Genomic DNA, 144179 nt, shown 5'->3' with positions numbered 1-144179 from the left:
TTTCCATGATGATGGTGCTTTTAATCTGTGTTGTTTGTCTTTGTATAATCTGCAGATGCAGATAAAGTAGCTCACCATGACAAAGCTGCCCTTGCTTTTATCTCGTTGCAAATCAAAGAAGGGAGACATGTTGGGAACAAGCCCCCCAAAACCCGGCCATAAACTGGCCCCAAAACTGGCCATAAACAAAATATCTGCAGCACTATGACATGTCCATAATGGCTCTAACGCCCAAGCTGGAAGGTTGTGTGTTTACAGGAATGAGGGCAAGGAACACCTGGCACGCCCAGGGTGGAAAACTGCTTAAAGGCATTCTTTTTTTTTTTTTGAGATGGAGTCTCGCTCTGTCACCCAGGCTGGAGTGCAGCGGCCGGATCTCAGCTCAGTGCAAGCTCCGCCTCCCGGGTCTACGCCATTCTCCGGCCTCAGCCTCCCGAGTAGCTGGGACTACAGGCGCCCGCCACCTTGCCCGGCTAGTTTTTTGTATTTCTTAATAGAGACGGGGTTTCACCGTGTTAGCCAGGATGGTCTCGATCTCCTGACCTTGTGATCTGCCCGTCTCGGCCTCCCAAAGTGCTGGGATTACAGGCTTGAGCCAAAGCCACAAACAATAGCATGAGCAATGTGTGTCTTAAGGGCATGTTCCTGCTGCAGTTAAGTAGCCCAACCTATTTATTTAATTCGGCCCATCCCTTTGTTTCCCATAAGGGATACTTTTAGTTAATTTAATATCTATAGAAACAATGCTAATGACTGGTTTGCTGTTAATAAATATGTGGGTAAATCTGTGTTCAGGGCTCTCAGCTCTGAAGGCTGTGAGACCCCTGATTTTCCACTTCACACCTCTATATTTCTGTGTGTGTGTCTTTAATTCCTCTAGCGCCGCTGGGGCGAGCTCAGCATTCCACCATTATGACTTGTTCCTGCCCTGCTCCAACTGATCAATCGACCTTGTGACATTCTTCTTCTGGACAATGAATCTTATGATCTCCCCACCATGCACCTTGTGACCCCCTCCTCTGCTAACAATAGATAACCACCTCTAACTGTAACATTCCACTGCCTACCTCAGTCCTATAAAGCTGCCCCTCTCCTATCTCCCTTCGCTGACTCTCTTTTCGAACTCAGCCCACTTGTACCCGAGTGAATAAACAGCCTTGTTGCTCACACAAAGCCTGTTTAGGTGGTCTTCTATATGGACACACATGACAGATAGCCAATGGGTAAAACAACCAAGAAGTCTGCTTTTGTCACTTATGATTAGCTCTTACAGTTTCCCAGTTAGATGGGAGAGATTATAATCTAGTGAGGATACATCCTGGGAGATGAGGATGACCCTATGTACATCTTCCAGTCCAATTATAAGGCATGTATGGCCAGCCATGTGACCCACATGCCCATAACCAACCCCAAGGAGAAATATAAGCACCTAGCCATAAAGACTCATCTTGCCATCCCATCCACATTTGGCTAGTTACAAGAAGTGTGCAATTATAGTGTTGGGGTAGTAACCATTCCATATTACAGGTTTCAGTGTGGTGATCACTACTATTGTCTTTCAAAGCATAGGGGCACTCTGCCTAATACCTGAACTTATACAGCTGTCATTCATTCATCATGTACAGTATAACCTAAAGTCAGAGTGGAGTTTAATTTTCTGATCAAACTAAAAAGAGGCTTCTTTGTTTCACGGTGGGAAGGGAAAGGGCTGGGCCCTGTTTTTCAGTAGAAGGGAAAAAGGGTTGTCCATTTACCCCAATCATAATAATTTCCCCATATGCTCATAGTGGCTGGCAGGATGTGCCAGGGCAGCCTGAGGTGGAGGAGGCATTAATTCTGTGCATACCCAGCAATCAGTTTTGTTGTGTAGGGAGGCTAAAGTTTGTGCCCATTTGGCAAAGAGATTGCTTCTTAGCTGGTTCCAATACGTGTGCAGAATTAAGATGTTAATCCACATCTTTAAGTTACTCATCCTTCTTGTTTCTCCTGAGCAGGCACCAGAGATCAGTGGTTGGTACACAGGAATAAGTGAGATCAGTCTCTTATGTTCCGGCAGCCTGTGGGACTTCATAAGAAATGGGTTTAATTCAAGATAAATGAACCCAGCTGCTTATTCCTTGAAGTTTAATTGCAGTTGGGGTACTTTGTACAAGTACTTTGGGGAAAGTTGATCTAATGGAGACCCTTCCTTCCAAGTTTTTAATAGAACCCAGTTTCCTGGCTGAATTATAACATGATCTTCTTTCTTAGTTGGGGGAGGAAGTCTCTGATTTCCATATTCAAGAGCTTTTTGCAACTGACCTAAGTTAATAACATAGTTCTGTAATTTGAAAGTATCTATATCGACTGGGTGCAGTGGCTCATGCCTGTAATCCCAGCACTTTGGGAGGCCGAAGGGGGCAGATCATGAGGTCAGCAGTTCAAGACCAGCGTGGCCAACATGGTGAAACCCCATCTCTACTAAAAATACAAAAATTAGCCAGTCATGGTGGTGGACCCCTGTAATCCCAGCTATTCCAGAGGTGAGGCAGGAGAATCGCTTGAACCCGGGAGGCAGAGGTTGCAGTGAGCCGAGACCGCGCCATTGCACTCCAGCCTGGGCGACAGAGTAAGACTCCATCTCAAAAAAAAAAAAAAAGTATCTATATCTACTAGGAAATCTGCAGTTAAGAAAGGACTTCCATACATTTTTTCGAAAGAGCTGAGCTACAAGTTTCCCTTAGGGGCAGCCAAAACTAGCAACAAGGCCACGGGCAATAGAGACAAATAGGTTTCTGATGTTTCCTGGCATAACTTGGCAAGAGTTCTCTTTGAAGTTTGATTGGCCCTTTCTACTTTTCCTGCAAACTGTGGCTTCCATGCTGAATAAAGGTGATACTGAATTCCTAGAGCCAATGATATATTTTGGGTTCTTGTTGCTGTGAAAAATGGGCCATTGTCACTCTATAAGCTTTTAGGCAGCCCAAACCTAGGGATTATTTCCTTTAATAAAAATTTAGAAATGTCAGTTGCCTTTTCAGACCAAGTAGGAAAACCTTCAATCCAACAAGTAAAGGTATCAATGAATACTAATAAATATTTGAATCCTTCCCATGGGGGTATTTGAGTGTAGTCTATTTGCCAGTCTTCACCTTGGTGTGTTCCCCTGTGCTGAACAGGTTTTGCTAAAGGAGGAGGTAAAGGTTGATTATTTGGGTTATTTTGGACGCATAGTTCATAGGCCCAAGTCCCTTGTTTTACTGTTTTAAGAAGGTCTTTTCCTATAAAAAGACAAGACATCAATTGAAATAGGGAATCTCTTCCCAAATGAGTAGAGTCATGCACATGTTTAACCACTTTGCATTGATCAGCCTTTGTACATACAGCATGTCATTTTCATTAATTAGCCATCTGGAAGGGTTTCAAGTTAATCCATGGGTTTTAGCTCATTCCTGTTCTCCTTTAGTATACTCTGGCTTTATCATCACCAGGGCAGGGGGTACCGACATGCCCACAAAGTTGATTGGCTCCCTTAATGCAGCTGCCTTGGGTATAGCACCTGCAAAAGAATTTCCTTTTATTATAGTGGAGTCTCCTTTCTGATGCTCCCTGCAGTGACTCACAGCAACTTCCTTTGACAGCAGGACAGCATCTAGTAGATTTAAAATTTCCAAGTGGTATTTTTATATGGGAACCCTTAGCAGCAGTTAGGAATCTCCGTTCCTTCCAAATGATAACATGAGCGTGAAGACCAGAAAGGCATACTTGCAGTCAGTGTAAATGTTCATTCTTAAATCATTTCCCAATTGAAGGGCTATGGTAGGAGCCACTAACTGCTTCTTTTTTTTTTTTTTAGAGATGGGGTCTCACTCTGTCACCCAGGCTGGAGTATAATGGTGCAATCTTGGCTCACTGCAACCTCCGTCTCCTGGGTTCAAATGATTCTCCTCCTCAACCTCCCGAGTAGCTGGGATTACAGGTGCCCACCACCATGCCAAGCTAATTTTTGTATCTTTAGTAGAGACTGGGTTTCATTATGTTGGCCAGGCTGGTTTCAAACTCCTGACCTCAGGTGATTCACTGACCTCGGCCTCCCAAAGTGCTAGGATTACAGGTGTGAGCCACCGCACCCAGCCAATTAACTCCTTTTTGAGCTGAGCTGGAAGCTGTTAGAGCCTGGGCTTTGTTTACCTCATGCTGACTGGCAACAACCTACCTGGCTCTTCAGTTTCCCTGATACATAAAACTGCTCCCATTTGTAAACCATTCTATTTCAGGATTACCTAGTGGCTCATCTTTTAAGTCTGCCCAGCTGGAATAAATTTGCTCCATAACTTGCATGCAAGAATGATCTAGAGGGTCCATAGCCTCAGGCAGATAAGTAGCCAGGTTTAAGGTTTGGCATCCTTTAAGAGTAATAACAGGAGTGTCTAAACAATAAAGCCTGATACTTTAATAAGCATATCTTGGTTATCTATAGGTATCCTTTGGCTTCTAGAACCTCTTATACTTGGTGTGGTGTCAAAACTTCCAGATCTTGCCATAAAGTTAGCTTCATCTACCAGAAAAGCAGTTGCTGTAACTGCTCTGAGACATCTGGGCCATCCTGAAGCCACATGGTATAATTGCTTAGAAAAGTATGCCACCATTTAAGGGATATCTCCTAGTTTCTGGACAAGAATGCATAGGGTTGTTGATTGTTTTTCAGCCACTTAAAGGAAGACTGGTTTGTCAAGACTGGGGATTCCTAAGGCTGGATATGTACTCTTAGAGAGTATTAAAAGCATGTTTATAATTGTTACCCCATTCAGAAGGATCTGAGTCTGCTCCTCATAGAGCCTCATCTAAAGGCTTGGCCATATGCCCAAATCCGGGTACCCGTAAATGGCAGAATCCTGCCATCCCTAGGAAAGCCCATAATTGTTTTCTAGTTTGGTGTTCTGGAACACCCAAAATAGCTTCTTTTTGTACCAGGGCTATTGCCCTGGTGCCAGGAGTTAAGACGTATCCCTAATACTTAACTTTTTGAGTTGAAATCTGGGCCTTGGCTGGGTATAATAGCTCACACCTGTAATCTCAACATTCTGGGAGGCTGAGGTGGGAGGATCACTTGATTGAGCTCAGGAGTTCAAGACCAGCTTGGGCAACATGGCAAAAGTGTCTCTAAAAAAATTAAAAAAAAAAAATTATCTGGGTGTAGTGTGTGCACCTGTGGTCCCAGCTACTCGGGAGGCTGAGGTGGGAGGACTGCTTGACCCCAGGAGATGGAGGTTGCAGTGAGCTGAGGTCACACCACTGCACTCCAGCCTGGGTGACAGAGCCAAACCCTGTCTCAAAAAAAATAAAAAGAAAAGAAATCTGGGCCTTGTACAGCAAGAGTCTATATACCCATTAGTTCTCAGAAAATTTAACAATGTAATGGTGTTATTGTCTGAGTCCCTTTTGGTTGGGCTAGCAATAAGCAGATCATTAAGTACTGAATAATGGTGCCCTTATCCAATCACAACATTTTAAATTCTTTTAGCCAGCACATTTCCAAATAAATGAGAGGTATCTCCAAACCCCTAGGGAAGAACTGTCCAAGTTAATTGAGAAACTAAATGACTATGTGGGTCAGTCCATTCAAAAGCAAAGATGAATTGCAAGTCAGGGTGCACCAAAATACAGAAAAAGGCTTCCTTAAGATCTAAGATTGTAAACCAATTAGCATCCCCAGGGACCTGGGCTAACAGCCTATAAAGATTGCATACTATAGGATGTATGAGAACAACAACCTCATTGACAACAAGGAGGTCTTGAACAAATCTATAGTCTCCACTTGTCTTTTTAACTGACAAGATTGGATTATTACAGGGAGACTCAGAGTCTCAGCAAACCAAATTGCAGAAACATATTTATTAGTGGCTGGATTACTCTTTATGCCTCTGTTCGCAGAGGGTATTGTCTTTTCCAGGGAATATGAGACACCAGGTTTAAGTTAAATACAAACTGGAGGGGTATTTAATGCCCTCCCCAGAAGTTAAATGTCCCAAACCATAGGATCTATTTGGGAGGTTACTACAACATGCAAGCTAGCTGAATCTCTATTAATTTTTCTCCATTGTTGTGGAGAGAAGTAAAAGCAATTCCTCATCCACCTTGTAATTTCTGAAAGAGACTACAGTTTGAAGCTGAGTTAATAAATTTCTTCCCAACAGAGAGGCAGGGCATTCAGGCATTAAAAGAAAAGCATATGAAGTTGTGAGCTGAGATTGTGCCACTGCACTTCAGCCTGGTGACAGAGTGAGACTCCATCTCAAAAAAAAAAAAAAAAAAGACAAGAAACGCATATGAAAAAACAGTCCCTGAAGAGCAGCTTAGAGGATGCTAAAACAGCACCTATGAGCTTGTCCATTTATCCCTGTGACCATATAGTCTCGGGATGATAAAACCTCTTCATACTGCATCAAAACAGAGCAAGCAGCCCCTGTATAGAGAAGGAAATTAATATTGTTACCTGCCACTTCAAGGGTTACCCCAGGATCCTCCAGATATATGGTTTTGTTGCCCAATGAGAGCTGTAGTGGAGGGTCTTGAGCCCCGTCACTCTTGGTCTTCAGCACCTAAACCAAGGATGTCTGAGCAAACCCAAGAGTGAGTGGTGCGCATTCGCTCTTCCCAATGGCCAGTTTTCTTACAGCAAGCACATTAATTTATATTCAAGTTGTGGTGATCTGGAAGCCCAGATTGGGGCTTTCTGCCTTCTAGCTTCCCTTGCCAAGGCTGAGAAGTGTAAGGGCAACCCCCATGTGGGTGGCAAACTGAAGGCCACAGCTAAGAGCTGTCCCTTTCGAGAAAATGTCTTAAGTTTTCCTCCTTTCTCTGTGTTGTCCTTGTTATTAAAAACCATAAATGCCATGTCCCAAAACTGGTTCATAGTAGTCTGGGTACGCAAGGTTGCTTTTTGCAGTTTCCAGTGGATATCAAGAGCAGACTGAATTATAAAATGTACCCCCAATCAGGTTTGCCCTTTTGAAGTGGGATGAGTATATTTCCTAATTACCTCAATTGTCCCTGAAACAAAGCCAGATTCTCATCTTTACCTTGGGTAACTTCCTTCACGTTATCATAATTAACAGGTATTTTTCATACATGTGTTTATCCCTTCTAATAAACAAGTGATCATGTGATCTCTCCTCTCTGTCTTCACTATTCCTTTGATCATTCCATCCTGGATTTTGATCAGAAACTGCAATACCCCAGGCCCTGTAGATAGTACGATTAGAATTGTGGGATAGCATTTCATTTGTGTGTGTCCTAGCTATTCCCAAAATCCATTGCTTTTCTTCCACTGTACAGCAGGTGAATTACAAAATATGCAAATCCTGCCAGGCTAAATTATGTCAGAGTTAGTTTCTCAAATTCATCTATAAATTTTCCTGGGTCTTCAGAGAAACAACCAAATTTTTCTTTGCATAATGCCAAATCAGACATAGAAAAAGGGACCCATACCCTTATAGTGCCCTATTCCCATTTGCCACTTTTCTAAGCAAAGATTTTCCTTTGAAAGTTGCTAAGAGGCTCCACTATGGGTAGTACTGGTGGGGCTGGGTTCCTCAGGGAGTAACGGGTACAGAATAGGACTGAGCCTCTCAGAAGGAGGTAGATGTAAAATAGGGCTAGAGGGTAAGGAGGAGGAGATGAAGAGGTCTCAATAGAACTACTAGAAGGGCTAGAAGGGACAGGGGCAGATACACCTGAAGCATTGGAACTGACCGAGGCTTGCATTGAAAGATCATCTAGAATATCTAATTATTTTTCCTCTTTTGTTTTCATTAAACATGCACATGCTTGTTGTAAAGTTTTAGCCTAAGCAACAAAAATGTTTGAACGTATGGTATTTCACCCCATTTTCCCCCCTGCTTGCAAAACAAATCAAGTTGAAGTATACTATTAAAGGCTGTAGTTCCATTAGGTGGCCATTTTTCTTGACTTTCCAAATAACATTATTATTATTTGGAATAATAACATTATTATTTGGCCCTATTAGGGCCAAACAATATTACATAAAAATAAAAATTTCTTTTTCTTAAGCCCACCTAATTTAAAATGGTCCCAGTGCTCTAATATGTTACCCTAGTGGCGAACTTTTTAGGATTCAGGCTGTGTTACCCACGAGGGGAGCAGGTAAAGGCGAAAGTAGAGATCATCATGAATGAGATTGTACTGCCACTGGCCGAGCTCCGCTAAAAAGGATGAAAGAGCTTTCAGAGCCAAATGAGCAAGGGAAAATGATCCTGTGGTCACTTTTTTTTTTTTTTTTTAAATGAAAATAGAGACAAGGTCTTGCTGTGTAGCCCAGGCTGCTCTTGAACTCCTGAGCTCAAATGATCCTCCTGCTTTGGCCTCCTAAAGTGCTAGGATTACAGGTGTGAGTCACTACACCCAGCCCCTGTGGTCACTTTAATTCAGCTATTCATATTACCCAAATAATGAGTTGAGCCATTTGCACTAGAGAGACCACAATAGGGGACTTGACAAAAGAAATGTCTCACTAAGCAAGGGAAATGACACAGACCCAGAAAGGAATGTCCAGGCTCAGGACAGTGATGGCAAACAGGAGGAGACTTACATGGTCTTGCTGTCTGTAACCAAGAAGTAAAAGTCATTTGATTAATGAGCAGATGAAGAGGAACTGCTAAAACCGAATCTCCAATTCCCTATCCTAGAGCTGTTTGTCTACAGGGGACTGGCATAACTGCTGCCTGGCTCAATCATATTACCCTGGAATTTTTCATTTAAAATGTGTAAGTACTGGCTGGGTGCGGTGGCTCACGCCTGTAATCCCAGCACTTGAGGAGGCTGAGGTGGGTGGATCACTTGAGGTCAGGAGTTCAAGACCAGCCTGACCAACATGCCAAAACCCTGTCTCTACTAAAAATAAAAAAATTAACCAGGCATGGTGGCACACACCTGTAGTCTCAGCTACTCGGGAGGCTGAGGCATGAGAATCGCTTGAACCTGGGGGACGGAGGTTGCAGTAAGCTGAGATCACACCACTGCACTCTAGTCTGGGCGACAGAGCAAGACTTTGTCTCAAAAAAAAAAAAAAAAAATTGGAAGTACCAAGTTTCAATTAATCTTTCGAAATAAGGGGAGGCGATAAATAATCCATGTAAATGGGCTACATATAGGGAAAGTAAATCTTGCAGAACCGTTCATCCCCAACGTATCTTAACAGTATGCGGGAGCAGACAGGCGAAGAGCCGATAATCCGAAGGCAAATGAGGAAAGTGAAAGTAAAAAAAAAATCACGACTGGTCAAGTGAGGCCTCTGAAAAGCAGCAGTAAAACACAGCAGTAAAGCATAGACAGCAAGCAGGAAACTGGCAGGTAGCAGCCTTTAATGAGCAGCCACGTGTTTGCAAGGAGGGCTAATCTAAAGGGAGTAATGGTTAATATCCCGTCACGCTGAATCCATATCCAGCTATGAGGATGTGGAGGGCCTCCAACCCTTCCTAGTTGGACCTCTAACTCAGTTTTAGACAGGTGCCCCTGTCCTTTACCAGTATAAAAACATATTCCGGCCGGGCGCGGTGGCTCACACCTGTAATCCCAGCACTTTGGGAGGCCGAGACGGGCGGATCACGAGGTCAGGAGATCGAGACCATCTTGGATAACACAGTGAAACCCCGTCTCTGATTGTCATTTTCTACTTGAACCGAGACATATTTTTCCAAAGCACTTGGAATCAGTCACCGGCAAGAAAAATGGAAAGTATTCTTTTTCAAAATATTTTATTTTATTTTAAGTTCCGGGATACATGTGCAGAATGTTCAGGTTTGTTACATAGGTAAACGTGTGCCATGGTGGTTTGCTGCATCAACCCATCACCTAGGTATTAAGCCCCGCATGCATTAGCTATTTATCCTGATGCTCTCCCTCGCAAAATAGAAACTATTCTGAACAGAACAGAATGGCTGAATACAGGGAGCCAGTTACACAGGTGATGAAAGAAGTTAAGACAATAACCCTGAGGCAACCCAGAGAGTATCAACAGCAGTAGTCACCATTCCAGCCAATGGAAGGGTAACAGTGGCGTTTATTTATTTTTATTTATCTTTCTTGAGATGGAGTTTTACTCTTATTGCCCAGGCTGGAGTGCAGTGGCACGATCTCGGCTCACTGCAACCTCCACCTCCCGGGTTCAAATGATTCTCCTGCCTCAGCCTCCCAAGTAGCTGGGATTACAGGCATGCGCCACCACGCCCAGCTAATCTTTGCATTTTTAGTAGAGACAGGGTTTCTCCATGTTGGTCAGGCTGGCTTCAAACTCCCGACCTCAGGTGATCCGCCCACCTCAGCCTCCCAAAGTGCTGGGATTACAGGCATGAGCTACCACGCTGGGCAACAGTGGTGTTTATTAGAGTCTACGGGCCTGGGTTAACCTGGCTGAAGCTAGGACCACAAAAAGCCTTTGTATCAGAGGCTGGAGCCATGGAAGGGAAACTGCAAGAGGCAGAGAACAGGGAAAGAAAAGCCCCAGCTTCTCCCTTGCCCTGACTCCTGAAAGTGCCTCCTGCTAAGGTATAGATGTAAATGATTGCCAGCCATTATTCTAGAGGTCACAAGACATTGCAACTTCCCCAATTACTCCTGCAGATAACATCACTATTGTAGAACCTCAGTTTGGCTTTTTGAAATGTCTTTTCAGGGGCCGGGCGCGGTGGCTCAAGCCTGTAATCCCAGCACTTTGGGAGGCCGAGATGGGCGGATCACGAGGTCAGGAGATCGAGACCATCCTGGCTAACACGGTGAAACCCCGTCTCTACTAAAAAAATACAAAAAACTAGCCGGGCGAGGTGGCGAGCGCCTGTAGTCCCAGCTACTCGGGAGGCTGAGGCAGGAGAATGGCGTGAACCTGGGAGGCGGAGCTTGCAGTGAGCTGAGATCCGGCCACTGCACTCCAGCCTGGGCAATAGAGCGAGACTCCGTCTCAAAAAAAAAAAAAAAAAAAGAAATGTCTTTTCAGGTTTTTTGCATGTCTGACACTGATGGCTCTACCTGGACCCACCAGTCACTCCTGTGGCCCCACCCAGCAGTGAGTAAGCTCACTGGAAGACCATTTCCCACACCCCTATGATTGCAACCCCAGCCAATCAGTAGCAAGCACCCATGGCCTAGCCACCCGTACCCCATCCCACAAACTACCTTTGAAAACCCCTGGCCCCCAAATGCTCGAGGAGATTGATTTGTGTAATAACTCTGTCTCCCTCTGGCCTCAGTCAAACTCTTTCTTTACTGCAATGCCATGGTCTCAGTGAATTGATATTGTCTATACAGCAGGCAGGAAGAACCCATCAGGTGGTTACACTACATGACCCCAGTTGTCCTCTCCACTGACACTGCCTTCTGCTTGTGCTTCAGCCTAGAGCCTGTGTGTCGTACCTGTGCCTTCTGCCTGTACCCACACAGACTATCATGTGCTGGTCCCTTCTTGTCATTCAGGTCTCAACTCAAAAGTAACTGCCATCAGGAGGCCTCTCTTGACATCCCCCAGATATATTAGCATCCTACCACCCTGGCCCATGCCTTCTATCTTTTTATAAGGACGAGTCATATTGGATTGAGAGATCACCTTACTCCAATATGACCTCCTCCTAATTACATCTGCAATGACCCTATTTCCATCTAAGGTCACATTCTGAGATACTGAGGTCTAGGTCTTCAACATGTTTTGGGGGGACACAAGTCAATTATAACAGGAATCTTTAGGGTATAGATGATAATTCAAGCCATGAGGCTAGAGGTGACCACTTCACTAGCCCCTACGGAGTTCACAGAAAGGAGATGGAAAACTAGTTTTGGGGCTGGGCATGGTGGCTCTCGCCTATAACTCCCCCAGCACTTTGGGAGGCTGAGGCAGACAGATCACTTGAAGTCAGGAGTCCGAGACCAGCCTGGCCAACATGATGAAACCCTGTCTGTACTAAAAATACAAAAATTAGCCAGGTGTGGTGGCAGGTACCTGTAATCCCAGCTATTTGGAAGGCTGAGGCAGGAGAATCACTTGAGCCCAGGAGGCAGAGGTTGCAGTGAGCCAAGATCGCTGCACTGCACTCCACCCTGGGTGATAGAGCGAGACTCCATCTAAAAAAAATCAAAACAACAACAATAACAAACTTAGCTTTGGGAAAGGCCACCCTATAGAGTTGAGGTGAGGAGAAGCCAGCAGAGAGGCTGAGAAGGAGCAGTAACTGTAACTGTAATAGGCCTGTTGCCTGATGTGTGCAGCAAGTCAATATGCCAAAACAGGGGGTTGCAGTAGAAAAAGAGGCTTACTAATAGGGCCTCCAATCAAGGAGATGGAGGGAAACCTCAAATCCTCTCTCAAGGAGTTTGGGGCTTTTCTAAGGGTTTTTAAGGAGTAGGCTGAAGTATGGAGACTGCTGATTGGTCAAAGAGAGCAGGACGAAATCATGGGACAGAGAAAGAAGCAGCTGTATTCTCATGCTGATTCCATTCCTCTGTTGGTGTCTTCAAACTGGTTGGTGTCAGCTGTTTCACTGGAATTTGTGATCTGAAAAACATCTTAAGCAATTTTTTTTTTTTTTTGAGACAGAATTTTGCTCTCATCACCCAGGCTGGAGTGCAATGGCATGATCTTGGCTCACTGCAACCTCCGCCTCCCAGGTTCAAGCGATTCTCCTGCCTCAGCCTCCTGAGTAGGGAGGCTAGGGAGGCTGGGATTATAGGTGCCCGCCACCATGCCTGGCTAATTTTTGTATTTTTCGTAGAGATGAAGTTTCACCATGTTGGCCAGGTTGGTCTTGAACTCCTGACCTCAGGCAATCTGCTCGCCTCGGCCTCCCAAAGTGTTGGGATTACAGGCATAAGCCACTGCGTCCAGCCTTAAACAATTCTTAAACAAAAGCCTTATGATTCTAATGTCAGAAATCCTACCTATAGGAGCAGTGGAGATGCAAATAAATGGTCAGTATCTAGTGCCACATGACTTTTGGTTACAAGGAAGTGGGTCAAAATACAGCCTGATTAATGCTTAATTATAACTCTATTTCTCTGCAGAATTCATGTTAACCCTGTGAGGAGGGCTTTAAAGTGAGGTAGGAGCAGGCTGGGAGTGTGTGGTGTCCTGGAAGCCAGGGAGGAACATGTATCAAGGAGGAGGGAGGATTAACCAAGTCCACTGTGGCTGATAAATCAAGAAAGAGGAGAATGGGAAAATGGCCATCTGATGTGACAACACTGAGGTCACTTGTGACCTTGACAAGCACTGTTCCAGTAGAGTGGAGGGGAGTAAAGCCTGACTGGTGTGTGCTCATGAAGGAATGGGAGAGAGGACCTGGGGGAAGCAATGACAGAACACTATTTATATTTTTATGGTCTGTCTCTTCACACTTGCGTGAAAGAGCCACAAAAGCTAGGACCCAAGGGTATCTTATCCATTTCTGTATCCCAGTGCCCAGCACATTGTATTTGTTAAGCCATATTTTATAGTTTATTAACCAGTATCTCCTTCAAATGTGGGAGCCCATAATCTTCCAGTTTGGTCACACCAACAAAGACTAGAGAGGAATGATAGGGTTGGAATAGAATTCTCTGGTTCCTTCCAGCTCTAATATTCTATGATTGTGTGAACTTGTTCTATCAAGTACCATTGTAATTAATAGAGTAAGGAATTTAATTAGTGGTCTGCTGTTGTTAATTTGTTTGGTAAGCAACTGTTAAATGAAATGACTGGAATCAGTGTTCCATTCATAAATTCAACAAACATTTGTCGAGTGCCTACAATGTGTTAGGCACTATATATATTGTCCCATATAACAGATGTAAGAGCAGAAGGCCTGGGATGGGGTGAGTGGTCAGGAGAGGTGATGAGGACCTCCCACTGCTAATTCTGCAGGAGGTCCAGGGTTCTTTGATGTGGCTGGTGCTAGTCTGCTTATCACTGAGGAGAGAAGAGGCTCCCAGTGGCCTGAGTGGAGGGGTTACCAAGCTGCAGCTGCAAGGGACACAGAGCAGCATTCACCAAGGCACAACAAGCAGCCTCTATCTGCTTCACGACTGAGGAGCTGAGGGCCCCCACACAACAGCTGTTTCAGGCAGTGGGAGGAGAGGAAGATGTGGTCTTCAGGTCCACCCTGCCACAGGACCAACACCAGATTTTACGCCACATCTAGGGCTTGAGGCTTCTTCTGTGGCTGAACAGCGTGTTTGGGCTTTCTCTGCACGATCCTTTCTTTCTGCTTTCATAGGCCTTGTCAGGCAGGGCAGGGTTTAGCAGTTGCATTCTAAGGCGAGGAGAGGAGCATTGCATGACCTAAGAGGGTCAGAGCCAGGACAAGAACCTAGGGGTACTCCTGGCCCTGGAATAACGGAGAGAACATGGGCTCCGCAGTCTACCCCTGGATGAAATACTCTTCATTTGATTACCGCTCCACCAGCATCCTTTCTGAAACAAAGTACCTCAGTTTCCTCATTTGTAAAATAGGGAGAAAAATGTCCTCCTTACAGGGTTCCTTGCAGAATCAAGGGCATAATGTGAGTTAGAGCGCTTTGTAACTAACATACAAAGTGCTCTCCAGACATTTGTTACGGTTTTAAACCGCCAGGCAAAGCTTCCTCTTGCAGTTACAGATTAGGGGCTCCTACTCATCTGACTTTGTTCCACTTTCCACTCCTCTTCTCCGTCCCTCCCCTTCCAACAAAGAGAGGAAGTGAGAGACGCAGAGGCACGCGTCTAAGGACCAGTTTAGCTGGCCCAGGGTCACATGCAAGATTTGCCGCCCCACGGGGTGAGAGCCGGTGTGAGGGGCGCCCCCGTCCAGAACTACATTACCCATCAACCCTTTCGCGGCTCCCGGGCGGCAGCGACCAGGCGCATGCGCCGAGTACCGCCACGCCTGGTCTCCGGGACACCCCTCCGGACCGGATTCGCCTAGCTGTGCCGGTAGGTCCAGGTGCAGCGGCCGCAGTGCTGCCTCCCGGCGCCGCGGGCTGTGGCGGTCTCAGGTGTGCCGAAGCTCTGGTCTGTGCCATGATCCGGCAGGAACGCTCCACATCCTACCAGGAGGTACGAGGTTGTGAGAGACGGAAGGGAAGTTTGAGGCGGAGGAGCAGGGTCCCGGGGGTCTGGGCGGATGCGGGCCGGGGTTGTCGGGGCTGCGCGGCAGAGGGCTCTTCCGAGGGACGGGCGGGTGCGTCGAGGGAGGGCTCCGGGGGTGCAGAGGAGCGGCCCAGGGGCAGGAAGGAAGCGGGGCGGCGGAGCGGGCGCCCAGCCTCCTCCATATGCTGCGGGTCTCATGGCCGAAGTCTAGAGTAGGGTCCCCGGCGCCGCGACCCGTAACCAGCAGGTGAATGATTGAAGCTACCTGAGGCCCAGCCTTCCGCGCTCCGGGGCGGAGCGGCAGCCCGGTGGCCCCGAGAAACCTGGCGTTCTTTGCAACAAGTGGAGCGCCCGCGCCCTCCTCCCAGCGAGAGCTGATGCGCGGTCGGCATCGTCGGCATCCTCCCCCTCCAAACCTAAGGCCTCGCGGTCCTCGCGGCTGGTGACAGGATTGATTACCTGTTTTTTGGTGACCGCCTAACTTTGAAAAAGTGCCTTCATGGACTTTGCTGGTTCTCGCTCTTCTTCGTCTCTCCCTCCAGCCTCACCTCCTCCCACGACTTTATCACTTTCCAGTTCTTTGTCTCTACCCTGTCCTGCGCTGCAGGCTGTGCGTCCAGCGCTTCCTCCAGGCAAGCCCTGCCTCCTGACTTCTCCAGCTATGTTAGCGAAACTGCCCTCCTCCTCCTCCTCCTCCACTTCTCGGGCCCCAAACCTTGGTCATCTTTGGGACCCATCGTCTTCTGTGCCCCTCCACCGTGCCCCCTCAGTGGCCAAGGTCAGGCAGTTCCAGATCGGTCCTCCTCCAGTTTGTGTCCTTGTGTTTGCTGTAACCTCTGAGTGTGATACTGTGTTACCATCGCTCCCTTCAGTCTCTTATACTCTCCAGATTTACCTTGAGGCCCTGCCTTGACCTCGGAGCGTTCCTTTTTTCTCAGACCTGACGCTGCCCTTCGTCTGCCCAGAAGAGTCCAGACTTCTCAGCCTCAGCAAGCTCCCAAAGCTCTGTACAGCACAGCAGCCATGTCTACCATTACCTTTGCCACCTCCTTACCCACCTAGGGTCTGGCCACAGTGGAAACTCAGTTTTAAAATGTGCTTCTGCCTCTGTGCATGCACTCACTCCATTTCTTCGTCAACCCTTCGCCAAGCTCCATTCGGTAAAATGCCCCCAGAAGTCAAGGGCTACCGCAAGTTCCATGTGCTTCATAGGGGTCCACTTTCCAGACCCGTCTGGCATTTCTGTCTGTCCTTCTCATACGAACCTGCTGCCTTCAGTCTTAGTCAATAGTTACTGCTGTACATATCTCCCTTTGTAAAAGACTGTGATTCACAGAAGGGCTGTGTGGACTATATAAAGCAGGTGACTTAGCCCTACAGTGGAGGGAGAAGCCAAATTGAAGGTAGATAAAATCTACCTAAGGCTTGCCATTTTTTAGTGTAGGATCTCGGCTGGAACCTGGCCTTGGACAAATTTCTATATTTCTCCTCCCATCCCCTTTATTCCATCTGTTTTCTTTGTCTGAAAGGAGTCTGAGGGATTTTAACCAGTGCTGTGGATTCCATGGCCCCTAGATTCTGTACCCTGAACAGCGGGGGAATCCTGGGGAAAGAGATGTGTCTGAAAGTTTTTAGGTTTAGAGGGTGTGGAGCACAGTGGATAAATTAGGGATTTCAAGTCAGAAAGCCCATGTTCGTGTCCTGGCTGTGCCTCTTGCCATTTGTGTGACTTTTATTGAGTCACATAATTTTCTGAGCCTCAGTTTCTTTGTCTGAAAGATGAAGATAATAAAAGTCCCTACCTCTCAGGGTTGTTTGGGGATTAGGTAAGTTGGTGTGGAAAATGCTTGGCTCAGTGTCTGGCAGATAGTGACCCCACAGTGAATGATAGCTCTTTTTAACAGGGTGTGGGCAGCTCCCGCGTCTAGGGTGCTTTGGGGGTCCTGGCTTAGCAGGAACATGTGCCTCACTATCCACACATAGCCGGCCTAGCAGGGCTGATAAAATGTTTATTAAAATATAGTCACTTATCCCGCTTGCAGGGCCAAGGCCCAGGGTAGACACAGTTTCTCTTTGGAGGCATTTTCAAGGTGGAAGGCACTGGAAGGGTGCCATCCCCTTGCCTTCTTCAGAGGCCTGTTCTGTGGTGCCTGTCTCTCCCTTCTTCAGAGAAAGGGGCCACCCAGAGAATGGCCGGCATCTTTCTTGCCTGAACCGTTCTGTGAGTGTACCTAGCTCTGAGTAGGTTTATTTGCTGAGAGGGGATTTTTCCCTGGGGAGGGTGGGATATACTGAGAATTTGGCCAGGGGCAGACAAGGATGCAGGCTCATTATGGCTGCGGGTAGTCAAGAAGGGAACTCAGTGGGAGTGTGTTAGCACCTGGGTCAGGGTCGACCTGGGTGAGGCTTGGATCAGGAAACTTTGAGACTTCCCAGGACTAACATCCTCCTCTCCCTTTGGCCAGTGAGACCTCTGGGACCCCTTTATCTGTGCTCCCACTGGTGGCTTATATCTCTTGGTGCCTTCACCAGCTTCCCTGCCCTTTCCCACTGGTTGCTTTTCTTTTCTTTCTTTTTTTTGAGATGGGGTTTCACTCTTGTCACCCAGGCTGGAGTGCAATGGCGTAATCTTGGCTTGCTGCAACCTCCGCCTCCTGGGTTCAAGAGATTCTCCTGCTTCAGCCTCCCAAGTAGCTGGGACCACAGGTGTGTGCTATCATGCCCAGCTAATTTATATATTTTTAGTAGAGATGGGGTTTCACCATGTTGACCAGGCTGGTCTCGAACTCCTGACCTAGGCGATCCACCCACTTCGGCCTCCCAAAGTGCTGGAATTACAGGAATGAGCCACCATGTCAGGCCCTGCACCTGGCCTTTTCTTTTGTGCTTGGAGTGCTTTAAATTGGAGATTTTGCCTGATTCTAAGGGGCAGGAATGGAGTCGTGGAGAGGGAGATAGAAGAATAGATGCATAAGAGCTGTTTTTCACTTGTCTCTTGGAGGTGAGTTTTTAATGAAAATGTCTTGAAACCTTAAACACTAATGCTGTGAACCTGAGAAAATGCTTGGGAAAACTGTCCCCTCTTCCTCCCAATTCAGGGATGGCTTCTCTTCTAAGCTCTGGTCTTGACCTCTCTTGCCCTCCCTCCTTAATCCTACAGAGACTTGTTGATTATCATGGTATCCTTTCCGTCCTTCTACCCTTCTCAGTGGCATAATTGTCCCCATTTGACAGGTGAGACCATTGATGAAGTGAGGTTGAGATTGCTGGCTACCAGGCTGCTGATTGTAATTAGCACCTGTCCCTGTGATGGATTGCCTGCCTGTCCTTCCTGCTGTGTGTTGCCATTTGCAGCCCAAGTCAGTGGACTTCAGCCAGAGTGCCACAGAGAGCTCTGACACCACCTTCACTGTTCCCTCTTTTCTCTCAGCAGACTCTAAGCCGCATTTCCTCTTCCTTTGGGAAGTGGTTAAGACCGTGGGCTTTGGAACTAGACCAACTTGGATTTGACTCCTGGCTATATCTTTCCCTTTATGGCCATGAGAAATATTGTGAGTTGAATTGTGCTTCCTTAAAAAAGATATGTTGAAGTCCTGACCCCAGGTACCTCAGATTGTGACCTTGTTTGGAAATGAGGTCATTGCAGGTGTAATTAGTGAAGATGAGGTCATACAGGAGTAGGGTGGGCCCCTAATCCAACATGACTGGTGTCCTTAAAGATGATGACCATGTGAAGACACAGAGAGAGCACACCTTGTAAAGATGGCAACGGAGAGTGGAGATTGGATGCCTCTACATGCCAACAAACTCCAAGGATTGCTGGTTGTCACCAGAAGCCAGGAGAGAGGCATGGAACAGATTCCCTCACCACTCGCAGAAGGAGCCAACCCTGCCAACACCTTGATTTCAGACTTCTAGCCTCCAGAACTGTGAGAGAAGACATTTCGGCTGTTTTCAGCTGTTTGGTTTGTGGTACTTGGCTACGGTAGTCCTAGGAACATAGAGGGCAGACAGTTTCTTGAGCTTTCTGAGCTTCAGTGTCCTCATCTGTAAAATTGCTGTAGCGCATTCTACATCATGTGGTTTTTGGTGACGATAAGTGAGAAGCAACTTCTGCTTTCTTATTCTAGTCTAGAAAAGCAAGGCTGACATAGCTGACCCGTCTTTGCTCTCTTTGCTTCTCCCTTTAGCTGAGTGAGGAGTTGGACCAAGTGGTTGAGAACTCAGAGCTGGCAGACGAGCGGGACAAGGAGACGGTCAAAGTCCAAGGTCCGGGTGTCTTACCAGGTGAGTGGGTTTGGTGCTTTGCTGTGCTGTTGCTGCAGCCGGATGCCCCAGTCCAGGCACCTTGCCAACTGTGGGAGAGGAGGACCCCCCTTCCCTGCACCCTGGTGTCAGGTCTCAAGTATTGCCCTAGTTTTAAAGCCATACATATTTAACCAGCCTTGGAACAGAGGATATGTCTAGGCTGGTATCCGCTCTTAACTCCAGTTTGAGCCACTTCCTGAGGCCAGGTCATTGCATACAATGGCAAATGCTTTGGATCGCTGCTCTTCTGTTCCTCTTTCCCTGGAAGCTGCTAGCAGGTGAGCCTCTAATATCCAGGTCAAAGAAGATCTAATAGGCACCCCCTTTCAAATACAAGGCCTATCCAGTAATGCTGCTCAGTTGGGTAAGCAGGGTCCCATCAGTCAGTTGGCATCTTATGGAGCCCTATGGCAATGTTTGACACTGCTGACTACTTCTTCCTCCCGGATACACGCGACTGCCTTAGCTTCTGTGATGCAACACTTCTCAGGCCACTCCTTCCAGGCTCCACTGCGGTCACTCTCCAGCTCTTGGACATGGAATGTTGGTTGCAGGCCCCTTTCTCTCAGTCTCATAGGCAGTTCCACCCAGGCCTGCTCCCCTGCTTCAGCTACTGCTTGCTCACACATGACTCCCATATTTACATCTCCAGCCCAGAGATTACCTACAAACTCCAAATTTATATATCTTGTATTTCCAACTGCCCATGTGATAGTTCTGCTTGGATCTCTCAAAGCTTCCCTCAACTCCACATGTCCAAAATTGACTTCATGATCTTCTCAGTCCCAGCTTGGTCCTCTTCCAGTATTTCCTGTTTGCAGGAATGGTACTACCACTTACGCAGCTGAACTTCAGAGCAGCTCTCCATTCCTTCCTTCCCCTTATCCCCTTTTTCTCTGGCCCTCAGTCATGCTGATCTTTTTTTATTTTAGGCCTCATTCCCTCTCACCATAGGGCCTTTTTGTTGTTTTATTTCTCTGCCTGGAATTCACTTTCCTTCATCACGTAGTTAATGCCTAATCATTCTTCAGCTTTCAGCTTACTCATTTTTCTCTACAGAGCCTTCTCTAACCTTCTGGCCAGATTACCTCCCACCCTCCAGCACTGTCTCATAGTCCACACGCCTCTCCTTTCCAGCTATTGCTGTTGGAATGGTGTGTTTGTTTGTCTGACTAATGTCTGTCTGTTCTACTACAGCAGTCCCCGACTGTTTGGCACCAGGGACCGGTCTGGGGAAGACAGTTTTTCCACAGATGGAAGTTGGGGGATGGTTTCAGGATGAAACTGTTCCTCAGATCATCAGCCATAGTTAGATTTTCATAAGGAGGGTACAACCTAGATCCCTTGTATGTGCAGTTCACAATAGGGTTTGCACTCCTATGAGAATCTAATGCTGCAGCTGATCTGACAGGAGGTGGAGCTCAGGCGGTAATCCTCACTCACTGCTCACCTCCTACGGTATTGGCCCAGTTCCTAACAGGCCATAGACCCATATTGGTCTGTGGCCTGGGATTTCACTAGAATGAAACTCCCTGAGGGCAGAGACCAGTCTGTTTTGCTCACCACCCTAGCCTTGACCACACCATAAAGATTTGTTGAGTGAATGAATGAAGCCCCAGCCTGACTTCAGCTTCTTGGGTGGATCCCATCTGTTTGTGGGAGAGGGGAACAAGACAGGAACTAATGTGATTCTGCCTGCTCCTTAGAGAAGACTGCATGGAAGGGACTGGGCATGGTGGCTCATGCCTGTAATCCTAGCACTTTGGGAGGCTGAGGCAGGTGGATCACCTGAGGTCAGGAGTTCGAGACCAGCTTGGCCAACATGGTGAAACCCTGTCTCTACTAAAAAATACAAAAATTAGCCAGGTGTGGTGGCACGTGTCTGTAATCTCAGCTACTCGGGAGGCTGAGGCAGGAGAATCGCTTGAACCCAGGAGGCAGAGGTTGCAGTGAGACGAGATCATGCCACTGCACTCTAGCCTGGGTGACAAGAGTGAGACTCTGCCCCCAAAAAAAAAACAACAACAAAAAACTGCCTGGAAGGAAGGAAGCTGGAAGGGCAGCTAACACTTCCTGACTGCTTCCCCTGTGCCAGGATCTGTCCTACCCCATTGCCCCATTTAATTCTCACATCAACCCTGTGAGGTGGTTATCCTCCTTTTACAGATGAGGCCCCCAACCTTAGGGAGGTTGAGTAAAGCATGGGGAGGTCATATAGCTGGTAAACACAGACTGAATCAAACTCTGCCCGACCCAGTGGTGTTTTCTTTTTTTTTGAAACGGAGTCTCACTCTGTCACCTAGGCTGGAGTGCAGTGGCACAATCTCGGCTCACTGCGACCTCTGCTTCCCAGGTTCAAGTGATTCTCCTGCCTCAGCCTCCCGAGTAGCTGGGACTGCAGGCGCGTGCCATCACACCCGGCTACTCTTTTATTTTTAGTAGAGATGGGGTTTCACCATGTTGGCCAGGCTGGTCTCGAACTCCTTATCTCAGGTGATCTGCCCATCTCGGCCTCCCAAAGTGCTGGGATTACAGGTGTGAGCCACTGCACCTAGCCTACATCAGTCAGTGGCTTATAAAAACTATTTTAAGTGGTGGTAATCCCAAAACTTTGGAAGACCAAGATGGGAGGATCTCTTGAGGCCAGGAGTTTGAGACCAACCTTAGCAACAAAATGAGATCCTGCCTCCACCAAACAGACAAAAACCAAAAGCACTGAAACAAAACAATATTTTAAGCATTCTTTTATTAAAGCCCAATATGTAAAAGATAGTGGCGTGGCTAACCCTGCCTCTGACATGAGGCATTTCCTCTAAAGCCCTAAGGCTCCCGGGAGAACAACTTGAAAGACCTGTATATTAGTTTTCCATTGTTTCTATAACAAATTACCACAAACTTAGTGACTTAAAGAAGCACAAATTTATTATCTTACAGTTCTGGAGGTCAGGAGTCCAAAATAGATCTCACTGGGCTAAAATTAAGCTGTCTTGGCAGGCCTGAATTCCATTCCAGGGGCTTGAGGAGAGAACCTGGTCTTTGCCTTTTCTAGCTTCTGGAGGCCTCCTGCATTCCTTGGCTTGTGGCCCCTTCCTACAGCTTCAAAACCAGCAGTGGCTGGTGGAATCTTTCTCACATCACTTCACTTTGACGCTGACTTTCCTGCCTCCTTTTCCCATGTTTAAAGGGCCTTTGTGAACACATCGGACCCACCCAGGTAACCCAGGATAATCTCCCTGCTTTAAAGTCAGCTGATTAACAACCTTAGTCCCATTTGCTGCCTTAATTCCCCTTTTCCATGCAACTTGACATATTTACAGGTTCTAAGGATTAACACTTGGACATCTTTGGGAGCCTATATTCTGCCTACCACACCATGCACTACCCTGTTGCCCCCAACCAGAAGTGCATAGATGGAGGTAGGAGGAAGAAGAGGAGGGGGGCCAGACTTGGAAAGATGAGGCTCGCCTTTGTGTTTCCTTTCATAGAGAAGTACCCAGGTAAATCAGGAGGTGGCCCTAATGACCTTGGATCTTAGCAGCCTCTCTTTTGCCTCAGATTCCTGAGGCTGCAAAGCCGGGGGTCAATCAGAATAGGAAGCCAGGCCTCAGGCAGAGCAAATTTTGGGAATCATTTTCATGATTATTAAGTAAGTCTGTTATGTTGACCTGTGACTAGCGATCTTGGATATTACAACTGTAAATGTTTGGGAAGTTCAACTGGCAAGAGCATTCCCACTTGCTTTGGGGGAACCAGATGGGCTAGGCTCATTCCTTTCTAAATCACGGAAGATCCAGATCTCAGGAGTCTATTTGGCTGGGTCAGTAGTGAGTTGGCTCAAATTTGATGGACTGATACAAAACTCTCAGAGCTCATTTCTTGCCTCTGAGTCTTTTTTTTTTTTTTTTTTTGGAGACAGTCTCGCTGTGTCAACCAGGCTACAATGCAGTGGCATGATCTTGGCTCACTGCACCCACCACCTCCTGAGTTCAAGCATTCCTTATGCCTCAGCGTCTCGAGTAGCTGGATTATAGGCACTTGCAATCATTCCTGGCTAATTTTTGTATTTTTAGTAGAAACGGGGTTTTGCCATGTTGGCCAGGCTGGTCTCAAACTCCTGACCTCAAGTGATCCGCCCTCTTCAGCTTCCCAAAGTGCTGGGATTATAGGCGTGAGCCACCATGCTCAGCCCCTTTGAGTCTTATAATAATAATAATAATAATAATGGTAACGATAGTGGTTGCCATTTTGAGAGTGCTTTCATGTACTAGGCCTGTGTAGGGCTTTTTTTTTTGAGATGGTACCTTGCTTTGTGGGCTGGGCTACCGTGCAGTGGTATGATCATGGCTCATTTCAGCCTCCCAAGTAGTTGGGACTGTAGGTGTGTGCCACCATACCTGGCTAATTTTTAAATTTTTTTTTAGAGACAGGGTCATTCAGTCTTGCCCAGGCTGGTCTCAAACTCCTGGGCTCAAGTGATCCTCCTACCTTGACCTCGCAAAGTGCTGAAATCACAGGTGTGAGCCACCGCTTCGAGCCTGTAGGACTTTTTATATACACTTTATCCTGTAATCTTCACGGCCACTCTGTGAGGTGAATGGTTAGTCCTAGTTTATAGATGAGGAACCCAAGGCACAGACGTTAAGGAACATGCTCAGAGCTCATAAGTGGCAGGGCTCAAATCTGCACTCAGGGCTACCTCCGAAGGTGTCTTGACTCTGGCTCAGTTGTTCCTAGATGAGAGCTTTCCTGCTCCAAATTCTCCCTTCCCTGTAGCAGATCACTTCAGGACTGCTTCACTTGTTATGCCAAGTGCTAACACCACAGAGAGGGTGAGTAAGTTCCTCCAGGAGCTCAGACACATAGAGACAGAAGGCCAGTTACCAAAGAAGAACTTGTCCCTCCTTCTGAGCCTTCCTTGACTTCCCTGATGAGGTCCCTTTCTCCCTGTGATATGCTTTCCTTTGTAACAGTTAACACAGTTGATAGGTCACATTTATTGAGTTTAATTATTCAGTTAATTGTTATCCACCCCTTGGCAGTGCCCCACAAGTTCTGTGAGGCACACAGATTTTGTCTTCTCCTCCTTTACTGTTACTCGAGTGCCTAGTGTGGAGTGTAGTGGTAGTGTGGAAGTATGACTCCGTAGAACTCAGACTTCTATGGAGTATGAGTACTGTAGGTACTCAGTACTTATTTGTCCTATGGGGGAGAGCAGTGGGGATTTAGAGCAGGACAGCATCTCATCTAGGAGCAAGTGAGCCAACTGGAATGAATGAATGAGGGCCAAAGAAATGGTAGAGTCAGATGCTTCAGAATGAATGAAGTGGCCTGACCCTGTGGCTCACACGTGAAGGGGCTCACGCTGTGGCTCATCCTAGCACTTTGGGAGGCCAAAGCGAGCAGAACACCTGAGATCAGGAGTTCGAGACCGGCCTGGCCAATGTGACGAAACTACGTCTCTACTAAAAATACCAAAAAACTAGCCGGGCATGGTGGCGGGTGCCTGTAATCCCAGCTACTCGGGGGGCTGAGGCAGAAGAATTGCTTGAAGCCGGGAAGTCAGAGGTTGCAGTGAGCCGAGATTGTGCCATTGCACTCCAGCCTGGGTGATAGAGCAAGACTCCATCTCAAAAAATAAAAATACAAAAATTAGCCAGGAATGGTGCACGCCTGTAGTCCCAGCTACTTGGGGGGAAAAAAAAAAAAGGAAGGAAGGCTGGCTGGTTTGTGAAGGTGGGATTACTCTGAAGGAAAGGTAACACGTAGGTGAAAAAGAAGAGACTGGCTAGGGAAGGGAGATTACATGAGCAACTGTATAGAGATGGGAATAAAACAGGACATGTTGGAGATCATGAATAACACGGTGTGGTTGGGGCAGAGGGCTGGTGAGCGAAGTAGAGGGAGGTGAGGTAGGAAAGAGACTTGGTCAGATTGTGGAGGGGTCTGAGTGTCAGGGTCTGTACATTATCTAGTAGGGAGCAGGGGGTATTTAAAAGGATTGGAACAGGACAGTAAGAGGAGTAAAGTGGGGATTCAAGAGATGAATGTGGCTGGTTTAAGGCAAAGGGAGACAACCATGCTGCGGCAAAGGCTGATGTGAGAGGCTGCTTTGCTGTAGCGGAGGGGGAGAAGGAAAAATCAAAGAGCATTCTTAATTTTGAAGCCAGGCGGATGGGAGAATGATACTGCATAGAGATGAAGCCTAGAGAGGCAAATGGCTCAGAAAAGAAGATGGCCAGGTGTGGTGGCACGCCTGTAATCCGAGCACTTTGGGAGGCTGAGATGGGTGAATCATTTGAGGCCAGGAATTCAAGACCAGCCTGGGCAATATGGCAAAACCCCGTCTCTACAAAAAACACAAAAATTAGCCAGGCATGATGGCATGCACCTATAATCCCAGCTAATTGGGAGGCTGAGGTGGGAGAATCGCTTGAGCCCAGGAGGCAGAGGTTGCAGTGAGCTGAGATTGCACTGCTGCACATCAGCTTGGGCAACAGAGTGAGATCCTGTCTCAAAAAAAAAAGCCTATCTGTTGTTGGCATACTGTCAGTTGAAGTCGAGATGGCCCAGAGGCAATGACAGATGCAGGATGGACAGGAGAGAAGGGAGGGCTGGAGTTGTGCAACCTGGAGAAATCCCATGGGGGCAGGGTCACAGGAACAGATGGAAAATGAGCAGGGGGGCTATGAAGACTGAGCCTCACAAACATCCCCATTTGGGGGACAAAAGAGGAGCTGGGGCTGGAAAAGGAATTGAATGGAGGGCCTGGAGGTAGGAGCTGCAAGAAAGGAGGACAGTGCAGCAGAGGTTCAAGTTAAGCACCCAAACATGCGGGGTTGTAAATCAGTTTTATTCTCTGGAATACATAATTCCCTACCAAAATGCACTAAAAGCTTTAGTCTATTCATTTCCTGTCTATCAACTGAATCAGAACCAATTAGTATTCTGTTCAAAGGGAGAAATGACATCAGACATGCTAATAGAATAAGCACTTTCTTACATCAGAGATGTAATCAAACTGAGGAAAACCCTCGGTTAATTAGTCATAACAATCAGTTCTCCATGAAAACAACTGTATATAATGGGATAGACAAAAAATTCATACATTGGACCTTATCAAAATGAAAACCTTAGCTGGGCATGGTGGATCACGCCTGTAATTCCAGCACTTTGGGAGGTCGAGGCGGGTGGATCACCAGAGGTCAGGATTTTGAGACCAGCCTGACCAACATAGTGAAACTCTGCCTCTGTTAAAATACAAAGTCAGCCAGGTGTGGTGGCCCATGCCCGTAATTCCAGCTACTCAGAAGGCTGAGGCAGGAGAATTGCTTGAATCTAGGAGGCGGAGGTTCTAGTGAGCTGAGCTTGTGCTGTTGCACTCCAGCCTGGGTGACAGAGTGAGACTCCATTCCCCTCCCCCACAAAAGAAGACCTTTTGTGTATCAAAGGACACTATCAAGAAAGTGAAAAGACAGCCCACATAATGGGAAAAAGTATTTGCAAATCGTATATCTGATAAGGGACTGATATTTAGAATATGTAAAGAACGCCTACAATTCAACAATAGAGACAAATAAAACTCAGTTTAAAAACGGGCAAGGAATCTGAATAGACATTTCTCCGGAGAAGATATACAAATGACTGGGAAGCACATGAAATAATGCCAACATCATTAGTCATCAGGGAAATGCAGCTCTAAATCACGATGAGATACCACTTCACACCCACTAGGATGGTTATAATTTTTAAAAATGGATAATAAGTTTTGGCAAGGATGTAGAGAGATTGGAACCCCCATACGTTGCTGGTGGGAATGTAAAGTGGTGCAGCTGCTGTGGAAAATAGTCTGGCAGTTCCTCAAAAGGTTAACTACAGAGTTACCATATGGGCCAGCAATTCCACTCCTAGGTGTATATTCATGAGAAATGAAAACTTACGTCTACATGAAAACTTAAATCTCCCAAAAACGTGTACCTGAATGTTCATAGAAGCTTTATTTGTAATAGCCAAAAAGTGAAATAAGCCAAATGACTATCAGCTGATGCATGGATAAGTAAAATGGTACATTCACACAATAGAATATTATTTGGCAATAAAAGAATGAGGAACTGGCTGGACGCGGTGGCTCACACCTGTAATCCCAGCACTTTGGGAGGCTGAGGTGGGTGGATCACTTGAGGTCAGGAGTTCAAGACCAGCCTGGCCAACATGGTGAAACCCCGTCTCTACCAAAAATATGAAAAATTAGCCAGATGTGGTGGTGTGTACCTGTAATCCCAGTTACTCAGGAGGCTGAGGCAGGAGAATCACTGGAACCCAGAAGGTAGAGGTTACAGTGAGCCAAGATGGTGCCACTGCACTCCAGTCTGGGTGACAGAGGGAGACTCCGTCTCAAAAAAAAAGAAAAAAAAAAAAAAAAAAGAGAATGAGGAACTGATGCATGCTGTAACTTGGATGAATTTTTTTTTTGAGACAAGATTCTTTGTTGCCCAGGCTGGAGGGCAGTGGTGCCATCTCGGCTCATTGCAACCTCTGCCTCCTGGGTTCAAGTGATTCTCCTGCCTCAGCCTCCCAAGTGGCTGGGATTACAGGCATGTGCCACCATGACCAGCTAATTTTTGTATTTTTAGTAGAGACGGGGTTTTGCCATGTTGGCCAGGCTGGTCTTGAACTCCTGACCTCAGGTGATCCTCCCACCTCAGCTTCTTAAAGTGTTGGGATTACAGGCGTGAGCCACCACGCCTGGCTGTATCTTGAAAACATTATATTAAGTGAGAGAAGTCAGACACAGCCACATATATGATGCCCTTTATGTGAAATGTCCAGAACAGGCAAATCCATAGGGACAGAAATTAAATTAGTGGTTGCCAGAAAAGAGGAAGTAACCACTCTCAGGTATGGAGTTTCTTTTTGGGTAATTAAAATTTTCTGTAATTAGATAGTGGTGGTGGTTATACATCTTGTGAATATACTAAAAAGTGCTGAATATATTTACTTTAAAAGGGTAAATTGTATGGTATGTAAATTATATCTAAAAAAGAAGACACAAAATTGACCACACTAAACAACAGAAAAAAAAGGTAGGCAGAAAATTCAGAATGCCTCTTAGCTCAGTGCTCCCTGCAAGGTGGAGTTTCACAGGATTACAGCAGACAGCCAAGCCCCTTTCCTCTGAATAGAGGTTCCATGATATTTTCAAGAACTGAATTGCCCATCACAGATCCCCTTAGTGGATAAACTTGCATTCTGGGACAAGTTCAGGGTTTTTGAAGGAATTCTGTCATGGGTTTTACAAAGCATATAAACTACCTTTCCCTGGGACATCTTGTGCATTATTTTTGTCTTCCTACTACCCTGAGTTTGCATTCATTTAAAGGATGTGTACTTTTAAAGCACATTCATCCAGTTTGCCACAAAAAGCCAGTGTTCAGTTTTCTCACTACAGAGTGCGTGGGACATTTTATCAAATAACCAGCACCTTTTTTTTTTTTATGATAAAGTATAATGGTGTCTAGTTTTAGAATTGGAGTGTTACTTATAGCAAGTGTGGAGGATAAGTAAATAGTTTTACAGTTTTTATTTAGATCACACTCCTATTTGTGGATCAAGAAGAGCCCTGTAAAGAAGCTAAACTTGGCTTCTGTGAGTAAAACAGAAGAGAAGACTTTTGGTCAGTGTTCCCATGAGAGTAATTTGTTCCAAGTACCTCTACCAGATGAGTTGCAGTGATGGAATTGGCATGTGACCTTTTTGTTTTATTCCTATTTTTAGAATTTTCAAGGACATGTAGGGAGAACTTCATCTCTTTCCCTAGCCAAGGCCATCGTGAAGGCAAAACATTTCAAATCATGTTTATCTGGCTTAATGCAGAGTGGATACACCTGTCCACAAATGCCAGTTATTGTTCCTTTTTATTATATTGTTCAGCCTGGATGTAGTATAGAGTTTGTCTTAGAAGTTTTCTGGGCCAGGCGCTGTGACTCACCCCTGTAATCCCAGCACTTTGGGAGGCTGAGGCAGGCAGATCACCTGAGGTCAGGAGTTCGAGACCAGCCTGGCTAACATGGTAAAACCCTGTTTCTACTAAAAATACAAAAAATTAGTTGGATGTGGTGGTGCATACCTGTAATCCCAGCTACTCGGGAGGCTGAGGCAGGAGAATCGCTGGAACCCAGGAGGCGGCGGTTGCAGTGAGCCGAGATTGCACCATTGCATTCCAGCTTGGGCAACAAGAGTGAAACTCCATCTCAAAAAAAAACAAAAAAACAAAAAAAGCAAAAAAAAAGTTTTCCAGGTCAGGTACAGTGGCTTGTGACTGTAATCCTGGCATTTTAAGAGGCTGAGGTGGGTAAATTGCTTGAGTGCAGGAGTTCTAGACCAGCCTGGGTGACATGATGAAACCCCATCTCTACAATAAATACAAAAATTAGCTGGGTATGGTGGCACGTACCTGTAGTCCCAGCGACTCAGGAGGCTGAGATGGGAGGATTGATTGAGCCTGGGAGGTGGAGGTTGCAGTGAACCAAAATCATGCCATTGTACTCCAGCCTGAGTGACAGAGCCAGACCCCACTTGAGTCCAGGAGTTGAAGGCTGCAGTGAGCTATGATCATACCAGTGCACTCCAGCCTGAGTGACAGAGTGAGACCCTGTCTCTTAAAAAAAAAGAGAAAAAGTATTTCAGACTTCTCTACTTGTTACGAAGTTATATTATTTCAATTACATCTTTTATTATTGATGACTGTAATTTTAAATATTATTGCTCACAGTTGTATAGGGAAAGAGCATTGGGCTAGGAGCCAGGACTCTAAGACTCTCTCATTCTGATTGTGCCAGTTACTGGCTGTGGGATCTGGATTGTTGTACAAAGAGTAGAGTTGGGCCAGATGGCCTTTTAGGTCCCTATCAACTCTTAAAAATTAGATTCAGATGTTATGCAACAAATCAGTCACTTCAGAGTTCCTTCAGTTTTATCTTGTGATCTTTTCAAACCCCATTAGAATGTAGTCGGCTGGTACTCATTGCCACTGCAGTTATGAGCAGCTCATGACAGTGGATGTATTTTCACCCACCAGGTTTTGAAGGATACCCATGGTCCCATTTGGACCGTGGGAGTTGGTTGTACCTTCCAAGCTAAATAGCTATGGGTGGGTTCCTGTGCATAGATCCTGTGGCCCTGCAGCCCAGCTACAGCTGACTGCTCAGGGGTCAGCACCCAACAAAGGGAGGCCATCTATAGGCTGGGCATGAAGGAGGTCAGTGTCTTGTGAGGTATCTGGTGGAACACCCTATACAGGATACTCTCTGGGGGAGAATTTGAATGCAAGACTCATGGAGAAGGACTTAGTAAAGTGGAGCAGGGTCATGAGAGAAACATGTAAAGAAGGCAGAGAGAAAAGGCATGAAGGAGCAGAAACTGACCAGTGTCTATTAGCAATAGGTAGAGGCAAAAGTGAAATCAAACACAAAAGAAGCTGAGATGAGAAAGAATTGCTTTAATTCCTTTTGGACAACTAGAGCTGCTGTGGACCTTGGTGGCTTAGCTCTCAGCTATCCATTGGGTTTCCTGGGCTCTCACTTATCCTTGTACCTGTAGGGTAAACCTCCACTGCCCATAGTAACTTATTCCTTAAAACCTAAAGGGGCCTCACAGACGGTTCTGGAAATTGGCATTCCTGTGTAAAGTAAAAACTTTCTAAAGTATTTTGCCAAAAAACAGCAAGGAACATTCATTGGTTTATAGTTTTACATGCTTAATTGCACTAATATTCTCTGATGGATTGAGTTAGCATGGCAAGACTTAGTTCATCTATTATTTGGGTTATTTATTCATTTGACAAACATGGAAACATTACATGCCTACTATGTGAAAGACACTACATTCTGCCCTGCCTCCGTTTTATTTTCAGCATATATCTTTTCAGATTTATTTTTCAAAAGAGATTATAGTTCTATGATCTTTATTTTTGCTATTTTCATAATTGAGCACTTCATTGTTTGAAGGGTAGAGGGTACATTCTGTTTCTTTGGTACCAATAATTGTTACCATTGAGCAGGCCCTATGTAATGCATTTTGCAACATTCTCTCATTTACTTCTCTCAAAAATCCTGTAAAATGGAAATGATAAAAATGTAAGGCTTTAAGAGCACTGAGTAACTTGTCTAGGATCATGGAGTAGTTAGTAGCAAAGCTGCAGCTGGAGCTCAAAACTCTGACTCTAAAGCTCATGCTCTTAACCACTGCACAGTATATCTGCTCTTTCAGTCAGAAAATAAATGAATAATGGAAACCAAATTATTTCTTCCTTAAAATTCTCCTTGTGGTTTAGGTGCAGAACTAACATGACCCCCTCCACAGAGTCTTTGCTGATAACTGCCCCTCTCCCTGTGCTTCCCATTCTTCCTCCAGTTGAAGGAAACCTAATGTTTTATACCCTTACATCTTTCTGAATTCTGTAGCACTTTGGATCAGAGACCATCAGTCCTTCATTTGGTATCTCCCTGAAGCACCTAGTACAAAATCTTGCATGTAGAGTTGGTGCTTGATCTTGTATAAGTAAAGAATGAATTATTTCCTTGTCTTTAGCAATCCAAGAGGCTTGGATAGTTCTGTGCTGCGCCTGCTTTTGTGCTTTAAATAAAGTAAAATGAAATAGTTATGAGCAGATACTCTTTTGTGTCTTTGTATTTGAAATCTGCTATCAAAGCATATGGTTGGGTTTTGTTGTTAATCCAGACTGACAGTCTCTGCTTTTTAATTGGATGGTTTAGTCCATTTACATTTGATGTAATTATTGATATGGCTGGATTTGACTACCATTTTGCTGTTTTCTATTTGTCTTGCTGGGTTTTTTTGTTTGTTTCTCTGTTTTTTCTTTATTGCAAGTTATAAACCTTACAATATTGTTGAGTAATTTCTGCTGTAGGCAGTCTTAACCTTTTTTAAAGTAGCTTTTTGTTTTACTCACTTATTTAACATTTTCAGTGCTCTTTACATCTGAGAGTTACCATCTAAGTGTCAATTCCTTTTAGCTTTCAGAATTTTTGTTAGCATGCATTGTAGTGCAGGTCTGCTAGTGATGAATTCTTTCAGCCATTGTGTTTCAAAATATCTTTATTTCATCTTCATTTTTGAACTTTTGCTGGTTAGAGAATTATACTGGTAGACGAAAAATATTTTTTGTTTCAGCATTTGAAGATGTTCCGTTGTCTTCTGGCCTCCATTATTTCTGTTCAGAAATTGGTTGTAGTTAGTATCAGTGCACTATATGTAATATATATCTATGTATAGATATATATATATATATATTTTTTCCCTCACTGCCTTCAAGATTTTTCTCTTTTCTTTACATTAGCAGTTTGACTATGATTTGCCTCGCAATTTTTTTTTTTTTTTTTTTTTTTAGTTATCCTGGTTGGCATCTATTGAGCTTCTTGGATCTGTAAGTTGATGTCTTTCTACAGTTTTGGGCCATTGTTTTTTTCAGATTTTTTTTTTTTTTTTTTAGATGGAGTTTTGCTCTTGTTTCCCAGGCTGGAGTGCAATGGCGTGATCTCAACTCACTGCAACCTCTGCCTTCCGAGTTCAAGCGATTCTCCTGCCTCAGCCTCCCAAGTAGCTGGGATTACAGGTGCATGCCACCATGCCCAGCTAATTTTTGTATTTGTAGTAGAGACAGGGTTTCACCACATTGGCCAGGATGATTTCGATCTCTTGATCTTGTGATCCACCTGCCTCAGCCTCCCACAGTGCTGGGATTACAGGTGTGAGCCACGGTGCCTGGCCTCAGATATTTTTTGTGACCTATTTTCTGTCTCCAGTTACATGTCATTACACTGCTAGATACTGTAACAATTATCTGGGCTCCATTTTTTTTTTTTCTTTCAATATTTTCTTCAGATTGGATAGTTTCTGTTGATTTAACTTCAAGTTCACTGACTCTTTTTCTGCCATCTTTTGCTATTAAAATATACAGTGAACTTTTTACTTCATTTATTTCTTGTCAGATCTGGAATTTCCATCTTTTTTTTTAAATTTAATGAAACATTTTTACAGTGGTTAGATACATATAATGTAAAACTCATCGTCTTACCTATTAAAATGTATAGCTCAGTGATACTAAGCACATTCATACTGCTGTGCAACCATCACCACCATCCATCTCCACAAAGCTTTTTCATCCTGCAAAACTGAAATTCTATATATTTGGCTGTTGTTATTAGTTTCTGTTTCTCTATTGATCTTGTCTTTATTCCTTATTCAGATATTTTCCTTTAAGTGCCATAAAGTTACTCTCTGCTAAATTGCATCACTGGGTTATCTTGGTGTTGGTTTCTATAGATTGCTTTTTTCTTGAGTATGGGTCACATTTTCTTGTTTCTTAGCATGACTAGTGATTTTTGATTGAACACTGGACATTATGAATGATGTAGAGATTCTAGATTCTGTTATGATCTTCAGAAGGGTATTTTTTTTCCTTGGCATATAGTTAGTATGGCAAGATTTAAGCTCAGCTCTAAACTCCTATCTCCACTGCATTAGCCGTAGTTGAAATCTCCATGCAGTTCTTTCAATTTCCAGTTGTTACTTTGTGCTGGCCCCCTTGGGTTCTCCAGCCAAGGATCTGAACATATATTTAGTTGCCGATTTGGGAGTTTCACCCCCTATGTGGCTCCCTCCCTTTCAAGGTTTCGTCTGAACTTTCTGGCTGCCCTTCCAGCCCTGAACTTTGTCCCTGTCACTCTGAACCATGCCTTATAGGGATTGGCATGTATTCTTAGGCAAAAAGCTACAGATATATAAATCTCACCAAGTACAGTTCTCTTTCAAGGGTAGCCTCTCTTTCAATTTCTACCTGCTTTTGATCATTCTCTTAGTGCCTTCAAATAATTTAAAATATGTTGTCCAAAGTTTATATTTGTTGTCTGTGGAAGGGTGATGTGACACTGCTACTCTGTCACTGTTGGAAGCCAGATGCCAAGCAGATACCTTTTGGGGCCTATGTTCAGATGCTTCCCTTGTTCTCAGCCTTGTGCAAACCTGGGCTGTGGAGGAAATAGGGCTTCTTCTCAGGGAGTTCCATTTTCAGCTGAGGAGCAGAGAGGGCACAGGGAACCCTGTGGGAGTATCTTAGTCAGCTCGGACTGCTGTAACAAAATGCCACAGATGAGTAGCATAAACAATAGAAATTTATTTCTCACAGTTCTGGAAGCGAGAAGTCCAATATCAAGGTGCCAGCAGGGTTGATTTCTGGTGAGGCCTCTCTCTTTGGCTTGCAGACAGCTGCCTTCTCATTGTGTCCTCACATGAACTTTTTTCCTGTGTGCTTGTGCTCCTAGTGTCTCCTCCTCTTATAAGGATTCTGGTCCTATTGGATCAGGCCTCATCCTTATGGCCACATTTAACCTTAATTATATCCATGAAGGCCCTGTCTCTAAATATAGTCACACTGAGGGTTAGGGCTTCAACCTGAATTTGAGGGTAGGGGATACAGTTTTGCCCATAACAGAGATTAATCTAGCTTCTAGTCTCAGGATTTTGTGAGGGAGGTAGGGGAGACAGAGTTGTGTTGTACCAATGGCATCAGGACGTGTTTAATCAGTCACCATGTAAATGCAGAATGTTCCAGGCATAGCATGAAGGGCTAAGGATTCAGTTATGGATAAGACTGGCCCCCATCCCTGCCCTCATGGAACTCACAGCCTAGGGGGAGAAAAAGATGTATAGACATGACATTGCAGAGTGATAAAGTAGGGGACATTCAGGAAGAGGTGCCCAAATAAAGGTTAGGGGTCAGGAGAGGCTTTTTCAAGAAAATGTCTGTCTTTCTTTCTTTCTTTTTTTTTTTTTTTTTTGAGACAGAGTTTCGCTCTTGTTGCCCAGGCTAGAGTGCAATGGCACGATCTTGGCTCACTGCAACCTCCGCCTCCTGGGTTCAAGCGATTCTACTGCCTCAGCCTCTTGAGTAGCTGGGATTACAGGCATGTGCAACCATGCTCAGCTAATTTTGTATTTTTAGTAGAGATGGGGTTTCACCGTGTTGGTCAGGTTGGTCTCGAACTCCTGACCTCAGGTGATCCGCCCGCCTCGGCCTTCACAGTGTTGGGATTACAGGCGTGAGCCACTGCGCCTGGCCTATAAAATGTCTTTCTAAATTAAAATGCTTCCATGGAAGGATAGCGTGACCAAGCTACTCTGTCACTGTTGGAAGCCAGATGCCAAGCAAAAAGCTTTCGGGGCTTAGGATGAGTGAGGCGTCAGCTGTGAAAGAAAAGAAAATCAAGCAGAGGCAATGGTAAATGTGAGAGGCTCCCGGGTTGAGCAGGGCACGCCAGAAGAACAGAAAGTCGATGAGGAGAGGTAGAGCTGGGAGAATTGGGGAAGTGGAGTGGTGAGGGATAAGGCCAGAGAGGTAGGCTGTTGGATTGTAACTGCCTATCCCTCTAGAGAGTAAACTCCTTTTTTCTGTTCTGTTTTTTGCTTGTTCTTTTAAAATTTTTATTTATTTTTTTATCTTTTATCTTTTTTCTTTTGAGAGTAAACTCCTTAAAGACAATGAATAAGTCTCCTTCAGCTTGGTGTCCTCTGCCTGGCAGAGAAGCTGTGTAGTAAATGTTTACAGGTGCCCTTTGTTAGGATTTATGGGGTGAGGTGGAAAGGTTGGGCGTGCAGGTGATCTCACCTCCTTGGTGAGGTAGGCAAGGGCTTGGAGGTTGCTGACCATCTCTGGCTGTACCTTGTCCCTGTGTCCTGGGTCACGTGGTGTTTTGTTGTTGTCAGGCCTGGACAGCGAGTCTGCCTCCAGCAGCATCCGCTTCAGCAAGGCCTGCCTGAAGAACGTCTTCTCGGTCCTGCTCATCTTCATCTACCTGCTGCTCATGGCTGTGGCCGTCTTCCTGGTCTACCAGACCATCACAGACTTTCGTGAGAAACTCAAGCACCCTGTCATGTCTGTGTCTTACAAGGAAGTGGATCGCTATGATGCCCCAGGTAGAGCCTGCCCCTGGGCCAGGCATCAGGGCCCCAGATCTAGGGTGTCGGCTGGCAGATACTCCCTGAGCTGCCATTGTATTTGTGGCACTATGGGCAGGGCAGAGGAGTCCAACCAAGCATAGTCTAGGTATAGTGTCTACACCCAAAGAGCTGCTATTGGGAGTGTGGTACATGCTGAGGAGAGAAATGAACAGAGCCTAGAGTAGCTATTGCAGGCTACTAGAGGGGTCAGGGAAAGTTTGGCAGAGAGGTAGGATTTGAGCTGGGCCTTGAAAAGCACATAGATGGGAAGAGAGTGTCTTTGGGATGGGGATCAGCAGAGCGAAGGGGTGTCTAGGGAGGCAGAGGGCTTCTCTGGAGAGGATGAGACTAACTTGGCTGGGGCCAGAGGGCAGGGATGAGGAGAAGCAGGAGTCAAGGCTGGACTGTGGGGTGGGGAGGGTGATAGGGGAGGTGAGACCATTCAAGGTAGACAGGAACCCTGCCTGGAGAGGGACTCCCAGGCCACACTGGGTATACCTGTCCCACTGGGGTGTCTGGTCCCTGAGTGGGAGTCCGCTCTGCTACAGAGCAGGCTGTCTGCTCTGGGCTACAGGCTGGCACTGGATGCTCTGGGGGCTGTAGAGTAAATGAGGAGGCATGAGCTGTGTGACTTTGGCCCTGTCTACCCAGTGTGTGCCACCTGCTCTGTCCACAGATGCCCCTGAGTGACCTGCGGGAGGGCCTGCTCACATGGCAGAGTCAGAGTCCAGGTGCCCTCTCTCTGGGGCTTCCTGCCAGCCTCCAGGAGAGTCAGTTGTGCTGGTCATGGCTCCTCTGCCCATCTCTTCCTGTCTTGTGTTTGTCCCTCTTCTCTGTGTGTCTGCTTGAGTCTTCTTTATCTGTAGGTTTTACTTTCTCTGTGTGGTCTCTTAGTCTCTCTGAAGTCTGTCTCTGATACCGTGTGCTGCCGTCTCAGCATTGCTGCCCTTGAGGCTGGACAGCTACTGTCCGTAGAGGTGCCTGGGCTGGGAAGAGGGAGGGACTCTTGGGATGTGACTCGCACACTTGGGGCTCCCAGTCTAAGAGACAAAATGAGTTCTGAGGAATTCCACAGCTTAGAGCCTCCCAGCGATTCTGCAGGTGGGTGTTGGCCCAGAGGGATGGCACAGCGGGGCTGAGTCAAGAGACACTCCCTCGGAGGGTGTGGAACAAGGCTCTGAGGGGGACCGGGTTTTGATGTGGGCATCAGGGTGGCTGGATCCCAGGTTGGCCAGGGGCTTACTGAGGAGGGGCTTGTGCCCTCTGCTAGAGCGGGGCTTTCTGATGCCAGGGGATGTGGCTTCTCACCCTCTGCAACCCTTTTCTTCTCCCTTCCCTGCAGTCATCCAGGAAGTGCAGAACATAGGTTGTTGGTAGATGTGAGATGATTTCAGGGATGTGGTCAGGACTGTGATTTCTGACACTTGCTTTTCCTGTTTGTGCCCCCAGGTATTGCCCTGTATCCCGGTCAGGCCCAGTTGCTCAGCTGTAAGCACCATTATGAGGTCATTCCTCCTCTGACAAGCCCTGGCCAGCCGGGTGACATGAATTGTACCACCCAGAGGATCAACTACACGGACCCCTTCTCCAATCAGACTGTGGTAATTCCTGTCTGCCTGAGCTGGGTCTGGGCAGCTGCTCCGTTAGCCCCACACCCCTTCTTCCACTCACTCAGTGTGGGGCCTCGGTCCCCAAGCAGACATGCGGCTGTGCCACGTGGACACTTGGCTGTGGTTGGCTCGTTTGCATTCAGGGAGGACAGTGAGGCCTCCAGCCTTTGCTGAGTAATGCTCAGGGATTCCTGACAGTGCGGTGAGACCCTGTCCCCGATGGAAGAATGACAGGGCTAAAGGGTGGGGCTGGTGGGATATAGCGAAGTGGGTCCCATACCTGACCGCTTGACAGAATTGCCAGGATACTTTTTGAAAATACAAATTTCCAGGTTCCATGTGAAGCCAACCGAATTATAATTCCTTAGGTGGGGCCTGGGAATCCATAGTTTGAAATAAATATGCCAGCGTAAAGGAGTGCTGGTCTGGGGACAATGACTCCTGGGCCCTGGGCTGGCCGTATTGTCATATACAACAGCACGGCTGGGAAGGATGACTAAGGGATGGGGTTCGGAGTGCCCTGGAGGAGTGGCACTGCACAGGGTTTCAAAGGCAGGGTAGGCGTTTTTGATTTACATCTCATTTCCTTGCTTCAGAAAGGATTGAAAGGGGCTACAATAAAGTTTTCCAGATGAAATTGGGAAGGAAAGGTTTTCTAGGCAGAGGAAATTGCACCATGACCTAAAGGGAAGAGACGACATGTTGTACTTGCGCCTCTGGGCACAACTGCAGTTGGTGGCGAGATGTTTCATAGGGTCAGGAGCGCTGGAAGACTAATGGGTGATGAAGCTGTGGACAGAGTAATGGCCAGATGAGAAAAGAACATGCATCGTGCTGTAGAGCCTCACTTGCTCCCTTGGGTAACAGGGAACTGTTAGTGGGTTTTAAGATGAAAGAATCACACTAATATTTTTTCGTTAGTATGTGTACGCTAGGCCCCCTCCTAAAATTCTGCTGAAATGATTCTGTAAGGAACGAGCTAAAACGGACTAGAACATTAATAATAGCTTTGCACATAAGGAAAGGATATCACCAGTGGACCAGACATTTTGAGGAACTGGTATAAAGTATGAAAAAGAGCTTGGGCCAGATTGGTGGAGCAAAGAAATTAGAGAAAACCCTAACCCAAAAGAGATGCAGGAGAGACCTGCTGGAGAGGTACAAGCTTTCCTGCCAAACCCCCAGCTTGGAATCAGCGCTGTTAGAAAGCAGGGTAGTCATTACTGGACTGCCTGTTGGCTGGGCCAGACACACCCTGTACCCTCCCCAGGTATGCAGAGCCGCTGGGGATGGTTGCTTCTGGGTAAAAGACCCTGGAACCATTCTCTACAGAAGCTAAGGGAAGATTCTTTGCTTAGGCATAGGAAACAGAGCAGACTTCTACAATGGAAAAGGAGAGAGAACTAAAGGAAAGGACTCTTCCCAGAGTAAAACACACTGGAATACTCAGTGTGCTTCCACAGAGCATACTTAGCTTTCCCATGCAAGGGAGAGGCCTATTAGAGAAACAGAAATTTACTACTTTGGAAGAAATCAAAACCCAGACCTATACTAGTCAACCTAATCCTTCATTCATAAATAAGAATGGAGAATTAATGGTCACTAGACATTTGCATGAAACCAATGACAGAAAAAGACCAAGATGGACAAATAGAATGGACTCTAGAATAGGGAAATGGAAGCTAATTAAAACAAAAAGGAAAACAACTTTTAAACAATTCCAATGTGGAGTTATATGTATAATAGAAGCTCTCTGTCTGGATTCCCATCTCCCTTCATCCCTCTGTAAAACACGCTAATGAACACTCGTGGCTGCTTCCGGCCCACCAAGTGCCTGTTCTCTGGATGCCCTCTTCTCCTCCTGCAGTTGAAGGGTACGCTTACAAGGAGTTAGTGAGGGTCAATTCCAAACCCGTGTAGGCCAGTTGCACTTGTTACAATAGTTACATGATTCGACTAAATAGTGTAAAAACCCTTGAAATAGGGGCACAAAGAGAGAGTTGTTTTTATGGAAATGAAGTTGAATGCAGCTACTAGCCCCCGGCTCTGAGTGATGGTTCGTCTCCTCCATCAATTCCTTGAAGTCCACAAGCTATAAACTAACAGAGAAGTTATCTCCTCCCTATCCACCAAGTTTCCTACCCAAACCAGCGTATAGCAGTGGAGGAAGAACACGATGAGAGCAGTAGAGCTCCCGTTTGGAAAAGGACGAAGGGGAAGGGCCCGCAGCTCTGCTCTGCAGCAGTGCTGGAACCCTGCGGGGTGGGACCGGTGAGAACGCCTTCTTGGCGTGAAATAAGCTCCTTGGTTTGAACCTGTTGCTGCCCTCAGAAAGAGACTCCTATGTGCTCTGGCCTTGTCCCTGGAACTTCTGCCTTGGTGGTAATGCTCTGTGGCCATATCTGAAGTGGATATTAGAAAATACGCCCTCCCTGGTGGCTGCACAGCTTGTGCCACTCACTTCCTGATTGTGTGAGCGGCTTTAGGGCTAAACAATCACAAACTGGGAGGGTGGCTTCTTACCCGCCTCCTCCTCCCATTGCCTTTGTTTGCAGTGAGATTTCAGAAACGTGTAGGCTTCTGGCTGTTCGCATCTAATCAAGTCCATGTGAAAGTGACCCTAGTGGAGGGTCTCATCCTGTTATATTTGTAACATCTTTGGAATTTTGTGATTTTCTGGTGCTTTCTTTCATGCTCTCAATTTAATGGTAGTTATTTTTTATCAAATGCTCTGTCTGGCACAATAAGGTTTGCCACCTTTCCAGCCTGCGGGATCCTTATCTATTTCCTTACTGCCCGCCATTTTCCCACCGCCCAAATGTTTGGCTGATGCCTCATTTTTAGATTTTTTTGCAACCATGAAACATTCCAGTGTCAGTTAACAAATTGTGTATTAGTCAGAGTATAAGCTAAGCTACCGAATAAAAACAAAACCTGCAAATACGGTGGCTGAGATGAGGGAGAAGTCTCCTCCTCTCTTTGAGAACAGTCCTGGCATGCAGGCTGTGTGGCATAGTGGCCAGTGCTGCCTCATAGGATGGTCCAGCCATGACTTTTGTCTTGTCACTGTGCTGTCCCCTGGGCATTGTTCTGGTCCATGTGGGCAGTGTGTGTGTGTGTGTGTGTGTGTGTGTGTGCGTGTGCACATGCCCACGCCTGGGAAGGTGAGAAGTGGAGGGCAAGCAGTTCCCTTTTCAGGAAATGGCATGGAGTTGAATGAGTCTCCTTTTCTTCCACACATTAGGAACTTCATCACATGGCTACATTTGAGGGCAGAGATGAGGCTCCAGCAGGGGGAGTGGATTCTGCTGAAACCTGGGTTGGGAAAGCTGTTCTAGTACTAAAGGAAGAAATGGATAATAGAAACCAGGGACAGTGCTCTCTGTTGCATACTTAAAACAAAATGGCACAGAAAGGTTGAAAAATAAGTAAGATGGACAAAGCTGTCTTTGGAAAATGCAACGAAGACCAGAAGTGGCAATATTAATAGTCAGTCTGGAATTCCATATGAGTTGATGTAAAAGACATTTTTTTCTAAAGTTAATCTACAAATTCAGTTTCCATCACAGTTAAAAGTCCCAGTGGATTTTTTTGTGGAACTAAGCAAGCTAGTTTTAAAGCGTACTTAGGGGAACACGTGTTCAAAAATAACCAAGACAAGTTTGGGGATGGGGAAGACTAGTGGGGAGGGCACCGCCCCAGATCTGGGAACAGTGGAAAACCACAGGAATCAAAGCAGCATAGTACTGGACAGAGACAGACAAATGTGTGGGCTCTGCTAGGGCCAGGAGCAGACACAGATGTTGGTTCTATATTGAATTTAGTATAGGATAAAGCAGGGAGGGGAAGAGGCTTTAAAACCTGTCTCTATGCATTGTTTGGGAAGTAGGAGTTAGAGCCCTATTTCACACTATATGCAGAGCTTAAAGCCAGATATATAAAGTATGTAAATGTAAAAAAGGTTAAAAAATGCTATAAAGAAATAGAGGAGAATATTGGCATAATTTTGGCTTTCGTCAGCAAGCAAAACCCAAAGCTATAAAGAAAAGGTTTCTTTATGGTTTATAGGTTTATAAGTTTCCCTATAGTGCCTTCCCTACCAGTCTTCCCCATCCCCAAACTTGTCTTGGTTATTTTTGAACACGTGTTCTTCTAAGTATGCTTTAGAACTAGCTTGCTTAGTTCCACAAAAAAAATTCATTGGGACTTTTAACTGTGATGGAAACTGAATTTATAGATTAACTTTAGAAAAAAAGGTTCATAGGTTTCACTACATTAAATTTAAAGTTTCCATAGGACAAGTGACATTGGAAACAAAGTTGAAAGAAAAATGGCAGACTGGAAGAAAAGATTGGCACACGTAACAGATGAAAGTGAACATCCTTGCTAAATTAAGGGCTTCCATAACTCAAACAACCAATGAGAAAAGTGGACAGAGAATGAGCTGCATTCAGCTCTGGTTGGGCATCGTGTGGGGGAAGCTCCCCAGGAATGAGCATGAGTCCCAGCCCGGGCCTGTTCTCGCCTGAACAGGAGGGTCTGGCTAGTGGTCCCTTTGGAGACCACTGGGCAAGGAGCTATGGGCTTTCCAGTCAGTGCTTCTGCCCTCAGACCCAGAGACCTCTGTGTGCTTTCCCAGGACTGAGACTCTGTCCTTTGTCTCTCTGCAGAAATCTGCCCTGATTGTCCAGGGGCCCCGGGAAGTGAAAAAGCGGGAGCTGGTCTTCCTCCAGTTCCGCCTGAACAACAGTAGTGAGGACTTCAGCGCCATTGATTACCTCCTCTTCTCTTCTTTCCAGGAGTTCCTGCAAAGGTGGCCTTTTAGAGTTCACAGTGGGCTTACTGTCTACTTTTGATCTCATTCCAGCCATGTACATCCCTGGGCTAGAGATGGAGGGCTGAGGGCAGGGAAGGGAAGGGACATTCCCCGATGACTCATTGGCCCAGGAAGGGACCTCATGAGCTCGGCTGGTCCACTCAACGTCTTATCACAAAGTTAAGCGAAGCTGGTGTGGAGGAGCACGCTGGCTGTCCATGCACATAGTGCTGACTGGTTCTGGAGAGATCGTTTGGTCTCGCCATTGCCTGGGGCTGCTGAGGAGTAGGGGAAGTTGCCTTTGATTTGTAAGTCCTCTTGAGGGCAAGTTCTTGTGTGGTTCCTTGGTTCCAGTCCCCACCCCTCCAGTGTGCACAGGACCCACGTCTTGCCCCTAGGGCTCAGTGTGTGTTTGCCTGAAATACAGTTGGCCCTTGAACAACTTGGGGTTTGGGGTGACCAAACTTAACCACTCCTGCCTGTGCAGCCAAAAATTTGTGGATAACTTTTGACTCCCCCAAAACTTAATTACTAACAGCCTACTATTGACAGAAACCTTACCAATAACATAAACCACACATATTTTGTGGTTATATATATCATAGACTATATTCTTATAAAGTAAACTAGAGAAAAGAAAATGTTATTAAGAAAATCATGGCCAGGTGTGGTGGCTCACACCTGTAATCCTAGCACTTTGGGAGGCCGAGGTGGGCGGATCACAGGGTCAGGAGATTGAGACCATCCTGGCTAACATGGTGAAACCCCATCTCTACTAAAAATACAAAAAATTAGCCGGGTGTGGTAGCATGCACCCGTAGTCCCAGCTACTCAGGAGGCTGAGGCAGGAGAATTGATTGAACCCAGGAGGCGGAGGTTGCAGTGAGCCTAGATTGTGCCACTGCACTCCAGCCTGGGCAACAGAGCGAGACTCCGTCTCAAAAAAAAAAAAAAAGGAAGAGAAAATATACTTACTCTTCATTAAGTGGAAGTGATCATTGTAAAGGCCTTAATCCTCGTCGCCTTCATGTTGAGTAGGCTGAGGAGGACGGGGATTGGTCTTGCTGTCTCAGGAGTGGCGGAGGCGGAAGAAAATACGTGTGTGAATGGACCCGCCCAGCTCAAACCTGTGTTGTTTAAGGGTCTACTGCATCTCTAGTATGATGATGGAAGCTCCGCCACCTCTCTTAGTCTTTGATTTACAGGGATGAATGTCCCCTGACCATCAGAAAGTTCCTGTCTGCTCCACACACACTGCGTTGGGGTCACACCGTGGAGCCTAGAGGGCAGGAGAATTTTCTTCATGTGCCTGAGCTGAGAGAGACTCAGTTCCAGGTCCGGCTGACCACAGAGGCTCCATTCAGAGCAAGCGGGGAGGCAGCTACCGGGGCAGCGAGGCTGCTCCCTAGTGGACGTGCAGCGAGCTGCCTCCATTCCACACCACTACTGCTTTGTTCTTCCACCCCAGAGCCTCTGCCTTAGCATTTTTCCCCCTTTCTGCCACCTAGAATTCCTCCCTTCCCTGCTTCAAGCTGGCCATCTTGCCTTCCTCCTGGAAGGCTTCCCCCGGGATCCCCCCCGACTCCACACTCCTTTTGTGAGCTTCCTCAGGACGCTGCTGCAGTTTTTACTTGTTTTTACGTTCGCTTTGATTTTGCTGCATCTGCACTGTCTTGGGGCTGATGCTGTAGGTGTCCCACCTGGCTGAGAGCTCCCCAAGGAACCCTCTTCCCCTCTTTGGGCTTTCCAGAGGGAGCTGACAGGCCAGTGAGGGCTTCCTCAGGCTCTGCTCAAGTCCAGAGTTCTCTGGGGAGCTGCGAGCGCCGTGTTCTGAGGAGCTTCTGCCAACTTCATTGCCGACAGCTTTGGTAGCAGTAGATAGGAATGATGGGAGGAGGGAGGAGGATTTCTCCCACTGGGAGCTTCAGGGATCATGTTCCTGCCTTGAGGCCAGTGACAACTCCCCCTCCATTTGGAAACGAAATGGAGAGAAAACTGGGATGGGCCTTGCTTTTGCTGGTGACTGACAGCCCTGCTGAGGCAACCACAGTTTGGAGAGGAGGCAGGGAGTGGGCAGCATCCTGGTTGTGCCAGCAAGGAAACCAGCTTGCAGTGGGGGCTCCGACTCCTGCTGCCAGACCTGGATTGACGTGCATCTTCCTTCTCCTTCCTTCCTCCAAGCCCAAACAGGGTAGGCTTCATGCAGGCCTGTGAGAGTGCCTATTCCAGCTGGAAGTTCTCTGGGGGCTTCCGCACCTGGGTCAAGATGTCACTGGTGAAGACCAAGGAGGAGGATGGGCGGGAAGCAGTGGAGTTCCGGCAGGAGGTAGGTGGCTCTGGGTTTGCTCGAAACTGCTGGTGACTTTTCCACATTCAAGTCTGAGGTGGAGGGAAGCTTTGCAGAGAAGGGTCCTTTGAGCAGGGCCTTAAGGGTGAGTAGGCCTTGGTCAAGATGAGAAGGGACCCCCATGGAGGGCTTCATACGCTGTGCCAGAGAGTCTGTGTGTGCTTCTGCAGACAGCGCACATACCGGCCAGTCCTCACAGAATGCATGTGTGGGGCAGAGATCACTGCGGCTTGCAGAGAGGTCAGTAACTCGTCCAGTCGTGTCTGATGTCCTGTATCTAGCAGCACTGTGAGGGGCTGGCAGTGGCATAGCAGATTGATTATTTGCAGGGAAGAGAGACTAGACACAGTAGTCCCAAGTGTGCATGTTGATCCTTTTCCTAAGGTCCTCTTCAGCTCTCATGGGTGTCACAGCAAGAGATGCCAGCTGTATCTCCTGGCTGCTAGGCCAGTGGGCTGAAAGCTTTTTGTTCATTTTTGCCATTAGTAAAGACTTTTTGAGCATATACTCCATATACATACAACTTTGCAGGTGATATAACATACTATTATTGTCCTAATGTTATATACATTTTAAACATTCAAAAACAGAAATGTTAAAAGGATGAGATAAAAATAAATACTAAAAAAGCTAGTCTTTTCCTCCTGTATCCCAGTGGCTCATGATGCTCATTTGGAGCAGAAGGACACACTCCAGCCAACTAGGCTGTCACTGGCCAGAAGTCAGGCAGGAGGGGACTGTCTTGGATTAGTGGTAAACAGGGTCCTTTCATGAGCCCTAGCTCCTCAAACTAGTCCAGGCTGGATACTTGGAAGAGGCTCAAAGCCAGTTTTCTTCGAGGAAGCAAGGCTATTTTTCCTGCCTTGGGAAGTGGCAATCCCTCCCGGTGATTGGACCTTACAGTATTCCTGTTTTGTAAGATAACTGTTATCTCCCAGATTTTTACATCCAAATTTGCTCCAAGAAATTCAAGTCCTTTCTTATCTGGCCCCACAACAGCTCTGAGGAAGGAGACTGTGTTCACTTACCTAAGTTCAACCCCACCTACCCTGGCTCTTCTGGTAGCTCCCACTGTGATTTGAAACCAAAGGGTGAAAACCCCAGTGAACCTTTACATTTAAGAAATTTTAGTGTCTTTTATTACTGTCTAAATTGGAAGTCTTTTGTTGGTGTTATGAGCTCCTTTGAACACAACTAACTAATGTGTTTTAAAATCACATTTTAGAGTTTAGAATGCTCTCACATAGGCATGCCCCCGTACTGTAGTGACGTAGGCATTTTGTTCACCTTTGCGGGTGGCAAAGCTGAGGCTCAGCTTCGATGATGGATCCGAGCCTCTGGGTGGAGCTGGTTTCTGCCTTTGCTACCTGTCTGCTCTCCGTTACGCCACACAGCCTCTTTAGTAATTGACTACCAGATCTCACCAAGCACCTCTACTCAGTATTTACAGGGAATGCTCAGCTGTGTGGATCTATGCGGCTGTGCTTTGTCCCTGTAAACTTGAAGGGTTGAAACAAGGGTTGAAAGTTCAAACAAATACTTGGTCTGAAAACCAAGTATTTTGAAATTTGGGATTTTTATTGCTTTTAATTGTGAGTCTTACATGGTAGTTTGAATATGGTTTATTTTTTATTTTTTTTTGGAGACAGAGTCTTGCTCTGTCCCCCAGGCTGGAGTGCAGTGGCCCGATTTTGGCTTACTGCAACCTCTGCCTCCCAGGTTCAAGCGATTCTCTTGTCTCAGTGTCCTGAGTAGCTGGGATTACAGGCGCCCACCAATACGCCCCGCTAATTTTTGTATTTTCAGTAGAGACGGGGCTTAACCATGTTGGCCAGGCTGGTCTCAAACTTCTGACCTCAGGTGATCTGCCTGGCTCAGCCTCCCAAAGTGTTGGGATTACAGACATGAGCCAACATGCCTGGCCTGAATATGGTTTAATTGTGAGTACAGATACCTAGTGACAAATTTCAGTGACAATCCCAAACACCTATTGTACATCACAGATCCCATTTCCCCAGAGAACTGTGGAAACCAAGGTAAAGCCTTGGCTCTGCTACCAGTGTCAGGATCTTGTATATATGAGGTTTTTGCCACTCTGTCTCCAAAAGATAGTGTGAGGAGAACCACAGTCTATGATCCCCTGCCTACTCTCTCTCCTTTCCCTGGACACAGGCGAGGAAAGGGCACACAGAGGTGGTAACACTGCTTTCTCTCCTCCATATCTAGACAAGTGTGGTTAACTACATTGACCAGAGGCCAGCTGCTGAAAAAAGTGCTCAGTTGTTTTTTGTGGTCTTTGAATGGAAAGATCCTTTCATCCAGAAAGTCCAAGATGTGAGTATTATTTAAGATTATGATAGCAAAACTCCTGCCCTGAAGCATTTTGGCTCATTCTTGTAGACTGATAAGTCTACCTACCTGTCCTCATCTTTTTTTCATAGCACAAATGGCTTGTAATTTATATGTATGGCATCAGCGTTACGTATTCTTTGTGTTTGGTCTTCATCACTAGACTTTCTCTGTAAAGGAGGGGGACTTTAATTTTGCTCATCATAGTTTATCTGGGATATAGTGGAGTGCTTAGCGCAGAGTAGCTGCTTAGTAGTAATGTTCATTGAATAAATTGAGTAGAAAGCATTAAGTTGCTACTATACAGGTTACTGCAGTTGCAAGTTATTCTTTTTCTTAATGGTTCTCTGTAGGATAAATACTACTTGTAGTAAGAACAAAATGGTACAAATAATTAACAAAGCATTAATTAATGCCATATTTTTAAAAAATTGATAAATGTACATATTTATGTGGTACATGTAATATTTTGATAGATGCATACAAAGTCTAATGATCAAAAATCAGGGTAGTTGTGTTACCCATCTTCTCAAACATTTTTAATTTCCTTGCATTGGGAACATTCTTCTAGCTATTTTGAAATATGTAATACATTCTTGTTAACTATAATTGCTCTACTGTACTATCATGTCATCTATCTTACTGTATTTTTGCACCTATTAACCAATTTCTCCTCATCTCTGCTTCCCCCAACCCCTCCCAGCCTCTGGTAACCACCATTTTACTCACTACCTCCATGGGACTCACTTTTTTTTAGCTCCCACATGAGTGAGAACGTGTGATATTTGTTTTTCTGTGCCTGGCTTATTTCACGTAACATAATGTTCTCCAGTTTCGTTCGTGTTGCTGCAAATGACAGGATTTCATTATTTAATGACTGAATAATATTCCATTGTGTATATATACCACATTTTCCTTATCCATTCATCCTAAGTGTTGATGGACACTTGAGTTGATTCCATATCTTGGCTGTTGTGAATAGTGCTACAGTAAACATGGGAGTGTGGACATCTCTTTGATACACTGATTTTCTTTCTTTTTTTTTTTCTTTTCTTTTTTGATTTCCTTTCTTTTGGATATGCACCCAGCAATGAGATTGCTGGATCATATGGTAGTTCTAGTTTTAGCTTTTTGAGGAACCTCCATACTGTTTTTTCATAGTGACTTTAATAATGTAAATTATTACATTAATCATAGTGTAAATTATTACATTAGTCATAATGTAAATTATTACATTCCTACCAACAGTATACAAGCATTCCCCTTTTTCCACATCTTCACCATCATCTGTTACTTACTGTCTTTTTGCTAGTGGTCATTTTAACTGAGGGGAGGTGATATAACCTTATTTTGGATTTGGTTTGCATTTCCCTGATTGATTAGTATTGTTGAGCATATTTTCATATGCCTTTTGGCCATTTGAATGTCATCTTTTGGGATAAATGGCTATTCAGATCTCTTGCCCATTTTAAAATTGGATTATTTGGCTTTTTTTTGCTGTTGAGTTGTTTGAGTTCCTTATATATTCTGGTTACTAATCCCTTGTTGGATGCATAGTTTGCAAATAATTTCTCTCGTTCTGTAGGTTGTCTCTTAACTTTGTTGATTGTTTCCTTTGTTGCACAGAAGCTTCTTAGCTTAATGTAATCCCATTTTTCGGTTTTTGCCGTTGTTGCCTGTGCTTTTGAGGTCTTCCCAAAAACATCTTTCTCCAGACCAATGTCCTAAAGTATCATTCCAGTGTTTTCTTCAAGTTTTATAATTTCAAGTCTTAGATTTGAGTCTTTAATCCATTTTGAGTGGATTTTTTAATATAGTAAGAAATAGGGTCTAGTTTCATTCTTCTGCATATGGATATCCAATTTTCCCAGCACCATTTATTGAAGAGACTGTCCTTTCCCAATTGTATTTTCTTGGTGCCTGTGTCAAAAATGAGTTGGCTGCATATACATGGATTTATTTCTAGATTCTGTGTTCTGTTCCATTGGTCTTATGTGTCTGTTTTTATGCCAATACCATGCTGCCTTGTTTACTATAACTTTGTAGTGTATTTTGAAGTCAGGTAGTGTGATGCCTTCAGCTTTGTTCTTTTTGCCCAGGATTGATTTAGCTATCCGGCATTTTTTGTAGTTCCATACAAAATTTAGGATTTTTTTTCTACTTCTGTAAAGAATGTCATTGGTATTTTATAGGAATTGCATTCAATCTGTGGATTGCTTTGGGTAGTGTGGACATTATACTAGTTCTTCTAATCCATGAACATAGGATATTTTTCCATTTTTTGTGTCCTGTTCAATTTTTTCATCCCTATTTTACAGTTTTCATTATAGAGATTTTTTACTTCTTTGGTTAAATTTATTCCTAGGTATTTTATATTTTTAAAGCTATTGTAAATGGGATTGCTCTATTTTTTATTTTATTCTTGCATTGCTATAAGTTTTTTAGATTGTTTGCTGTTAGCATATAGAAATATTCCTGATTTGGGTGTGTTGATTTTATATCCTGTGACTTTACTGAATTTATCAGTTCTGCCAGTTTTTTGGTGGAGTGTTTAGGTTTTTCAAAGTACAAGATCATGTCATCCACAAACAAAGACAGTTTGACTTCTTTTCAATTCGGATGCCCTTTATTTCTTTCTCTTGTCTAATTGCTCTGGCTAGGACTTCCAGTATTATGTTGAACAAAAATAATGAAAGTAGGCATCCTTGTCTTGTTCCAGATCTTAGAAGAAAGACTTTCAATTTTTCCCCATATGATGTTAGCTTTGGGTTTGTCATGTATGGTCTTTATTGTTTTTAGGTATGTTCCTTCTATACTCGGTTTGTTGAGATTTTTTTTTTTTTGGACACAATTTCATTCTGTCTCCCAGGCTGGAGTGCAGTGGCATGATCTCAGCTCACTACAACCCGTGCCTCCCAGGTTCAAATGATTCTTGTGCTTCAGCCTCCTGAGTAGCTGGGATTACAGGTGCACATCACCATGCCCAGCTAATTTTTGTATTTTTAGTGGAGGTGAGGTTTCGCCATGTCAGCCAGGCTGGTCTCAAACTCCTGACCTCAAGTGATCTGCCTGCCTCGGCCTCCCGAAGTGCTGGGATTACAGGAGTGAGCCACCGTATCCGGCACATTGAGAGTTTTTATCATGACAGTATGTTGAATTTTATTAAATGCTTTTTTACCATCTATTGAAATGATTACATGATTTTTGTTCTTGATTCTGTTAATGTGATGTGTTACATTTATTGATTTGCATATGTGAATCATCCTTGCATCTCTGGGATGAATCCCACTTGATCATAGTGAATGATCTTTTTAATGTATTATTGAATTCGGTTGACTGATTTTGTTGAGGACTTTTGCATCTGTGTTCATCAGAGTATTGGCCTGTGGTTTTCATTTTTTGTTGTGTCTTTGTATCAGGGTAATGCTGGCCTTGCAGAATGAGTTTGGAAATATTCTTCAATTTTTTGGAATAGTTTGAGTAGAATTGCTATTAATTTTTTTTTAGTGTTAGATAGAATTTAGCAATGAAGCCATCAGGTGCTGGGCTTTTCTTTTGTCACTGCCTCTATCTTGTTACTCATATTGGTCTATTCAGGTTTTCTGTTTCTTCATGGTTCAATCTTGGTAGACTCTGTATCCAGGAATTTTTCCACTTCTTTTAGGTTTTCCTTTATTGGCATATAGTTTTTCATTAAGTCTCTAATGATCCTTTGTATTACTGTGGCATCAATTGTAATGTCTTTTATTTTGGTCTGATTTTATTTATTTGGGTCTTCATTCTATTTTTCTTAGTCTAGCTGAAGGTTTATTGATTTTGCTTAACTTTTCAAACAACTAACGTTTCTTTTTTTTTTTCTAAAACGGCGTCTTGTTCTATCACCAGGCTGGAGTGCAGTAGCGCAATCTTGGCTCACTGCAACCTCTGCCTCCTGGGTTTAAACGATTCTCCTGCCTCAGCCTCCCGAGTAGCTGGGATTACAGGCACCCGCCACCATACCCGGCCAATTTTTGTATTTTTAGTAGAGACAGGGTTTCACCATTTTGGCCAGGATGGTCTTGATCTCTTGACCTTGTGATCTGCCCGCCTTGGCCTCCCAACATGTTGGGATTACAGGTGTGAGCCCCTGGCCTGGCGTCAAACAGCTAACTTTTCATTTAAGTTTCAGTTTCATTTATTTCTGCTCTGATCATTATTATTTTGGTAAATTTGGGTTTGGTTTGTTCTTTTCTAGTTCTTTGAAGTGATCATTAGCTTATTTGAAATCTCTACTTTTTTTGATGCAGGCATTTATTATAAACTTCCCTCTTAGTACTGCTTTTGCTGTATCTCATAGGCTTTGGTATATTGTTTCCATTTTCATTTGTTTGATAAATTTTAAAATTTCTTTCTTAATTTCTTCATTGACCTTTGGTCACTATGGAGCATCATGTTTAATTTCCATGTATTTGTACAGTTTCCAAAATTCCTCATTATTGATTTCTGGTTTTATTCCATTGTGGTCAGACAAGATACTTAATATGCTTTTGATTTTTCTGAATTAGTTGAGACTTGTTTTGTGGCCCAACATATGGTCTCCCCTGGAGAATGTTCCATGTGCTGATGAGAAAAATGTGTATGCTGTAGCAGTTGGAGTTTTGAGATGGAATCTTGCTCTGTTGCCCGGGCTGGAGTGCAATGGCGCGAACTCGGCTCACTGGAAGCTCTGCCTCCCGGGTTCACGACATTCTCCTGCTTCAGCCTCCCGAGTAGCTGGGACTACAGGCACCTGCCATCATGCCTGGCTAATTTTTTTGGTATTTTTTAGTAGAGACAGGGTTTCACCGTGTTAACCAGGGTGGTCTCAATCTCCTGACCTCACGATCCGCCTGCCTTAGTCTCCCAAAGTGCTGGGATTACAGGCGTGAGCCACCGCTTCTGGCTGGATGAAATGTTTTGTAAATGTCAGTTAGGTCCATTTGGTCTGGAGTATAGTTTAAATGCAATGTTTGTTGATTTTCTGTCTAGATAATCTGTCCCACTGTTGTGAGTGGGACGTTGATGTCCCCTACTATTATTGCAGTCTGTCTCTCTCTTTAGATCTTTTAATATTTGCTTTATATATTTGCTTTCTCTGATATCGGATGCATACATATTTACAGTTGTTATATCTTCTTGTTGAATTGACTCCCTCATCATTACATAATGATCTTTGTCTCTTTTTCCAGTTTTTGACTTGAAGTCTATTTTATCTGCTATAGGTATAGTTAAACCTGTTTTTTTATTTACATTTGTGTGGGATGTCTCTTTCTATCCCTTCATTTCTTTTTCTTTTTCTGAGATGGAATCTTGCTCTCTCACCGAGGCTGGAGCACAGTGGCATGATCTTGGCTCACTGCAACCTCCACCTCCCAGGTTCAAGTGATTCTGCTGCCTCAGGCTCCCGAGTAGCTGGAATTACAGGCATGCGCCACCACACCTCGCTCATTTTTGTATTTTTAGTAGAGACAGGGTTTCGCCATGTTGACCAGGCTGGTCTCAAACTCCTGCCATCAAACAGTCTGCCCACCTTGGCCTCCCAAAGTGCTGGGATTATAGGCATAAGCCATTGCGCCTGGCCTATCTCTTCACTTTCAGTCTGTGTGTCTTTCTAGGTGAACTATATGCTGTATGGCAGCATACAGTTGAGTCTTGTTTTTTAATAAATTCAGCAATTATGTCTTAAGAATTTGGTCCATTTACATTCAATATTATTACTGATAGAGAAGGACTTACTACGGCTATTTTGTTTTTTGTTTTTTGGTTTTGTAACTTCATTCTTCTCACTGTCTTTGTGGATAAATGATTATCTCTTTAAATTCCTTACTTTTTATTTTTATTATGTCCATTATAGGTTTTGGCTTTATGGTTGCCATAGGGCTTGTAAAAAACATCTTTCAGTTAAAACAAGTTATTTTAAACTGAGGACAATTTAACTTTGATCACAAAGAAACAAAAAACATTTACAACTACACTTCAACTCCATACTTCTCACATTTTGACTTATTATGTCTATTTATATATTATTATATCTATTTATATTTTTGTATTGCCTGTCTCCTTTTTTTTTTGAGATGGAGGCTTACCCTGTTGCCCAAGCTGGAGTGCAGTGGCCCATCTCAGTTCACTGCAAGCTCCGCCTCCAGGGTTCACGCCATTCTCCTGCCTCAGCCTCCCGAGTGGCTGGGACTACAGGTGCCTGCCACCATGCCCAGCTAATTTTTTGTATTTTTAGTAGAGACAGCGTTTCACCGTGTTAGCCAGGATGATCGCGATCTCCTGACCTTGTGATCTGCCCACCTTGGCCTCCCAAAGTGCTGGGATTACAGGCGTGAGCCACTGTGCACGGCCTGTATTGCCTGTCTCTTAACAAATTGTTTTTTTTTTTTTTTTTTTTTTGAGACGGAGTCTTGCTCTGTCGCCCAGGCTGGAGTGCAGTGGCCAGATCTCTGCTCACTGCAAGCTCCGCCTCCCAGGTTCACGCCATTCTCCTGCCTCAGCCTCCTGAGTAGCTGGGACTATAGGCGCCCGCCACCTCGCCCGGCTAGTTTTTTGTATGTTTTAGTAGAGACGGGGTTTCACCGTATTAGCCAGGATGGTCTCGATCTCCTGACCTCGTGATCTGCCCATCTCGGCCTCCCAAAGTGCTGGGATTACAGGCGTGAGCCACCGCGCCCGGCCAAATTGTTGTAGTTCTTATTTTTGATCCATCTTTTAGTCTTCATACTAAAGATATGAATGGTTTACACACCACAGTTACAGTATTACAGGATTCTGAATTTGTCTGTGTACTTATTTTACCAGTGAGTTTTATACCTTCAGATGATTTCTTGTTGCATGTTAGTGTCCTTTTATTTCAGATTAAAGAACTGCCTTTAGATTTTCTCATAAGAGAGTTCTAGTGGTGATGAATTTCCTCAGATTTTGTCTGGGAAAGTATTTCTACTTCATGTTTGAAGGGTTCAGTAGCTTTGCTGGGTACAATATTTTTGGTTGGCAGTTATCTTTCTTCCCCCTTCAGCACTTTGAATATGTCGTCCCACTTCCTCCTGACATGTAAGGTTTCCACAAAGATGTCTGCTGCCAGATATATCAGAGCTCCTTTATCTTGTCTGCTGCTTTTTTCTTACTGCTTTTAGGATCCTCTCTTTGCTTTGACCTTTGAGAGTTTATTATATATTTTAGTGTGGTAGTCTTGCTTGGGTTGAATCTACTTAGTGTTCTTTGACCTTCTTGTACCTGGATATTCATATCTTTCTCTAGGTTTGGAAAGTTCTCTGCTATTATTTCTTTGAATAAACTTTCTACCTCTGTCTTTTTCTCTACCCCCCTTTTAAGGCTATTAATTTTTTTTTTTTTTTTTTTGAGATGGAGTGTTGCTCTGTTGCCCAGGCTGGAGTACGGTGGTGCGATCTCGGCTCACTGCAGGCTCTGCCTCCTGGGTTCATGCCATTCTCCTGCCTCAGCCTCCTGAGTAGCTGGGACTACAGGCGCCTGCCACCACACCCGGCTAATTTTTTGTATTTTTAGTAGAGACGGGGTTTCACTGTGTTAGTCAGGATGGTCTCAATCTCCTGACCTTGTGATCCACCCACCTCGGCCTCCCAAAGTGCTGGGATTACAGGCGTGAGCCACTGCACCCGGCTAAGGCTATTGACTCTTGATTTAGCCCTTTTGAGGATATTTTCTAGACCTTGTGAGTATTTTTCATTTTTTTTTTTTTTTTAATTTGTGTATTTTCAAATAACTTGTCTTTAAGCTAATTCTTCTGCTTGATCAATTCTGTGTTTGAGGCACTCTGATGCATTTTTCAGTTTGTTAACTGTACTTTTCAGCTCTAGGATTTCTATTTGAATTTTTAAAAATGATTTTAATCTCTTGAATTTCTCTGGTGAATTTCTGAATTGAGTCTTTGTGTTTCATTGAAGTTCCTGGAGTTTCCTCAGAACAGCTATTTTGAATTCCCTGAGTGGTCACGCACCTCTGTCTCTCCTGGATTGGTCACTGCCATCGTATTTATTTAGTCTGTTTGATGAGGTTGTATTTCTCTGAATTTTTCTGGTGCTTGTGGATGTCTGTCTATGGGCATTGAAGACTTAGGTGTTTATTTCAGTCTTCACAGTCTGCCCTTGTTTATACCTATCTATCTTCAGGGGATTTTCTACAAATTGAAAGGTGACTGATGATGAGTTCCCTAAGCATGTAGTCACTACAGCTGTTTCAGCACTAGAGGGCAGTCTAAGCCAAGTTACACTGTGACTATTTTGTAGACTTCTACATGTCCAGCCCTCATGTACTTGGGAAGAAGGATCAGAGAGAATGCCCTGGGGGTTCCCAGGCCAAGTCCCTTGCTTACTTTGATCTCTTTCCCTCAAGGGGAAGGAGTCTCTCTCTGCTCTGAGCTGCCTGGAGTTGGGGAGGGTAAGGCAGGTACTTTCATGGCTGTCACAGCTGGCACCACTTTGGGTCCCTCCTAGACCAATGCAATACTGGGATTTGCCTAAGGCCACTTTAGTCAGCCAGTGGTGAAGCTGGCTGGGGTTTGGATCCATCCTGCTAGGGTGGCAGATTGCCTTTTGGCCAGGGTGGGTTTAGAAGTGCCATTTGGGAGCAATGGCCTATAATTAGGGGATTCAGGATTCTTTCTGGTGCTGTGTTTTACTGTGGCAGGACTGGTACTAGATTCCAAGGCAAAGTCCCTCATACTGTTCCCTCTCCTTTGCCCAAGCAGGAGTGTTCCACCATGTTGCACTGCCTGGAGTTGAGGCAGCTGGTGTCATGCTGGATCACACCCCAAACCCACAGACTCCCAGCCCAATGCAGTACCAGGGCTGTGGTTACTACGGCCTGGCTGCCACTGAAATTATTTGGGGCCCAAGGCCACTTTAGTTTATTGTAAAGTGGGCCCAGACTTGGTTTCCTCCCACCGGGGTGGCAGATGCCCCTCTGATCTGGGGTGGGCCTAATACTCTTTTCACAGGCTCTAGCCTGGAATCAGGGCCTCAGAATTCTGCCTGGTGCTGTGTTCCCCTGTGAAGTTCCAATGCAAAGTCTGACTCGCCTCCCTCTCCCAAGCTCACGGATTCTCTCTGCTGCACTGCCTATGGTCGGGGGAGGGGTGGATAGGCAGTGTGAGACCCTCCTTTCTACTCTCTTCAGTGTGTCTTTTCCTGTTATTATACTAAACCAGATACTGGGATATCTCACCTGATTTTTTGGCTCTTGTGTAGATACTTTTTTACATGGATAGCTCAGTTTGGTGTTGCTGCAGAGGACTATTGCTGGAGGGTTCTCTTTAGCCATCTGGCTCCACCTCCTCTAATGTCAAATTCTGACTCATGACCTTGGAAGGGGAGAAATAATTGGACAGCTTTGCTAAAGGAACATTTAAGACACACCGTCCACCAGAGCCAGGCCCAAATCTAGTATTAATTGGCATTCAGGTCATCACAATATGTCCTGATGTGATCGTGGTTTACAGGAAAGTTTCATAGCTGAGACCCAAACGTGTAAGCTTCCAACCCCAGGTGGGGATTCTGTGATATGGATGTGCTTGCTCTGCTATCACCCACTACCACTATTCATTATGGACTGGCAAGGCTTTGTATGAAGAGGGATGTGCAGAGGCTTCTTGCATCAAGACAGGGGAGAAGGGCTTGCAGCTCGTTGGGTAAATGTGTGATAAAACATTTTTTAACCTACTATATTCAGTATGAGGTACCTATTATGGGCCAAGTGGAGCCCAGTACCCAAGGCATGCTGTACTCAGCTTCACAACAGTCTTTATATATAAACAGTGGTGGTATCACCATTTTTACATGTGAACACCTTAGTGCATACTAAAGTCACCCTGCTAAATTGAGCTTGAAAGTATTTTATTTGGGAGGCTGAGGCAGGCAGATCACAAGGTCAAAAGATCGAGACCATCCTAGCCAACATGGTGAAACCCCGTCTCTACTAAAAATACCAAAAATTAGTTGGCCATGGTGGCACGTGCCTGTAGTCCCAGTTACTCGGGAGGCCGAGGCAGGAGAAGTGCTTGAACCTGGGAAGCAGAGCTTGCAGTGAGCCGAGATCGTGCCACTGCACTCCAGCCTGGGCGACAAGAGCGAAACTCCGTCTCAAGAAAAAAAAAAAAAAAGAATCAAGACTGAAGCAAACCAGTAATCCTATGTTTGTTTCTGTTTGCTTCACAGATAATCACTGCCAATCCTTGGAACACAATTGCTCTTCTCTGTGGCGCCTTCTTGGCATTATTTAAAGCAGCAGAGTTTGCCAAACTGAGTATAAAATGGATGATCAAAATTAGAAAGAGATACCTTAAAAGAAGAGGTCAGGCAACGAGCCACATAAGCTGAAGTCGCCTCGCGTTGTTTATAGAACTGTCCACATCAATGGGAGTTGTCATCACTTCCACTTTGTAAACTGAGCTATCAACAATCCTGTACTCACTTGAAGAAATGGGGCCTTGCTGAGAGGAACAGCATGTCAAACTGGAACTTCTAACCTCGCCCCAAAAGAGGCCGCGTAGAGCCTAATAGAAGAGAGCTAATAGATAACCTACACGTTATTTAAATATTTAAATTATTAATAAACTTTCTAAAGAGCTGGCCAATGACTTTTTGAATAGGGTTTGTAGAAGATGCCTTTCTTCCTGTTTGGTTCATTGTATTGTATTAGGTTAAGCTCTACTAGGGTAATGAAGGCTCTACTTTTCACTTGTTAAAAGTAGACAAAAGAGTGTGATTTTCTTTTTCTAAAAATCCTATCAAGACGTGCAAGTCATGCTTCGGAGCCCATGCACTGTACACAGAGGCAAAACCCTATGACTTTGGCGTCATCTGCTGTTGATGTCTAGCTTCTGACATGCTCTTTGATATGGTAAATGTTAAATGAGACTTTAAAGCTACTAGAAACTAGTAATTAAGTTTCTTAATGGGCTGACTAGCCACCTACTTGTCTGGCTAGAATGTTTGTTGATGTATGAGTTTAGATTAACACTCAAAAGCACTAAGGACAGATGTACATACTAGGTGCCTACTCAGTGTATTTTGATGATTTCATTAACAGGTAAATAAAAGGTTAATACAAAAGGAATGAGTGTGACAGTATGCATATCTGCTCAATCATCGGGCACAATTATTTTCATTTGGTGACTTCCAAAGACAAAAAGGTAGTATGAGTCTGGACTCCCAAGATGGATGGATCTGACTCCCAAGGTATGTTCTAACTGCTTCCAGGGAAGGGTTTGTTAGGCATGGTGACTGATGGCAGGTGTCCAGGAAGAGTGACCTGATGCCCCCGAGTAAACTGGGTTAACTCTTTACTGTGTCCACAAAACTACCCATCACCTGAGGAAGGGGCACACGCAGTATGACTCTCAAACAGCTTTTAGCCTAGCCTTTGACAGAGATGAGTATGCATTAAAAAAAAAAAATCTATTTTTCACATTAAGGTTCTAAAAATTGTTTCTGGAGTTTTAAATTATCTCTGTGCCTGTTGCTTCATAGAGGACTTGGTAGCATTTTTAAAATTTTGTAATCTGGCTTCTGATAATCCAAAGGGAATAACTCAAATGTTTGAACAGGCATTTTAAATGGGAAGAAACTGTTTTTTGATTGAATGATTAAAAGTGAACTGTATAAAGAAATATTCCCTGCCACTTTTCTGCTCCACAGAAGCATGAGAATTCAAGTTTTAGCCTAGGTCTCTTTATAAAATCTTATTTTATTGCAGGGCAAATGCAAAGCCAGGCATAAAAGCTTATATTAACAGTACTGATAAAAAGGGAGGATATGTTTTTTTAAAGCATGTCTAACAATCTGTCACTTTTATTTATTTTTTCTTTTTTTTCTTTGGAGACAGAGTCTCACTCTGTTGCCTAGGCTGGAGTGCAGTGGTGCTATCTCAGCTCATTGTAACCTCTGCCTCCCAGGTTCAAGTGATTCTCCTGCCTCAGCCTCTCGAGTAGCTGGGATTACAGGCACGTGCCACCTCGCCTGGCTAATTTTTGTATTTTTAGTAGAGACAGGGTTTCACCATATTGGCCAAGGTGGTCTCAAACTCCTGACCTCAGGTGATCCACCCGCCTCAGCCTGCCAAAGTGCTGTGATTACAGGCGTGAGCCACTGTGCCCGGCCAGTCACTTTAATATTACTTAAATATCTAATAAAATTTGTTTCAATGAACATACTATATTCTCTATATTGTAGAAAGTTGAGGTTGGGCATGGTGGCTCATGCCTGTTATCCCACCACTTTGGGAGGCTGAGGCAGGTGGATCACCTGAGGTCAGGAGTTCGAGATCAGCCTGACTAACATGGTGAAACCCCATCTCTACTAAAAATGCAAAAATTAGCTGGGTGTGGTGGTGCGTGCCTATAATCCTAGCTACTTGGGAGGCTGAGCCAGGAGAATCACTTGAACCAAGGAGACCATGCCACTGCACCCCAGTCTGGGCAACAGAGCAACACTCCATCTCAAAAAAAAAAACCAAAAAACAATAGTCGAGAGACCTATTAAATGTGCTTTCATGTAAGCACATAATTAGGAAGTCAACGATTTTACCTTTTCAGAGAGAAAAACCTTTATTAGCTGTAACCTGTCAAAATCTACTCTGGTTGCTCTTCAGTAAAAGAAATATACCTTCTACAGAATAAGACATTTAGACATAACCTTCACTTTCTGGAAAGGCAGGTGCTTGCCTTTTCCTTCTGTTTTGTGTAGGATCATCACTTTTAACTGTGCTGTCTCCCAGCTGTCAGCAATACTGGCTGACCCTGGGTGAGTGTAGAGAATCTGGAAGGAACACCTTAACCTGATGGCCATGACAAGATGACTCTGCAATACCTACTACTTGAGAAAAATAAAATATGAGCTATTGTTGTAAAAGGAAGAATTCTGGTGTTCTTCCTTTTGGTACAGTGCTTTCATGATGACCTGGGAGTAGTGTACACACCCTGTACTAGAGTTAATATTAAAGCAGAAGTAAACATCAGTAGTGGATAACACTTTATTACAATAATGTCTTATTTCTTTTTTTTATGAGACAGAATCTTGCTCTGTCACTCAGGCTGGAGTGCAGTGGCGCCATCTTGGGTCATTGCAGGCTCAAGCGATTCTCCTGCCTCAGCCTCCCGAGTAGCTGGGATTACAGGCGCCTGCCAGCATGCATGGATAATTTTTATATTTTTAGTAGAGACAGAGTTTCACCATGTTGGCCAGGCTGGTCTTGAACTCCTGACCTCAGGCGCAGGTGATCAGCCCGCCTCGGCCTCCCAAAGTGCTAGGATTACAGGCGCGAGCCACTGCGCCCAGCCAATAATATCTGATTTCTAACTGTGCCACAGGCTCCCTGCTCTTCACTAAAAGTGCTATTTATTATGGATTATGAAAAACTAGCTTCAAAGTAAATTAAACCTATCCTGTTAACATACAAGGACATGAAAGATGATGGAAGGATATCCTAGAACTTAGAATTTTATGCAAATGTTCTGTAAAACATATTTTGGTAAAGGGCTAGAAGACTCAACCTTGGCACACAATCTTCCTATTTTTAAATTAGACTTCATCCCACAATTTGTCTTAAAAGTTTCTATAAATATACGTATGTATGTAAAAAGGGGGGCAGGCTTCTGTATGCCTAAGCTTAGAGCTAAAAGCAGCAAAGATGACATAAGGCAAAATACAAACATAGACTTTATTAAATGCTGCTCAATCCCCCAGTGAAGATCTTTCATTACAAAACAGTTTTCCACACAACTGCAAGTTAAGAGATTGGAATGGTACTCTGATAACAAAAGATGTGAGAAATACTCGACCAAGTAAAAACATACAAGACCTCTATATAGTCAACCTTTTCAGAGCTCTACAGAGGAAGCCTACTGCATTTCCTTTAAATAAAGCCAGGCAGTGACAACTAGTGCTCTGTATCACCACACTGTGGGACTCAAAGCCTCCATCCCTGGGTCAGGAGGGACTAGGTGAAGGGCTGGTCGTGAGGACTGGAAAGGCCCTGCCTTCAGCCTTTGAGAGGAAGAGGAGGAATGAATTGAGAGGCAAGCTGGGTAATTCACCTGAGCTGCCTCTACCCATCTGTTACCACTCTGGGGAATTGCAGAGGAAGGGGGATATTCATGAGGAACAATCTGAAGAATTTTGGTTTACTTTCCCAGCTTTTATTTATATTTTGTGCTTTAAAAAGCCTGGAGATTTAAGGTTTTGCCTAAATTCCAGAGTACAGTAATATATTTATTGAGGGAGGGGTTAGGGCAGGTAACTCCCCCCATCATATTTCTGGGTGAGACAAAGAGAAGGGTAAGGATGATACCTTAGTTTTATTTTAGGAAGTATTCTTTTTCCTAGGATGTAACTAAGGTTTGCAGCAGTGTGAAAAGCACATTATAAAAGGGAAAAATATACAGAGCAGACTACCATATCTATGTGCAACACAATCAAAGAAGAATTCAAGTCATAATTCTTACCACTCCCATAATTATCTCACTCATATCATAGATGAGAAAATTCATTCATTTCTGTGAAACTTCAGAAGTGACACAATAAATCCAATGATTAGACAATGGTTACAATATACTGTGGCCATGATACAGCACAGGGCTACGTTTAGTCCATATATTTTTCCATTTACAGTTGCCAGAAAAAATTGGCCTTTTAATTATATTATACTGATGAGGTTTGTTTTGTAATTTTTACATATTTCAAAAAAGCATACAAAACTGTGCCTATCCGGCAGAGGTGGGAGGCTTTTTTTTATTCGGCACTTGTATTGCTGAGAATACTGTGCATGTTGTAAGCACTATTCTGTTTTTCTAGAGCTTTCTTTAGCTTTAGCTCCTCTAATTTTTTCCATAATTCTTCACGTTCCAATTCCTTCTTTTTCTCTCTGTAGATAAACCAAAAGTTTTGTAATCAGAAATTATTTCAGAACCCAAAGAGAGGTGCTGTTTGACAACTTACTGGAGAACACATTACTCACCCACATTTCACTTAAATCTGTCTGCTAAAGCTTTGGAGTCCACTTACCTGGAGCACCTAATTTCTTCTTGTCACTCTCCTAAATGTACGGAGTCTGCATCTTCTGTACCAGCTAGACATTACTACTTGCTTTCTGTCCCCTACACATTATCACTACAACACTGTACTTTATAGTCAACAAGGTACTTACACGTTAATTTTCTCATGTTAACATCTTGCAGTTGTAGTAGTCCAATCACTATTACAAAGGCTGAAGGGGCTGGCCACTAGGTCAGTAGGAAGCACTTCCTTCACACCAGGCAGAAGCCACATCATTTTTGCCACTAACAGCCACATCTCTAAGCCACTAACCAGTTTGTATCTTACTATGTCCTATCTTTTACATGTCAAATGAAAATTTTAGTTTCAGTAATCTCTCTATAAAACAAAATCAAAGTCAAAATATTTCATACGTCGTTTCAACTACTTAATTTCAGTTCTAAGGAAAACATTTCCGAATAACTTGGACCAGTCTATTCTGAAAGGCTACATGAACATGTAAAACATAGGCTTATAATTCTGCAGTTATGAGTTAAAAGGACAAATCCTTTTAAAGGATTTGCTGATTTATGCAGATAAGAAAAATTGATTATATTCTTAGTTATGTGAAATATGTATTTTTCAAATACAAGTTTCCTATGATCCTAGTCATCTTATTTTTCTTCCCATTGCTTCCTGAGGCTCAAAACATGTACTTAATTTCTATTCCTGCCTGAATGCTGCTATTTAAAGCAAATAATGCATAGAGTTAGTTATTAATGGGCTAGATGGCTTTGAAGAAAGGCTATCCATTTTCTACTTTAAGATAACCATAACTAGGAACTTGTCAAAATAGATGAGCTTTTCTAAACAGAACAGGTAATATGCTTACTAGAAGTAAATGGTAACTATTATCCTCAAATGATGGGTGGGCTCAGGTACACTGGTTACTAACCACTTAAGTTTAAGAAAGCGCTTCTTGAGTTTGAAGTAAACATATGAGAAGAAAGTAATTTTTGAAAGATTATCTTATAGTAATTTATGAAATTCTCAAAAAGAAGTAATCACTAAGCCATGTTCCTAAAGGCTGATATATGCTAACATTTATACTCTAAAATATGTATTATTGCAAGGAACAATATATTAATAGTACCCTAAGCCATATCATTATGTGAATTCCCTCTTCCCAAAGGAGAACTATGCTGACATTAAAATACCACCTTCTGATAATCCATAGCCTAAGAATTACCTACTGCTAACAAAGAACACTTGAAAAGTAAAGCTCACTCTGGAAGCCCACGTGGACAAAAAGGATTTCCGTAAATGCATGGATTAAAAAATCAAATTGTACAAATTGATATTTAAAATTCAGCATAAATTATATTTCATATGCAGATGCTAACAGACTGAGGAAATCTAAGGCTCAGAATGAGATAAACAGGATTTATGATCCACATTAAAATCATAATCTAACCATTAGAGGAAGTAAATTATGTAACTACCCTCAAAAATAGATGTTACTGCTTTTTCTGCTTTAACAAATTTATAAAAATACTGGGGCTAGTTTATCTGGAAATGACTTATGTGTTAAGAGACTTTCACATTGTAATTTTTACTATAAGGTAATTAACTTCTTAAATATCAAAATCTGAACTGAGAGCAGATACCTTCCTGAACTGAATCACATTCAACTAACATAAAATGTAGAGAAATTTTGTAATTCAAAATATCAAATACCTCTGTCTTTCAGCTTTGTATGAGCTAGTAAGGTCATCGAAAAGCTTGCCATTCATTTCCATTAGGGTTTTCAGCACATTGTATACCAGTGCTACAATGGTCCTGAAATGAAAATGAGCCAGTCCTGAGTTATGATACTGCTAACAGAGAGGAAATGTTAACACTATGATCTCTAAAATGGTTTAAAGGTTGGCTGATTCATTTAATCCATTTTAGAGATGATAAAACTGAGGCTCAAGAGGTTTGTAATATGCTCAAGGTCATACAGCAAGTGGTGGTAGAGAGAGTCTAAGAAAAATCTTTTCCACTTTATCATGCTTAAATTGTAGTTAAAAATGTTCACTATAGTTATCTTCATTTCTGCTTTACAGTCTCATGTCTGAAATCCTGAGTAACAACATTAAAAGATGAAAAAGATCCAATTACCAAAACTTATAAGAAAAGTAGAAAGCCAGATAAGGATGTTAAAGAAGTTAGAATATATTACCCTTAGCACTTTGGCTTTCCCCTAGGACAGTGCCACTTATAGAGGTGAGACTATACACTGGGAGCAGACCAACACAACTCTGCATTAACGAAGTAGTTTGTGCATCCTCTGCAAATGTTCAGTTGGTCTCTCCAACAGGGTTTCACCACACTCTGGTGCGGAATGGTATACCCGATAGTCCACCCTCCTGGGAGATTTGCAATTTTAAATTGATATGAAGGCTGGGCACAGTGGTTCATGCCTATAATCTCAGCACTTTGGGAGGCCAAGGTGAGATCATCACTTGAGATCACGAGTTTCAGTCCAGCCTGGGCAATATACTAAGACCTCAAGTGTCCAAAAAAATAAAAATAAAAATTGGCTGGGTATGGTGGTGTACACCTGTGGTCCTAGCTACTCGGGAGGCTGAGGCAGGAGGATTGCGTGAACCCAGGAGTTTGAGGCTATGGTGAGCTATGATCACACCATTGCACTCCGGCCTGGGCAACAGAGCAAGACTGTCTCTAAAAAAAGTTAAAAAATAAATTGACATTAAGACCACATAGTGAAGAACATACACACACATTTATAACTTGATAAAGGTATATGTATATAAAATACAAAACAGAATACAACTGATGTTAACCTTGGAGTAACTTCCAAATCTGTAATAGGTTTCAGGTATGAGTTAGGAAATCAATGACAAAAAGGTTTAAAAAAAAATAAAGAAAGAAAAATAAAAATACGACCTATATAAAAGATACTTACGGATTCCAGTGTTCTTTGGAAATTTTGTACAAACTGGCAAACATAATTGGCAGAATTTTATCAATGTTCTCCTCAATCAAACTAAGAATATATTCATTATTCCAGAAGTACAATGCCCTTTCTGCAACCTAAAAAAAGACATTTAGAGAAATGTCAAAACTAAAATAGGAAAGAAATACTAGTGTAAAGTAAGGGCTTCACTGAAAACATCATACCTGAAAATGAGAACTGGATACACACTTGGATATCTGCTTGAAAAGTGGCTCTTCAATTTTTTTGAACTGTGTTGGTTCAATGACATCTAAGATTTCTTCAATTTCTCCTAAAAACATCACCTAGGTTAAAAAAATTTTATTTTAAGAAACATGATAAATTATGTGAAACTAATATAGAAACCATACAAATGAGAAGGTTAATCTGCAGAGTATACAATGGGCAAAAAAAATGTCTGGGTGGCACAGAGTTTATTATAGCACAAGTCTTCTACCAAGTCTGTGTACATCTCCCGCTCGTTAGCAACAGCAAGACAGCCAGCCCAAAGCAGCATAGCCCTGGGATTGACAAGTTCTAGTAAAATGCACTACGTTTAGTGAACAAAACCCACCTCTTTCTGACTGCAGGTTTTTGGCCAAAATTTCAGCAGTCCTCTGATCACCTGCGAAAAAGAAAAAGTTTAGCGTGAATTTAACAATGAAGCTAGTTAATCCCAGGGTATTTTCCATAGCTATGATTATATCAACACTCATTCTGAAGTAAATCAATATTGCTTAATATATAAGTGTATAAGCAGACTTTCTGCTCAGCTTTAGAATTTTATTAATTCAACAAATATTTACTGAGTGCCTACTATGTACCAGATACTGTTCTAGATGCTAGGGACACACTGATGTATAAGATAGATGAGGTCTCTGGTTTTCATAGAGCTTACATTCTAATGGAGCAAGACCAATGCAAGTGATCAATTAAACACATAAAAATTTAATAGTATGTGCTGCTACTTTTTTTTTTTTTTTTTTTTTTTTGAGACAGAGTCTCGCTCTGTCGCCCAGGCTGGAGTGCAGTGGCCGGATCTCAGCTCACTGCAAGCTCCGCCTCCCGGGTTTATGCTATTCTCCTGCCTCAGCCTCCCGAGTAGCTGGGACTACAGGTGCCCACCACCTCGCCCAGCTAGTTTTTTGGTATTTTTTAGTAGAGACGGGGTTTCACCGTGTTAGCCAGGATGGTCTCGATCTCCTGACCTCGTGATCCGCCCGTCTCGGCCTCCCAAAGTGCTGGGATTACAGGCTTGAGCCACCGCACCCGGCCAGTATGTGCTACTTCTAAGAAAATAAAGGAAAATACAAGTTGGTGGGGTAAGAGAGGGAGGTTATTTTAGGGAGAAACCTTAAGGAACAGATGATTCCTGTTATTTAAACCAGTATGAAGCACAAAAAGAGCCGGACAGCTTCCCAGTCTATTTCATGGCTAGTACAATCTTTATAACCAGAATACAATGAAACAAAAGAGACTATTTTTATTTATTTATTTATTTTGAGACGGAGTCTCACTCTGTCGCCCAGGCTGGAGCGCAGTGGTGTGATCTTGGCTCACTGTAACCTCAGCCTCCTGGGTTCAAGCAATTCTCTGCCTCAGCTTCTCGAGTAGCTGGCATTATAGGCGCCTGCCACCGCACCTGGCTAATTTTTGTATTTTTAGTAAAGACAGGTTTCAACATCTTGGCCAGGCTGGTCTTAAACTCCTGACCTTGTGATCTACCAGCCTCGGCCTCCCAAAGTGGAGACTATTTATTTAAATAAACATAGTTGAAAACATTTGCATTAAACTGAATCACAATAGAAGAATGCTATATGCCTAATTATAACTTATTCCAGAAATGCCAGGATGGTTCGATTCATAGGTTAAAGGGGGAAATAAAAAACAGATCATTTTAAAAGATTTTCAAGTCATTTGACATTTTTAATTAACTATATATTCTGATAAAAAAAATTAGTAAGCTAGAACTAAATGAATTTATCAGAAACCACCAGTAATCATTCTACACAATGATTTATTAGAGACAGGCTGTAAAACCATCTAGTCCTGGTGGTTTTGTGGAAGTAGATCTTTGATAGCTTTTTAGGTTACTTTATAATCTGTCTGGTTCAGTAATGTGGAACACTAATTCAAATTAAAATTGAGAAGAATATTGTTTTGGAGATAATCCAGTAAGATAACAATGTGATGAATAATGTTGGAAAGGAATACCAGAATTACAATTACTTGTGTAAATATATATTTATATATCCCCTAAAACTTAAAAAAAAAAAAAAAACCTGCAAGTTACTAGAGTAGGAAAATTCAGTATGTGGCCACATTAAAAAATATGTATATAAAAATCAATACCTTTATAAAACATCAGTAAAAATCAGATGAATAATAAAAAAGGTACTTTTCATAAGAACTGTAATGTGCATAAAGAATAAATTTGCAAGAAATATTTAAGACATATGGAGAAAAGTATAAAACTTTACTGAAGATCATAGAAGATTACAAATACAGTTATATGTCATTTAATGATGGGGATACGTTCTAAGAAATGTGTCGTTAGGCAATTTCATCATTTAAACATTGTAGTGTGTACTTACACCTAGATGGTATGGCCTACTACACACCTAGACTGTATGGTGTAGCCTTTTGCTCCTAGACTACAAACCTGTACAGGATGTTCTTGTACTGAATACTGTAGGCACTGTAGGCAGTTGTAACAACAGTATTTGTGTATCTAAACACAAAAGGTACAGTAAAAATATAGCATTATAATCTTATGGGATCACCATTTTTCTTTCTCTTTCTTTTGGAATCACCATTTCTCTCTCTCTCTCTCTCAACATTTCTCTCTCTTTTTGATGAGGCCTCACTCTGTTGCCTAGACTGCAGTGCAGTGACATGATCAGAGCTCACTGTAACCTTGAACTCCTAGGCTTAAGTGATCCTCCTGCCTCAGCCTCCCAAGTAGCTGGGACTGCGGGTGTATGCCACTGCACCTGGCTAATTTTAATTTTTTACTTTTTGTAGAGACGAGGTCTTGCTCTGTTGCCCAGGCGGTCTTAAAGTCCTGGCTTCAACCAATCCTCCTACCTTGGCCTCCCGAAGTTCCATTTTTCTTTTTTAAGAGACAGTCCAGTCTTGCACTGTCAGCCAGGCTGGAGTGCACTGGTGTGATCACAGTTCACTGCAACCCCCTAGGCTCAAGAGATCCCCCTACCTCAGCCTCCCAAGTAGCTGGGAATACATTCCTGAGCCACCACGCCTGTCTCGGACTGCCATTTTATATGTAGCCTGTTATTAAACCAAACATCATTATGCAGCACATGACTGTAAATAAGTGAGGTGGTTCAATATTGTGCAGATATTATTTTTCCTGTACTTGATTTATAAGTAAATTTAATATAATTTCAATCAAATGCCAATTGAATTATTTTTTGGAACTAGAAACATTTATTCTAAAATCCATAAATATAAGCAAATGACAACAATTGTTTTTTTGGTGGAGGGAGTTAATAGAACAGAACCTATATTATGGATATCAGCAACTAAAACAAGATGATATTGGCAAATAAATGGAGAGAAAAGATATATATGAGTATCTAGACATACTCATGTATATATGAGTTTTAATATATGACAAAGGTGGCCTTTCAGTTCCATGGGAAACAGTGGTGGTCCTGGGACAGGTAGCTCACTATTTAGAAAGGAAAAATGTAACAGGCTCCTTTGGTTGGCAGCCTTTTATGATGACCTCGAGGATAAGCTTGTTTCCTGTCCTCACACCCTTGTGTAATCCCCTCTCCTTAAGTGTGAGCTGTCTAGTGTGACTTGCTTCTAACCAACAGAATGTCACTTCATGAGTAAGTTACAAAAGATTGTGACTTCTGTCTTACTAGTAGACTCTTGCTGTCTTGGCTTTGATGAAGTAAGGTGCCATGCTGGAGAAACCTAGGTGACAAGGATCTGAGGGCGGGCTCTAGCCAACAGCCAGCCAAGATCTGAGGCTCTCAGTCCAACATAACATGACAAACTGAATTCTGCCAACATACATGTGAACTTAGAAGCAGATCCTTCCCCATCTGACACTTTATATGAGACCCAATTTCTGGCCAACACTCCAACTGAAGCTTTGTAAGAAACCCTGAAGCAGAGAGCCCACCTAAGCCATGACCAGATTCTTGATTCACAGCAACTAAGGCAACAAATGCTTGTTATTTTTCCTCCCAATGGAACTATATTTTCCCAAAATGTTGCAGATCAGTTACAGCAAACAGAACTGTGACCATCACGGAAAACTGTCACTCTCGGCTTCTTTTTGACCACAGCAGCTACATGGAAGCAGCTGCAGCTTTGATAAAGGCCATAAATGCTTGCTATTTTAAGCCAATAAATTTTGTGATCATTTGATATGAGTAATTGAAAATGAATGCAGGCCAGGCATGGTGGTTCAGGCCTGTAATCCCAGCATCGATCCTGAGATCGATACCAGCCTGGACATCATGGTGAAACCCCATCTCATCTCTACCAAAAATACCAAAAAAAAATAGCTGGGCGTGGTAGTGCATGCCTCTAGTCCCAGCTACTTGGGAGGCTAAGGCAGGAGGCTCACCTGAGCCTGGGAGGTCAGGGCTGCTGTGAGCCACAATCATACTACTGCACTCCATCCTGGGTGATGCAGTGAGCTCCTGTCTCAAAAAAAAAAAAACAACCCAAAACACAAACAAAAAACCCAAATGCAGTTCCTTACCCTCATCATACACAAATTTCAATGTCGGATAGTACTGAATAATGAACAGTGGGTTGACTAGTGGCCCCCAAAAAGATGTCAATGTGGGCCAGGTGCAGTGGCTTACAACTATAATCCTAGCACTCTGGAAGGCTGAGGCAGGCAAACTGCCTGATTTCAGGAGTTCGAGACCAGCCTGGGCAACATGACGAAACCCCGTCTCTACTAAAAATACAAAAAAAAAAACAACTAGCCGGGCGTGGTATTGCGCGCCTGTTATCCCAGCTACTCGGGAGGCTGAGGCACGAGACTGCTTGAATCTGGGAGGTGGAGGTTGCAGTGAGCTGAGATCGTGCCACTGACTGCACTCCAGCCTGGGCAACAGAGTGAGTCTGTCTCAGAAAAAAAAAGAAAAGAAAAAGATAAAAAAATTATTTTGGGGCTCAAGTTAGATTTTCTTGGAATAAGAAAGGTGTTTTGTTTTGTTTTGCTTGTTTTATAAAAATGCAGCTTTGCGTGGAAGGAAAGGTTTACACTGCCAAAAAAATGAAAGTTTTGAAAGTCATGCCGACTCTTCATTTTTTTCCTCTTTACATGGAAACTTAGCTGTAATGAATATTTAGTTAATTCTTTCACCCTGTACTTTTTTTTTTTTTTTTGAGATGGAGTCTCACTCTGTTGCCCAGGCTGGAGTGTAGTGCTGTGATCTCCGCTCAGTGCAACCTCCGCCTCCTGGGTTCAAGCCATTCTCCTGCCTCAAGCAATTCTGCCTCAGTCTCCCAAGTAGCTGGGATTACAGGTGCCCACCACCATGCCCGGCTAATTTTTGTATTTTCAGTAGGGATGGAGTTTCATCATGTTGGCCAGGCTGGTCTTGAACTCCTGATCTCAGGTGATCCGCCTGCCTCAGCCTCCCAAAGTGCTGGGATTACAGGCTTGAGTAATAAAAGAACAAAAGCTCTGAGCTAGTTATAACTTGTAGAAAGCTTTGATATGAATGCTTGCTTTCCAGAAAATTAGTATTAAGGCTCAAACCCAAGTAATATGGCACTGGAATGGCCTATGTTAGAAACTGCAAGATCTCTGTATCGAGAGATCTTTATGAGTTGGAAAATATTTTCCTTTCTTAACCCGGGTATTTATCTTCCTCTCTCTCCTCATCCTGCTCCTATTTTCATTAACCCAGCTCAGCCAAGCCAGATAAAAGCTGAGTAACTGGCCATCATCCCTTGCCCTAATCGTCAAGTGCTTTTGTGTTTTTTTTTGGTGCAATCTTGGCTCACTGCAACCTCCGCCTCCAGGGTTCAAGTGATTCCTGTGCCTCAGCCTCCCTAGTAGCTGGGATTACAGGCACACACCACCACGCCCAGCTAATTTTTTTTTTTTTAAGTAGAAATGGGGTTTCACCATGTTGGTCAGGCTGATTTTGAACCCCTGACCTCAGGTGATCCGCCTGCCTCAGCCTCCCAAAGTGCTGGGATTACAGGCATGAACCACTGTGCCCAGCCTCTATCTTCCATTCTTTAAAAATAAATCACCTGTCTTACTTGTCCACCCCAAATTAATTAAAATTTTATTTGTATACTATTTACCAAGCATGAACCATGACTTTTCAATATGTGTTATTATGGGTTTTCTTTTTCTCAATTCTAATGGGAGTTATCATGGATTTGTATTAAGGTTTTACTTTTTTCTTTTTTTTTTTTTTAAACACAGTCTCACTCTGATGCCCAGGCTGGAGCACACTGGTATGAGCTCAGATCACTGCAGCCTACGCCTCCTGGATTCAAGCAATTCTTGTGCCCTCACTATCTGAGTAGCTGGGACTGTAGGCCCGTGCCACCATGCCCAGCTAATTTTTGTATTTTAACTAGAGACAAGGTTTCACCATGTTGGCCAGGCTGGTCTCAAACTCCTGGCCTCAAGTTATCTGCCTGCCTCAGCCTTCCAAAGTGCTGGGATTACAGTTGTGAGCCACTGCACACCCAGCCAAGTTTGAATCAACTTCAGAGGTTTATGTGGTTTCATTTGTAAATATATGGTTTTTAATTCTCCTGAATTGTCTTTAAAAACTGTTTACAGCTAGCTGGGCGTGGTGGCTCATGCCTGTAATCCCAGCACTTTGGGAGGCTGAGGTGGGCGGACCACGAGGTCAGGAGATGGAGACCATCCTGGCTAACACAGTGAAACCCCGTCTCTACTAAAAATACAAAAAATTAGCTGGGTGTGGTGACGGGTGCCTGTAGTCCCAGCTACTTGGGAGGCTGAGGCAGGAGAATGGAGTGAACCCAGGAGGTGGAGCTTGCAGTGAGCCGAGATCACACCACTGCACTCCAGCCTAAGTGACCGAGCGAGACTCCGTCTAAAAAAAAAAAAAAAAACAAAACTGTTTACAGCGGTTTCTAGAAAACACTGTAAATCTAGAAGTAAAAAAAACTAAAAAAATTAAGGAGTAGAAAAATGTCTTTTGTTCCATTACACAAAGTTCAAGTGAAAGGGAGAATACTAAATATATAATTTTTTCAAGCATCCCTAGGGATAGCCTGAGAAGGCTCATATTATAGTAAAAATACATATATATTTTAGTTTTAATCCTTCAAACCCTTTGCTATTTACTAAATATTCATTAGGCTGCTGCTAAAGTGATTGTGGCTTTTGCCATTACTTTTAAATCTTTTAAAAGCACCAACCTAATACTAGGTAAATATTTAGATTTAACATGCCTAGAAAGCACTCTCTCAAAATACTTATACTTCACCAAGGTTAAAAAGTTTTCTATGCTTTTATACTTTTCTGTTTCCCCCTACTTCATCTTTTGTTTTTCTTGAATCCTCAGTAAATTTTCATAACTAATTATGTTTTCACTCCTGAATTTTCATTCTAGAGGCAAATAACAGTAGAATTAAAAGACTAAGTTGCCTTGCTGGTTCATAAACAACTTTTATTCCAAGATTACATCTTAAATCACCAAAAGCAAGGAAATGTTTTCTATCCCTATCAAGTGGTTTATCGTTAATGAGTGGCAAAAATTCTATTATTAAAAACAAAACAAAATTCAAGGGAGTAGTAGTTTTGGGACCCTCGAAGTATGCTTTAATTCCAGAAGGTGAATGAAGATTTAAAAGATTATTGGTGAAGACAGTATGCATATAAAATTTCACTGTGGTTAAGCCGGGCGCGGTGGCTCACGCCTGTAATCCCAGCACTTTGGGAGGCCGAGGCGGGCGGATCACAAGGTCAGGAGATCGAGACCACGGTGAAACCCCGTCTCTACTAAAAATACAAAAAAAAATTAGCCGGGCGCGGTTGTGGGCGCCTGTAGTCCCAGCTACTCGGGAGGCTGAGGCAGGAGAATGGCGTGAACCCGGGAGGTGGAGCTTGCAGTGAGCCGAGATCGCGCCACTGCACTCCAGCCTGGGCGACAGAGCGAGACTCCATCTCAAAAAAAAAAAAAAAAAAAAAAAAATTTCACTGTGGTCATCTGATCCTATCATTGTACATCTTAACTACTACATATTAATAGTAGTCTATATTTTGGTTATTCAAGACATATAACCATGAGAACTCTCCCCTCCTAACCCCTTCTTTGAATGCAGATTAATCTCACATTTCTTCTTCTAAATGATTTTAGCTTAAGGTACATTATTTTACTTAATAACTATAAAGGCTATAAAAAGAAAGCTACAATGAAATGCTATTAATGCAGACCAAAAACATGAAAATACATAGAACACTTACTGGCTCTGTTAGTGTTGTATCTTTCTCCAGGAACTGTACGACACAATATGCTAGCTAAAAGGTAAGGGACAGTTTATAAATATTACTGAGTGAGATAACATTTAATAATGTAGGATTTTTTTATATTTAGCCAATATTTTTTAGACTACCTCATTTTGATAAATTATTTTGATATATAAAAATATACTCACAATTGTGAATGAAATTGTGAAATACCTCAGTCATGAAACTATACTCACAATTGTGTAACTTTTTAGCCTTGAAAGTAACTTCAAGTTTAAAAAAGATTTTTTGCAGTAATTTCTGACTATAAAGTTAACTGAAGTAAGACTAGAGCTAACAATTTAGTTTTTCAGCATGTTTCTACATATACACCTATGCTGATATATTATTCTCTAAATATTAATAGAAGAGACCAAAATCTCTCTAACTAGGTCTAGGTTATTGCAGCTGGAAGAAACATTCTGTAGATATGTGGGATTTATTGGAAGTCACATATTAGGTCAAGGCCTGGACTAAAATATGAGGAAAGTGTGTATCTTACACTTAAAGTGTAAGTGTAGATATAGAAATTAAATAATTGGTCTTAACAACTAAATATTTTAAAATGATAACAAAAATTTGCTTTGGGTAATTTTGTAAGCAAACTGCTTATACTTAAAACTGTCATCTCAGTATTTCTCAATTTCTCTGCCTTTATATTTGCCTTTGAAATAATATTCATTTCATTTGAAATTTTTCTGAAACTTACCTGAGCATGAAACAAAGCTAATCCTTTTGCAGTATGCATAGGAATAAGAACCTTCATTAGAAATTGTTTATGTTCTGCTTTCAGTGGCAATGCAAAGCCATTGATAATACTGGAGGGAAAAAAAGGCAGGGGAAGGGTTAAGTAGTTACTACTTTGTTTCTAACAGCTGTCATATCCATGAGTACATAAGGAACAGTGCTCTGTTTCAATTCTGGTGTTGTATGACCGTTCATCTTCAAACTACTTTAGGAAGACTATTACTATGAAGTCTGTTCCTCTAAGTCATTTGATGATTCCAAAAGAAAAATAGGACTGTCAGTTAATTCCCAAGTAATTTCTATCTTTATTTTCTATCAAACCTGTCACTTTATGCGATGTTGCCTTTATTTTTCCCCCCAAGGCCCCAGGAGAGTCAGTATCATAATATTGTTAGAATGTTCAATATTTTCTGAAGTAAATGGGTAGTTTTTCTTACTTTGTTAGATAATCTGAAATTAAGAAGTAGTTCTCTCCACAATCATTTTCTACTATTAATAAAGGAAACTAAAATCATTCTCTAAATAGTAACAGAAGGGTCTAAAATTCTCTTAATACTAATACGTAGTGAATAAAGAAGGCAAAATGTTATGGCAAAAGGTAATAAGAATTCAGTTGAGGCTGGGCGTGGTGGCTCACGCCTGTAATCCCAGCACTGTGGGAGGCTGAGGTAGGTGGACTGCCTGAGGTCAGGAGTTCAAGACCAGCCTGGCCAACATGGTGAAATTCCATCTCTACTAAAAATAAAAATACAAAAATTAGCTGGGCGTGGTGGCAGGCGCATGTAATCCCGGCTACTCAGGAGGCTGAGGCTGGAGAATTGCTTGAACCCGGGAGGCAGAGGTCGCAGTGAGCCGAGATCGTGCCATTGCACTCCAGCCTGGGCAACAAGAGTGAAACTCCAACTCAAAAAAAAAAAAACAAAAAAAAAAACTTCAGTTGAGAAACTATGGGCTCTACATTTAAACTCTAAAATATGACATAATTTCTTCAACCCCAGCTAAGATTTTAATACATAAAACATTCAAAGTTACTTCTTAGAACAAAAAAACCTGACCTACCTTCCTAATATTTCAAGAAGTTCAGCAACACCATTGAAATGTTCTGTTTCATATATAAACCTGAATTTAAAATAAAGACAGATGTAATCAAAATCAAACTTCAGAAAACTAAGAGAAACAGGCAGGAGGGTGAAGAAATCAATCCAAAGGACAGCTATTAGAAACACACAAGCATGTTTTGGGTCTTATCAGCTCTTTTGCCCCAAACCAATTAATTCATATCAGTCTTACAAAAGAAGATCTGTTTCCTAATGAACTACATATGTCTTTGCCAAAACTTGCCATATGTGAAGATAACAGATTGTCATTTCACCTGGAATATTCAACTTAATTTATAAGAAAGATAAGTTTTCTCAAAGAAATACTTTTTAAAATAAGAAACCTCTAATTATAGGGAAATCCAAGAGAAAAAGGCCCATATGTAATAAAGCCATTTTTAATCAGAATTTCTTTAAACCTGTAACTATATAGGCTGCATAGCTTTCCAAGATTAGGGTTGCCTTTAAAGCAGGGAGACATAAATAGAATAGGGTAGATATTTGAAATGGGCTTAGGAAGTGATGACAGAGAACTGCAGAAGGATACTCACTCTAGAGAAGGCAGGTGTTACTCATCTCTAATTGTTGCAATGTGGGAATAGTAACCAAATTTTGCCAGATCTTCAATTAATTAAAACAAACCAAACCTTAAATGTGGGTGTTGTTATGAAATCTCCTGATCTGAAGCAACTACTTAACAGATTAATATTTATAAAGTACACTTGGCTCTCTGTATCCACAGGTTCCATATCCGTGCATTCAATCAACTACAGATCAAAAATATTTTTTAAAAATAAATACAAATTTAAAATATAGAATAACATATATTTGCATAGCATTCACACTGTATTATTATAAGTAATCGAGAGATAAAGTATACAGGAGGATGTGTGGACGTTATATGCAAATACTATGCCATTTTATATAAGGGACTTTGGATTTTAGTATTAGCAGGGGCCTTGGAATCAGTCCCTCACAGATACTGAGGGATGACTACAAGCAAATGATAGGCCCCACATAAGAGGATTGCTTGAGTTCAGGAGTTCAAGACCAGCCTGGGCAACATAGTATACAGACCTTGTCTCTACTAAAAGTCAAAAAAATTAGCCAGGCGTGGTGGTGCACACCTGTCGTCCCACTACTTGGCAGGCTGAGAGAGGAAGATTGCTTGAGTCTGGGAGATGGGGGCTACAATGAGCTATGTTCTCACCACTGCACTCCAGCCTGGATGACAGAGTAAGACCCTGTCTCAAAAAACAAAGACAACTTGAATACAAGAAGATATGTAGGAGGAAGAAGTGCAATATACAATAAATGATTAATTTACCTGAGGAAAATGTTGTTAATTTGTTTTCTGATGAATGCTCTTAATCCAAGAAATTTCCCATAAATTCGGTGCAGAACAGTCTTCAGGAAGTCACGTTCTCTGGGATCTTCACTATCAAAGAGCTCCAGGAGCTTTAAAAGAAATCTGAGAAATTACTTTTAAAAAATAATTGAGCTAAAGCTTTATTCTAATTTTGATTTGAAAGATTATCCATGACATCTTTCAAAAATTTTTTAGAGTTCTGCCTTACCACACTGACTTTATTCTTGCTAAGTAATGAAGTTGAGGAAAAGCTTAGGGAATATTTCTTCTCACTTATTTCACTTCAAAATATGACATTTACAATAAATATAAATATTTCAAAAAGTGGATTTTTCTTTACCTTCCCACTGATTTTAAAATTCCATCCTACTCTTGAATACTAAACAGGCTCACAATTTTGGAGTGTTAAAATTTGGGATTTTTAATGCTTTTTGAAAGTCAAAACTACATGGAAAATCTTTTAAGTTTTTAGATTGCAAGTCATCAAATAGTTTAAAAAAATCCATGTGTAAATGTATAATTCTAGTTTAATAGAAAGATGTACACATACTAAGACTACTTTTTGTGAATTTACAATAAATTCAAGATAGTTACCATGCCAACAGTTGAAAAATTAACGTTCAGTTATTAGGATAAAATATTGGCAGATACATACTAATAGAATAGAAATCAGATATAAAATAACACTAGAATAAAAGATGAGGCCAATTTTTTTTTTTTAAAGACAGAGTTTTGCTCTGTAGCCCAGACTGGAGGGTAGTGATGCAATCACAACTCACTGCAGCCTCGACCTCCTGGGGTCAAGAGATCCTCCTGCCTCAGTCTCCCAACTAGCTGGGACTACAGACGCATGCCACCACGCCCAGCTAATTTATATATTTTGGTAGAGATGGGGTTTCACCATGTTGCCCAGGCTGGTCTCAAACTCCTAAGTTCAAGCAATCCGCCCTCCTCAGCATCCCAAAGTGCCAGGATTATAGGCGTGAGCCACTATGACCAGTCTATAGCTTTTTCAGCTTAGCAAATAGCTAAAAAATTTTAAACCAGTTCCACAATCAGCACTCTCCTATACCTCAACTGGCCCAATCAGCGCACTCCTATATTCTGCACAACTTTTCAGCAAAACCTGAGAGAAGAGACTTTTGAAAAAGTTAAAGTCAAAATCTCAAATTTCCATTTACAATGGTAAAGAAACTTAATTTCTTCTGTCAAAAAAACCAATATTATATTTTAAACATTGAATTTTCTTAGAAAAATATAAAATACTCTCTTTAGAGTACAAGTATCTGTAAAGCTGTCAAGGAATTTTATGTTCTGAACTTTCGTGTTTATAATTACAATAAAGATAGCAAGCTCTAAACCTCATCAGAAGTTCTTATTCCATTTTGTTTTGAATTATATATAATTGCTAACACATGCATCTGAAACCACAGTGGATGACTTAAGTCATATTTATATCTCCCAAAACAACTGACATACTTATAGTTTCCATTCTTTGTTTGCTAGGCTGTTGAGGCCCTCATGAGACTCCAGCAAAAAATATCTATGGAATATGAGAATTTTTGTTACTATACCTAATAAGTTCAGATCAAATTATTCTAATTAAAAATGGCAGCCAGGCAAAGTGGCTCTCAACTGTAATCCCAGCACTTTGAGAGGCCAAGGCGGGCAGATCACTTGAGGTCAGGTATTTGATACCGGCCTGACCAACATAGTGAAACCCTGTCTCTACTAAAAGTACAAACAAAAATTAGCCAGGCATGTCGGCACACCTGCAGTCCCAGCTACTTGGGAGGCTCAGTCAGGAGAATCGCTTGAACCTGGGAGGCAGAGGTTGCAGTGAGCCAAGATCCAGCCACTGCACTCCAGCCTGGGCAACAAGAGAGAAACAGCCATATAAACTGCTAAAAGCAATTACTGGGCCCTACCTTCTCAGATAATTCAAACATTTAAAGTAGAAGGTAGAAATAGATCCTGCTCCACCAGTTTTATTCTTGCTGCCCTCACACCACAAAATAATACAGCAGCCTAAACACCTCAAGCTCTAGACTAACAAAGCACTAAGGCAACTGTTCCCCTCAACCTGTTATTGTATTAAATACAATTTCATATGGCATTACTAGACCTCCCTACTGTATCCCACACAAGAGCTGCACAAGGAAATAAACAGGCGTTCATTTACAATTACCAAAATAACATAACTCCATTTAATCTAATTTTAGTCATGATTAAAATGTATATGTTACTGTTAATACACACCTAATATTTCTTTATAGTTTATGAATAGCTACTTCAATGGTTCAAGGAAATATTTTAGGCTGACAATGTTCTTCATTTATCAATCTTTCACAGCAACTGCTCAGAATACTTTATATGAGGTCAAGGGTAGTTACGAATGACCAAAAATGAGCTCTAAACATACCAAACTCACATTCGTAGAATCTTTATCATAGGGCACATACAAAGTAGTCTGAAGGATAGGAAAGGTCCTTGCAATGATTTTAATCCTGGCCTCAGCATCAAATTCCTAAAGAGGCCTGCATACTCAGGCCTAGAAAGGCTTAGTCTACTTCACAATTTTCTTTGGGGCCGGCCAATTCTATATAGTTAAAAAGGGGCCTTTAGGCCAGTGCAGTGCCTCACACCTGTAATCCCAGCACTTTAGGAGGCTGAGGCGGGAGGATCCCTTGAGGCCAGGAGTTCAAGACCAGCCTGGCCAACATGGTGAAACCCCATCTCTACTAGAAATAGAAAAAAAAAAAAAATCAGCAGGGCATACCCGTGGTGCGTGCCTGTAGTTCCAGCTACTTGGGAGGCTAAGGCAGGAGAACTGCTTGAACCTGGGAGGTGGAGGATGAAGTGAGCTGAGGTTGCACCACTGCGCTCCAGTCTGGGCAACAGAGCAAGACTCCCTCTCAAAAAAAAAAAAAGAAAAAAAGAAAAAAAAAAAAAAGAGGCCTTTAAATTTTTGAAAAGGTTTTGAAAATAAAAATATATTCTTAGAAATTGTGAATATGTAGGTTCTAAAAATAACAGCTAATAACCAGTTTATATAAAGAAAAAAGGCATCACAATTAACTTTACCTCCTTATATTCTTAATGATTCCATTTTATCTGTGGTTTAGAAATTGGGTGGTGGGATGCTTAGGTGCAAAAAGGAAAGAAAAAGGGAAAGGTAATTGATACTTAATGACAGGAAAGGAGCCTAAAGCCCAAATTCCTCACAATGATTCTATTCCTTTTTTCCCCTGTCATTTCAAAGTCCCAATGCTTAAAATATATGTCAAGTTCAAAGACTTACAAATGTAAAACAAAAGATTTCCCTTGGATTGAATGGTCATACCAAATTTTCTTAGATACTGCAGAAAGGCTTGTTTTTCTGGTATTTATAAAATAACTATGATACTTTAGGATTAAATAGGATAATCTGATTGACTTCATTAGACGCTTACCCTTGATAAAAATACTCATATTCTCAGAGCTACTTCACTTTTATTCTAATTGTTTGGCAGTAATATTAAGTGCTGTCAAATTAAAATAAACCATTAAAGTTTTGAAAGACTACTCTATTTTAATCATAAGTTAATAAATCATTGCTAAGATGAATATAAGAGAATCTAAGACAAAAGAGTTCCTTACCTGTTGTACGAATTTCTGATCAATGTATCGCTTTGCAATGCTAGGCTGGAAATCAGGGCTCTCCAAAAATCTCAAGAAGAATTCATATACCAACTATGAGAGAAAGTCAAATAAAAGCTAAGATGATGGCTATAAAATATTACCCTAAATTATCACTTCATATTAAAAACACACCTGTTCTTACCAACTTAGTAGGGAGATTTCAGATCTCATAATGAGATCTGAAAATGTAATGAGTTGATAAAAAAATTTTTTTTAAAAAATTCATGCCTGTACTCCTAACATACTTTAGGAAGCGGAGGTGGGAGAGTCACTTGAGCCCAGGAGTCTGAGACCACCCTGGACAACATGGTGAGACCTCTGTCTATACAAATAATCAAAAAATTAGCCAGGCATGGTGGCGTGTGTCTATTGTCCCAGCTACTGGGAGGCTGAGGTAGGAAGATCCCTGGAGTCTGGAGGTCAAGGCTGCAGTGAGCCGCGATTGTGCTGTGTCACTGCACTCCAGCCTGGGCAACAAAGTGAGACTCTGTCTCAAAAATAAATAAATAAATAAATAAATAAACCCAGAAACTATATATTCACAATTTGGTTTCCTAACATGATAAACTTTGAGATTTATTTATTGCTTTACATAACTTGATGCAAAACGTTAAATTATAGGAGCTAGAAAAGAAGGACAATGCCTATAAAATTAAATATTTCTTAATGAAATATATTCCTATTTTGTAATCCATACTCACTAGTAACAGGCTCCTTCCCAGTGGACTACTACCTATCTCAATTTAATCACTACAGAGTCTCTTAAATGCAGAGTCAACAACCCCCAGATAAGACAGGCAGTGTAGCCAGGCGCGGTGGCTCACGCCTGTAATCCCAGCACTTTGGGAGGCCGAGGTGGGCAGATCATGAGGTCCGGAGATCGAGACCATCCTGGCTAACACGGTGAAACCCCGTCTCCACTAAAAATACAAAAAATTAGCCAGGCGTGGTGGTGCGCGCCTGTAGTCCCAGCTACTTGGGGGCTGAGGCAGGAGAATGGCGTGAACCCGGGAGGCGGAGCTTGCAGTGAGCCGAGATCGCGCCACTGCACTCCAGCCTGGGCGACAAAGTGAGACTCCGTCTCAAAAAAAAAAAAAAGACAGGCACTGTATTATTAATTTTTAAAAAGAAAGGAAAAGAAAAACTTCTGGTCTTTCTATAAAACCACAGTAGGAAAACTAATTAAATCAAAACCAGCATATCCTATCCACACTTGAGAAATACTGAACCAAATTACATAAGTACAGGGCTAGGGAAGAAATGTCTGTGTACCAACCACAGCAAATAAACTAGAAGTCACAGCAGGCCTTCTATAAAAGTGCTAAGCAACCTACAAGTAATAGGAAATGTGCATTTGCTACCACAAATCAGAATTAAATACTTGGTTGAGCTTGTCACTATCACACCTGCTTTCAAGGAGAAAGGCAAATATGACTAAAGTTTTTTTTAATTGTAACCTAATAGCTATAAAAAGGCAGAAACTTAGACCAAAATGTATCTTATTAGCTATTAAACAATATTATATCAATTTAACACCCTAAAAATTAAAAAGGAGGATTCTATCCCAAAGCAAAAACAGTCATTCAATAAACATTTAGGTAGCCAGTTAGATTAGATGCAGAAGGAAGAAAAGGGAAAAGAAAGATTGCTACGCTAAATTAATAGACGTTATAGCAAACAAAAGCACTACCAGATCTAGGCCTTATCATTCACCAAGTAACAACACATTTTTATTACAGTGAGTTCAGTAACATTCTATGGCTAACAATGGTTTGGGGATCTGAGCAAATACAGTTTTGCCTGATGTATCTCTGCCCAACTGTGGAAAAGGAGTGATGCTTATCTGGTCTAATGTTACCTAATATTTTGTGTTTATTATAAATTAAGGATATAACAAGAAATAAAACTTGATAGCAATTTAAGTTTTTATTCATAGACAATTTTCTAATCAAACAACAATAAAGATAACAGATAATTTTGCTTTGGGGTATACACATGCAAAAAGATACACAAAACTGATCACGGAGTGCTCTGAAAAGTCAGCACAGTCTCATGGACTGCTATGCAGTTTCATTAATGGCACAACTTACTCACTCAATGCCTATTTTCATGTCCAGTACTGGGCTACGTATAGTATGAACAGACATTAGGGATAGTATGGCTTAAAAAGCCCATTCACTACACAATAATTATATTACGTGGCACAGACTATAAGTGCAGGAGCTATTTAGAAAAGGGCTGTATCACTGTGGAAAAGGTAGGAAAAGCTTTAAGGAGGATATGCAACTTGAGCCCTGTATTTGTTTCGATTCTGGATCCTCAGGAAGAGGATGGCTTTTATTTTATAGAAAGGTAGCAGCATGTCTTGATTGAAAAATATATATATTTATTTATTTTTAGAGACAGAGTTTCACCATGTTGCCCAGGCTGGTCTCGAACTCCCGGGCTCAAGCTATCCACCCGCCTCAGCATCCTAACGTGCTGGGAAATCAGGTGTAAGCCACCATGCCTGGCCTTTTTTTTTTTTTTTTTTTTTTTTTTTTGTCTTTTTAAGCAGCATGTCTTGAGATCAAGAGAGTGCAGAGTACAGGTTGATGGTATGGAATTATAGACTCCAAATCTTTATGCAAATCCCTGGAGATTCCATCATAAGGTGGGATCAGGTTAAACATGAGCCAAATGTAGCATGTATTAGCCTATCTACTCTCCCTTCTTAAGATCTTCATCAGAAATATAGGGCCTAAGGCTTAATAGTTTTCAGAGTAATAGCCTGTCCTATGGGAGACTTTTATGACATCAAGCTACAAATCAAACTGAATTCTCTAAACCGTATATATAAATTGAAACCTGTGCCATTCACAAATACCACATATAATTTCTTTCATAGTTTTCATCTACATTATTTACCTGACACAGTGAACATTAGGTGATCAGTCAAAATTAGCAGCAAAATGCTGTTATGCTGCCAACTTAGCACCACTAAAGAGATGATGACAAAAAGTTACTTAAATACATATTGAGGGCCGGGCGCAGTGGCTCACACCTGTAATCCCAGCACTTTGGGAGCCTGAGGCGGGTGGATCACCTGAGGTCAGGAGTCCGAGACCAGCCTGACCAACATGGAGAAACCCCATCTCTACTAAAAATACAAAATTAGCCAGACATGGTGGCGCATGCCTGTAATCCCAGCTACTTGGGAGGCTGAGGCAGGAGAATCGCTTGAACCTGAGAGGCAGAGGTTGCAGTGAGCCGAGATCACTCCATTGCACTCTAGCCTGGGCAACAAGAGCAAAACTCTATCTCAAAAAAAAAAGAAAAGAAAAAATTATTGAATAGTTATCCCAAATAGAGGTAGAAGACACACTAGTGACCTACAGAGCTGGAAATCTTCAAAATGGAATAATCGAGATTATGCTTCTATAAAATTTATCAAATTTATCCTGTCCCAGTGTCACTCTCTATATACCCCATCCTACATTTTAAAAAATGTATCACACCCTAACATAGAATGTATGCCAATTATTTTATTATTATTTTGTTCTTCTCTGCTAGGATGTAAGGGATTTTGCTTAGTTCAGTACTTTACCCTCAATGTTTACAAAAATGCTTGACGCACAACAGATGCTTACTGAATGAATGGAAATCACATTTGTTAAGAGGTTGTGTTTCTATGTAGTCACTGAAGTTTTTCTATGGTCTTATTTTCTTTTTTCTTTTTTTTTTTTTTTTTGGAGACACAGTCTTGCTCTGTCGCCCAGGCTGGAGTGCAATGGCGCAATGTTGGCTCACTGCAACCTCCACCTCCTGGGTTCAAGCCATTCTCCTGCCTCAGCCTCCTGAGTAGCTGGGATTAGAAGCGTGCACCACCACGCCTGGCTAATTTTTGTATTTTTAGTAGAGACGGGGTTTCACCATGTTGTTCAAGCTGGTCTTGAACTCCTGACCTCATGATCCACCTGCCTCAGCCTCCCAAAGTGCTGGGATTACAGGTGTGAGCCACTGCGCCCAGCCTTCTATGGTCTTCTATACAAATAACTTGCTCCAAGAATCTAAGAAACAATGTTGCAAAGAAAAACACACATTTCACCAATGAATTCAGTTCACTAATAAAAAGGACAAACTTCACCTATGTTCAATGTATGGCTAGTCCTTCTACTTCTGTACACCAAAAATACCCTAAAAAATGAAAGATAACTAAAAAGTATAGGGAATTGAGGAGTGTAATCTTACCCTCCTACTCAGTTCTGACCATGTCTTTCCTAAAGGAGTTAAAATAAAACATAAAATTCTGGTTTTCACCATTAAAAAGACTTGGGAGAAGTTCCAACAGAAAACAGCATGGATGATTAAAGTATCTGAAAAATAAGACCTATACAGAAAGCGAAAGGAATAGAAATGTTTGGTTCAGAGAGGCAAAGACTGAGAAGCAAACTTTAATGATCTACAAGTACCTAAGAGGCTGCTTTCAAGTAATACAGGTGACCAATGTTTTCCAACCTCTATTAAGAGGAAACTAACGTAAATAAGGTTTTTAACTGATTTAATATATAAAAGAATTCATATAAAAATTAATGCATACTCAACTATATATTACATATTAAGCACCCAAAAAGAACATTGCCTGGGATAAGGTAAACATTAACAAAATCTTAGTTTTTTAAGAATCTGTTTTTCTCTGTAATCCTTGTGAAAACAATAGATTCTGCATAAACCTTGAATAGTTTAAATACAGTCAGCCTAGGTTTTTTTCTTCTGCTCTTTCATTCATAAGAACTAAAAAGATAATAACTATTCACAATTTAAAAAGCCAAAGCAATAAAAGTATTTCTTAACCTTATATAAAAGATATTCCTTTTTATTTTTGTGCCTATAAAGTTAGTGCATTAGGCTATGATTCCTACCATTTTGGATTCTTAGCCCGTGAAAATATTTAAAATATAGTATATGGCCAAGAGTTATTTGAATGTAAAGGTGTACACTGTAAAACATGTATGTTGCCAGTTTAAATTTCTAATTATATTGCCCAAACAGAAAAGCTCTCTAATCCCTAAAACACAAGTTATTCCTAAAAAGATCTATGTTCTAGGCACTATCCTACACAATTAAATCTTAATTATCTGTGCCACTAAAGTAATTAATAAAAGAAAGTGAAAATACACAATCTGCCTGTATTCCAGGCTAGTACAGCAGCCAAGTGTCCTAATTATCTAAAAGTGCAGAAAATTAATATATTGTTAGTCCTCAATAGAAAGCAATAATACTTAGGAAAGAAATGAGAAAATAATTTAAAACTGTTGTACATTAATAGTTACCATATGATACGACACTTAATAAATTAGAAGATATAACCTATCCCCTAATACTGAAATGACCTTCCTTGTGTTCCTTTATCTCTTTTTATTCCATTATTTCATTGCTCATTAGTATTTCCATTACAGTGTAAGAATAAGTAAAAAGAGATAAACTTTTATTAGCACATGTTTAGAAAATTCATGAAAAGAGTGGGGAAAACAAAGGCTTGAAAGGTTTTGAGATTACTTGTAATTACTCTCCCTCATTAACAACTAATGTTTATTTTCCACCATAACAAATTAATTTCTAGTATCTAGGATCTCATAAGCTAAATGTAAAATGTAAACTGTTAGTACAAAACAAAAGAATTCCAGGTGAATTAAGCACACATTATAACAGCAGAAGAAACTTTCATTGAGCAAATTTCTTCAGTGCTACAATTCCCTATAATCTGTCAGAGTAGCTTTAATATTCCATCTAAAAAAACTTAAGATGATTAATAATGTAGCTACATGTACTGACAAATCCTATAAATCAGGTCACTTCAGTATCTACCAGTCTCTGATGTCCTTAGACCATTTAATTGCCAAATTTAAAAACTGTATGCCAAATTTTGGTTTCTAGAAATTTTGGTTTTTGGAAGGATTTTTTAACTATAAACATATATATCTGGGGCAGAGCCTTTTAATCAAGGCACCATAGATGAATGAGAATTTCTTGTATCTCTGGGAATTTGTCTTGAGAGAGAACTACTTCTCAAAAATCATATTTTGGGATGGACACAGTGGCTCATGTCTGTAATCCCAGCACTTTGGGAGGCTGAGGTGGATGGATCACTTGAGGTCCGAGTTTGAGACATGCCTGGCCAACATCTTTACTAAAAATACAAAAATTAGCTGGGCATGGTGGCAAGCACCTGTAGTCCCAGCTACTCAAGAGGCTGAGGCAGGAGAATCATTTGAACTTGGGAGGTGGTGGTTGCAGTGAGCCAAGATCACGCCACTGCACTCCAACCTGGGCAAGAGTGAGACTCCATCTCAAAAATAAATACATAAATAAAAAATAAAAAATCATATTTTGAAAGCAACTTAGCACCTCCTAAAATGTTAAGAACCACTGGTTTCAGGGAATTTAAATAAAACCTCAAATCATACCAGTTAAAAATGGAAAGCATATTGTCTACTTGGCTCAATTTCCACTGTTACTTTCCATGAGCATATAAATATATCCTAATGAAAACACTTTCTTTAATTTTAAAAATTCAAAGACCAAGGGGTCTCTTTCAGACCATTCAACTACATCTGATTAAAAAACCAGCTAATGAGAATTTTTCATTATCAGCTTATCAACTTATCAGCTAATGAGAATTTGTAAAACCTTTGCATATCAAATACAGCATTATTAATTTTATACCAACTATGGAACAAAATTTCATATAAACTTGTGTACAGTTCTATTAAAAAATAATTTACCACTTTGGATTTTCTAGTTCTGTAAGCTCTAATGTGCTGACAGATCTTAAAATTGTTATCAGTTTTCACTAATCCTAGGATTCCTCTCCATCTTATTTGGATGTATAGGTGCTACACAGAATGAATAAATTAATAAATAATGAGGCAGAATACTGCATAAAGTATCCCAAATGATATAAAATATAATTTTCTTTCTCTCATCTTTTTTTTTTTTTTTTTGAGACGGAGTTTCTTTCTTGTTGTCCAGGCTGGAGTGCAATGGCGCTATCTCGGCTCACCACAACCTCTGCCTCCTGGGTTCAAGCGATTCTCCTGCCTCAGCCTCCTGAGTAGCTGGGATTACAGGCATGTGCCACCATGCCCGGCTAATTTTGTATTTTTAGTAGAGACGGGTTTCTCCATGTTAGGCTGGTCTCGAACTCCTGACCTAAGGTGATCCGCCCAGCTCGGCCTCCTAAAGTGCTGAGATTACAGGCATGAGCCACCATGCCCAGCCTCTCTCATCTTTTTATAATAACAGAAAATGTAAAGGTCACTACAAAATATAAGTAACTTGCAAAATTAAAAAAAAAATCAGCAAATTAATTGGCATTAATACCTAGAATCCATATATAAATGAAGAAAATTGAACAGAGCCCCAGAGACCTGTGGGACACCAGCAATTATAGCAACATACACATAAATGGGAGTCCCAGAAGATGAGAGAAAAAGGGCAGGAAAAATATTTGAATAATGACCAAAAATAACTCAAAGATTATGAAACATTAGTTTACATAATGAATTCTAATTGTAACTCAATAAACAACAAGTAGAATAAAGTCAAGAAGATCCACACCTAGATACATCATAATCAAACTGACAAAACTTAAAGAGATAACGTTTATAGCAGCAAGAGAAAAATGACTTTTCACATACATAATGAAATCCTCAGTAAGATTAATGGCTAACCTGTCATCAGAAAACCATGGACGTAAGAAGACAAATGGGATGACATGTTGAAAGAAAAAGACTGTTAGCCAAGAATTCTATATCCAGCAAAACTCTCCTTCAAAAATGAAGAGGAAATTAAGACATTCCTAGATAAACACTGAAAGAATTTGTCATTAGCCAACCTGCCCTACAAGAAATACTAAAGAAATTCCTTTAGGCGGGAAGCTGAGGTGGGCAGATCACGAGGTCAGGAGACAGAGACCATCCTGGCTAACATGGTGAAACCCCCTCTCTACAAAAAATACAAAAAATTAGCCAGGTGTGGTGACAGGCACCTGTAGTCCCAGCTACTCAGGAGGCTAAGGCAGGAGAATGGTGTGAACCCAGGAGGTAGAGCTTGCAGTGAGCCTAGATCACACCACTGCACTCCAGCCTGGGCAACAAAGCGAGACTCCATCTCAAAAAAAAAAATTCCTTCAGGCTTTTGAAGAAATAAAAGGACGCCATACAGTGTCTCAAATCCACAAAGAGAAATAAAGAGCACATGTAAAGATAAATACACAAGTAAATATAAAAGACAGTATAAATGTATTTTTATTTATAACTCTTACTTTCCTCCTTTACAAGGCCAACTGCATAAAGCAATTACTGCAAAACTGTGTTGGTGAGCACATGATGTGTAGAGGTATAATTTGTATGACAATATCACAAAAAAGTGGGGAGTGAATAGATGTATACTGCGCCAAAATTTTGTATACTATTGAAATTAGGTTAGTATTAAACCAAACTAGATTGTCTCAGAATGCTAACTGTAATCCCCAGGATAGAGAGAGAGAGAGAGAGAAAGAAAGAGAGAAAGATAGAGAGAGAGAAAGAAAGAGAGAGAGAAAGAGAGAGAGGAAGAGAGAGAGAGAGAGAGAAACAGAGAGAGAGAAGGAAGGAAAGGAAAGGAAAAGGAAAGGAAGTAAAAAAAATATATAGTTAAAGAACAAAGGAATGAAAATGGCACCCTAAAAAACACCTATTTAACACAAAAAAAGTAGTGGAAAAGTGGAGGAATAAAAAAGACATAAGTCACAGAAAACAAATGGCAAAATGGCAGTTGTAAAGCCTACCTTACCAGTAATTACATTAAATATAAATGGTCAAACACTCTAATCAAAAAGGCAGAGACTGTAGAAATTATTTTCAAAACATGATCCAACTGCATGCTGTTTACAAGAGACACACTTTAGATTCAAATAGATTAAAAATAAAAGGATGGAAAAGATATATCATACCAAGAGTAACCAAAAGACAGCTGGAGTGGCTACACTAGTATCAGACAAAATTAACACAGAAATTGTGACTAGAGACAAAGGACCTTTTCAGGGCCATCTATAAAGAATATATAACAATTATAAACTTATATACACTTATCAACAGGGTCCTAAAATACATGAAGCAAGAACTTACAGAAATGAAGAGAGAAACAGACAAGTCAATAATAGAGACTTCAGTCCCCCTTTAAAATAACAGAACAGACAGAAGATTAACAAGGAAATAGAAAACTTAAACAGCACCATAAACCAACCAGACCTAACAGACTTCTACAGAACACTGTACTTAACGGTAACAGAACACACATTCTTCTTAAGCACACATAAAACATTCTCCAGGACAGACTCTATATTAAGCCACTGTATATGTCTCAGTAAGTTTAAAAGTATTGAAATCATACAAAACATATTCTCCATTCTGCAATTATAGAGGCAGTAAAAAAGAAAAACTTTAAGAAAAAAAGTATATTCTCTAAACATACTGGAATAAAATTAGAAATTAATAACAAGGAAATCTGGGAAAATCACAAATAGGTAGAAATTAACACATTCCTAAATAACTAATGGATCAAAAGAAAAATCACTTAGGAAATTAGAAAATATTTTGAGCCAGGTGTGGTGGTGCACACCTGTAATCCCAGCACTTTGGGAACCAAGTGGGTGGGCTGCTTGAGCTCAGGTGTTCGAGACCAGCCTGGGCAACTTGGTGAAATCCCATCTCTACTAAAAATACAAAAATTAGTAGGTGTCGTGGCACACATCTGTAGTTGCAGCTACTTAGGAGGCTGAGGTGGGAGGATGGCTTGCACCCAGGAGGCAGAGGTTGCAGTGAGCTAAGATCACGCCACTTCACTCCACTCCAGCCTGGGTGACAGAACCAAATGCCGTCTCAAAAAAAAAAGAAGAAAAAGAAAGGAAAACATAATGTATCAAAATTTATTGGTTCAAGCAACAACTTATACATAGAACTGTTCATAACAGCTCTATTCACAATAGCCAAATGATGGAAATAATTTAAATGTCCATCAACTGGTAAGTGGATAAACAAATGTGGTATATCCATACAATGGAATAATTCATCCATAAAAAGGAATGAAGTATTGACACAGACGACATTTATGATCCTTGAAAACATTATGCTAACTGAAAGAACCCAGAAACAAAAGCCCACATATTTCATAATTTCATTTATATGCAGATACCAGAATAGGCAAATCCAGAGACAGAAAGCAGACTGGTAGTTATCAGGGACTCTAAAGAGAGGGGAACGGGGTGTGAGTGCTAAATGCCAATGGGGATTCCATTTGGGGTGATCGAAAAGTTATAGAATTAAAGAGTGGTGATGGGTTATACCGCATGGCGAATGTACTTTGTGTTACTGAATTGTACACTTTAAAATGGTTTAAATGGTAAATATATATTAAGTGTATTTTATTACAATGAAAAAACATTGAAAAACAGTATTTGCATGAAAGAAAATAATGTTAAGAAAACCATAAAAGTTAAATATTTTACACAGACACTCAGAATCTAAATGAGAAAACCATGATTTCTGCAGAATAGCATAAATATAAAAACTGCCAATATGTAATTATGTTCCATACCTGTATGTGAGGCCAAGAGGCCTCAAGCGTGGGTTCATCCTCTTCTGGATCAAAATCCGGATTATCACTTGGAGGAAGTGTACGGAAGATGTTAGCACTGATCTGTAATGAAAAAATAATTTTATGTTCTTTGTTGTATGTGTAAATGAATTCGACAATTGAAAATGAAATATTTTAAAGATCACTTTAAGAAAAAAGTTATAGCTGTAAGCTTAGTTCAAAATCTATAAACCTCTCCAAGATACAAAGAAGGCAGGTGTTTGTTTCTCTCTTTTCTCTTATCCAATAACTTTGACTTCCTCAGACCTAAGCTCCTGAAGATTAGATATAGCCTCTGGATTAATCTTCTTTAAATCATAAATTGTTCTTTCCGAATTTTACTCAAAAAGAAAGAGGGGGCCAGGCGAAGTGGTTCACACCTGTAATCTCAGCACTTTGGGAGGCCGAGGGGGCAGATTGTCTGAGGTTAGGAGTTCAAGACCAGCCTGGGCAACATGGTGAAACCCCATCTCTACAAAAACATAAAAATTAGCCAGGCGTCATGGTGCATACTTGCGGTCCCAACTACTGGGGAGACTGAGGCAGGAGAATTGCTTGAGCCCAGAAGGTGGAGGTTGCAGTGAGCCAAGATCGTACCACTGCACTCCAACCTGGGTGACAGAGCCAGACCCTGTCTCCAAAAAAAAAAAAAAAAAAAAAGACAGAAGGGAAAGGGAGAATATAGACGAAGGGAGTAAAGGGAATTCGAGGGAAAAAGTTATTAATTCTACTTATCTTTAATTTGATTCATTTCATCTTTCTACAATTCCTCCCATATTCCAACCTGGCCATATTCTATACTTGCCTTATAACTCAGAGTTTGGTAAAATATCTCCATTCTTATACATACCACACTAAGGGAGAGGTGGGCGAGGGTAGAATGCCTTCACTATTATTATAAATGTGTTTATAATACTTCTTGATGATTTAATTTACTGTATTTCATCTCATCTACTTTGAGACTTTTAAAAAACATATTAACCACCTTGAAATCAGGATGTTCTTCATTTTAGATCCAGTGAAATACAGTATTTATAATTTCATGCTTTGCATTATCTTAGTACTAAGGTAATATATATCCTTTTTCTCTAGCAAAGGATAGACTGTGATCTCAATCTACAATTTTTTAAAGAATAATGAACAGACTGATAGACCAAGTAGTTTAATAAATATTTAAGGCCCAACTACTAAGGGGCTGATCATTTTGAGATAAACTATTCCAGAGGTAGAGGATAAGACAAGAAATTGCAAGCAAATTCCCAACTATTCTTATGAAGTTGCATCTTTGGTACACAAATTACTGCTAATAGTCAATTACTATAACCATAAGACTTAATAAGAATAACCTAAAATTTCATCAGCCAGAACTCAAAGCCAGTACTTGAGGGCAAAGCGAATAAACAGTTTGATGGACATCAATTTCACAAAGAGTAGCAGCAAGCCATCGATAAAATTTGAAAACAAATATATCTCACAAGAGCATAGAATTTGTCCTTGAGATCACACTTATTATTGTCAGTAGTAAAAGAAAAAGTTAACCTTGTAGCTACTAATAAAATTAACTGTATATAACAAATATTCAGAAGAGCTTCAAGAGTCTAAATGGGTAAGATGACTCAAGTATTACTTAGATATTAAATTAAGTACTCATAAATTTTTAAGAAACCAACAATATATACCTACTATGTGCATACAGAAATCAAAATAAATTTAAGAAAGCAACAACAAACACACAACTTTTTACTTGGGCAAAGAAATTAAATCCCATAATTTATTAGTATATAGCAAATTTGACTCAAATATTTGAGACTTTCAATATCTGTCAACAATTTTAGAGATTAATTCCCGACTCTAAAAATTCTTGAATATAAGCCATTTGAAATCAGTAACAGTAGGAAATACTGCTTTTTCTCCCTGAACTTTTTAAATGATTAAAAAACAAAAAAAAACCTTGAAGAAGTCCACCAGTAATTAATATTTATGTTCTCAAACTATCACTTCCTTTTATTGTCTGTGGGAGTTTAAGCCAATTTCATTTTGATTAATGCTCTCTCTATACCCAATCTTTAAATTTTTTTGAGGCTGGACATGGTGGCCCATGCATGTAAAACCAGCACTCTGGGAGGCCGAGACAGGAGGACTGCTTGAGGTCAGGAGTTTGAGACCAGCCTGGGCAATAAGCAAGGCTCCACCTCTAAAAAAAAAAAGAAAATGAAAAAATTAATCGGGCATGGTGGTGCATGCTTGTAGTTCTACCTACTCAGGAGGCTTAGGCAGGAGGATAGCTTGTGCCCAGGAGGCCAAGGCTGCGGTGAGCTATGATTACGCCACTGCACTCCAGCCTGGGAAAAGAGACAGACTCTTATATTTTTTTCCTTTTTTTGAGACAGGGTCTCATTCTGTCGCCCAGTCTGGAGTGCAGTGGCACAATCTTGGCTCACTGCAATCTCCGCCTCCCAGGTTCTTCAAGCAATTTTCTGGCCTCAGCCTCCCAAGCAGTTGGGATTACAGGCATCCACCACCACACCTGGCTAATTTTTGTATTTTTAGCAGAGACGGGGTTTCACCATGTTGGCTAGACTGTTCTTAAACTCCTGACCTCAGGTGATCCACCCGCCTTGGCCTCCCAAAGTGCTGGGGTTACAGGCGTGAGCCACTGTGCCCAGCCAACTCTGTCTCAAAAAAAAAAAAAAAAAAAAAAATTGAAGGCTTTTATTCTCTTTAAAGAAAAAAAAAAAAACTCTGTAACAATCGAAATTTCCTAATTCCTTTTGAGAGGTCTTCTACTACAGAGTGATGAAAGAAAACCCAACTACTATATTAGGGCCAAACTTATCTTTCCTACTACACATTTGGTTCTTCCCTGAGAACATATATTAGGCAAGGGGAAAGAAATGAAGGCAACTGTAGGTTATATTTATATTTGCTTTTAGCTTCAATACCCTGATATAAGTTTAAATTATATACTCAGTGACAATCTAATTAGTCCAACTGGATTTATTTATTTATTTAGAGACAAGGTGTTGCTCTGTCAAACCAGGCTGAAATGCAGTGGTGATCATGGCTCACTTCAGTCTTGAACTCCTGGGCTCAAGCGATCCTCTCACCTCAGCCTCCTGAGTAGCTGGACCTAAAGGCTCATGCCACCATGCCTGGCTAATTTTTTTATTTTTATTTTTAGTACTTTTTGTAGAGATGGGTCCTTGCTATGCTGCCCAGGCTGGTCTTGAACTCTTGGCGTCAAGTGTTTCTCCCACCTCAGCCTCCCAAAGTGCTGCGTTTACAAGCATAAGCGAGCCACTGCACTGGACTAAATGTTTGTATTTTGTTAGTATACAATAAAATACAAAAAAAAAAAAAAAAAAAAAACTCACAAATACTAAACAAAATCCTACTGTTTGATAGAAAATAAGGTTGAATTACTAATAACCAGCAAGAATCCTAAACAATCTTACTTCAAAAAAGTTGGCTGTAGTTTTTTTTCACATCAGATATTCCATTTATTTATCTTCTTAAAGATCCTGACTTTCAATTAAAGTGTTATACCTGACTCCCTTACCCACTACTTAAATGTGGAGATCCCTAGTCTTTCATCGGTCTTCCCTTTCCCCTTTAAAAGTTCTCAGTAATGGCCAGGTACAGTGGCTCACGCCTAAAATCCCAGCATTTTCGGAGGCCGAGGCGGGTGGATCACGATGTCAGGAGTTCAAGACCAGCCTGGCCAAGATGGTGAAACCCCATCTCTACTGAAAATACAAAAATTGGCCAGGCATGGTGGTGATGGGCACCTGTAATCCCAGCTACTCAGGAGGCTGAGGCAGAGAATTGCTTGAACCCGGGAGGCAGAGGTTGCAGTGAGCTGAGACTGCACCACTGCACTCCAGCCTGGGCTACAGAGTGAGACTCCGTCTCAAAACATAAATAAATAAATAAATAAAAATAAATAAAAGTTCTCAGTAACTATTCACCTCCATAACGTTAATTACCTATCGATCTGTATAATCCCAGGCCTAAATCCTTCTCTTAAGCTCTAGATCTGCACTATCCAATATGGGAGCCACCAGCCATTGTGACTCTCTCAATTCCCAAACTTGTATATGCAATGATGGTATCATTGGAATGGATGGGATAATCTTTCAAATGAACTATTTTTTAAAATGTGGGGAATGTATTGTACATTTATTTAAAATCAGTCTCATTAATCCATTATTATACCTCAGATCTTAAATTTACATACATCTGAGGAACATAAGTCTAGAGGCTTACCATTTTTACTATATCAGAATACGCTGATTCAACAATTACACCACGATTAGTTGAAACATACTCAACCAGTTCATTCAGTGTTGCTCTTTTAATTTCTTTGCTCTTCAAGTCTGAAACAGAGTCCATGAAATCAAACAGTATACAACACTGCTGCAACTTCTGACAGAAAAGATCTTGTTGTTCATTTGAAGTGGCATCTATAAATAAAAATAAAGAAAAACTTAGAAATAACCTACTCAGAAGTTACTTTTATATATTTATTAATTTTGTAGAAGCTATTCACATATGTAAAACTTCTTCCAAAAATCTAGTGAGAAATGTGCCCATCTAACCCCATCATTCAGGGATTCATACTGGACCCTTCTCTCTCTCTGATTACTCACAATCAATCATTAAAAAAATTGTTTTAAAGAAATGTGATCTTGCTACGTTGCCCAAGATAGACTCAAACTCCTGGGCTCATGTGATCCTCCTGCACTCATGTGATCCTCCTGCCTCAGCCTCCAGAGTAGTGGAGATTATGTGCCACCATGCCCAACTAATCATTAAATGTTATTGATTCAACGTCTTTAACATATTTGAAATCTATCCTTGTCACTCCCATTGTCATTTCAGACTCTCACCATGCCTCATCTGGACTACAGCAATGATATTCTAATTGCTCCTCTTATCCCATAATCATTACCACTCCTGACATACCCTCCAAACTACTTCAAAATGAGAGTCGGTGTGCTCAAGTTCCATGTTTTTCAACGATACTCCAATAATTAAATAATAAAGTTCAAACTCCTCTGGGCTGTATACAAAGTGCAGCTGTCTACTGTCAAGAGTCATCTCTTAACCTTTCCAACATGCCTTTTCATTTTCGTTAAACCATACTCTATGCAGTTCCCCGAAGGTTACACAATGTTTCCTCTGTCTGGAATGCCCTTCTTCCCACATTCCCACCCCAGGAACACTACCTACTTATAAAGTTTCAGCATAAGTCCCTTCTTTTTTTTTTTTAATTTTTATTTTTTTGAAACAAAGTCTTGCTCTGTCGCCCAGGCTGGAGTAGTTTTCAGAAGCTTTCTTATGGTACTGAAGCTAAATTGGTTGGTTTATCCACTTTTACCCAAATATGTTTTAGGTGCATATCCCTATTATAGTATTTACTGTGCTTTACAGCAATTATATTTTACGTATTCAGCACCCCTCAACTAAAAGCAGGAACCAACAGCCAGGCACAGTGGCTCACACCTATGTAATCCCAGCACTTTGGGAGGCCAAGGCAGACAGATCACTTGAAGTCAGGAGTTCGAGACCAGCCTTGCTAATATGGCAAAACACTGTCTTTACTAAAAATACAAAAATTATCAGGGTGTGGTGGCGCGTGCCTGTAATCCCAGCTACTCCGGAAGCTGAGGTAAGAGAATCACTTGAACCCGGGAGGCTGGGGTTGCAGCGAGCCGAGATCGCACCACTGCATTCCAGTCTGGGCAACAGAGACGACGTCTCAATCAATCAATGCAGAAACCAAGTTTTATTTATCTAATTATTTCTGTCTTTCTATCTCTCTACTTCTCTTTATCTTTCTAGTATCTAATACAATACCTGGCATATAATAGGTACTCAAAAAATGGGCCGGTGTGGTGGCTCATGCCTGTAATCCCAGCACGTTGGAAGGCTGAGGCAGGCGGATGACTTGAGGTCAGGAGTTCAAGACCAGCCTGGGCAAATGGTGAAACCCCATCTCTACTAAAAATACAAAAATGAGCTGAATGTGGTGGGGGGCACCTGTAATCCCAACTACTGGGAAGGCAGAGGCAGGACAATCACTGGAACGCGGGAGGTGGGGGTTGCAGTGAGCCGAGATAGTGCCACTGCACTCCAGCCTGGGCCACAGAGTGAGACTCAAGTCTTGATTTAAAAAAGCTTATTGTTTTATATTCTACTTATTACAAAAATACGGACACATCGTATCGATTTGATTCTAACAAATGTTAAATCCTTTTGTATCTAACCTTCAAAACCATAAAACTTCAATTCTGAACTTCCATATCTATAAACAAGGACTTCAATTAGCTCAATCACTTAAGATTATTGAACTTCTGAGAGTAAAATTTAAAAATTCAACTCTGATATTTAGCTCATAATATACAAAACTATTCTTCCATTCAAAACCAGTACATACTTTATATAAAGATACAGGCAAAAATCTTCGTAAAGATGGTAACCTAATCAAGAATGCCTATGCTTTGTAATTAACTCCAGGGCAGGAAGCTAAAAGGTAAAATTACCTTTCAATTATATTCAAGTTGCTGTCCTTAAAAAAGCTGATTTAGATAAGGTACTGCTGAACCGTAGTAGGTCAGGTATTCTAAGCATGTTCACACAAAGTCACAAGACATAAGGCACATTCTCTTCATTGGTCAATTATTATTAAATAATTTTACAATAAAACAAATGTGGATATATTATAAAGAACAGCAAAAGTCACATGATTTTTGAAGTAAAAATATGAAGACTTGAATTTGCTGCAGTTCATTTGTGGCTATGCCAGTAAAATAAGATAGCTCCACACTTACAAAGAACTTATATTTAACACTTCCTGTTCCAAAATCAATAATGACTCTCTGCTTTATGAAGGCTAAAGTCTATAATCCTAAGATTGGCATTCAGAGTCCACGTAATATTGACATATATGACATTTTTCACTACCAATTTGGTAGTTTTTGATTCAGGGTCACTTTTTTTTTTTTTTTTTTTGAGACGGAGTCTCACTGTGTTGCCCAGGCTAGAGTGTGGTGGTGTGATCTCGGCTCACTGCAACCCCCGCCTCCTCCCAGGTTCATGTAATTCTCCTGCCTAAGCCTCCCAAGTAGCTGGGATTACAGGCCTGCACCACCACGCCCAGCTAATTTTTGTATTTTCTTTTAGTAGAGATGAAGTTTCACCATGTTGGCCAGCCTGGTCTCAAACTCCTGACCTTGAATGATCTGCCTGCCTCGGCCTCCCAAAGTGCTGGGATTACAGGTGTGAGCCACCACATCCTGATTCAGGATCACCTTTTATGAAACTGTTCTTAGGTGGGAATATTTTGATTTTTGATTAAAAAATATTTGATTTAAAAAAATAAAATTTGCAGCTATTTTTAATACTAAGTAATATGTCAAACAGTTGTCTTTATCCCAGAATTAAAATTAATTCTATTGGGGGTGAAAATGAAGCATGAGCCAACATACATGCTACATATAACCAGCAGTCTTATGTTTACTACCTTTTTTTATCCCAAAATGGCCATTAGTCATTCTAAGCAGAATCTGCTGCTTCTCTGTAAAATCAGTTGTTTCTTGAATGGCCCTTTTCTTAAATCTTCTGGGGCTTTTTACCCTTAAAGTTAAAATGGTTATGTGCATTTAATTTCCATTAATAAATGATGTCTCCTAATACTTAATTTATTTCAACTAACAAAAAGATGTCTGCTTGATATTACCACTTAGTTTGAAAACTAGAGATGGACACCTCTGCTTATGTATGTACTACACACTAAATGAGATACATGTTGACTATGTGGGCTATAAGAATCCTTCTCGATCCATAGTGTACAGGAAATCCCTATAGTTTTGTCAGTTATTCAGTAGTATCTTTATAGTTATCTATTTTCAAAGATATCTATATCCTTAATATATGGCTTTATTTTATAATATATATCTTTATAATTAATATAAATTCCATAATGATGACTTGGTGAAATAGTTGCCATACCTTGAGAGGCTGCATTCTAACAGAGTTTTAAGATATATTTTAACTCTTTCTCCCTAACGCTAATAGTAATACAAACTCACACAAGATCCCACTTCAATTATGTGAATACCTTATATAGCCAGTCCTCTTCTTTCCTTCCTCCCACTACCACCTCCTCAATGTGAAACCAGCTCTCTTAATCTCTAAAGGCCGTGTGTTTGTTCAAAGTCTTTTCCCTACCTGAAATACTTCACTAGATTTCCTCCCCTATCTTTCCATATCCTACTTGCCCTTTAAGAACAAACTTAAATCTCACATTCTCCACAAAATTTCCCTTAGGTAGGTCAGGATACAATGATCTCTCCCACCTCTCATGATCTATAATGTTCACAACCTCAATTATGTATTTGAGTACCCATTATCTTTAGGCCTATATTCAACAGATGTTTCTTTCATCAACCACCAAAAGATTTCAGGCTCCTCAAGGGGAAGGATTATTCACTGTGCAGGGTTTCCTTTTTATTTCTTTCTTATCTAGGATAGGGTATATAAGGAGTTAATAAATACTTACTTGATGCTTCAAAAAACTCTCTGAATTTAAAGAATAAAGATACTGCACTGAAAAACAGTCTACTGAACAAGGAGAAGTTCAAAATTGGTGCTGGCTATTAACAGTGACATAAAAAATGAATTACTACAACATGCCTATGTTTAAGAATTAATAATGCCGCGTGTGGTCGTGCCTGTAATCCCAGCACTTTGGGAGGCCTAGGCGGGCAGATCACAAGGTCAGAAGATCAAGACCATCCTGGCTAACATGGTGAAACCCCGTCTCTACTAAAAATACAAAATATTAGCCAGGCATGGTGTTGGGTGCCTGTAATCCCAGCTACTCGGGAGGCTGAGGCAGGAGAATGGCATGAACCTGGGACGCAGAGCTTGCAGTGAGCCAAGATTGCACCACTGCACTCCAGCCTGGGTAACAAAGTGAGACTATGTTTAAAAAAAAAAAAAAAAGAATCGTAATGACCATTTTTATGAACAATCTACCTTGATGGTAGAATTAAATGGATTGAGATAACAATCATGAACATGAGTGCATATATTTCAAGGTGAAATACAAATGGAAAGTCTGTTTTTCTAACACTACAGGCTAAGTAGCCTGTGGCTAGGACAAAAAAAGACACAAAATAACTTTCAGGATTGGAAAATACAGTCATGCACCGCATAACAAAGTTTTGTCAACAACAGACTGCATATGTAATGGTGGTCCCATATAAACCGTATTTTTACTGTACTTTTTCTTGTTTAGATACACATATACTTACTTTTCAAATTGCCTACAGTATTCAAACAGTAACATGCTGTGCAGGTTTGTACACAGCCTAGATGTGTAGTAAGCTATACCATTTAAGTTTGTGGAAGTATACTCTATGATGTTTGCACAATGACAAAACTGTCTAATAATGAATTTCTCAGTACATAGCCCCATCATTAAGCACAATCATAGTAGGTTTAAGAACATGTTACCCTTTTTTTTTTTTTTGAGACGGAGTCTCGTTCTGTCACCCAGGTTGGAGTGCAGTGGTGCAATCTCTGCTCACTGCAACCTCCGCCTCCCAGGTTCAAGAGATTCTCCTGCCTCAGCCTCCCAAGTAGCTGGGATTACAGGCGCTCACCACCACGCCCGGCTAATTTTTGTATTTTTAGTAGAGATGGCATTTCACCATGTTGGTCAGGCTGGTCACCATCTCCTGACCTCGTGATCCACCCGCCTCAGCCTCCCAAAGTGCTGGGATTACAGGGGAGAGCAACCATGCCCAGCCCCATGTTACACATTTTTTATTTTATTTTATTTATTTATTTATTTTTTGAGACAGAGTCTCGCTATGTCGCCCAGGCTGGAGTGCAGTGGCCAGATCTCAGTTCACTGCAAGCTCGGCCTCCCGGGTTTACGCCATTCTCCTGCCTCAGCCTCCCGAGTAGCTGGGACTACAGGCGCCCGCCACCTCGCCCGGCTAGTTTTTTGTATTTTTTAGTAGAGACGGGGTTTCACCGGGTTAGCCAGGATGGTCTCGATCTGCTGACCTCGTGATCCGCCCGTCTCGGCCTCCCAAAGTGCTGGGATTACAGGCTTGAGCCACCGCGCCCGGCCTACACATTTTTTAAAAAAGACTTTTTCTGGGCACCTAACTCTTGGGTCTCCTCCTCCAGAAAGAAATTAATGTTTTTCCATAGCTTATCCATTCAGTAATCCATTTCTTAGCCTGAAGATGCATTTAAATTTGTTTTTGTGTTTTCTCCCCCAGAACTATATCCCAGCATTACATAATGCTTGGGTGGGATAGGTCACATCTGAATTCTCCCAAACATCAGAAGTATTTAGAAGCAGTTAATGTTACAACTCCACTGGCTCTGGGTTAAAACAGAAGTTTCCAATTCTTGATTATTTTTAGGTATTATGATATAGAAAGATCTTTTCCTACTAAACCCTTCCCATTAAGTACATAACGTCTATTGAGCAGTCTGCTGTGCTCCATATTAAAATACAGTACTACTGCTAACGTTAGTACTTCATTCCAAAGACAATTCTAAGTGTTTTATATGCACTAATTTCACTCTCACAACAATCTTTTGAAGCAAATTCTGAAAGAGACTATTTCCTGCCTTCAAAAGACTAGAAGCAAGTTGAGAAGGGAAGATACAGAACACAGAAAGTAATGCTATCAGGCAAAACGGAAAAGGTACTACCACAGTATATATTTACCACATCTATACTGACTACTCTCCACACAATCTGGAATCAAAAAGAATTCAAGAGTGCTTACAAGATTAAATATAAACAGAAAAATTAAAAATGAAATCAGAGGGCTGGGAGCAGTGGCTCACGCCTGTAATCCCAGCACTTTGGGAGGCTGAGGTGGGCGGATCACGAGGTCAGGAGATCGAGACTATCCTGGCTAACACGGTGAAACCCTGTCTCTATTAAAAATAAAAAAAATTAGCCGGGCGTGGTGGCGGGAGCCTGTAGTCCCAGCTACTCAGGAGGCTGAGGCAGGAGAATGGTGTGAACCCGGGAGGTGGAGCTTGCAGTGAGCCCAGATCCTGCCACTGCACTCCAGCCTGGGCAACAGAGCAAGACTCCATCTCAAAAAAAAAAAAAGAAAATAAAATAAATTAAAAAAATGAAATCACAATTAATTAAATGCAAGAAAGCTTTACAAGATATTTGACTGCTATATTTAAGGGCTTTTGTTTTTACTAAGTTTCTTGGCAGCTAAGGTAAAACAGTTGTGAAGAGTAAGCCATACTGTAAACGGTTAAATGAGAGAAGAGAAGCTGCTGTTATGTACTGCTGGTTGGCCTACTTGTAGGTTCAAGACATGCAACATTTTTATATAGGTCAAAAACATTTTTATGGTAGTTATCCTGTAAGAAAAGATGGTAATCATAGTTTTCATTATTTAAAAAATTACGAAATATTTTGCATTTGTAGATGCTTAATATGTCCCAACTCTAGTACATTTGTGAAACAGTAACACTGAATTTTCTCATAAGAAAAAAGAGCAGAAAATATAAATAGGTTGAAAAAAGATCAGCCTATCTTCTTGTTATATTTCATAAACATGAGTAACAATCTGTAAGAAAAAGAGCACATAGGCCAGGCATGGTGGCTCACGCCTGTAATCCCAGCACTTTGGGAGGCTGAGACGGGCGGATCACCTGAGGTCAGGAGTTTGAGACCAGCCTGGCCAACATGGTGAAACCCCATCTCTATTAAAAATACAAAAAATTAGCCGGGCGTGGTGGTGCACATCTGTAATCCCAGCTACTTGGGAGACTGAAGCAGGAGAATCGCTTGAACCCAGGAGGCAGAGGTTGCAGTGAGCTGAGATCACACCATTGCATTCCGACCTAGGCAACGAGAGCAAAACTTTGTCTCAAAAAAAAAAGAAAAGAAAAAGAACACATAATAAATCTGTTAAATGTAAAAAGCACAGACAATATCTGCACTGGCCACTTTATTCTTCAGCTTCTCCGTTTTAAGAATTCTTGCAAATGAAGTCTGTCATAATGATGTTTCAGTCTGGCAATTGGTCTGATGCTGATTATCCATTTGCCATTCTCACTACGGATGATAACATCCATTCTGATTCCTACGGTGACAGCTTGCTCACCTGGCATTCTCCCTGCAAGAGATGCTGATATTTTCTATCAGAATTTCACTTAAAGGTTTAAAAATGAAAACGTCTTTAGAAACAAACAAGTTCACAGGAAAAATTCACACCACCTTACAGCGCTGCATCATCAGCAACTAGAGTTGTGGCTGACAAGGTAACTTTTGGATCATGCCCTGAGTACTACAACACAGTAGTTTGCTCAGTCACTCTGAATTTAATTATTATAAGAGGTCCAAGTTTTGTTGGGACAATTTTAACCAGGTTTTCTTGAACCGATGACATATATCTGTTTCAAATGGATGCTGATTTCTTCCAAAATGTATAAACAAATGAGTAAATAAGGGATGCGTATTTAAGGTCCTAGTGACCTCTATTTAAATGAAGAGAATGTCCTACATGTAAACTTATAAGTATACAGTTGATCTGCATTATCCATGGGGACAAGTTCCTGGACTCCCCTGGATACCAAAATCTGAGGATGCTCAAGTCCCTCATGTAAAATGGTCTAGTATTTCCATCAACCTATCTATGCATAGCCTCCTGTATACTTTTTAAAATCATGTCTATATTACTTACACCTAACACAATGTAAATGCTATGTAAACAGTTGTTATACTATATTATCTAAGGAATAATGAGCTGGAAAAAAGTCTGTACATATTCTGTATAGACTCTTCCTCCCTCCCCTGGAGTACTTTTGATCCAAGGTTGGTTGAATCCACAGATGTGGAACCCACAGATATGGAGGGCCAACTGTATTTTGGTCTTCCCAAGTATTTACCAAGGAACAATTCAGACTACTATCTACTATCATGGTATATCATATTTAACCATTTCCAATGCCTTAAGTCTTTGTGTTGCCTCAAGGAAATTTGACTACGCACTTACTTAATATATGTAATAACCTGCAGCATCAATTTGTGGTCATCTCTTCAGCATCAGAGTTAGGATTTATTAAAAGCATTCTTCCAAAAATAAAAAATAAAATTTAAAAACAGCATTCTTCTAAAAAATATCACTAAATCCACAATATAAAGAGCTCTGCATGAATATTATGAAAGGTACAACAAACTGCACAATCTAGGAATTATCTTTTTAAAAAAACAGATATGCTTTGCTTTGCTAAATACATAATTAATTTAAATTTGGCTAAAAGATGTGTTTTTAAAGCACATTTTAAACTGTATTTCAATTTATTATGACTGCCACTTGATCTCACTAAAGATAATTCTCAACACTGTAAAAATCCCTGCATGGCCTCAAGCCAAGGGTGACTCAAGATAACTCTAGGGAAGGGCAGAATTTCACCTTTGGAGGATTATTAACACACCTTTTAAAACTCACAAAAGCCCTGCTAGGTTTTTCCTAAATTCTTACGTTTTTTTCAATACTCAACTTGAAAATATATCTGGCTCACACTTTTTTTTTTTTTTTTTGAGACTGAGTCTCAGCTCACTGCAACCTCTGCCTCCCGGGTTCAAGTGATTCTCCTGCCTCAGCCTCCCAAGTACCTGGGACTACAGGTGCCACTACCACGCTCAGCTAATTTTTGTATTTTTAGTAGCGATGAGGTTTCACCATCTTGGTCAGACTGGTCTCAAACTCCTGACCTTGTGATTCGCCCGCCTTGGCCTCCTAAAATGCTGGGAATATAGGCATGAGCCACTGAACCTGGCCCTGGCTCACATTTTTAAGAAACACTGCTCTAGTATACTGTTTTTCAAAGTGTAGGTTGCACACCATTGGTGGGCAGTAAGATCAAGTTAGTGGGTCACAACCAGAGTTTAAAAAAAAAAAAATCAGAGTCCATTGCACGTAAGGATATTATGTCATGGAATTATGTAAGTTGTGAAGTAAAATGTATTTCTCACTATAGTTTACAGTCAAAAAGAGTTTGAAAACCATTGCTTTACAATATGTGAAGTACTTCAGGTTCCCACACTACACAGCATGCCCAAGATCATAAAGCAAATTTGTACTGAAGCTAGGACTTAAACCACCTAGAATGTAAGGTGAACAAGTATGAGAATACTGTTTTTGAAATATCAAATGTTCCTTTAAAAGCTGTATCCTAAATCGTTACCCATTAGAGATTCACAGTACATATCAGTTAAAAATGGCAATTTTGTTTATTTTCTCTCCTTCTCTCTAAAATAAAAGTAGACCCCCCCACCAAAAAAAAAAAAAAAAGATAAAAACCCACAGTAACAGAGAACAGAAGAATAGGCCCTTAGGCAAGAGACTTCAACAAATTTCAGGGAAAACTCAAAGTAGGTGGAGAAGTGGTAACTGGCAAAACTAAGAGGAAGTCACGTCCTAGAATAAAAAGAAGGGGGAATACAGACAAGGGTCCTACAGAAACTTCAGATTAGCGGGAATACAGACAAGGGTCCTACAGAACTTCAGATTAGTTCAAGATTAAGAAATATCTAGTGAAACAGAGGAAAGGATCAAGACATGAACTAAAATGGGGGATTAAATAAAAGTCTGGATTTGCTGAAGAGTCTACCATCCCATTCCAAAAGACAGTCAAGCATTCATGCTTCAGGCAAGAAAATTAGAAGGTTCTTCCCTACCGAAACTGAATAGTGCCAGAGGAGGATTCCTACATTCCAACATTTAACTAGTTCCCTAACCAATTACTCTAAACAAAACCAGATAATCAATAAACCCCAACCAACTCTTACAGTAATTTTTTGTTTATCCATACATATTAATGGAAAATAAAGGATCACCAGACATTCAAGGAAAAACTACAACATGACATAAAACCAAATACAGAGAAAAACATGATCCCAAAGGGATAATTCAGCACATCACTGAAAATTCAGATGCCCAGGAGAGAAGAATAAAAGCTTTCAGATTTAAAAAAAAAAAAAAAAAAAAAAAGTCATCCACAAAGGAATCAGAGGTTAAATATCCATGGAATTTCTTATCAGCAAAAAGTCATGCCAGAAGATAATGGGGCTATCCTATTAGAATTCTAATGCCAGTCTAGAACTCTATAACTAGTCAACTATCAATTAAGTACAGAGGTTCAGGAAGGGCATTTTTAGACATGTTCTGGATTAGGCTTTGGCTTAAGGAAATGTTATGGCTGTTTGATCTTCTATTCAGACCACTCAAACTTTCTCCAAATCAGCAGTAAGACTGTTCTGCTTTCCTATCATGCATGTGGTCACTGGAGTAGCACTTTTAATGTCCTTCAAGAGTTTTTCCTTTGCATTCACAACTTAGCTATTTGGTACAAGAGGCCTAGCTTTTGGCCAATCACAGCTTTCAACATGCCTTCCTCACTAAGCTTAATCATTTCTAGTTTCTGATTTAAAGTGAGGTGTGAGACTCTCCTTTCACTTCAACACTTAGCAGCCATTGCAGAGGTATTTCATTGGGAATAGGGAGGCCCAAGGAGAGGAAGAGAGACCAGGAAATGGCTGGTTGGTGGAGCCGTCAGAACACAAACAATACCTACTGATTAAGTTTGACATCTTATATGGGTATGGTTCATGATACCCCAAAACAATTACAATAGTAACATTAAAGATCACTAATCGGAGACGACCATAATAGATAGAATAATGCAAAAGTTTGTAATATTGCGAGAATCTCCAAAACGTGACACAGACACACAAAGTTAGCACATGCTATTGGAAAAATGGGACCAACAGACTTGCTCAATGCAGGTTTGCAAAAACCTTCCATTGTTTTAAAAAAATAAAACCCACAATATCTGGGAAATGCAATAAAGTGAAGCACAATACAATGAGATGTATGTATACTTCATATTTACATAAAATGAAAATATCAGAGAAATAATCTATATAGTTGAGTACATAGCCTGGCTTATTTCAATGACTCATTCAATATTAGCAAACTTTGTGAGAATTTTTTGAAGTAAATTAGAATCTTTAGGAAAATGCTGCAAAGAAGTTTTACATTATGTTCTTGAATGTCAATTTATGAAACCTACTTAGGAAGACTGTACAACTAAATTAAGAGGTCTTCAAGACAAGTTTGGGTGTTTTAACTCTGTGTAACATATATCTGACTACAGAAATGTCACGCAAAATGAAACCTCATTCTCAACCATGCAGGGATGTTAGTATACCCTCAAAAGAGAGTAAGTCCAGTTTCCCAAGGAGCTTAGTGTTCATGATGAATTTTCAATGTCTGAGTCTATTCCTCTGCCTTACAAACTCAGCTGTTTTTTAAAATCATACATAACACAAATTCCCCAAGCTCACAAAACAGTAATAAATACCAATTTATTAATCCAGGATGAAAAACTATTCCCCATATACTATATTAGAATATTCTGATTATGTGTTCCCATAGGAAACTTATAAAACAAGCCAAATCATAAGCATAATGATGCCAGGGGTATTCATTTTCTATTCTTAGTAACAAATTATCCCAAAACTCTGCGGCTTAAAACAATTAATGGGCTGGGCGTGGTGGCTTATGCCTGTAATCCCAACACTTTGGGAGGCTGAGGCAGGAGAACTGCTTGAGCCCAGGAGCTGAAGACCAACTTGGGCAACATAGCGAGAACTTGTCTCTACAAAAAATTTAAAATTTAGCCAGACTTGGCTGGGCACAGTGGCTCATGCCTGTAATCTCAGCACTTTGGGAGGCTGAGGCGGGCAGATCACTTCAAGTCAGGAGTTGAGACCAACCTGGCCAATATGGTGAAACCCCATCTCTACTAAAATACAAAAAAAAATTAGCCAGGCATGGTGGCATGTGCCTGTAGTCCCAGCTACTCAGGAGGCTGAGGCAGGATAATAGCTTGAACCCGGGAAGCGGAGGTTGCAGTGAGCAGAGACTGAGCCACTGCACTTCAGCCTGGGCATCGCAGCGAGACTCCATCTCAAAAAAAAAAAAAAAAATTAGGCTTGATGGCACACACCTGTAGTTCCAGCTACTTGGAGGCTGAAGTGGGAGGATCACTTGAGGCCAGAGGGTTGAAGCTGCAGTAAGCTGTGATCATGCACTCTAGCCTGGGCAACAAAGCAAGAACCCATCTTAATTTAAAACAAAACAAAACAAAACAAAACACTACCTTTCTCAATTTGTGTCAGCGATTCAGAAAGGACAGAACAGGAATACCTTATCTCTGCTCCATGATGTCTAAGGCCTCAGCTAAAGGACTAGAAAGCTAGAGGATGGAATTCTGAGAAGGCTAAATCACTCATATGTCTGGTAGTTGATGGCTTTTGACTGACAGACTACCTGGGGCTAGTACCAGAACCTCCAACATATAACCTCTCCATGCGGTCTGAGCTCCCTCCTAATATGGTGACTGTGTTCCAAGGGCAATGAATCTGAGAAGTCTAATGAAAAACAAGCAAGGCTCTTATGAATATAATTATAAAACATTCTTGAAATGTATTAAAGAGATAAATAAATGGAGATATACTATATTCATGGGTGAGAAGAATCAATGTTTTCCCCCAATGAATCTATACAAGGAACACAATTCAGATTAAATTCTCAATAGGGTATTTTGGTGGAACCATTAGAGTTGTTCTTAAAAATGCGCCTGGAAAAATAAAGTGAAAAAGAATAGCCAAGATGATTTTTAAGAAGATGAAGAAGGGAAGAGTCATCTTACCACATTTAGTAATTAAAACCACATGGTATTGTGCAGGAATTTACAGACCACTGAGGAAAAAAAAATAAGGCACTTAGAAACATGCCAGCATACACATACAAAAGGTTAGTATATAATAGGGTTGGTGTTTTAAAAAAAAAAAAAAAAAGGCAGTAGGAAATATTTAAAATTCAATAAATTATTCCAACTACTCATATGAAAAAAATTAAAATTAGACCCTTCACACACAAAAATTAGTCCCAAGAGAACTAAAAAATTAAATGTGGACAAGAAATTGGTATACAGAGTGTACAAAAGAACACCTACAAATCATTAAGAAAAAAAACAAAATCTATAGGAAAAAAAGGTCACATGAAACATAAATGACTGATAAGCATATGAAAAGATATTCAACCACACTGGTAACCAAAAAAATGTAAGTATGTATGAACGGTATACATGAATTTATACATGAAATGTCATACATCACTTTATACCTATTGGGTAAGAATGACAAAAAGTGTGGGCAAGACTTCTTCCAGAAGACTAACCTTCCCACTGTAAACTACTAAAAACTGAACAAAATATATAAAACAATAGTTTTCAGATGCTGGAAACAGGCAGTAGAGGACTGTGATCCCTGTGGGAAGGAAAACAAAGCCCCACAATCACACCAGCTTCCTACCTGCTAGGGCTCTCCAGAAGAGAGAAGGCACAGGAAAAAAAAATCCCTAAAAGAACAAGCAGATTTAATGAGCAAAATAAAGACTACAGATAGGGCTACTGAGGTGGCTAGGATTTGCATAGAAAAGTATTAAAGAGAAGGCAACTATACAGAGAAGGAACTTTCTATTTTCTCTATTTATGTTGAAGTGATACTTTTTATTTTATTCTATTTATGTAACAAAACTTTTTTTAATGTAAAACCAGCCTTGTATTCCTGGCATAAATCCCACATGATCAAAATATTGCATTCTATTTATATATTTCAAATTCAATTTGTTAATATTTTGTATACAACTTTATTGTTCAAGTTGGGCGTGGTGGCTCACGCCTATAATCCCAGCACTTTGGGAGACAGAGGCGGGTAGATCACGAGGTCGGGAGATCGAGACCATCCTGGCTAACACAGTGAAACCCCGTCTCTACTAAAAATACAAAAAAATTAGCCGGGCGTGGTGGCGGGCACCTGTACTCCCAGCCACTCGGGAGGCTGAGGCAGGAGAATGGCGTGAACCCGGGAGGTGGAACCTTTAGTGAGCCGAGATCACGCCACTGCACTCCAGCCTGAGGGACAGAGAGAGACTCCATCTCAAAAAAACAAAAAACAAAAAAAAAAGACAAAAAAAACTATGTTCATAAGGGATGTTGGTCTATAATTTTCTTGTAATTTCCCTCTTGGGGTTTTAAATTAGGAATCAGTCAAATAGGTATGCAACTATTCAGATTTTTGTTTCTTCTTGTGTCCGTTTCAGAAAGCTGTTTATTTCAAGGAATTTTCCCATTTCCTCTTAGGTTTTCAGATTTATTCGCATGATTATGTACCTGAAAGCTATGAAGTCCTAAATAAGGCGAACGTACTAATTATTACTACAAAAAAAAGCTAACATTGTAGTCCAGAGGGATATCAACTTCTGACAAGACAAGGTGAGAAGTTCCACAGACCTACTCACCAGGGAAACTGATAGAAGTTATGTTTAAAACAGCCATTTTTATAGCCTCTGAAATGGTCCTAAGGGCAAACAGCAAAAAACCATTTATTCAGGAATATCTATGAAAATTTGGTTAGAATAGCAAGAGCTAATGGTACAGTCATGCATCACTTAAAACGACAGAAATACATTCTGAGAATGCATCCTCAGGCGGTTTCATCATTGTGTGAACATCACAGAATGTATTACACAAACTTAGATGGCACAGCCTACTACACGCCTAGGTTATATGGTAGAACCTACGACTCCTAGGCTACAAACCTGTAAGCATGCTACTATACTAAATACTATAGGCAATTTGTAAGTGTATCCAAATATAGAAAGGTATGATAAAAAATATGGTATAAAAGATTTAAAAATGGCACTTAACATGAATAGAGCTTACAAGACTGGAAGGTGCTCTGGAGGAGTAAGTGGTAAGTGAATGTGAAGGCCTAGGACATTATTGCACACTACTACAGACTCTATAAACTGTATACTTAGGCTACCCTAAATTTATTTAAAACATTTTCTTTCTCCAATAATAACCTTAGCTTACTGTAACTTTTTTACTTTATATAAACTTTAAAATTTTAGCTTTTTTACTCTTTTGCAATAACATAGCTTAAAACACACACACTGTACAGCTGTATAAAAATATTTTTTCTATCAGTAGTCTATAAGCTTTTTTCTATTTTTCAGACTTTTTAACTTTTCAAACTTTTTTGTTAAAAACTAAGACACAAACACATATTGGCTTAGGCCTACAGACGATCAGGATCATCCACATCACTGTCTCATCTCCACATCTTCTAGAAAACCTCCTGAAGGGCCTGCCTGAGGCTGTTTTACAGCTAACTTTTTTTTTACTTTTTTTTTAAATAAGTAGAAGGAGTACACTCTAAAATAATGATAAAAAATAGTATAATAAATACATAAGCCAGTAACATTTATTATCAAGTATTATGTATTGTACATAATTGTATATGTATATATACTTTTATATGATAGTGCAGTTGGTTTTTTTAGACTGGCATCACCATAAACACGTGAGTCACACCTTGTTCTATGAGCTAAAGCTACATCACTAGGGGATAGGAATTTTTCAGCTCCATTGTAATATTATGGGACCACCATCCTATATACCACATCATGGACCAAAACATCGTTATGCAGCACATGACTATATTTTAACCAAGACTGCTCCTTCCCCCTTGGCTCTGCTATGTAGAAAGGCAGCCGAGAACACAGGGATCCTCCTCTACTTCTAGCTCCCAGACATCTTTAGGTAAGGAGTAGGACATATCAGCATTTCTCATCCTTTCCACAGCTACTTATTGTTGCTAAGGATAAGTTCTAGACAAGTGCATCTGAAAGGCAGGCCTCCTTTCTTCTGCCCAACCTCCACGCATGGGGCAGAGGCTCTAACTTTTGTGCAACACTGCTAAAAAATACTGAGGCCTCAATTACCTTTGCTCTGGCCTATAAAGTGGTGATTCCACACTGGAAGAGGCAAGCCAAAAAGACCTCAGGCTACTGCCCCCACTTTCCCCAACTGCTCCTAAAGCAGGGTTTCAGAGAGAAGCATACTATTGTCCCCACCCCTAACTCAGAGCCTTGACTCTAGAGATTTTGCCTGGGGGGAGAAGTAGGCCATAAAACAGTTAGCTCTTCATCTTTTCTCAGAACAACTGACTTCTTTACAACAGGGCATTAAAAAAAAAGTTCAAGCCTAAGGGTACTCTTAAAAACAGTGGAGGTTTTGGTGAAAGATAATGGTGAAATTTGTAAATTCAATGAGGATACAGACTAAACTGTAGGCTATTTTTCAGGAGAGACCAAAAAAATAAAAAATAATAAAAAATAAAAATAAAACCCAGCAGTGTGGATGTTAGAACAAATATCACCACACACTGACCTTGGGAACTATTCCTTCAAAGGAGCCTGGATTTGATTGGATTAATCCATAGAACAATGTGTGCCCCAAAGCATTATTGAAAACAATTGAGAATCAGCTGAAAATCAATGGAACTTAACAGCTGGCAGTATGGTCAGGAAAAGACAAAGAGAACCCTGCCAAAACCACTGTCATCCCAAGGTGCCTGGGCATATCCAAAGCTGTACCTCTCTGAGGAACAAGATCAGAGGCTTTACAACGTATGGGGGAAAACTACACCCAGTCACTAAACAAATAAACAAGTGACAATAACAAGGTTGATACCCAGACTTGCTACCATATATTATTTAAAACAGCCGAGTCCAACCCTTAGGATGCGAGGACCTTTTTGCTTATCTGTGGTGGTGGGTATCACAAAAATTATGCATGGACTGTTTTTTTTCTTTTAGCTCGTCAGCTATTGTTAGTGTTAGTGTATTTTATGTGTGGCCCAAGACAATTCTCCCAATGCGGCCCAGGGAAGCCAAAAGGTTGGATACCTGTTATTTTAAATGTCCAGTTAATAACAAAATGGACAAAGAAACAGGAAAAGTATAACCCATGTGCCAGAAAAAAAGAAGGTTGTAGAACCTGCTTGTGAGAGTGACCATATGTTGGATTTAACATAACATATGACTTTAAAGTAGTCATTATAAATATGTTCAAAGAACTAAACTATGATTAAACAGTAAAGAAAGGTACGATGACAATGTCACATCAAATAGAGCATATCATAAAGAGATAGAATTTACAAAAAAAAAAAAAAAAAGGAATCAAATGCAAATCCTGGAGTTGAAAAACATAACAGCAAAATAAACTAAAGGGACCCATGAGGAGATGCGAACTGGCATTAGAAAGAATTGGGGAACCTGAAAATACATCAATAGAAATTATGCAATCTGAAGAACAGAAAGAAAAAAGAATGAAGAAAAATGAACAGATTCAGAGACCTGTAGGACACCATTAAGTGTAACAACATACAGCCGGGTGTGGTGGCTCACGCCTGTAATCCCAGCACTTTGGGAGGCCAAGGCGGGAGGATCACCTGAAGTCAGGAGTTTGAGACCAGCCTGGCCAGCATGGCAAAACCCCATCTCTACTAAAAGTACAAAACTTAGCCAGGCATGGTGGCAGGTGCCTGTAGTCCCAACTACTCAGGAGGGTGAGGCAGGAGAATCACTTGAATCTGGGAGGCAGAGGTTGCAGTGAGCCAAGATCATGCTACTGTACTCCAGCCTGGGCAACAGAGCAAGACTCCATCTCAAAAAAAAAAAAAAAAAGTGTACCAACATAATGTATTGAATAACACAAACCTAACACAAGAAACTCCAAGAAGGATAAACTCAACAAGATCCACAAATAAACATCACGGTAAAAATGATGAAAGTCAAAGACAAGGAGAAAACCTTGAAAGCAGCAAGAGAAAAACAACTAGTTACTTTCAAGGGCTAAGATTAACAACTAACTTCTTAGCAAAAACAACTGAGGCCAGAAAACAGTGGAATAACATATTCAAAATGCTCAAAGAAAAAAAAAACTGTTACCAAAAATCCTGTATCCAATAAAACGATCTTTCAAAACTGAAGGCTTGGGAGCTGAGGCAGCTGGACTGCTTGAGCTCAGGAGCTCAAGATCAGCCTGAGCAACAGTTGAGACCCTGTCTCTACAAAAAATACAAAAATTAGCCAGGTGTGGTGGCAGATATTCTGAGGCAAGAAGATAACTTCTTAGAGGCTGAGGCAAGAAGATAACTTGAGCTCGAGAGGTAGAGGTTGCAGTGAGCCAAGATTGCACCACTGCACTCCAGCCTGGGCACTAGAGTGAGACCTTATCTCGAAAAGTATTTAAATCTTTAAAAAATGAAGGCAAAGGCCGGGCACGGTGGCTCACGCCTGTAATCCCAGCACTTTGGGAGGCTGAGACGGGCGGATCACGAGGTCAGGAAATCGAGACCATCCTGGCTAACACGGTGAAACCCTGTCTCTACTAAAAAGTACAAAAAACTAGCTGGGCGTGGTGGCTGGCGCCTGTAGTCCCAGCTACTTAGGAGGCTGAGGCAGGAGAATGGTGTGAACCCGGGAGGCGGAGCTTGCAGTGAGCCAAGATTGCGCCACGGCACTCCAGCCTGGGCGACAGAGAGGAGAGACTCCATCTCAAAAAAAAAAAAAAAAAAAAAAGAAGGCAAAATGAAGACATTCCTAAATAAATAAAAACGGAGAATGTTTTGCTAGCTGGTCTACCTTATAAGAAACACTAAAGGATTTCCTTCAGACTCAAAGCATATGACCACCAATGATAGTTTGAAATCTATATTTAAAAACAGCACCAGTAAAGGTAATTATGTAATTATAAAGTACATTATAAATGCCTAGTTTTCTTTCTTCTCTTACCTGATTTTAACAGCCATTACATAAAATAGTATTATATAATGTATCGTTGGACGGTTAATATATAGAAATATAATGTATTTGCTAATAACAGCACAAACGAGGAGATGGGAGGAAAGTTGTGCTACATTAAAGAAATATCAGGCCGGGCGCGGTGGCTCAAGCCTGTAATCCCAGCACTTTGGGAGGCCGAGACGGGCGGATCACAAGGTCAGGAGATCGAGACCATCCTGGCGAACACGGTGAAACCCCGTCTCTACTAAAAATACAAAAAATTAGCTGAGCGTGGTGGCGGGCACCTGTATTCCCAGCTACTCCAGAGGCTGAGGCAGGAGAATGGCGTGAACCCAGGAGGCGGAGCTGGCAGTGAGCCGAGATCGCGCCACTGCACTCTAGCCTGAGCAACAGAGCGAGACTCCGTCTCAAAAAGAAAAAAAAAGAAGAAATAACTACTGATGGTAAAGTAATAATTATAACAATATATGCTCGGGGTTGTAACATTAATAGATATTATATAACACTAATATCACAAAAAAGGAGGAAAGGAAATAGAGGTATATAGGAATAATGATTCTACATCTCACTGGAACAAAGCCTGTATAAATTTGAAGCTGATTCTAACAAGTTAAGATGTATATAATAAACCTAAGGGCAACCACTAAAAAAAAAAAAAAAAAAAAAAAACTCTCAAAAATATGTAGTGAAAAATAATCATTACACAAGTTTAAATGCTGCATTAGAAAACATTCACTTAATACTAAGGAAAACAGAAAAAGAATACAATAAAATAGAAAAAAAAATACAGAACAAAAAAAGACATGAGGTACAGAGAAAACGAAAAGTAAAATGGCAGACATAAATCCAACTATATGAACAACTACATTAAGTGTAAATGGATTAACCGGAGGAGTGCGGTGACTCACACCTGTAATCCCAGCACTTTGGGAGGCCCAGGCAGGTGGATCACGAGGTCAGGATTTCAAGACCAGCCTGGCCAAGATGGCGAAATCCCGTTTCCACTAAAAACTACAAAAAAAATGAGCCAGGCATAGTGGCAGGTACCTGTAAGCCCAGCTACTCGGGAGGCTGAGGCAGGAGAACCGCTTGAACCCTGTCGGCAGAGGTTGCAGTAAGCAGAGACTGTGCCACTGCACTCCATCCTGGGAGACAGAGCGAGACTCCATTTCAAACAATAAATAAATAAATAAAAGTAAATGGATTAACCAAGCCCATCAAAAGGTAGAGACTGTCAAACTGAATTTTTTAAAAATGATCTAAGTCTCCAGAAGATACAATTTAAATTTAAAAATACAAGTAGATTGAAAATAAAAAGATGAAGAATATATCATGCAAACAACCACAAGAAAGCTGGAATGGCTATACCAATATTAGATAAAATAGACTTTAAAAAATAGGTAACTGTTTGACATATACAGACAAAACAGACTTTAAAAACTTTTGTCTCTTATATCTTACACAGACATGGATATATATCAAACTATATATATTTTTAAAGTCTGTTTTGTTTAATATTAGTGTGGGATATGATGAGGTTTCTCTTCAAATAATCTGATTAATCTTTTATTCTTTAATTCATAGTTACCTCCCACTCAATTTTTCTCCTTTTTTCTTCTTTTCCCTTCTTGCCTTTGTTAAATGCCCAGGCCCTCCACACCACAAAGAGTTATCAGTACCAGCTCACATTCCTTTCCTTATTTGGAAGGAGGACTAACTTTCTGGCTCATTACAGACACCCCTTCCCCTGTTCCCTCCACTTTCCTTTACGTGCCCACCCTATCTAAAAAAAAATAAAACGTTTAGCCAACCAGGATTAGTTTAGATTGTACGACCCAACCCCGGCCAATGGGGAAAGGGTACAGGGGCAGGACTTGCGTCAGGAATAAAGGCTCTTTGTTGCCCCTTTGTTCAGGTGTGCTCTCATGGCAACTGGCCAGGGAGCCACCCCTCTGCACATAAGTAAAATTGCTTTGCTAAGAATCCTTTGTTCAAGTATTCAATTTCCTTAGGATTTTGAGCATTATTCCTAACATTAGTATAGCCACTTCAGTTTTCTTGTGGTTGTTTGAATATATATTATTTTTCATCCTTAGATCTTACTTAGATATAAATATCATTATATAAATATACTCTTTATCTCATATCTAAAGAGCGTCATTTTGTAATGATGGAAGGGTCAGTCTCTCAGGAAGAGGGTAACAATTATAAACATATTTGCACCTACTAACACAGTACCAAAATATATGAAGAAAGACTGACAGAAACAAAGAGAGAAACAGAATATTCAAAAGCAATAATAGTTGAAGCCTTCAACACCTCCTTTCAATAATGGATAGAACAATTAGGTGGAAGATCAATGAAGAGACAGAAAACTTTGAACATACATGAATTAACTACACCTAACAGGTGTCTATGGAACACTATAGAATTTATACTCACTATATAACACTCCACCCAACAACAGGAGAATATATATTCTCAAGCGCATATGGTACATTCCCCAGGACAGACCAGACCACATACCAGATAGTAAAACCTCAAAAATTTCAAAAGAACAGAAATACAAACTATGTTCTCTGACCACAAAGGAATAAAGCTAGAAATCAGTAACATTAAAAAATTGGGGGCGGGGCATGGTGGCTCACGCCTGTAATCCCAGCACTCAGGGAGGCAGGGGTGGGTGGCTCACGAGGTCAGGAGATTGAGACCAGCCTGGCCAACATGGTGAAACCCCATCTCTACTAAAAATACAAAAATTAGCCAGGCATGGTGGCGTGTGCCTGCAGTCCCAGCTACTCAGGAGGCTGAGGCAGGAGAATCGCTTGAACCTGGAAGGTGGAGGTTGCAGTGAGCCGAGATCATGCCACTGCACTCCAGCCTGGGCAACAGAGACTCCATCTCAAAAAAAAAAAAAAAAAAAAAAAAAACCTGGGGCGGGGCTTGGTAGCATGAACCTATAGGCTCAGTTACTTGAGAGGCTGAGGCAATGAGGATCCCTTTGAGGCCAGGAGTTAAGAGGCCACAGCGTACTATTATAGCATCTGTGAACAGTCACTGCACTCAAGCCTGGGCAACATAGTGAGACCCCATCTCTCTATTTTTTTTGTGAGACAGAGTTTTGCTCTTGTTGTGCAGGCTGGAGTGTAATGGCGTGATCTCGGCTCATCTCAACCTCCACCTCCTGGGTTCAAGAGATTCTCCTGCCTCAGCCTCCCAAGTAGCTGGGATTACAGGCATGTGCCACCACCCCAGCTAATTTTGTATTTTTAGTAGAGATGGGGCTTCTCCATGTTGGTCAGGCTGGTCTTGAACTTCCGACTTCAGGTGATCCGCCTGCCTTGGCCTCCTGAAGTGCTGGGATTACAGGCGTGAGCCACCGCACCCTGGTTAACCCCTTCTCTTAAAAAATAGAAGTTAAAACATTTTTGGGAAATTCAAAAATATTTGGAAATTCAATGATTCTTAAACAACTAATGGGTCAAAGAAGAAACCTAAAAGAAAATAAAACATACATTAAGACAAATGAAAATGAAGACATAACAACCAAAATTTAAGGGTGTTTAGAAAGATATAGCTGTAAATGTCTATATAAGAAAGAACAAAAGATCTTAAATTGGAAACCTAACCTTTGCAATTATAAGTAACCCAATAACAGCCAAAACAATCCTGAAAAAGAAAAACAAAGTAGGAAGATTCACACTATCACATTTCAAAACTTACTACATAAAACAAGTAGTCAAGACAGTGTGGTACTGACACAAGAACAGACATATAGATCAATGGGACAGAATTGAGAATCCAGAAATAAAACCATCTGCTAATTTTCAACAAAAAGGCCAAGATCATCTAATGGGGAAAGAAGTATTTTCAACAAGTGGTGCGGAGATAAATGTGATAACTACATGCAAAAGAATGAATTTGAATCCTTACGTCTTACCCTATATAAAAATTAACTCAAAATGGCCAAAGACCTAAATGTAAAGGTTAAAATTATAAAATTCTTAGGAGAAAAATAGGGGTAAATCTTCATAACCTCATATTTGGGAAAAGATCCTTAGAAAATGACTCCAAAAGCATGAGTAACAAGAAAAAAGAGAATTTAGACTTAATCAAAATGTAAAACATTTGTGCTTCAAAGGATACCACCAAGAAAGTGAAAAGACACAAGGGACTTATATCAGGATATATAAAGAATTTTTACAACTCGATAAAAAGACAAATAACAATTCAAAAGTGGGCAAAGGATCTAAAGAGCCATTTCTCCAAGGAAGATATACAAATGGCCAATAAGCATGTTCAAAGACACTTGACATCATTAGTAATTAGGGAAATGCAAATCATAACCACGAGGAGATACTACTTCACATTCATTAGGATGGCTATAATCAGAAAGTCAAAATAAGAAGTACTGGTAAGGATGTGGAGCAATGAGAACCCTCATATACCACAAGTGGGAGTGTAAAATAGTGCAGCCACTATGGAAAAAACTGTGGCAATTTCTCAAGTGACTAAGCCCAGAATTACCTTATGACCAAGCAGTTTCACTCCCACATGTATACTCAAGAGAAATGAAAACATATGTCCACACAAAAACTTGTATACAAATGTTCACAGCAGCATTATTCACAACCAAACAGTAGAAAGAACTGAAATGTCTATCAACTGAGGAATGGATAAATAAAACATGGTATAACCATACGATAGAATATTATTCAGCCATAAAAAGGAATGAAGTCCTAACACATGCTACAACATGAATAAATCCTTGAAAACATTATGCAAAGTGAATGAAAGAAGTATATTATGAAAGACCACATACTATAATACTCCATTTACATGAAATGTCCAGAATAGGGAAATCTAGAGACAGAAAGTAAATTAACGGTTGCTCAGGGAATCCCGAAAGGAAGAGGGGGTGATAGTTAAAGGGCATGAGATTTCTTTTTGAGATGATGAAACTATTCTAAAATTGACCGTGGTGGTAGCTGCACATGTCTGTGAATATACTAAAAGCCATGGAATTGTATACTTTAAATGGGGAATTACATGGTATATGAATTATATCTCAATAGAGCTGTTTAAAAAATTTAGTCCAGTTCTGGTCTCTAAAATACTTTCATATCAAATATCCAAAACATTGCTGAGAGACAGTAAAAGTTTAAAGATCAATTGCAGCAATGCCACTGACCAATAATCACATAAACTTCATTCCACCACCAATGTCTACACAACACATACATAGAATCCACTAGTTTTGTCTTTATGCTGCCTATAACTTATAATACTAAATTAGATTAATAAAAATTTTCAAGGAACATGTAAATGAAATCCCAAAACCAACACATAAAATGAAAAAGAGGTAGTAATAATAACTTATTAAGATGACCACAGAGGGCTGGTTTTAAGAACAGTTAACCGAATTTTTTTTAATACCATACAGTAAGATAATTTGTAGTTTTCCCCCTGTAATGCGGTTTTGCTTGTACTGTTTCAAATGCATCTTTCCAGAAAACCTAATCTCTATTCATTTCTCTCAAGATTTCAAATACCAAGTAGAACATTGAAATTTTAATATATTCATTATCATAAAGCCTTCCTTTTCTTGCCCATCTTCATTAAGTCAGTGATAAAATAAACTTCTGAGGTGACAACCAAGTTATTTCAAGTTGTCCATTGTTAATTCTCTACATTTAATGATAAATAATTCGAAGTAGCAGGTATCATTTGTAACAAATAATAATTTTATAGCTATAATTTTCCATAGAGGAAAACATCCCTAATTACTGCTGCTAACATACTTGAAATCTAAAGTAAGATCTCATATAGGATTCATGCTACAAATTATAGAACAAGCACTGTATCATAGCAACCCAGCAATACCACTACAGTGACACGCTGAGGATGCAATCCAAGATTCTAATTTAAGAAACTGGCACAGAATATAGGACATGTAGCTTTTTTTGGCAATACCCCTAGAACATTAATAACTAAAAATCTAAAATCAGCTTTTATTTGAAACTTTAGAGAGCAGGCTATTATAAAGTAACAATGGAAATGTTTATTAACAAATGATTCACAGCACTGTGACTAAATATGACTTATTAAGGTTCTGTGATTTCATTAAAATTGAAAATGGTGGGAAAAAAATTGTAGACATCACATTTTAGGAAATTTGAACACATACGCACTACCAGTTTGATAATGTTCTAATATATAAATGTATGCATTATTTTAAGAAAACCCCTACAATACTAAAACTTTCAAGAACATAAATATTTCCATGCTTTAATCAATTACCATTCAAATGCAAGTATATCCGCAACTACTGCTATTTTTTATTTCAAAAAATTAACTGGGCTGGGCATGGTGGATCACGCCTGTAATCCCAGCACTTTGCGGGGTCAATGTGGGCAGATCACTTGAGGTCAGGATTTCGAGACCAGACTGGCCCACATGGCGAAACCCTGTCTCTACTAAAAATACAAAAATCAGCCAGGCGTGATGGCTCGCACCTGTAATCCCAGCTTCTCAGAAGGCTGAGGTAGGAGAATTGCTTGAACCCAGAAGGCAGAAGTTGCAGTGAGAAGATTGCACCACTGCAATCTAGCTTGGGTGACAGAGCGAGACCCTGTCTCAAACAAACAAACAAAAACAAACAAGGTGTTCAATTCTCTAGAGCAGAACCTAAGCTCTACAGATGTCCCACTTCCTTCTACCATCAGCATAGATGGGCTTTGGGATGGTGGTGGTGGGGAAATCCAAGAACCCTGAAAATTACATAAAGTATTATATACATATTTTAAAATGGCACATTCTTTAAATTGGATTTTCCAAGAGATTCACACATAATCTCCATGAAATTAAATACTAGTACTCTTAGAAATTATTTCCTTTCCTTTAAACATAAGAAACTTATAACCAAGGTTTCAAATGAGCTGGTTCAGTATTTCCAGAAATAAAAACTTTATTCACAAACAATTCTAAATTGATTCTAATATTTTTCATTCAGAAATTTGCTATTTGTAATATTCTATTAACAGAAAATAATAGGCTATTGAACAATACACACAGTATGATCCCACTCATGGGTAAATATGAGAAGATGCTCAAAAATTTAAAAGAGATTTCCTCTGGGTGGGAATTTTTACTTTCTACCATTGTAAGATTCTCCTTTGAGTTGTTTTAACAGTGAGTCTATAAGTTTTTACAAAAATAATACATAATGGGGTAGTTTAAAATATGACACTTCCCATTACATATTCTTTAAATGAGTTTATTTTAGAAAACCATGAAAACTGAGATTCGCTTATGACTCACAGCAAGTATTGTATTATAACCTAAAATAGTCATTTCTGTTCTATAGAAGTTACTTCTCTAGATCTTAAACAAATTAGTTCTTAAAAATATACAGAGAGTATCCAGGTGATCCAAATTAAAAATAGATTATCAAAACAGATGAAGTACCAAAACCAATGACTAGATACATGGCAGCTAGGTGAAGGCTGAGTTATTTTTACCTTTCCTACATGAATAATCAAAATTTCTTATGGGCCGGGTGCAGTGGCTCACACTTGTAATCCCTGCACTTTAGGAGGCAGAGGCAGGCAGATCACTTGAGGTCAGGGGTTCGAGACCAGTATGGCCAAAAGGGCAAAACCCTGTATCTACTAAAATACAAAAATTAGCCGGTTGTGGTGGCAGGAGTCTGTAATCCCAGCTACTCGGGAGGCTGAGGCAGAAGAACTGCTTGAACCCAGGATGTGGAGGTTGCAGTGAGCGGAGATCAAATCACTGCACTCCAGCCTGGGGGACAGAGCAAGACCCTGTTTCGAAAAAAAAGACAAAAAAAAAAAAAAAAAAAGTCTTATGAAGGCAATATGACTGTGGGAAATAAATGCATCTTAAAAGCACTTCATTGTTATATTTGCTACTTTATGTTCACTCTGGATTCAAAATTAGGTTGGTTCATTCACTGGAAGCACAAATGCATGTGGAAAACTATTTGAGGAGATGATATCTAACTTTAATTTCAGCTTGTCTGGAAGTTTTAGTGGAAGAATAAAATCAGTCAAGTGGTAGATTAACCCAATTGACTTTTATTTCCAACTCTGTTATCTTTACCTAACTTTTTTCCTCTCTCAAATTGAGAAGAAATGATCAGAAAGATAGTACTATGCTAATGTGGAAGAGTATTTTTAAAAGTTTTCAAAAACTTTCTGTAAAAGGGGACCAGAATATGCCGAACATTTCCAAAAGAGGCAAAAATAAGTAGATTCTAATCAGTTCTTGATAATCTACAATAATTTCTTCAAGTTAATTACAGATCATTATAACTTTGAGTGGTGACTCCAAAATCTAACTGTGACACAAATGTGCTGAATGATTAACAATTCACTTCATCTTATTTCTCAGTACTCATTCATAAAACAAATGCTCTCATATTTTTTTGAGAAAAACTTTAGGTTACCTAAAAAGGAGAGAGAGGACAGTGCTAAAAAGAAGACCTCAAAGAAGATCAATGAAGCATTTTTATATCAGAAGAATTTAAGAAACAAAAATCCCTTGCTTTAATGGGTCTTAGAAAAATCTACATTCAATACTGGCTTACTTGCCCAGCACCTATAGTCTAAAGGTCTAAAGACTATAGTCTATAGATTTAGTCTTAGTCTTTAGTTAGACTAAAGACTATAGTCTAAAGACTTACTCATTCAGCTTTTACAATTTCTACTCACCTTACACAAATCTCATCTCAAGTTATCAGAAAGAAACGTACTGGCTGGGTGCCGTGGCTCACACCTGTAACCCAGCACTTTGGGAGGCCAGGGTGGGTGGATCACGAGGTCAGGAGTTTAAGACCAGGCTGGCCAACATAGTGAAACCCTGTCTCTACTAAAAATACCAAAAAAAATTAGGGAGGCGTGGTGGCAGGTGCCTGTAATCCCAGCTACTTGGGAGGCTGAGGCAGGAGAATCACTTGAACCCGGGAGGCGGAGGTTGCAGTGAGCAGAGATTGTGCCACTACACTCCAGCCTGGGCGACAGAGTGAGACTCGGTCTCAAAAAAGAAAAAAAAAAATTTTCTCTTGATAAGGTTCTCAATTATAAATATTTATCAGTTGCACTCTAAGGAAATAAGGTACTAAACTTTGCTTCAGTCCAGGCAACAAACATCTTCCATTTAACAGAGGAATCAGCAACCAACTGAGAAGAGCAAGTCATACATGACCGGCACAAGAATATAACCTACCTAGGTTTTGGTGTTTTCATCTATAAAATGCTAACCAGTTTAGTGTTGCAGGTAAACATTACTCAGTTATAAATCATCCTAAAATTATAAATTATTTTATGATATAAAATGATGTTTTTCTTTCAATCAATTTAACAGCTTTTGCTTCATTCTTTCGTTCAATAAATATAAAACAGCACTGACTATCTAAATGCTGTGTAGGAAGACATGGCTCTTGGGTCTCAAAGCACTTATAGTCTAAACACAAAAAGCAGGCACTTTAAGTAATTCATGCAACTTGTCCCAGCAAGATTTTGTGATCTTCTTCATGCACATAACAATGACATCTTCTCATGCAGTGTACACAGAAGACGTTCTATTGAGTAGGGAATAGATAATCCCAATTTGGCCAGGAGACTATGTGGCCAGCAACCCAAACTATCAGTGCCTTCTTATAAGCAAATCTGAAAGTCTTGGCAGGCCATTAAAGAATATAGTTAAAGACTATACATAAAGAAACATTAACTATATTCTTTATATTATTTATATATAATTATTTATATATTTTTATATATATGTTTACAAGTCATAGAAATTACCAAATGGGCACTCTTTGATTCACATATGCAGTGGTCTATTTTATATTTACAACTGGGTTTCTAAATGGCATCTCAATTTTAAAATTTCCAAAATACAACTCTGGATTTTCCCTCTATACCTGGTTCCCCCTCCAGTGTACTCCTTTCTCGCTGGTGGGACACATTCCTATCTACCCAGGTGTCCAAGCTAAAGCATCTGAGAGAGTCATCCTTGACTCCTACACCTCTGCCTTTCCATCTCCTCCCAAACAATTCATTAACAAGGTCCTATTTAAGATATATCTCAAATGCATCTTTCTGTCTCTATCTTGGGCTACTACCCTAGCCCAAGTCATGTAATGTCTTACCTGGCTTATTAATCTCGTAACTTGTCCTCCTAAAAATCTTGTTCTGCTACAATGCATTCTCTACCCAGTAGAGATAGTAATTTTTAACTGCCAAACTTTCCGAAAGAGTTGTCCATACTTACTCATTCAGCTTTTACAAGTTCCACTCACTATCCACCTTACACAAATCTCATTTCACGTTATCAGTCCTCCAAACGCCTCTCATGTCACCAATGTTGCCTAGAGACTAACAAACCCATGGAAACTTTTCAGTTCTCATTGGGCTTGTCCACAGTTATCCACTGTTACTACTTTCCCCATCCATCCTCCAGTTTGTAAAGACTCTCTTCCCCTGACAGCCTCATCTCCACTCTCTCCTGTCTTCTGTGGCCTCCACTCCAGCTGTCTCTCTTGGCTCTTGGTTGTACCTTTTCCCCTTACCCATTATCTCAATGTTGGTATTCCTTGGCGTCTTCTCATTCTATCCATTTTCAGTGGGCAGTCATTTCTACTTCAGGTGCTTCAAATGCCACGTATAAGCCAAAGACTCTCAAATTACCTCTAGCACATTGCTTCATATCCAAATAATCCACCTTCCTACTAGGCAGCTTCACTTCAATTTCCCATGGACACTCGACCTGTCCAAAAAATAACCATTATCTTCTCCTCCCAAATCTAATGTCTCCCCCCTTTTTCCCTTTCAACTGCTATTATACATCCAGTTGCCCAAGTTAGAAATGTATCATCGATGATTGTTCCCTCTCACCAGATTTTGCCTGTGATACCACCCCATCCCCACTTGGACAAGCACCTTTATCTCTTGTCTGAATTACCGTGTCAGTATCCTCACTAGTGTTACTCACTCTCATTTCCCAATACACTCTTCATGGTACTGTAAGGTATAAATGCAATAAAGTGCCTACATCCATTCTTCAACACAGCAACAAGACTATGCACTAGGCCCTAAATGTTGTTCCACTTCTCTAGTGATACAGAATGTATCACATAGAGATATAGAATGTAACCTATATTCTAGATCACAGCCATGTAAACCGCTGGTAATTCCCAAAATATACTATGCTGAATTACCTCTGGGTCTTCATATATTGTCTTTTGGGTGGACCTCTTAGCCCATCTATCTTGGCTTAACACCTTCTGGCCTTTTAGATGGCAGTTTACCTGTCACTTTCTCCAGGAAACTTGCCCTGATCTCTCCCCTACCACACCAAAACAGGACTGAGTCCTTCACCTACTCCCTTAACATTTTAGAGCTTATTCTTATCATGACACTTATCACATTACTTGAAACTGCCTGCTTACAAGTCTGTATTCGCCACCAACTATAAACTCCTAAAGACGTTAAATTTGAAAAGAAAAAGCATTCATAATTTTATTCACTTTACTAAGCTTTAATCTCTGCAGTGGTTCACCAAAATTTTATGCACTATGGAAAACCAAAGAAAGGAAAAGATTTCAGTACTAGATTTTTGAAAATAAAGTGTGTGTCTAATTTCACAGCAAACAAAATCTTTTGCCTCTGGTCAATTTAAAGAAAAATGGTAGGGCAACTTTGTTGTTGTTGTTGTCGTTTGTTTTAATAAACTCAGAAACATATTCCTACAGAAGTTATGTCTTATTTTACTTTTAACTTCAATAGATATTTTTCTTTAGAAAAGCCTGTCTGAAAAGTTGTTTTAAAAATCTACTCAGTTTTGCTAATCAAAATTCAGGAGTTATAACAAAAACTGTCTCACCTTTTTCACTTTTATCAATTTAGAGGCAGGGGATTAACAATGAGTTCAAACAATCGTTGACTTATGGTAATAGCTATAATTATGGAATATCCTTGATACAATGTGAAACGAAGGCAAAACCAATTAGACAAAATATACAATTTTTTAAAATCTGCGTTCTGCTGAAAAAATACACAATTTTAGATTTGATACTTTCCTCCCTACCTTAAAGAAAACTTCTCTGATGAAATGGCAAGATATTTATTAGAATAACAAGAGTGAAATCAATCCCCAAGGGAGGCTAAACCAGAATGACTTCTGAGATCCCATTCAGCACTGGAAAGCTCAACTAGATATAACACACAGTCAGGTTATAGTAGCTGCAATTAGCATCACCATTCCAGTAGGAGGAGTGTGTTTCCAAGAAATCCCTTGTCTTCAGTATCCAAGTTAGACTACCCTCACCAAAAAAAAAAAAAAAAAAATCCCAGTATGTTTCTTCAGGAAACCCAATCAAAATTACGGGATTTCTAAAATTCTTCATTACTCACTTAAAAGGCCCACATAAATAAAATCCTTCAGGTAACAGTTCAAAAAGACAGATATAAAAACGAGGCTTGAAACTGCTTATTAGTCAACATCCTGCTCAGAGAAGTAGAGTTTATTTTGCATAATCCCAGTCTGTCATGTACAACTCTTTCAGCAAAGCATTTAGATTCCTTGTTACATAATAATACACTAAAAGTAATTATATATTTCAAATCTGTTCCTTTTACCTCCCTTCAAGGACATCCTTATAAAAAAAGATTGCATCTCAAACTTAGAAATTACTGCAAACAAATTGTTTCAGTTATTTTATATACACATGTCCACCTCTAGGAGTCAACCCAGTATTACTTTTCCTCACACATTTTATACAGTAACTTTCATAGCAACAAATCACTCAATAATGTTACATGTCACTCATACTGTTCATTGGCAAAATACAAATAATCTTTTGTTTTAAACCTACATTTACTATTTACTGCCAAGATATTAAGGACCCAGAATTCATTTACTTTAAATCAAGCTTGTCCAACCCACCTTATTTTGCTGTTGTTGTTCTGTTTCATTTTGTTATAGGCTTTTAGCATCCTGAAGACATAGTTTTTAGTTTCTGTCTCTAGTGATAAGCAGAAAAGAGGGATGAGGAAGGGGCACAACCAAAAACAGAAACTAAGAACCCATGACTGTATTCTCTCCCTTGGATACCCCTGTTTTAAATAATCCTGAATCAGTTTTAGGCATAAATATATTAAAACCAAAAAACTGGGTGAGGCAGTGATTCACACCTGTAATCCCAGCTTTTGGGAAGCCAAAGACGAAGGATCACATGAAGTCAGGAGTTCAAGACCAGTCAGGGTAACATAGCGAGAACCTGTCTGTACAAGAATAAAAATAAAAAACAGCTGGGTGTGGCAGCACACACCTGTAGTCCTAGCTACTTGGGAGAATTGCTTGATCCCAGAAGTTTGAGGCTGCAGTGAGTTATAATTGTGCCACTATACTCCAGCCTGGGTGATAGAGCAAGACCCTGTTTCAAGAAAATACAGAAAACCAAAAAACAAAACAGAAAAGAATCAATCTCTGGTAGACAGCACCAAACATCACTAAAAGCAGCACAATCAACAAAGGAGAAGGGGTGACTAGAAGAAAACCAACAGATAATTTCTTCATCAAAACCGTGATTCTGTCTCTTTGACCACATTGTGCACAAAATACTGTATTTGGTACCTTAACAGGATTTGAAAAAACAGATAATAACTTCTGCTTTCATGGAAAAATTCACCATCTCATTCTGGAGAGAGAGCATCACAACACAACAGCTGAACACCCACCCAAACAACAAATCAACTAACACAAGTATCATTCAAACTGGTTATCAGAAAAGACAAAGACAAAATAGGAATATGGAATATAAGCAGCCCTGAGTTCTCACTGCCCTACCTTCGATAAAAAGCTGTGGTCAAGATTAAGTTAGAAGATAGACACGCAAAACACTCTGGAGAAAAACATTTCTTGATGTGAAATAAAAATAAGGCATGACCAAAATGAAGTAAAGTTGAAGAATAGTTCCTTTGTTCAATATCTTGTATTTAACACATACAACAGTAGTATCAGGTCTAGATCTTCAAGAAACAGAACAGTGTTGTGAGCATACAGAGGAAACTAGTTTTACATCCCAAAGTGGTTGAAATCATTACTTACTATCCTGAACGATGGGATTAAAATTAAGCAAACCTGTATCATATGTTCTCAGTTTTATTGCCAGCTCCAAAAATCACAGAGAAAAGAAAACTGACGACCTTACATCAAATAATAGTTGGGCTTTAATTATGGTAATGACAACAAACCAACAGAATCATCCCATCATACCTAAAACTCCAGAATCTAACGGCACTATCTCCCCTTCAGGAAAGTACTTAATAAGCCATAGGGGGCAGCAAAGTTAAGAGAGTGAAATGTAAATAGCAGGAGGTGAAGCCAGGGCAGGAAATGTTAATAGGCTGGGTAATGAACCATGAGTATCAGAGAGAAAAGGACAAAGTCTCAATTAATGAATTAAATCAATAGAAAGACAATGCTAACCCAGTGATTCTCAATCCTGGCTGCACGTCAGAATCACCCTGGGAACTTTTAAAAATACTGTAAGTGGATTTTACCTTAGGCCAATTAATTTACAGTCTCTTGGGGATGTGCCTAGGTATTGATTTTTTGTTTTGTTTTGTTTTAAACTCTCCAGGTATAGGCCAGGTGCAGTGGTTCATGCCTGTAATCCCAGCACTTTGGAAGGCCAAGGCAGGCAGAACACCTGGCGTCAGGAGTTTGAAACCAGCCTGATCAGCCATGGCGAAACCCCCATCTCTACTAAAAATACAGAAAATAGCTGGGCATGGTGGTGCATGCAAGAGAATTGCTTGAACCTGGGAGGCAGAAGTGGCAGTGAGCTGAGAGATCGTGCCACTGCACTCCAGCCTGGGAACAGAGCGAGAACTCAGTCTGAAAGAAAAATTAAAAAATAAAAAAAAAAACCCTCTCCAGGTATAGCCAGTATTGGGAACCACAGTGCTAAACACATAAAAACAAACTAGTCTTTATCTCCAGCTTTTTACAAAAAGCTAACTTTTAAAAATGAAGCACAAAAATCTAAATGTATTATTTTTGTTAGTAAACCTGTCTTTGAAATCCAAAGCAGCAGTAACTCCTTAAAGACTAATTCATCTTTGTAATTTTATCAAGAGAAAAATGTTATTCTTGCAGGTGAAAATGGCTAAACTGAAGCTAAAAGGAATGAGTCATCACTCATGCAGGAAGACAACTTAAATCTACTGTTTACATGACAGTAACATACTACGATGGTTACATTATTTTGCCAAATACATTTTATTGGATTAGCACTTTATTCAATTAGACACTTCATAAAATAATCCATAATTAACAATTCGATAAGATAATGAAATGGAGGGAAGGAAGAGATGATCCTAAACAGGAATTCTAAAGATGTTAAAATAGGTTTAAATAGGAAAGTTTTTCCTGTATGTGACGACTAGCAGTGAACACTTTATTTAGCAATTTCTCTTAAATATATCCTAAAAATGTTTTAAGTTTTTTAAAAATAAATCTTCCAGAAGAGATATCTCAGAAAATAGTCCTAAAATGACTAAAATGTTATTTCCCTTTGTAAACAATTTTCTTAACATCTTCAGATGAATCTGAACTCTCCTCTAATGGTATCCCAATTGTGTTTAGATGGAATGACAGTAACTTTGAGAAGATCTATAAACCTTAAAAGTTGAGTGAGTAGTACTATTTTCTCTCCACGAAAAGGTTTAGCTATAGAACTTAAGATAATGTCAGTGTTCTTGTTCCACAATTACCTTAGATCACCTACTCTAGAAAACACACACATTTTACTCCCTAAAGATAAGGAAGCACTGCAATCAACACCACTATTACTGGCCTCAATACCTCCAGTGGGACCCAGTTGTTAAGAAAGAACCAACAAAGAATCTGAGTGCTACTGGGGAAAGTTTTATCTCTTCTGAAGGGGATTTCAATCTCAAAGCCAGTTTCAGCTTGATCTTGCTATTTATTTCCTGGCTGTCTCCTATGAGGACTGCATATCTATACAATTCTACTGGTTAGTCGGATTTCTTCGCTTGGTAAAAAAAATCTTACCACAGCTTTTAATATTTTAAAGAGTCTGACTTAATCCTAGTTCCATTTCTACACTCATGCTGAAAGATGTTACAGCTGCACTTCACATAAATCATATCTGAAAACTGATTATAAATAAAATCACACTTTAAATACACTAGGAAAGTTTACCATTTAAGTAAGTAATCCTATTAATAATCCTTCATTTAAAGATATTTTTAATCTGGATTTTCAAATATTTAAGAGAATGGGAACTAACATTCTTTGCCTATTTTTAGGTACTTAAATTATTTCCCTTAATCCCCACAGACCTGGGGAGATTGAAGGTATTATCCCCATTTTATAGATAAGGAAAACGACTTAGAAAGATTAAAAATTTACCTTTGACCCAGGACTAACCCCAAAGACCCAACTCTATCACACTGCTTCAAATTTACGTAAAACAGTTAACAGCACAAATACTGAAATCGTTTAACCTAGGTCCCAGTGTCAGTTGCAACATCATCCAGATAAGTAATCACAGGCCAGAAAACTTCTTTTTAGGCCTCACCTTTCTCATCAATAAAACGGGACTACTGATCTTGCAAAAAGTTCAGGGATGACCCAACGAATAGGATGTTTGTAAAAATACATTGAGCCACGGATTATCAAATAACAGTATTACCCTTAATAGGTGTGAAAAAGCAGGAGATACACAGGTATTAAGGGTTACACATCTTTGGATTGTTTCACTTGGTATGAACAATACTGTTCTATAATTTAAGAAAATGTTTTAAGGTAAAATAATTTTAAAATGCTAAAATGTTATATGAATGTAAGGCATCAATATAAATGTAAGGCATCAACTACTTTACCAAACCAGTCCTTCCAGAATCTTAAACAAAATAGGTTAAACAGACTGAAAAGCCTTTTAACAAGGCTTGTTTATTAAATACTTTCAATTATAGAACAATTTATTCTGAACATTGTTGCCATTAAAATCCTACAACCCACTTACCAAATGATTTTGCACAAATACTTCTTACAGGTGAAAAGGTTGGATTATTTTGTTAATCCTTACTATGCTTTGAGGAAAACTAGATGGCACTTTTCCAGTTCAGATGCATGTGGTCAAAGTGTAACACAAGCAGGCTGGTATAAACACTTAAAAGATCTTGGAGTCCATGGATATCTGAATCACTCCACAGTAAGATGGTATTTCAGAGGAGGAAGAAAATTCTCTTTCATACACATACTAAAGGGCTTTCCACTGGTTTTGTGAAGGCCACAAATGGAAAAAACTACCACTCACAGAAAAAACACAACACTGTGGTATCAAGTACACTGCCAAAGTTCCAACTGAAGCAATTGAATGTCTTTTTTTTTTTTTTTTTTTTTAAATCACTTTCAAGCATTTTGGCATCTGGAGTAAAAGAAGTTGTTCTTATTAGTTTGTAATCCAAGTAAGGGTCTTATTTCCTCAATTAAATTTGCATAAATTTATTCTGAATACATAATTTTCCTTATGATGAATACTGTATTTTCATGCAAATATCTACAATTAAAGTTCCAATTTACTTTTTTCTTTACTAGTGACCAAATACTATATGGCACCTTCAACCTGTTGAACCCTACATCATATAACTTAGATGATTACTGACTCTATCCATATTTTTGCCAAGTTTTTAAAAGCAAAATGTGGCCAGGCGCGTTGGCTCACGCCTGTAATCCCAACACTTTGGAAGGCTGAGGTGGCCCAATCACCTGAGGTCAGGAGTTGGAGACCAGCCTGACCAACATGGTGAAACCTCATCTCTACTAAGAATACAAAATTAGCGGGCCGTGGTGGCCCATGCCTGTAATCCCAGCTAGTTGGGATTAGTTCGGAGGCTGAGGCAGGAGAATTGTTTGAATCCGGGAGGCGCAGGTTGCAATGAGCCGAGATCGTGCCATTGCACTCCAGCCCAGGCAACAAGAGTGAAACTCCGTCTCAAAAAAATAAAATAAAATTAAATTAAATTAAAAAAAACAAAATAAAAAAAAAAAAGCAAAACGTATCAAAGCTGCATCTCCTGGCCTGAAAACAACCAAATGTTTAATATTCAATTATTTTTATTAAAGTATACTATTAAGAAGTACAATACTAAGAAACTAGAATATCTTACTAAAAAGCAAATTAAATAACTATGAAATAACCCTAGCACAAAACCTTTAAACTACATAGTTTGACAATTTAATGAGGAAAAAAAATCAGTAGTGTAAAAAAACTATGATATTTTAAATAAGTGTAAAATTTAAAATCTATGAATAGCAAAGACGATATTCTTTTATAGCTATGACATCATTCAAGAATTAAAGTCTTGGCAATGCCTATCATTACAGTCTACCATTTTGCTATGTAAATTTTAACAATTTTTGTATGCTAAAGAGCAATCAAATGATAAATTCGATAACACAGACTAATCATATCTCTAAACCTCTTTTCAAAAGCCAGTTTGATTCTAACGGTGAGATGTCATGATTTAGAACCACTCCAAGAGTCAGGGCAAGGTAGGGTCTCAATAGGGTTCTGGAGCTGTTGTAGGTCAGCTGTGATTTGATCTGGGTTTTCTTTAGACTCCTTGCCAAACTAAGGCTGGATTCACAGGCCCAAAGACAAATGAGAACCAGACTGGCCTTGAAGGAGATGCTGTAGCTTTTTCAAATGAATTGAAAAATCTGAACATCTGATGATATGGATCTCCGTCAGGTTGCAAATTTTATTTAAAAATGTAGGAGCATTATCATCTTGTTCCATCATTTCTATCTCATAAAATGCAAGGACATTATTAAACATACTGAGTAATACACAAAGAATAAACTAGACCACCAGGAAATAACATCGAAAATCCTCTAAACCTAGTGGGAAAAGTGAGCCAAAAAGAGTGCCAAGTTCTCCTGCAAGGCATTAGGCACGGATACCAATTTGAATTCCTGTACAAACCTACAAAGTCCCTGGAATCACTGCCTGGCAAACTAAGTTCCCATTCGATTGCAAAGCAACACTACCTACTTCTTTATATTTCCAAATAGACCGTGTGTATCATCTCAGACAACAGAATATTTTAAATATTTCTGTTCTTTGAGCTACAGGATACCATTTAAACCTAACGATCCAGTGAATAAGATACTACACTGGTCAAATTTTTAGGCTTTTTCTTTATAAATACATCCAAAGGCCAGCTAACTCTTCGCCGATGTTTGCATTCGGATTCCTGGTTTGATGACTCTTAGGGGCAATCAATGGGAAGTGGAGTTGAGAAGAGGGTGGGTGCACACGGCTTCATAACTGTAAAAGTAAAGGACTAGCTAAAAGTGGCTGAACAGAGGAGCTGACAGTCGGGAAAGTGAAGGTCGGGGAAGGTTCGTGCGGTTGTTAAAGCAAGACCGGGAAAGGGCAAACCTGGAAGAAGAGTGAAGGGCTCTACCTCGCGGGACGCAAAATAGGAAGTGCAGGTTAAGCAAGCGCGCAGGTGGGGAGGGGTGTTGGCCTCCCCTAGGATGGAAAGAGTTCAGGTGGAGAATTAGAAGGAAAGAGCCAAGACTTCACAGAAAACCTGTTTGAATAAGGAGGAGGGGGTGAGGGGACGCCAAGGCATCGTGGGGAACTCGGCTCACACACTAGGAGTCCCAGCTGAGAGAAGCCCAGAAGGAAATGGCTCTGCTTGCGCAGAGGCAAGCGTTGCCAGCCCCTGCGCTCGCTCCCGGGGCTGCGCCCTCGGAGGTTACCTTTGAGCTGGGGCAGCGGGTGCAGCTCTGCCTGGCTGCCCTGGCTGCGAAACTGCGACGAGCCCTGGGAGCGCTTCTGCCTCTGCGCCTTGCGGACCGATTTCCGGGTGAAGCCGTCCACTTTCTCCGAGGCCGAGATGGCGGCGCTGGCAGCCCCCGCCGGCGGCGACGACGACGACATCTCCGCGGCCCTGGCGCTTGGCAGCTCCGGCTGCTGCTTGCAAGGCACGGGCAGCGGCGGAGACGGCAGGAGGAGGCGGGGGAGAGGCGCGGGGTGCTCGCGCCCCTGCGCCCCGGCCCCACGGCCCTCCGGCCCCGGGACGCCGCCGAGCTTCTCCTCGCCGCCCGCCAACGCCTCACGGCCACATCTCAGCGCCGGAGGTTCCTGGTCCCCGGCGCGCGGCGAGCTCCCGGGGCTGACGGAGGGAAGGGCGGGGGCGGAGGGGGGTGAAGAAGTTGTTGACTCCGGGCGCGCAGGGCGGGTGGAAGAGAGCCCGAAGTTTAGACAACTGAGGCGAGGGCACGGGGGTGCGGGCGCCAAGCGCGCCTCTCGTTGCTTCTGCCCCGGTCGCCAGCCAGCCGGTCGGCCAGCACCTCAGTGGCCGCTGCCGGCGTAGCCCGCCCTGCCTGGAGCCTCCTCCCGGGGCGCTGCCATCGCGGGTCCCCTCGGAGCCACTGCTGCTGTGCCCACTCTTCCCGGTCAGCGCCGGCCCCTCATCGCCCGGGGCGCTGCCCCGTAGCCCCGGCCCTGTGCGTGCACACACTCCTCCTTGCCGCGCTGGGCGGCCCGAACCCCCTCCCCCACGCGCCCGTCGGCCGCCCACGGAGAACCCCCGGCGAGCGACCGCTACAACTTGAGAAGGTGGTTGGTACAGGCGAGCGGGGAGTGTGTGCGCGTGTGCGCGCGCTAGGGCGCGCGGCCCGGGGAGGGGCCTCGCGAGGGGTGGGGAGGGAGGAGTTTGACTGACAACTTCCGCGGGGTCCCGCCCGCCTCTCGGTGCGGCGGCGGGGGAGGGGGCGGGAAAGCATGCCAGTCTTGTTAGCCAATCGCACGGCTAAGCGGCAGCGACGGCGTGAGGTGCGGCCTCTTGAGGCAGAGGAGTGGGGCGGGCTGTGTGACGGGCTTTGGCCACAGCCAATCGTAAGTGAAGAAGGCGAGCGGGGTGCCCCTGCGTCACAACAAATGTGGCAAATCTCTTGGGAGGGAGGGGAAGCGCCCCTCCGCCAGCTGGCACTTTTGCGCTCATGCGCGACTGCTCCAGGCTGTCATTGCTCTCCGGGCTGTCTGCGAGAAGACCGGGAAATTTGAGAGGGTGCGTTCAGAGAGCAAAATTGAGCGCCCCTTCCCTTCGCTCTCCTCTCTGCTGGCCAGTGAGGAACTGAAGCGATTGGTGGGGCGCCGGAGGGCTGGGGCGCGAAAGAGCGCCAGGTGTTATGCCACTGAAAGGGGGCGCAGCAAAGGTCGGGTGGCGAGCAAGCAGTGTGATTGCTCGCCACCCGAGCAATGATGGGCGAGGGAGCCCTGGAGGAGGCGAGGAGTTGAGCTCGTCCAATCGTTGCGAGGTACTGGACACCTGGGCGGGTCTTGGCGCCTCACTGGCCCCCAACCGCGTAATTGATAGTTGCGGAATAAATTTGTAGTTCTTGGGAGGTTCGGACTCCGCAACTCCAGAGAGCTACTCTCGTGTGGGGTTTGAGCAGTATAGCATCTACTGCTTCAAAGAGTTCTGCAAGTCTACGCCCTCTAAAAAGAGAGTTCTCATTCCCAATTTAGTATCCTGCTAATTTTCACCCCTCCATGAGCCAAAGGCCCTCGACTACTCCAATGAGAAGAGTACAAATTCATTGGTCAGTGGTGTGTAGATATGGAAGCTTGCCATGTACTCTTACTGGAATCTCTTTCTTGGAGATTCCGTCTAGATTTTGAATTTCTTAAGGATAAGGACTGGTCATCTTAGTGTTTTTTGTGCAGTGCTTTCCATACAGCGGCCGTTAATAATTATTAATCTGAACAGTCTGCCTCCCTTTGCGGCAATAGACCGAAATCTGTAATCCCCTCCCTGGAACTCCAGACCTTTTCCTTTCAACATAATAAAAGTAGTTGTCGTATATTTAAACGAAGCCACCTGATGTATATGTACAGAATATTTCAAATTTGGTAGGAAGTTGAATTCTAGACCTAGAACCAAACATACTATCCTCAAAACGTTTCCTCCTTCAGATTTGCTGGTTGGTGAAATTGTACATAATCTTCCCAGTCAAGGAGGTTCAAACCTCAGCAGCGTTTCTGACACTTTTCGCTTTCTCACATAGTCAAGCTCCAGATCATGTTAAATCTACTTTCACAATTGGCCTTTCTCCCAGTGTGTACAAAGACCACCAAACGTAGTTCAGGGCTTTCAAACTCACTGCCACATCAATCTTTTAAGATCACTTTTATCTTACCTGCGTGTTTGAAGAACCACCCAATACCTGCAGAATAGAGTCCAAACCCAAGGCTCTCTGCAATCTGACTCCTGTCTTTCCAAGTGTAAATTCCTACGTGTGCCCACACAAACTCTTTTTAGTTCAGGCACATCGTTCCACATATTGATCCCCTAAAAGAAGTTATGCATCCTCAACACTTAGTCTTTGCTGTTCCAACATCTTGAAATAATCCACTCTTTTTTTTCTTTTTCTTTTTTGAGACGGAGTCAGCTCTGTCACCCAGGCTGCAGTGCAATGGCGGCACGATCTCGGCTCGCTGCAAGCTGCGCCTCCTGGGTTCAAGCGATTCTCCTGCCTCAGCCTCCCGAGTAGCTGGGATTACAGGCACCTGCCACCACACCCGGCTAATTTTTTGTATTTTTAGTAGCGACGGGGTTTCACCATGTTGGCCAGGCTTGTCTCGAGCTCCTGACCTCGTGATTCGCCCACCTCTGCCTCCCAAAGCGCTGGTATTACAGGCGTGAGCCACCGCGCCCGGCGCACTTTTTTTTTTTCCATCTTTTTGAAATTTCTTTCTTCAAACCCCCTATCTTTTACGAAGCATGACAATCCAGCCAGAAGTGATGCCTCCCTTTTTTGTATTCGTATTGTATTTAGTGTCCACACCGCTCACAGCTATCATCACATACTGTCTGACATGGCAGACAGTATCCCTTTCTCCCCTGAAAGTTTGTCAACACCAAGAGAGCAAGAACTCAGTTATTTTACACCTCTGTTTCCCCCAGTGAACAGAGGATAACAATCACATTTTTAGTTCTCAGCAGCAGAATTTCTGAAAGTGTGGTTACTGGATCACCTGCATCAGCATGCTCTGGGGGGTGCTTATTGAAAATGCAGATTCCCGCCGGGCGCGGTGGCTCAAGCCTGTAATCCCAGCACTTTGGGAGGCCGAGATGGGCGGATCACGAGGTCAGGAGATCGAGACCATCCTGGCTAACCCGGTGAAACCCCGTCTCTACTAAAAATACAAGAAAATTAGCCGGGTGAGGTGGCGGGCACCTGTAGTCCCAGCTACTTGGGAGGCTGAGGCAGGAGAATGGCGTGAAACCGGCGGGGCGGAGCTTGCAGTGAGCCGAGATCGCGCCACTGCACTCCAGCCTGGGGCACAGCAAGACTCCGTCTCAAAAAAAAAAAAAAAAAAAAAAAAAAAAGAAAATGCATATTCCTGGAACTCCCCCCGGCTCCCCCCCCACCACACAGAATTGTAACCTATGGGAAAAGCACTGAGAAGTCTATTTTTAATAACTTCCCTAGGTTATTCTTATGTACACAAAAGTTTGGAACTACTATTCTCTAGTCATCTGGAAGTTATTAAAAATAGATTGTAAATGTCTATAAGTCAGGAGTAGTATTATTTATAATAATTTACATAAAATAAGAAAGTGAGACAAATAGTAGAAAGAAAATCAGTACAGGCCGGGCGCGGTGGCTCACGCCTGTAATCTCAGCACTTTGGGAGGCCAAGGGGGGCGGATCACGAGGTCAGGAGATTGAGACCAACCTGGTCAACATGGGGAAACCCCGTTTCTACTAAAAAAATAAAATAGCCGGGCGTGGTGGTACAAGCCTATAGTCCCAGCTACTCAGGAGGCTGAAGCAGAAGAATCACTTGAACCCGGGAGGCGGAGGTTGCAGTGAGCCAAGATTGCGCCACTGCACTCCGGCCTGGGCGACAGAGTGAGACTCGGTCTCAAAAAAAAAAAAAAGAAAAGAAAGAAAAGAAAAAATTAATACAATAAAGCAAATTCTGTAAGTCAATACAATAAATCATATTCCATGTTCATACTGGAATATGATATATAATAGATACTGGTTAGAATAGATAGAAAATACTGGAAGCAAGTTTTGGGGAGTCTTGGAACCAGCAAAAACCATCTGGACTTTGTCTGAAACAGCCTCTTGGGGAATAATTTTGAGGATAATTTTAAAGATCAAGTCAAAACCTGAAAAGAGAGGCTGGCGTTCCAGATCAAGTCACTATGCATTTTCCAGGGGGAAGAACAATAGCCCAAGAATCAAAATGCCTGACTCTGTGTTACTTATCAATAGAATGACCCTGTCCAGTGACTTTTTCCACATGTGTACATCAGAACAACAATAACAAAAAAGACAACCTGCTTCACAGGGCTGGCATGAGTTTTAAATATGACCCGAGAAAAAACACTCGGGGAAATAAAAATTATGCAGATGAAAATGTTATGCATACATGTATATCAAACATTTATTTTCCGACCACTATTTTGAGTAAATAACGTATCTGAGTCCTAGACAGAGATTTGGTCACTAAGAATCATCTAATAGAAAACTGCAATGAGAGTACTAATCTATATGTGCCCCTGAAGCAGAAGAGTGTCTTTGATTCCATGTCATAGAATTTCTGATCCTTCCCATATGTGAAGCTCCTTGGTCAAGAGCAATTTAGAGGCCAGGACTGCATCACTAACAAATTCCTTGGATGGTTTGTGCTCACATTACTTGACTTCCTTAGTTTATAAACGTATATACACTTACCTTATTCTTTTGTTGAGAAAAATGATGCAAGAAACAGTAATATCCACAACATCAAAATAGTGGTTGGGTAATGGTTTTAAAGAGCACATCCTGTACAGAGAGTGTTCTTTTCAAATCACTGTGAAATTCTCTAAAGCATATCCAAGCAAAATTTCGACTGTCAACATTCTCTTTCCTTAAGAGTCATGATTCCCAAACTGCTCCAATAGAACACCAGACCAAGGTGCCAGATCTACAGAATCAAAGAGTAGTAGTATTTTCCAAATTTACACAGAATTTCTCACATGGCCAGGCACAGTGGCTCACGCCTGTGATCCCAGCACTTTGGGAGGCCAAGATGGGAGGATCACTTGAGCCAGGAATTCAAGACCGGCCTGGGCAACATGGCAAAACCCCATCTCTACTAAAAATACAGAAAATTAGCTGAGCGTGGTGGTGTGCACTTGTAGTCCCAGTCACTCAGGAGGCTGAGGTGGGAGAATCACCTGATCCCGGGAAGTCAAGGCTGCAGTGAGCACTGATGGTGGCACTGCAGTCTAGCCTGGTGAAAACAGTGAGACTTTATCTCAAAAAAAAAATTATCTCATATCTCTTTAAAATGTTTGTGTCTTACTACCACTTTACTAGAATCAAAATCAAGATACTATCTGACTTATAAAAATACGCTAATTTTTAGTGCCTCATTTCTCTTTATTTAAATACATTCACATTATTTAAAATTCAAAAGGACTAAAAGGGCAACAGGAAACATCTCACTCCCACCCATGCTTCCCAACATCTAGTTCCCCACTTTGGGGACAACCACTGCTATCAGTTTCTTATATATGTTTCCAGAGATATAATGTGTTTAATTGCTTAAGGCTTAGCAAATTCACACTTCAAGAAGCTGCAGGAGAGAGCACCAAATCCTAACTGCTGTTCCAGCAGAGAAATTAATATTGTTAAAATGTTCATACTATCCAAAGCAATATATAGATTTAACCCAATCCCTATCAAAATTCCAATGGCATTCTTCACAGAAATAGAAAAAGCAATAAAATTCATTTGCAACCACAAAAATTCCCAAATAGCCAAAGCAATACTGAAAAAGGAAAAGTTAGAGGTATCATACTTCCTGATTTAAAAGTATATTACAAAGCTATAGTAATCAAAACAGAATAGTTCGGGCATAAAAACGGACACATAAACCAGTGGAACAGAATAGAGAGCCCAGAAATAAATTCAACTGTATATGACAGTCTGTTCCATAAGGGTGCTAGGAAAACCATACATCTACATACAAAACAATGAAATTGGACCTTTATACCATACACTAAAATCATCTCAAAATCAGCATAGGGAAAATGCTCCTTGACATTGGCCTTGGCAATGATTTTTTAAAAAATTATACCAAAAACTCGGTACAAAAGCAAAAATAAGTAAATGGGACACATCAAACCAAAAAGCTGCATGGCAAAGGAACAATCAACAAAATGAAAAGGTAACCTATGGAATGGAAAAAAATATTTGCAAACCACATATCTGATAAGGGGTTAGTATCCAAAATGTATAAAGGACTCTTACAACTCAATAGCAGAAAAACAACCTGACTGAAGGCTGGGCACGGCAGCTCACATCTGTAATCCCAGCACTTTGGGAGACCGAGGCAAGCAGATCACTTGAGGCCAGGAGTTTGAGACCAGCCTGGTCAACATGGCAAAACCCTGTCTCTACTAAATATGCAAAAGTTAATCGGTTTTGGTGGTGCACACCTGTAGTCCCAGCTACTTGGGAGGCTGAGACATGAGAATCACTTGAACCCAGGAGGCAGAGGTTGCAGTGAGCCGAGATAGTGCCACTGCACTCCAGCCTGGGTGACAGAGGGAGACTCTGTCTCAAAAATAAATAAATAAAAATGGACAAAAGACCTGAACAGACATTTCTCTAAAGAAGACATAAAAATGGTCAACAGGTGCCAGGCACGGTGGCTCATGCCTGTAATCCCAGTACTTTGGGAGGCTGAGGTGGGTGGATCACCTGAGTTCAGGAGTTTGAGACCAGCCTGGCCAACATGGTGAAACCCCGTCTCTACTAAAAAAAAATACAAAAAATTAGCCAGGCATTATCATGGGTCCCTGTAATCCCAGCAACTTGGGAGACTGAGGCAGGAGAATCCCTTGAACCCAGGAGATGGAGGTTACATGAGCCGAGATTGCACCATTGCACTCCAGCCTAAGAAACAAGAGTGAAACTGACTCAAAAAAAAAAAAAAAAGGTCAACAGGTATATGAAAAGGTACTCGACATCACTATCATCAGGGAAATGCAAATTAAAACCACTAAAGATATCAGTTCACATCCATAAGGACAACTATTACTAAAAAGACAATAGGCAACAAATGTTGGCAAGGGTATAGAGAAAAGGGAACCCTAGTACACAATTGGTGGGAATGTAGAGTAGAATCATTATAAAAACTGCATGGAGTTCCTGAAGAAATTCAAAATAGAACTACCTTATGACCCAGCAATCCTTCTAGTAGATGTATGTCTAGAGGATATGAAATACCACTTGGTAAAGATATGTGCATTCCCAATGTTAAGTGCAGCATTATTCACAATAGGCAATACGTGGAAACAACCTAAATGTCCATCAATGGACAAACATACAAAGAAAATGGTATGTACGTGTGTGTATAATGGGATATTATTTATATATATAATATATATACACACATGCATTATATGCATTATACAGACACTTTATATATGTTTTTTATATATATATATGTATATAAAATGGAATATTATTCAGCCCTCTAACAAGAGATCCTGCCATTTGCCACAACATGGATGGACCTAGAGGATGTTATGCTAAATGAAATAAGCCAGACACAGAAAAATATTGCATGATCTCATTTATATGTAGATTAAAAAAAAGAGTTCAAATACACAGAGAATGAAACAGTGGGATGCAGTGAGGAAGAGGAAATGGGGAGATGTAGGTCAAATGATGCAAAATAGCATATATGTAAGATGAATAAGTTTAGAGATCTAATGTAGAAGGAAAGTTAATAAAAACTATTATATTCAAGGTTTTTTGTTAAATAAGTAGATCATAGCTGCTCTTGTCACAAAAAGGTAACTATGTAAGAGGGTAGGTCTATTAATCTGCTTCACTAGAGTAACCATTTTACTCTCTACTTTTCTAGATTTTTTTTTTTTTTTAAGAATTCTAATTCCATATCGTCTATCTGGCCATTTTACAAGTACAAGAACATATTGATATGATTAGAAGTCGTGGTTTTCAATTGCTGCCATTTTTGCTTTTTAACTTTAAACTTACTTTAGTTAAGCGTATTATGATTCACTTCATTTGTTGTGGGCTACTGTACAGGCTATTGTGTTGGTCAGCCAGGAGCTTAGACTAGGCCAGTGGCAGTAGAGATGGCTAGACTGGAGATTTATTTTGGACGAGGAGTATATAGGATTTGCAGATGGACTGAATGTGGGCTGTCGATACAGCAGAGGTATTATTAAATACCCAAAGCCTGCTCCTGTAGTTACACTTTCTGATTATCACGGAATCATCTTTCCATAACTATGAAATCTTTTGCCCCATCTAAATGGGCTGTAGTCATAAATGTTCAATAGCCCCTGGTCTACCCAGTTCTTTACCTGTATAGATGAGGAACCAGGACATAGTTTGAAGGGGCTCAACTCATGCCAATATACCCTTGCCCTTGCAGAGTGGGACGAAAGAACCTGATGTTAGCAAACTCTCCACACTTTAATTCAACCCTGCAAGCATTTACCAAGTGCCTTCTGTTTGTCAGGCAATATGCCAGTCACTAGGAATGAAGAGGTAGATAAGGATGGGCCTTAAAATCAATCTAGTGAGGAGGGACAACATAAACAAATGAACAAACAATTATCAGAAATATTTTTTGTGGTGTGGTGGCAAAACAGT

The 144179-nt window shown here is 41.1% G+C and overlaps 2 protein-coding genes, 1 long non-coding RNA gene and 1 other non-coding gene across 15 annotated transcripts in view; 2 read left to right on the top strand and 2 right to left on the bottom strand.

Annotated features, from left to right (window-relative positions):
• Positions 1-319, top strand: part of LOC105493554 (uncharacterized) — an 8298-nt gene extending 7979 nt beyond the window's left edge. The window contains exon 3 of the long non-coding RNA XR_011613960.1: positions 1-319. This exon is cut by the window's left edge and continues 951 nt beyond it. This is a non-coding gene — a long non-coding RNA (uncharacterized lncRNA).
• Positions 320-14872: 14553 nt separating this feature from the next.
• PACC1 (proton activated chloride channel 1) lies at positions 14873-58156 on the top strand. 6 transcript variants are annotated; one of them, XM_071080164.1, is made up of 10 exons: positions 14883-15052; positions 18519-18636; positions 19276-19372; positions 32901-33023; positions 36173-36382; positions 37856-38007; positions 42687-42829; positions 45014-45158; positions 47406-47513; positions 57743-58156. In XM_071080164.1, the coding sequence occupies exons 2-10, from the start codon at positions 18619-18621 to the stop codon at positions 57902-57904; spliced, it is 1158 nt and encodes a 385-aa protein (XP_070936265.1). In that variant the 5' UTR covers positions 14883-15052; positions 18519-18618; the 3' UTR covers positions 57905-58156. The 6 variants fall into 6 exon arrangements, with proteins under 6 accessions (XP_070936272.1, XP_070936283.1, XP_070936263.1 ...); XM_071080162.1 differs by lacking the exon at positions 18519-18636 and having other exon boundaries at positions 14876-15052; XM_071080171.1 differs by lacking the exons at positions 18519-18636; positions 47406-47513 and having other exon boundaries at positions 14873-15052.
• Positions 58157-61230: 3074 nt separating this feature from the next.
• Positions 61231-135463, bottom strand: LOC105493556 (protein phosphatase 2 regulatory subunit B'alpha). 7 transcript variants are annotated; one of them, XM_011761290.2, is made up of 14 exons: positions 126423-126443; positions 126119-126197; positions 95878-96074; positions 91573-91674; positions 80914-81006; positions 77233-77363; positions 75868-75927; positions 74771-74879; positions 74020-74073; positions 66133-66183; positions 65744-65863; positions 65529-65656; positions 64295-64396; positions 61231-62447 (listed from the first exon to the last, which is right to left on the bottom strand). In XM_011761290.2, the coding sequence occupies exons 1-14, from the start codon at positions 126426-126428 to the stop codon at positions 62315-62317; spliced, it is 1365 nt and encodes a 454-aa protein (XP_011759592.1). In that variant the 5' UTR covers positions 126429-126443; the 3' UTR covers positions 61231-62314. The 7 variants fall into 7 exon arrangements, with proteins under 7 accessions (XP_011759592.1, XP_011759589.1, XP_011759594.1 ...); XM_011761287.3 differs by lacking the exons at positions 126119-126197; positions 126423-126443 and adding an exon at positions 135237-135463; XM_011761292.3 differs by lacking the exon at positions 126119-126197 and having other exon boundaries at positions 126423-126636.
• Positions 69786-69920, bottom strand: LOC112428871 (small nucleolar RNA SNORA16B/SNORA16A family). The gene has a single exon (XR_003020934.1). It is a non-coding gene; the product is annotated as a small nucleolar RNA SNORA16B/SNORA16A family (small nucleolar RNA).
• Positions 135464-144179: the final 8716 nt, after the last annotated feature.

The sequence above is a fragment of the Macaca nemestrina genome, chromosome 1 (assembly GCF_043159975.1).
Source record: "Macaca nemestrina isolate mMacNem1 chromosome 1, mMacNem.hap1, whole genome shotgun sequence".
NCBI classification, from domain to species: Eukaryota; Metazoa; Chordata; class Mammalia; order Primates; family Cercopithecidae; genus Macaca; species Macaca nemestrina.
Note: the sequence above shows the minus strand (reverse complement) of the source record. Positions and strands in the feature narration are given on the sequence as shown.

Bases quoted from the DNA above. Each gene is read 5' to 3' on its own strand.
- PACC1 (XM_011761286.3), top strand. From the start codon at position 15,585: ATGGACTTTGCTGGTTCTCGCTCTTCTTCGTCTCTCCCTCCAGCCTCA. The intron at 36,383-37,855 runs GTAGAGCCTGCC...TTGTGCCCCCAG, and splicing joins GGATCGCTATGATGCCCCAG to GTATTGCCCTGTATCCCGGT. The intron at 38,008-42,686 runs GTAATTCCTGTC...GTCTCTCTGCAG, and splicing joins CCTTCTCCAATCAGACTGTG to AAATCTGCCCTGATTGTCCA.
- LOC105493556 (XM_011761287.3), bottom strand. From the start codon at position 135,417: ATGTCGTCGTCGTCGCCGCCGGCGGGGGCTGCCAGCGCCGCCATCTCG. The intron at 74,880-75,867 runs GTAGGTCAGGTT...TTTTCCCTCCAG, and splicing joins CTTCTTGAAATATTAGGAAG to TATTATCAATGGCTTTGCAT. The intron at 64,397-65,528 runs GTAAGTATCTTT...TTTTCATTTCAG, and splicing joins TCCAAAGAACACTGGAATCC to GACCATTGTAGCACTGGTAT.